Source organism: Pleurodeles waltl, chromosome 4_2 (assembly GCF_031143425.1).
Source record: "Pleurodeles waltl isolate 20211129_DDA chromosome 4_2, aPleWal1.hap1.20221129, whole genome shotgun sequence".
NCBI classification, from domain to species: domain Eukaryota; kingdom Metazoa; phylum Chordata; class Amphibia; order Caudata; family Salamandridae; genus Pleurodeles; species Pleurodeles waltl.
In genome coordinates, this window is record NC_090443.1 from 514,981,280 (window position 1) to 515,125,458 (window position 144,179).

Genomic DNA, 144,179 nt, shown 5'->3' on the forward strand with positions numbered 1-144,179 from the left:
ACACCACTTTAAGCAGAAAGGTAACTCTTGGTCCAGAAAGTGCACTTTTTGTTATTTGGTGTAAATCTGTTCAGTAGTTTGGGGGTTTTTTTAAATTCAAGAAAAAACAAACATGTATACATAGGCACCCGAAGGCTCTGCAAACCCTCTCCATCTTCTGCTGAGATATGATTGGATTACAACACTTCAACAAGAAAGTGTTGGCATCCATCTTGGGACTCGGCTTCAGTCAAGTCCTAGAAAAAAGATGAAAAAAACAAAAGAGGCCAGGGTAGGGACACCCTGATCTCTTAGCTCTGGTGCTGGAGTCCCAGAGGGATCCCCCCAGAAAAAAAAAACATTTGTTTTACATTTTCAGCAGGAGATGCAGTGGATCCTCTGAAAACTGAAAAAAAAGTGTTGGCTCCCACACTTGTTGAACTGCAGCCCCCGGGTGGGCCAGGTCCTGGGGGCATTCAAATTTTAAATGTGGGGGGTGGGGCACCTTTGGCCTTGCACGTCAGGGGTTGGCTGCAGACCCTGCGGACTTCCATATATAAGCAGCCAACCCCACCATTATGAAAGGACAAAGAGAGAATGAGAGAGAGAGAGAGAGAAACAGAAAGTGAAATATTGAGAGAGATTTAGAGAAAGAGATTGACAGAGATGAATTGATGGAGAGAGAGATAGTGATCGTTTTTTAAGGGTTTGATGAATTATATACATAGAAAGGAATATTATTAGACAAATTGATCTCATGTAGCAGGGACTCTTCTGATACACCACACCATTTGCATCGCACATCGTCTCCCCCCCCCGTTTACGACCAAACAATAGCACCTTAGGTGAAAGAGGACAAAGCGCATTCTCATAAGTGTGTACTTTGTATGATTTGGAAAGGGCAAAGCTCAAATAGTCAGGAAGGGTACCTGGGTGTAAAGGTTCATGGCCCAACTGCTGTGAATTAGCTTTTAGGTTCCTTTTGGACCGGGCCCTTTTTGCAGGGTTATCCCCAAACTTTTTGTCTTCTTCCTCCTGTTTTTTCTGTCTCTCTTTGTTGGTGCTAGGACTCTGGGCACTTAACCACTGCTGATCAGTGCTAAAGTGCATGTGCTCTTTCCTTTAAACTTGGTATGATTGTCTTATACCTGTTTGGCACACTTAATTCACCTATAAGTCCCTTGTAGAGTGGTATCCCATATACCCAGGGCCTGTAAATTAAATGCTACTAGTGGGCCTGCAGTGCAGCTTGCACCACCCACAGATGTAGCCTTTCAAACCGGTCTCAGGCCTGTCACTGCAGGGCCTGCATGCACAGTTTACTGCCACATTGACTTGGTATCTAAAGTTACTTGCCAAGCCTGGAACTCCCCTTTTACTACATTTAGGTCACCCCTAAGCTAGGCCCTAGGTAGCCGTATGGGCAGAGTGCTGTGTAGGTAAAAGGGAGGACATGTGTCTTCATTGTGTGGCATGACCTGGTAGTGACAAACAGCCTATCTAGTTTCTCACTCCGGTGAGTGCTGATCCTCTCATTGGTTTGCATTGGGAATTCCCCTATATATGTCTAAGTTGTAATTTCTGATCTGTGAATAGAAGCGTGGGCATGTTTAGTATGTTTGGACTCGTAGTGAGAAATCTTGCTTATTGTTGTGTAGGTGGATTTTTCATTACTCTTATGGATATGCCACTTTTAGAAGGTGGGCATTTCACTATGCTTATGACTCTTGTGCGTTGCAGCCTGACTCCAATCCACATCTTGGGTAGAGCAACAGCTGGGCTTTGTGTATACACTCCAGACAGCCATCATAGAGAGAGGGTAGAGGTGTAACAGGACTACAGCTGCATACTGAATGATCTTCCTGGGCTGGGAGAGAGGGAAGCGAGATGCACTTGGATTTGAATAGATTGTGCCCTGTCCTCACAGAAAGGGCTTGTTTACCCCCTACTAATGTCTGGAGCCAGGGCTCGGGTTGAAAAGGGATGTTGTACACTTCGGAGGCTCTTTTGAAGTTCCCCCTAGATCAACAGCATTTTGGGAATAAGTAGAGGGGCTGTGACCCGACGTTTTTAGACACTGCTTGGACTTGCTGATTGTTTTGCACACTGCCAGAAGGCGCTGTATACTGCTAGGATGAACCACCATTAGGACTGACCTGCTTGTTGTACTGACGTGTGGCCTGCTGGGTCACAAGAAGGTCTGCCACTTCACCCCAAGGACCCTGATGTGCTGGTCTGCTGCTGGTATCTTGTTTCTGTGTGCCCAAAGTGATCTCCCAGATGCCAGTATAAGATTTCCTAGGTACATATGCTGCCCCTAGCCCAGCAGTTACAGCGCCTGGTGAGCACTATCATATTTTCTTTACTGAAGCACGGGTTGAGCACTATTTTCCAGTGACCAGGAGGGAGACACTGTGGAAAGGAGCCAATTGAATCGACTAGCACGTCACCCGGCAGTCTGAAAACCTCTGTGGTAGACCTGGTTGTTTAAAGTGTGCTGAGCGTTCCTATTTTCCCTGTTGGCCCCGGTACCCAGAGTGCTGGACTGTTTGCCCCATGCTGGAAGGTCAGTGAGGAGGAGTAAATCATGGACCGCAGGCAGTGTCATTGTAGAGCGGACGAAGAGCGCACTCCCTAGTGCCCCCGGGACACAAGCAGGCACCCGCTCCTGACTCCAACAGAGGTACCATGAGACTCCTGTGGTTGGGCCGCCTTGTGGGGACGAAGGCAGCATCCAGGAAGCCCTAGAGGGCTCCAGACCTGCTACTGGTTCAAGGCAACTTGGGTGTAAGCCACAGAGGGCGGCAGCCACACCGTGCACACGGCTGTCTGCTGTTCTGCCACCTGTGTGTGTGTGTGTGGGGGGGGTGACCTATTGAGGTCTCCCCACTGATGAAGGTGTTTGGGCCCTCCCCCATGTTTCTGCACACCTTTGGGGGGCATCCACAGACCTGTTGGCAGGTCGGGATGGGATCCTCTACAGAGTTCCCAGTCTTGCCAGTTCTGATTTTGTTGCTATATTTACCCTAGTAGGTTCACAGTGGTGTCTGCTCCCTATGTTATGGATTTCTATTTTTACTGTACCATATGGAATAGGAGCGCAGGTCTCATGGTGAGGCTGTTGATGGCAATACGTCTATGGTGATGTTATGTTTATGTTCTTCATCCAACTTCTACATTTTATCCCCCCAGGGCTCACTGAAACGTGTTGTTCCATGCCTTGTCAGGATGAACATATAATATGTAGTGTGATGGTATACCCTGCTCAATGATTGTGCTTTCATGACATGTGCAACATAGAACTTTTTTTTTTAATTGCACTATTATGGTTTGACAATTACCTGATTGTGAAGTAATTATTGGTCTATGGTTTAAATGCAATACAGGTTATTTTCATATAACAATGTGTGGAGTCTCTTTTGTGGTGCATTTATTGTGTCACTAGAGTGTGTGTGTTGTGCCAAAACAACGGTTATCTTGGATGTGTAGCTCCCTTACCCTGACTAGAGTGGTAGGCTCTGCCTGGCTTAGGTACATAACTTAGCCAACCAGAAACCCCATTTCTAACAGTTCCTATGGTCCTGATGGCATGAGATTATCTTTGCAGGCCTCATTAGTAGTTTTGCAGTTGTTCTCTGTGGTAAGGTGTTATGTTTCCCACACTCAGCACCTAATATAAGTTGCGTAATCTAGCCCCATATGGAGACAGGTTCTTGAACTTTCTCCCAGAGCAGATGTTTCATTGTGCCAGCTATGACTATTTTCACTGCCTGAGAATATGAAACATATTTGGCCCGCAATACCAGATCTTACTTTGGTCGTCTGAATTCCAGCCCTATTTGGGATTGGTTAGTGCAATCTAGGAGTGCAAATAAACAGCTGTAGCAAATACATTGTTTTTTATCTAGCCACTCAGAGATGGTCCTTAAACACCATATGTAATTGTGAGCATCATCTTAGTTGCCACCGCCATAACTAGTGTTTTTTTTTTATGGCATGCGAGGCTTCTCTTGAGTTGAACCATCCTACAAGTTGGATGTTTTGCCATCAATGTCAATAAGCCTTGCTGGGCATTCCTGCACCCTCTTTCGTCGAGTGTGACACCAAAGTATTTAAAACTTGTTACTCTTTTGAGTCTTAATCCTCTAATGTACCTGGTGCCCCTTGCTATCAGATGTTTGCCAAAAATCATTGTTTTCATCTTTTTTTAGCTGATGGTGATGTCATTCACTGCGCTGTATTGTTCAAGAGAGTCAAGCGATCTCTGAAGGCCAATTTGAGTGTTATCGGGTACCACCATGTCATCAACATATTATGACATTTCTATTTTTCGCTTCATCAAACTGAGCAGGCAAATCCTTGGGACAACAATGTTGGTCTATCTTGCCACAAATGCTATGCGTTTAAAGACAGAGGTCAAATATCAAAGTCTACTGACAAATTTCTACTTATTCTTTTTAAATGGGTAGGGTGTTGTAATTTTCTTTTTCTGACTACAAAGTTAGAGAAATTTGTAAAGTGAACTATCTGACTAATCTTGCTGTCTGTAAATGGCAGTTCATTACCACACCATGTTTTAGTGATATATTTGCAACACAGCTCTAACACCATGCCACATCCTTACAACTCTCTTGCTGAATGGATGTGGCTTCAGTCCCGACTCGCTGCCCTCTGAAGGGGCGGGCGGGGTGCGGGGTAGGGGGAAGCATTTAATTTAAAAAGATGAATAAAAGATAAATGAAAACTACTTACCTCCTCTGTTGCTGCCACTTCTCTTTCCCTCGTCACTCTAGGCTGCCGGCTCAAGCTCCCAGCCTGCCCTGGGGCCAATCCTGACGCTGCTCACAGCAGTGTTAGAATTGGCAGGGAGCGCCCAGCCAGGGCACTCCCAGGCAGACTGGGAGCCTGTGCAGGTTCTCTCCAGCCCGGCAACTGTGTTGCTGGGCTGGAGATAGCCTACTGCGCATGTGTGTTTGGCCGGCCCCAGACAGCTGGCCAAACACACATGCGCTCTGAGGGGGAGTGCTATGCACTCCCCCTCACTGCTCGTAGCCCCACCCCTTTAACAAACAAAACTATATTAAACATGGTTTATTATTGTTTCGTTTGTTAAAGTTTTTCAGCTTCTGCTGCTGGGGGAGTTGAGTGGGGTGATGCTCCTCAGCCCTAACAGAGGAGCCGCCCCCGTGTGCCTTATTTGCTATGATGGATTAAGCCCAGATCTGTGACTGGGGGTGCATGGTTGAAAAGTTTCTGCACTCTGTCCATCCTCCTTTTGTGTTGCTAAAGTTGCCCTAAGTGGTAAGGGTATGCCCAGATGTGGGTCCCTTGCTCACTGTGCCACTGGATTCAAGTTAGCCTGGCTGATGAAGGGTGATATCCTGAAACCGGTCCCAGGAAGCTTGTTTCCGTTCCAGGGAGGACCTGGCCTGGCAGTTCGGGCTGGACTGTTCCCTTGGGGAACAGGGTCAAGACTGATTTGCATATGGATGGGTCCAAACTGGGATGGCATGGTGAGCAAAAGAACAATGGATTAAACCTAGATCTGTGACTGGAGGTGTGTGGTTGAAAGGTTTCAACACTCTGTCCATCATCCTTTTGTGTTGTTAAAGTTGTCCTAAGTGGGAAGGGTATGCCCAGACGTGGGCCCGTTGCTCACTGTGCTACTGGATTAAAGCTAGCCTAGCTGATGAAGGGTGATACTCTGAAACTGGTCCTAGGATGCTTGTTCCCGCTCCAGGGAGAGCCTGGCCTGGCAGATCGGGCTGGACTGTTCCCATGGGGAACAGGGTCAAGACTGGTTTGCATATGGCTGGGTCCAAACTGGGGTGACATGGTGAGCAAAAGAACAATGGATTAAACCTAGATCTGTGACTGGGGCTGAACAGTTGAAAAGTTTCAGCACTCCGTCCATCCCGTTCTTTGTATGACACTTGGAATTTTTACAGCCCTTGACTTCAGTGATATAAAGTTGATGGTGGCACCTCCACTCTGAAAATTGTTGCAGCACCACTGCTTAGGCCTGGACACCAAACTAGGTTTAGCTTTCTCCCTCTTTAAACGCCTGTCAATTCCATGTGCCTTAAAGGAGAAATTAAAATTCTATCAACACTACAAGGTAAAATAATTCAAGGTGTCTGCAGAGCAGAAAGGATCTATTTTCATATATGGCCAATGAAAACATGACCTCGAAAAGGAAGCTGGCCAAGCTCTATTGTACCCCTATTACTTTTTAGGTCAAGCCTAGCAGTGCACAAGTGCTGCTTTTTCAAGGTGGTAGTATCTATGTGGGCTTTTAACCATGCCCACCTCACGCCCATCACTTTTACTCGTTCCTGGGCTTGCCTTTCAAAAGTCCTCTGATGACATTGGTAAATGTTTTACATTTGTGGTTTTGTTACTGCCTTGAGGACTGACCCTGTTACATGGATAATTGCATGTTTGCCAATATGTTTGACTGAAAGCGAACTTCTTTTTCCTTTTGTGCCTCTCCTTTGCCCTCACGCTGTGGGGGGCCCTGGCGCTTTGAACTGACTTTCTTATGTCAACTGTTTCACTTTACATTTTCGATTTAAGTGGCAAGAAAAGTCCAATCAGGAATTTACAACGCTAATGGCTCTAACTAGAGCAAACGGGAGACTCATTGCATGGCAGATGCTTGTTTAAAGAGCTCGGGTTACTGATGCCGGTTTTCAAAATTCACGATTCTTAACGACTTACAGCAATTAAAAAACAAAACAGCCCCTGGCTCTTTGTGAAGCGTGGTTCTGCGCAACCGGTCAATGTACCGTTTTTCCTGGAATTCACACGTTGACTGGTGACAACTTTCTAGAAATAAAGCCTTCCCGCCATGTTAAAGTGAGGGCAACAGCCTCAGGCTGGTTGGGTTACTAATGCTTGTCAAAAACTGTCAGTTCGTACATCACGTGAAGGTACAGTCCCTTTTCCCGCCCATGACCCAGTTTCGGCAGCTATTCCGACACGCCCGAAAGCAGATGAGTGGGTCGACTCAGAAGTGACAGCGCAGACGCCATATTGAAGAAGGACAGTTTAACAGTTCACCCACTATGAGTATGTCTGGATTGAGGGTTATTGTAAAAAAAAAAAAAAATAGAACACATCAGTGTTTACTTAGAACAGCAAGATAACTTCGTCAATACAGTAAATGTTGTTTATTATAATCAAACTTTTATAAACAAACAAAGTCCTATATAAAGGAGCTACCGGTTGTCTACAGTGCATTAATAGATTTTGCAACACATGATTCCATTTGATGACTTTAGTGGTGTCCTCTCAGTACCTGCTGCGTACAAGAGTTAGGGTTTCAAGATGGCAGACCGGGTCGCTCTACCAGCGGGTTGGACTTTAACGCCGTTCTCTAGAAGTCTCTACGAAGAGACTGGCTTGGGAGCCTCTGATTGGCTTGAGCGGGAGTGGCCCTAAAGGGAGGGAGGCCCGTGACGTCAGACCTTTAAACCGGCCGGCTGGAGGTGCTGAGCTGTGATTGTGCGCGTGCTGCGGTGTAGAAGGTGTGTATTGAGAGGTTCCACGTCTCTTGCAAGAAGTGACTGTTAAGAGCGCTCGAGAGACTCGTGCCCTCCACCACCCGCAGCGCTTGTCGGACCCACTACAGAGCCTTCAGCAGTAGCGCCCCCACTGGGAGGAGGAGGAGGACAATATGAGTTTCATCGTGTGTGCTGAGAGAAACCAGGTACCTATTGTGTGGAGGTCTGGTGCCAGACATCAAAGACCAGTGTGACGTACCACCGTGCGTCCTGGATATCTAGGGTCCAATTCTGGTTCACGTGGTTTTCCTAGTATCTCTTGTGCTAATGTGAGCGTCTCCTTGTGTTTCCGATTCTCGATGAAAAGGCTTGTACACTGCCATATGCTTGCTGGTACTTTCCAAGATATGTTGTAATGTTTTCGCCCTTTTATATCATGGTTTTGTGATCATTTCTCATTTGGACGCTTCCATTTTTCCTTTCAGCTCATCGTTGTCTATGGATGCTTAGTGTTTCTTAAGTGTAAAGAGTTCCCCCTCCATGCTGTAATTATGTTTGCGTCATTTCAGTTGTCTAAAATTTAGAGACGCGTGGAGGCCGAGGATCGCCTCTCGTATCTAATACTTGAAGCAGACGTTGAGAGTCGTGTGGCAGGAGGTGTATGGTGGTTGCATGTTGTACAAGATAAGTCTGTTCAATTCAAGTATGCGGGTTCGAGCGCGGGAAAACCCAGGTACCTTTTTTTTTTTTGAGTGGGGTGTCCGCGAAGATCCCACGCCACTAACGGGAAAGCTGTACGGTTCCTCCAGTGGTGAGGTAGGCCAGCCTCTTTTAAAAAAAAAAAAAAAAAAATCCATATACAAAGGTCAATGGCGTCCCGAATTTCTGTCCGTTTTATCGTGCCTATCAATTTTTGAAGGTCCGTTTGCCCTTCAAAGGCCACTGGCGTTTGACTTCCCTTTCGTTGCAGTCAGTTTGGGACAGTGGCGTAATACAAAATCTCATTTAAGAGCCAGCCAAAGCCAATTATGGCTTAAAATTTCGAGCGTCTTTAGTCTGGATTCGATCTATTGGCAGCTGGCTTGCAAGAATTTTAAGAACTGCGGGCAAAATTGTACTTTGCCGTTTGTGCTCTCTTCGCCCTGACAACGAGGCCATCTTGTTGCTTGCGGGCGCACTCTTGTGGTACAGCGTTAGGGCACCTGTTTACGCGGTCTTTCATTTATTTTTGTGGCTGTAGCACAGTGGTTCCCAACCTGTGGGCCGGGGACCCCTGGGGGTCCGCGACTGCTTAGAAAATGTAATATTAGGTTCCAACTATCAGTAATGACTCAGTGGGGGTCCCTGGATTCCAATAATGAGTCAGTGGGGGTCCCCGGGCTCCAGTATTGATAAAATGTGCGTCCACAAAAGTCAAAAGGTTGGGAACGACTGCTGTAGCATACAGTCACGGCTTCGTTGGGTGTAATGTGTTCCCCGTTCCCCGTGTTGCCTCCGTAATGCCTCATTCACACTGATGGCGATCGAGTCTGCACAGGGCGCGCCGCTTGGAGGCCGCCGAGACTCCGCAGTAAAGCGTCTGCGACCCGCCCATTTCTGAGACGGCACTGTCAATTAACGGGATCATCTTGGACACAATACACTAGCGTGTATTAACGTGGACATGGTTACTGTCTGTGCCAAGAAGGCAGGATCGGGTCGCTGTGTGCGACGGCCGAGTATGTGCTCTAAGGGCTGGTCCCCAGGTGCCACGAGAGAATACCCCCACCGTTCAGATATTCATTTGCAAGGGGCTTTTGTTAGCTTTGTTACGAGTATCTATTGTCCGTGCCAAGTGATGGCTGCTAATGTTGCTTTATTGCCTTGCCCGCGTTGCGCAAATCTGAACGGTACATTTGAATATTCCCTTTCGCCCGACCATACCCCCGAAGTCTGAAGCGTAGCTGGTGGTTAGTGTGTAGTTCTAGTGGACCTGCACATTCTCTGGTTTTGGCGTCTAGCCCCGAAGCTTCCGTGTCACGAGCTTCAGCCCACAACCTGGTAGCCATAATCTGGTCTAAACCGGTCCTTGCTTCCCGCGGCACACAGGGTAACGACGTTAATAAAATGACCATGTGCCTTTCCCGCTAAACATCCAGTCGCAGCGTTCTGTCTGGGCTGTATCAAGTACATTCGAGAGGAAACGAACAAGATGGCAGCTGTCCGTGCACAGGGTTTGAGGATGCAAGGATTCTAACGCAAGTGGTGCGTTCCTCTAGTGACAGCCGTATTTACACAAGATGGCTGATGCATGTGCTCGACGTTCATGTCCTCTGAAGTGCCAATTGTCTGAGTACAAATGCTGGCCTACATGAGCCCTGTTGATAGCTGGTTTAATTTTGTATTTTTGGGCAGTTTTGGGACCATATACTGTTTAAAATACATCGAAAATCCACGATTGCATCAAGGCCCCCAAAACTAAGGTCACTGTAGAAGGCCACCCTTCAATTGCCATCATCAATAAGAATCGGTACCCCAAGTCCTCTTCTTAAATCAGAACTCTTCAGTTAACATTTTTATTGTGTTGGAAGGTCTCAGAAAATGTAAGTGGCGGCAAGGGGAATGTGGCTAGTCCTACCTGCTGGGAAAATGTACAAATTATCCAAATAAGCATCACGCTTGCATTTGACGCTACAAAGGCCTCCGCCACCTTTTGGGTACGGCTCGCGCTATAGAAATAGCGTATATTTAAGATAATTCGGAATATCAGTAAATTAGACGAGTGAATGAGATGGGGCAATACCAAAGGAGCTAGGCAAACGACTTCTGTAAGAGCAGCAGGAACCTATTCTGTCAAACTCTTAAAAAGGAAGTGTACACGTTGGTGTATAATGCCGATCTAACTCAGTTTCACCAGTCTGGTTTCTCTGTTGTAATTAAGGCACATTAATAACCCCAATCCTGACTGCCCAGGTGAAGAATGCTGCCTTCGCAGGTTTTTCGCCCAACCCCCCAACTGTTAATGTGTAACTGCATTTTCTACTAAACTCTGCAAATTGGATGTGTCCCATTAGTTGACATTTAGTATCACTTAACGAAACAAATGGACGGCAAACAAGGAAACGTAAATGTATGCAAGATCGGAAATGATGCCCGCAACCTGCGAGTAATACCTTTGAGTTTACCAACAGACCCTGGGACATCATGTACCAGCCGCCTTTACGCCTCCAACTGCATGTGTGCAGTTAGGGGATGAAAGGAAATTGCAGAACACTAGAAATCACCCTTGCTTGGAGGGAGAGAAAACGCGAAGAATGGGGGCGCTTTTCTCATTGGTTTAAATGATTTAAAACAGACACTCTCCCCCCCCCCCCCCCCCCTCCCCTTTTTTTTTTTTCCTTCGTCTCAGACCAGCAATAAGTAATGTGTTGCTTATAATGTTGTCACCCCTACCCCGCCTTTTTTTGTAGTTAAAATAATGTTGAAGCTCCTATCTAGTTTCTTCTCACTGTCTATATCCACGGGATTCAGTTCCTGATTTCCCAAGTGTGTGTTTCAAGTGAATGTAACGGTACTCGGTAGCGCTTGTTTCACAGTATATTACTTGCTCAGTGTTACTATTTATGTAATTAGTAAATGAACTGATTTAAGGTTTAGAAGAATTTGGCGTTTTTAAGTTACATGTTCCCAGTTTCCTTTGCAGTTTTGTTTCTTTTTGGAAACCCCAAGACTATTGTAATTGTACTTATATAGCGTTTACTATTCTGGCTTATATTTTAAGTCTATTCTTAAAGATTCCAGGATGCCCCTGGTAACAAACATGCTAATTACCAGCTTGTAACTGGGATTCGCCAAAAACTGTTTGACTGGTTTCAACAGAAGAGTAGACCGGAAAGAACAAGCTTGTGAAGATTTTCATTTTCAGTGTCACCAAATGAAAAGTCCTAGCACTAGAAAACCATGGACATCATCGATTTGCTTGGAAAGGTTTTTATTTTATTTTTTATGGTGCCTTTATGTTGTGAAGATTGCTCCAAGAAAGTATGTTGAAATACACTGGTGAATAAGGTGAAATTAACCCCTTAGGCCTCACCATCTTCCCAGCTTTCAGGAACAGACAGACTTGAGTCAGAAAACCCAAATTTAGGCATTTTAGTGGGCCATACCCCATTTGTAATGGGTATAAAACCAATGCTTGGTCCCGGACAGCTAAACATTTTTGAAAAGTAGACAAAATTCTGAATTCAGCAACGGGTAACTTGTGTAGATCCTTCAAGGTTTGTCTACAAAAGAACAGCTAAAATAAAAAATATATTAAAATTGAGCTGAATAAATAATAGCTGTTTTTCTCTGTTTTACTCGACCTTTTTTTCCCTGTGTTATCAAATCTTCAAAAGCAGTATACAGTTACGTCTGCTGGACTCTTCTGGTTGCGGGGATATATAGGGCACATGTTCAAGAACCCTAGGTACCCAGAGCCAATAAATGAGCTGCACCTTGATAGTGGGTTTCATTGTATACCAGGTATACAGCAATTCATTTGGTGAAATATAAAGACTGAAAAATACGTATCAAGGAAACCTTTATATTTCCAAAATGGGCACAAGATAAGGTGTTGAGAGGCAGTGGTTATTTGCACATCTCTGAATTCTGGGGTCCCCATACTAGTATGTGAATTACAGGGCATTTCTCAAATAGACTTCTTTTTTTTTTTTTTTTTTTTTTTTTTACACTATATTACATTTGGAAGGAATAAATGTAGAGCAAGACAATAGGCAATAACACTTGTGCTATTCTGTGTTTTCCCCCAAGTCTCCTGATAAAAATGGTACCTCACTTGTGTGGGTAGGCCTAGTGCCTGTGACAGGAAATACCCCAAAACACAATGCGGACACATCAATTTCCCAAAGAAAACTAACTTTTTTTTTTTTTTTTGCAAAGTGCCTAGCTGTAGTGTATGGGCCCCTAACTCAGCTGGCACCTAGGGGAAACCTAGCTAACCTATCCATTTTTGAAAACTAGACATCTAGGGTAATTCAGAATGGAGTGCCTTATGGGCCCTCACCAGCTTCTGTTACCCAGAATCATTTGCAAACCTCTATTTGGCAAAAAAAAAAAACACTTACCTCACATTTCGGTGATAAAGTTTTGGAATCTGAGAGGAGCCACAAATTTCCTTCCATACATTCCCCCAAGTCTCCAGATAAAAATGGTACCTCACTTGTGTAGGTAGGCCTAGTATCCGTGTCAGGAATAGATCACTTTACGGTCATTGTTGGTCCTTACATGAAGACAGCTGTTGACCCTCGGGTGACTGATTCCTGGCGCAGGCACTAAGTACAGGCGCTCAAGTGGGGTAGCGTTTTTATCAGGACAGGTGGGAAACACTGGGTGGTAGGTATTTTATGGATCCCAGCGTATGCAAGAAAAATAGTTTTTATTCAACATTTCAGCTTTGCAGGGTATTCTGGTTAAGAGAACTTTTGGGAATCCACATAAGTCACACCTCTGTGGACTCCCTTGGATGTCTAGTATCCAGAAAAGTGTGGGTTTGGTAGGTTTCCCTATATGGCTGCGGAACCCAGGACCAAAAACCGCAGGTGCCTGCCGTACAAAACCAGGTTGTTTTGTGATAGATAATTTTGATGTCTCCACGATATGATTTGGGCAGTGGAAATTGGGGCTGAACTAAATTGGGGCGCTCCCAAGCGAGCACTCTCTGTGCTTGCCACTGCATGCACCTGCTCTCTGGGTTGAGCTAACCTGCTATTGTCTCACTGCAAAGACTGTGCTTGCGAAGGGACAACAGAACTGTCCTTACCACCTCCCTCAATCACTGGAAGAGGAGTTATTGAATGGGACTCCTCTGACTGAAAAATCTCTCCCAAAGTCTGCCATTGCTCTATCAGTCTCTGATCATATGTCAGCTGTCTTCTAAAACCTGAGTTAGGGCTTGAGCAGCAGCCATCCAACGATATGCAACCTCTGCTTCTGGCTACTAATCCACTCAGCTGTTCACATATAATACAGTTTTGATCCTTTCAGTAGGCGCATAAAGTTTGAGTCCTACACCCGGGTGGCCATCGGCCCCTCCTCATTGGTGTGAACTTTCTTTACATATTAGTTCTGTCATTGAAGGATGGGGATTAAACTTTGCTGCCTTTGCTAGAATTTAAGAACTCCAGATGATTGTATAATTTAATACATTCCTAAGGGCAGGTGCATTTCCATATACTTATAGGTCAGAAGAAAGATTGTAATGTTTGAGAAGTGTAATACACATGTACTTTGGGTAGGGTGGTGTGCCCTTATCGGGGCATTGCAGACTCTGTTGTGGGACAGAACCATGGGGACTAATTTGACAAACATGAGTTTGTTACAGCTATAATTTGACAATTTTTAAGACCTGACATTGCTATACAGGGCCTTATATTTACCATAATACACCTAAGTGAGGTACTTCTACACATTGGCCAGTGGCTTTATGCAGGACATGTGATTGTGAGGGCACACTTGCACTCACTTAAACACAACTTTTATTGCAGTAGAACGCAACCTCTGGGTGTACTCGAAATAACATTTTATCATGGCTATTCGTCATCCAGTTCACACCTGGCTGGTTTCCCTGCCTCTCAACTCAAAGCAGAATCTCTTCCCTGTCTATGATTACGGCAAATCCACATGCACTGCGATCTCAAACTGCGCCATTCCACTTCAAGCATCAACGCAACACTGAGTACTTTTCACTCAGTGACACAGCCCACGCCAACTACTTAAGTCGCACACTTATAAAGTACCTGCGTCTATCGTTTGGCTATTCGCTCCCCGCACTGTAAACTTATGTCAGCGGTGTGTTTTTATTATTTATTTCGCTTGTGGTGGTGTGGCGTGTCGTCCGTCCCCCTCCCCCTCCACCCCCCCCCCACCCCCACCCCCCCCCACTCGGGGCCTGGTACCGGTCAGTTTAATTGACAGTGTGTATTTGTCACGGACACTGGGAGACAGTAGTTAACGGTAAAAGCCTCTCATTATAGGTACGTTCCCTTCTTTATAAAGGCATCCGTTTGAGAAGCAAAACTCAAGCTCATGTCGACCACAAAATAAATGTTCACAATAATAATAAGAAAAAATGCTTTCCCCCTTGAATGCCTTATCGATTTATTTCCGTGGCGATAATAGTATTAAGGCAGGTGGTTGATTCTTCTGGATTTAAATATAGGACATCAACCTGAAGTGCGGATCTACAGGTAGTTTAATGTGACTAAACATTTCCCTTGGATTCTCATTAAAGTTCGGTGTGAAACAGACCGTGCTTTATTAGAGGTACTTCACTGTGTATATACGCGATTATTACACTGAGATCTCTGTAAACCTAAACACAGCAATTTTTACCCAATTCTGTTTCAGATTATGATTCATGATTATCACAAAAGAAGTTCGTGTCTATAGCTTCTAAGGACGTGATTACATCACTTGCAAGCCTGATAGTTTGGGTTCACCGTTGCACTTGGAAACAGACGATTCTGCCTGCATTTCAGTCTCCTGGAAGAATTGAATTGGTTGTACTCATGTCTCTCAGCTGCGCTTCAAACACTTCATCCTCTGATTTTGAGTGAGTATGTTTAAATTTGAGTTTAAATCTTAAAATGGGCTGCTCCTCTGTCCCTTGTTTTGTGACTGATACTGCGGTCAGAGGACGCAGACGATTCACATTTTAAGTTTTAGAATGTCAAACCAGTATTTATTTCCTTCTGTGATAAAGGGATACCGTTTTTAACAATTGCTTTTAAACTTGATCTTTCATTCTGGGTGAGGATCAGTGTCAAACATAGAAGATGTTTGATTTGAACAGGGTGGTGCACGGGATGAAATATTTCTACTGTACACAATACATACACCTTTATACTTTTATCCTCAAATGTTGACTGCTAATTCTGTGAATGTGAGCCATGATTTCTCCCATACCATTTGAGCCTGTTATTCAGGAAGAGCTTCACGGTATGTAAACATCTGTTTTCTTTATTTCATTCATATCTACAGCAAAATGATTCCAAACGGGTATTTGATCTTTGAAGACGAGAACTTCATTGAATCTTCCGTTGCTAAATTGAACGCATTGCGAAAGAGTGGACAGTTCTGTGATGTTAAACTTCAGGTAACAATTCATTGTAGCACAGATTGCTGAATTTTAATTAGCTCAGTTTTCTACACCAGATTTGCACTTTGAAATGCTTTTCAGGATTATGTTTAGGCTCTGTTTGTTAATACCCTCATAGTTGAATCAATAAATCAGCTAATTTCCAGAAAGTGCTTACTGCCTGACTTTTAGAAAAGGTAGTACTTTAAATTGCTGTGCTTAATAGTGGACCCAGAAGAGGAAAGACCATAGGAAGCCCTCTGATAAGTATTTGACAACTTGGATTATGGGCGCTAGTCCTTTTTCAATCAAGAAGTGGCTAGATTTTGGATGGCCCCCTGTCATCAGCGCACATCTAACTAACCGGAATGTAAAAGATTAAAGACTTACTCTATGGTAGGCTTGAGTGATTTGACGGGGACTAAATAGGTGATTAAGTGGGATGGGCTTCATTTCATAGCATATCCTGCTTATACTTCCAGAGGAGAGCAGGTGTTAACGTGTCCTTTTATATTTTATTCACATCAGGACTCGTTTTAGGCCAATTAATCTTTTGACCCAGTTGAGACACCGTAGGACAAGATAGCTAATCAATCTATGCATTTCACTTTAGTCAGTCATTAATCAATTCAAAACTCTACCATGACCTTTCATCCATGAATAACCACACCTTGTTTAGTATACATTTTTTTTTATTCCCTATTAATTAGTCTAATAGCAAATGCGTTAATCTCAACAAGAAACATAATAGCATGGTCACAATATAGCAACTTTGATAAGCTTTCATTAAAGCTAGAATCACAAACATCAGAACATAACACAGCGTGAACATAGATAAAGTTTAGCAGAGTGTCAATAACGCGTCAGTTCAACAAAGCATAGCCTCAGTTGTTTGTCTATTTGCGTCAGTTTTGGTGAACACCTGTCCTAACCTCTGATTAGCATTCGCTTGTTGGGCTTCATGCAAAACAATTTAGAACACCAATTTGGAAAACATCTAGCTATGGTCTCTGTCTAAAGCAAGCAGTTGGTACCTAGAAAGGAAAAGACAACTGACAAATTACAAATGCATTGTCATAATTACTCTCCAAGGATTAGGTCAGCACACAGGTTCAGTCTTCGTCTTCAGGACATCAGTCAAAACGCCAACAGTCAGAACTCAACTCCGGGACAAAGGGCACTTTCCTCATAAGGAGGAAAAGTGTAAATGGACAAACTAAGGGCAAGGATGGTTTTAATAAAATCTCAAGTCACCAAACAGTGACAGAGTTTCTGGATAAAATCGATAGCATTCCCTAACCCACCTAAATGACCTCCCTATGACATGGGTTTTTATCCCTTTTTCATAGTACATTTCCCCCAAAATTCTATTGGACATTCGTTATACCCCACTATCTTTAACCTATCAAATAAACATTAGGTAATCCTAATCTTCACCCCATATTTTACAAGTCTTTGACTGGTCTTCGTAATTGACGTCTTCAGAGGTGGCACGTCCGGTGTGACTTCATCCCTTTGTAATTCTTTGCACATCTTTTAGTCAGCAGTTCCATTGTCTTCATCGGTTTGAATGACCCTGTACATTACATTAATCTACACTGTTTCAATTTTACTTTAACATTTATTCCATGGGCATAGAAAATATGCCTGAGAATGGATCTAACATGGTTACATTAATCTTCCAAGTTTGAAGAAAAAAAACAAGCAGTGTCATGGCCCCTTGTGAGTCAGCACACTGAAATAGAAAAATGCATTCAATATGAGAGCCAGGCAGCTAAGCTCCGGCTCATGCTAACTTAAGGCCTATGGGGTTTCCAGTACAGTTTTAATAGCGCAAATGTTAGTATAAACTTATTTAAACGTAATAAAACATTTTGATTATCATTATTAGTTTGCTTATGCATTGGTGGCCACTCTTCATGGTCACAATTCAAGCGCACGTTTAAGCAAAATTACTATTAGTTTCTATGCGACAGCATCACACATTAGCTTAGAAGCATTTCATGTTAATATGGATTATATAAACTACGCTCTCACAGGCATAATTCTTAATTTGTGATTACTATATTTATACTTGGAATGAGTTAGGTTTTTGACTTATCATGGCCACAACCTTCCATTGACATAAGGCTCCGTCAACAAAACTCTAGAGGATAAAGGTTGATATTTTCTCATTCAGTCCTTCTGTAGGGTTAATCTTCATGCTTACCACATGGAATTCATAAACAAGTGTGCAACAAACTATATTCTAAATGATAACAAATTGTCAGTTTTTTCTGTTTTAGTAACAGTTCAGCATCTTGATTGTCTGCTCAGAAATAGATGTAAAACATTACCTTACATTTGTTTCTAATTGAAATTGACTTTATTTTAGGTTATATTTAGTAGTTGTCTTACTTTTGGTACAATTTAACTTAAAACAAAAACTCAAATTCGATCCACTTGTATTTTAATTCATTCATTGCTCACATTGTTTTGCCACATTTGAGACTTGAACAGCTGCTACTTATGTTAGCATATTATCTTGTTGGCGTAATATTCATTTTTTAAATTTATTTTACAGCTTTAGGTCCTGCAGTAAATTTAGCAGTAGTTCATAACATTTTTGCTCGACAACTATATCTGTTGTTTCGTTTGCATGGGGTTTGTGTGAGTAGGAATCCGGACAGGTGGAGGTGTCTGAAAGGTTTGTGAAAGCAGATGAGATTTTTGAGAAATGCTGGGCCAGTGCTATGTAGTGCCCTGAAAGTGTGGGTGGGGATTTTGAATTGTGCTTGTTGGTGCATGAGGAGCCAGTGGAGCTCCTTCATGTGTGATGTGTGCATTGTGGGAGGTTGAGTGATTATGCCAAGTTCTTAATGGTCTGCAGCCTCCTGGTGAGCTTTTTTGAGATCAGCTGTTGCCCAGTTGCTTCGCACATATTACGTTTTGATTCCTGGTAAAATGGGGGCTTATTTATGATCTGCTATGCATAAACCCGGAAGTTATTATTATTTTTTTTTTTTTCCTCCTCCTTGGACCGCTTTATTCTACCACTTCCACAATAGTGTTTACTTTGGTTAATCCTTAGTTATTTTTTTATTTTTTATTCCTGGTCTTGTACTCTATGCTTGCTATAGGAGAAGAGAAATAACTTTTGGTTAGTGGTGGAAGTTGTCGGTGCTGTTGTCTTAACTGTACATTTAACTATCATTGAAGGTTATGCTTGGTGTTAAAGGGTATTTTCTTAATATTGTAATGCCACTTTAATAGATGCTAAGCTTTTCTTGATGACTGATTGTTCAGACAGCCCTCAGTGAGATATCTAACTGATTTGAGGTTCTTGGTGATTTAGGAAATGGGCAGTCAGCAGGTCCACATAGGAAGGCACTTCACATTCGCCCCAGGCTCGCGAGCAGTTTTTTTTTCTTTAATCGCAATAATACCACCACATCTGAGACTAAAGCGACTTGTATTAGATCCTGGCCTATAATATGTAGGAGTTGAGTATGTGTGTGGGTTTTTTTTTTTTTTTTTGTTTGTTTGTTTTTCCATGGGTTCCTGAAGTTTCAATTGGCTCTGTCATCCTTTATGTAATTGGTATTAAATCTTTGCGCATGACAGCTGTGTCCTTGTTGCGTGCACCAATTTGAATTAATTTGTTTTAAAGGTATGTGGTCATGAAATGCTGGCACACAGAGCAGTTCTTGCTTGCTGCAGTCCCTTTTTGTTTGAAATCTTCAATGGTGATAATGATTCCCATGGTGTTTCTCATGTTAAATTTGAAGACCTTAATCCGGAAGCCGTGGAGGTCCTACTAAATTATGCCTACACTGCACAGTAAGTAAATATTTATATTGTGAAACTTACCCCCACATTTAGTGAGCCTTCTATTTTTCTTAAGACTTATCTTCTATTCTCAACTGTAGACTAAAAGCAGACAAAGATCTTGTAAGAGACGTGTACTCTGCAGCTAAGAAGTTGAAAATGGACAGAGTAAAGCAGGTATTTAACTTTTTAAAAGCTTTCTGCTAAAATGATAAAAGGTTTAAGTAGCCTAATTACTACATGGTAGCTTAAAGGTAAGGTAGGGGATGGGTTACAGTTGTAGCAGTGTCCTGAAATGATGATCAATAAGGTTTCATTGGGTAGTAGCTTTTTTTTGTGTGTTTTGTTTGTTCCTCCCCCCTACAAGCAATTCTTGAGGGGTGAGGTGCTGGACCAGTTTTATTTAAAATATATTTTATATATATATATATCTTGTACCTAGACTATGTACAATTTGGGGACAATGAAGTGAAATTAACCCAAATTCCTTTATTCTTACAAGGTGTGTGGCGATTATTTACTATCTAAGATGGATTCTCAAAGTTGCATTTGTTATCGGAACTTTGTCAGTTGTATGGGAGATTGGCGCCTGTTAAATAAGATTGATAGTTACATCCAAGAACATCTTCTGCAGATTTCAGAGCAAGAGGACTTTCTCAAACTTCCGCGATTAAAGGTACTTTTTTGTTGGGAAATAAAAATAAAAAAATCAGGCTTGGAATAATTTTTTACTTAACACTCCATATTATCTTCGGCACTTCTGTCCTTATTGACTGGGGAGAAGCTGTTTGCAGTCAACCTTTTTTAGTTGTGCTCAATCAATGAGTGCAAGACTAACTATCTAGGCAAATACTTGATTATTGACTTGTATTTTGGTTATTCTTTCCACCGTCACATGGTCTACAGAGGAATATTCATTTTTTTTCATGGACATTTCCCTGGGGAAACCTACTTTTTGGTTTGGAATTGCATACTACTGCTTTAAATATAGAAATTGTCACCGAGTAATCACAAATGACCTTAGTCCCTGTATCATTTGCATAGTAGAGGGAACTCACTAAGCATATTTCCCCTCTCCGGTTGTCTTCCTCAGGAAAATTTGGTTTCGGATTTACTAAAAAGAGGAAAACCTAGGGTCTTATTCTATGTAGTTAACAGAATTGTCTAGAAGTATTAAGCTGAGCAAGTTCCTATACCTTGCGAGCCAGGCTACTCCCTCAGAAATCCAAGACAGGCAGTTATAGTTCCTCACAATTGATTTGAACCATAAATGCATAGCAAGAGGTAGAGTATTGGAGCAGCCAAAGAAGTTTACACCCACCCATATTTTGAGGCATCTTTTAGATCGGAACCACTGCCCTGAACCCTACTTCTTGAACACAACACAGAAGCATCATGACTGATACTGGGTCATAGATAACTTACTAATCCGTGTTTAGCATTTTGTATGAAGACACGGCTTTCAGGGATGTACTAACGTCTTAATTTGGTGTGTTTTTGTTTATCCACAGCTGGAGGTTATGCTTGAAGATAATGTCTGCCTTCCTAGTAATGGAAAATTGTACACAAAGGTAATCAACTGGGTGCAGCGCAGCATTTGGGAGAATGGAGACCGCTTGGAAGATCTAATGCAAGAGGTTTGTTTCAATGGAGTGGGAGTGGGCAGGCATGATGGCTTTTGAATGAACATGTCAAAATATGTATAAAGATGGTTATTGTAAAGGTTGCCCTTTTTGTGTGCTTTTTATTTTTTAATTTAAAAAAACAAACATTTTTTTTCTTTATTCATTACCCTAAAGAACTTACGTTTTACTATAGGTACCCCTAAGCTGAGCAACTGGGGGGTTTCCAGGTGAGCTGAATGCACCTCTCAGTCTGGCCGTTTACTTTCTTTTACAATTTCCCACGTAATGTGTAAACTTCAAATTATCTGTAAATAACGTTTTGAGACAGTCGTGCAAAAATGTGCATTTTTTTTTTTTTTTTTCTTTCTTTCAACAGGTATATACTTGATACTTAAAGTAGGTAATGGCTTCTAACGGTTGTTCCTCCCCATTGGTTTATCTCCCCATAGGTTTATTAACAAAACTAGGATATCCAAGACTGAAGAAGCAGCAAGAAATCTCAAGGGTATTGACACGTAAAGAAGCAGCAGTCCTGCCCCAGTTCTCCTAAGAAAATCCACTGTGGGCAGAGAAAGATGATTATTTTAATTGTGTACTCCTAAATGGGAAATCTTAGTTTGTTCTGGACTGTGCTTGGGTTTACGTATCTGTAAAACCACAAGCCTGAGGGAGAAGTCTCTGTAACAGGGTTGTTTTTTTTTTTTTTGTTTTTTGTTTTTTGTTTTTTGTTTTTGGAATTGGTAATATGTGCTTTAAGACTTTCAAGGTCCTTTTTGTTCTTTCATTGACAGTTAAATTTGCTACCTGTGAATCTAGATTGGTAAAATGGTTGTCCGAACTCGTTGGAAGTGGGCTAGTGTCTGTAGTGTGGCTTTTGTTACTCTAAAAAAAAATCCTACTCCAATATTTCCAAGACTCGAAGAGGGAATTTAAAAAAATGAATTTGCAGTTGAGGGTTTCTTCACAGCATGATAAAAACACTACTTCAGGCCAGATGCCGGTGTTAGTCTTAACTGAGCTTCCAAAATCTGAAATCCACCAAATGCAAAATGCTCAAACTTATGTAGGTTTAACTGCCGATGTACACTTCATCCTGAAGTATGAAAAATAAGAGATGGGTAAAATGTTTTAATCTCAGCCACGGGTAAATACTCGGTGCTGCATCCCAGTCCATCGTTATTTTGCACACCATGCCATCTCGGTCTTGAAACAAGCCCAGTGGAAATAGGTGTTGGCCCTGCTTCCAGTAAGAACAGTCCAATTTGCCAGGCTCTCCCTGAACCAGAACACAAACCACCAAAGACCGGTTTCACCCTCATTAGGGCTCTGCAGTCTGGTATTGCTTGGTTCTAGTGGTAGTGTGTGCAGGACCCGCATCTGAACATATCTGTCTCACTAAGGGCAGTCTGGCCTGACAGTTTTGTTTGGACTATTCCTGTTCAACCGAGTCAAGACTGAACATCACTTTTTGTTGTGTCCTTGATTGTACACTTCATATGCATTGGTCTGTTGAATAGCACATTTATAAGCACTTATTAGCAAGTATTCATCTAGAGGTTTAGGTACATAAACGTTTCGGTGAGAACGTGGCCACATTAAGCAATAGTATTGCACTTAAACAATGTCCCTTAGTGTGCTTAAACATTCGGTGTCTCTAAGCTGTTACTACACCACTTAGTGTGTGAAGCTGTACGTTTTTAGCAAGGCAGCCTCCTACCAACACCTAGAAATGGTGTTTTGTATTAGTTAAGGATTTACTTCTTGGCTGGTGCCGGCATGATAAATGTAAAAGCTTCTATTACATTTTTTAGATTTAGAGGCACACTGCAGCAGTATAAAGAAGACTGAAGTTGCTACCGCTTCGAGATAGAAGTTGTGCCTTTTTCAGGAAAATGGTTTGAATTGCAGCACCAACCAAATGGGGCTTTGTCTTCAGTAGCCATTTTATGATGGGCTATGTTCAAATTAGTTCTTTGGCGCTGTCTCGGAAGTGCTGAAAATCACGGGTGTAGGTTTGGTTTCCTAAATGTTTTAGTCATTCAACTTCTGTAGTTATGTGATAGCAGCGTGCCTGTTAGTAAGATTCTGGTGAGCAAAGCTGAAGGATTCAGGTGTATGTCCATCAGTAGGGCCTTTTATGTATCTTATTTGCTAGTGTCTTCTATTTGCACTTGCAGCTCATTTCAAGCTGCTCTTCATACCTATTTTAATGTCATGACTGAAAGCTAGAATTATAGTAGTTTTTGTCTCTGAATTTCTCCTCCCCTTGATTCGGCAAGCTGGACCCGTCGTATTGGGTTCTAGTGTTTCTGTTCCTGCCATCTTGGATGTGGTTAAGTATTACATTGGTAAACCCGACTAGGTAGATCAGTTGTTTTGCGCCTTTTAGGAACAATGGTAAACTATTTCCCAATCATATTTCATAGAGCAGCATTGGAAGCGGTGACTGTCAAAGTACCCCAAAAAAAAAATTCGGAACTTGAATATCTCAATTGCACATATAACCAACGCCCTGTGCAGACACGTTCCTTCGGATTAATGTAAAGATAATATGTAAAATGAGTTTGTATCCTGAAATCTCCTCCCACCTTGTTATATTTTTGATTTCCAGCAGTATTCATGGCTCCCATCAATCACTGAGGTCTTATGTTTTTAAACTGCCTCCCCTCCCTCCTAACTCAACAATTGGTACTGACTCCCTTACAAGTCAGATGCTCTAGATTTTTTTTCCATGATCTACTGTAGTGCACCAACTGAAACACCACTGAATGTTGGATATCAAAATCCCACCATTGGGAGCGAGATCACTGGTTAATGCAGACCTGTTAAGAATGAAGGGTGCAATGCTGTACTTGGTGACAACCGCAGTTAACTTGTGAGCATGTATATTTAAACACTTTAATTTTTTCAATTTTCTCTTGTACTGAAAATCCTTAAACATTCGTAGAATATTTACAGCTAGTCAAACCGAGGAGCCGCATCCAAGTATCTGAAGATGTTAAACCATGCCATCTGCTTCCCTTTTTAATCCTGTGATTCAACTAGATTTCTGCCGGAGCGACGAAAGCGGCACTGAGATTACCTCTTGGGGTTTGCGTAATCTCGTTTGGTAGCCATGGTTACAGCAGCCACATGGGTGTTCTGTTGCTGTTTTGCAGGTTCAAACGTTGTACTACTCAGCTGATCACAAGCTGCTTGATGGGAATCTGCTAGATGAACAAACCGAAGTGTTTGGCTGTGATGACCACATTCAGTTTGTGCAGGTACAGAGTGCACACCCTTGAGGTAACAATGGGTAACGGGTTTCTAGAACATTTTATAGCACACCTAAAGTTTATGAATTTAAAGAGCAAAGTTTGCTTCGGCAATCGCCCTTTTCCAATTTGTTTTCTGCTTAATATTTGGCCTATAGTTTTCCAAAACAAATCCATTAATTCAGCAAACTTTCTCATTTCCAGTGGTCACCACGGGCTGCAGTACTGTAACTTCTGTAGTGAATGTTTGTCCTCAATTCACCTGGCAAATTGGCCAGTTTTGCTGGCGGTGGTCACTTAGATCGCCTAAAATGTACTCATTTCTTTGGCTCCTTACTGTGACTACCAGTGAAGCTAACTGGTTTAGTGTTCAAAAACTTAACTAATAAAGCTAATACTGTAAAATACATTCCTTTGCCGTGGAAGTAATAAATTGAAACTGTAACGTCTCCAAAGCTAGAGAAGGCTTCAGTGGTGAAGTTCTAACTCCTCCTAAACAGTAATGAATTATGGTCTCTAGTCCAAAAGCTCTAAAATTCCTGACTCGACGTCAGCCTAGGGGTAACTTTCTGGCTAACTAGAATCAACAATTGATAAGTGACCCCACAAAGATGTAATGTCTGGCACTTAGATGACGTGGGTTATAGTCGAGGTTTCCAAATAACACGTCACAACATGCTTTGGCAGTTTGAATTTTGATAGTACAGTCTTGAAGACGAAACAAGTTTTTTTTGTTTTTTTTTGTTGTTGTTGTTGTCTGGTCTTGCCGTATAGGCAGAACAGATGATCAGCATTGAACACTGTGCCTGGAATTAAGACCGTGTCTACTATTTCTTTTAAAGCTTTATGGTTGTAGGTTATAGCTGCTTCGAGCAGGAATGCAAATGAAGGTACCTGAAGAAATCTAATTCACTATCTTAGTGGCCACATCGCTTCTTTACATTCTGTTCAAGTTGGTGCCGTGCGTGTCACCACCTAAACCCGGTCATCTGGGAGGTTTACGTTTAGCTATACTTGGGGATGGCTATTGTGCTCTTTGAAATATTCCAGTATCCTCACTTTAGTTGGCGTAGGACTGGGAGTAACAATGTAACACAACTGCAAACCAAGCAAAATTACATTGTGTGCTTTAAGTTATGTACAAGAAAAGTAAACCAAATAAGCTGATTCCAACGTCCGGTACAAGCCACTTAAGTGACAGTGCATTAAAGTTGTATGAACTTGTTCTGGACCGTATTTTGCAGCACAGCCCCTCGTCTACCCTATAAATAACACTTATTTTCTCCTCACACCAAGAACTTTCTTAATGGAAGTAATTTTATTTCTGATTAAAAAAAATATTGACCAATTTTTGTTAAATTATTTTTTTTGCTCACCCCACACTCCATGCATGTGTTTTTTTTTTTTTTTTTTTTTTTTTTAATCCTCACACAAACATTGCTTGGCAGGTTAAAGTACTCCAGACAGAACCCGATTCTGAATATTTCTTTATTAATGTAAATTTTAAGTTTCTGGAGCCAGGAACTGGAAGATAGTTTCGATATTAAGTACCATGTCTGATCTCTGCTGCTTCTAAAAGTCCTGGGTGAGAATTAGTTTCTTGTTGGACTTTTGCTAGATGACCGTATGCGTTCTAAGATAGGAACTGGAGTATTGCCTAACAATCGAGCTTCCTCCATGTTACATCTGATTAGATGAAGGGGACTTGCAGATGTTGCACGATTGTCATATGGCTAGTTTATGGTATATTTGTGCAGTTCATTGGGACTTTTTTCTATTTACTATTTCCTCACTTTTGAATGTGTAGCAGTAATCTTAATTACTGAAGTCCTGATCTTAAGTCTCCTGTTTTTACCACTTTCTGGTTTGAGCTATTTCATGTGTATACTAAAGTCCTGATAAAGTAGTTGAACGGGCATATTGCAGCCAAACAGGCATTGCTATAAAAGTTTCCTGAAAACATTCATCCACTGCAAGGATTCTGAGTAAGACTTGGCACAACAAATGTTTCTGTACAAATCTGCACATTTAGTGACTTTGCTTTACCAGCACTATGGGTTAGCAAATGCCTGTACTCGAGGTAGTTTATTCTTTAGGCTAATTACTTTTTAAGTATGGGCCAAATTGAACATCTTTTAGACTGCCTTGTTATATAATGAGGCTTTTGAGGTCGGTTAGTTTCACTGTAGTGTATTTAGGTGTGCTATAAATTTGGTACTGGAAATTTGTTTTAAATTGAGGTTAAGAATACATTTTAGTGGTGATATGGGTTCACTCAGTGGAGTAAAGGTAATTCAAGGTGTGGTCTATGGATAGGTTTCTGTAGCTGCCTTTTGATTTTACAGAAAAAGCCACTGCGTGAAAACGACAAGCATATAAGTAGCAGTTCCTCGGGAAGCCATTCTCCAAATGCTGTGATGCACAGCCCCAAACGCGAATGGAAAATCATTGCCTCGGAAAAGACCTCAAGTAAGTTTTTTTTTTTTTTTTTTTTTTTTTTTTTTTTTTTTTTTTTTTTTTTTTTTGTGTGTGTGTTCCAGCTTTAATACTTTCCAATATTTGGATTTGAAACGCTGACTTCTTAGCGCAGTCTGATAGTTAATGCATGTAGTCTTTCATATCCTCCTCATGATAGATTGTGCTGGGATTTCCTGGTGCAAAACTAGTCATTTTTAAAGAAGACTAAATGTTTGAAACAGTTACTTTGACTATTTATTTGTAAGGTCCTTTTCCTGCTGGTGATGTAAGGTTTTTTCCAGCTCGTGAAATGAGCTCTTGGTGAAATTCGTCATTTTCATCGTGATAAATGTTTATTTTAAATACACTATCGACTTTAAGAGTTTAATAGTCACAACCAGATCTATGGACTCGAGCTTTATTCCTTTGGTTAGAGGCCCGCAGAGGCGTTTAAGAATAGTCATAGACTATTTGCTAGCGGCTCTCAGAGGAGGATGAGGCAGTGCATCAAAGATCTCGGTTGAAATCACCGCAGGCTAGAAATAAATTCCACAAGTAACTTCAACTAATTATAAATACTTACTCTAGAGTGAAACTTGTTACCGTAGGAAAATGGACCCAAGGTCCAAGACGGAGCCTTTTCTAAGTCTTCTGGGAGACCATCAAAGTCAATCTGTATACTCTTTGGTGTAATATGTGGGTGCGAGGATAGCTCCCCTTTTCACGGCTAATACCAGCAACGATCTTATCTGCATTGGGTAGTCACAGTCGCTCCTTTACATGTTTAAATAATCCCGTGCTTGCTCACATAAGCAGAGTGAAGGAATGGTTCTGCTTTTGATATTTACATCCCTTGCAAACGTTACTAAAATGCCCCCCCCCCCCCCTCCCCCCACTCCCTAGTAAGTAGTGGTTTTCAGTAGTCATTTATGAAGATTCCTTGACTGTATTGCCATTTTGGAAACGACCAAGCGTTCGTGCTCCTCTTTTGGAGACTTTCTGAAGAGGCGATACATTCTGGTTACCAGCTCCACCCTGGAACGTGCTTGCGTCCTTCATGTTCTGACATAGCCATGACAGTCTCATGGAAGATAGTATTTTGAATTGATTAATCTGTAAGCCAAAGTCTGAAGTGCATTTTTTCTTAGGCTTTGTGTGTGTGTGTGTGTGTATATATATGTATGTGTATGTATGTATGTATATATATATATATATATATATATATATATATATATATATATATATATATATATATATATATATATAGTGAGATGAGCATTCATTTGCATGCAACCATCCTCCCTGATGAACAGAGGCCCGAGTCCAAGATAATCTCTTTACTAGGAAGTAACATGGCCTCAAATTATCTACTGTTTGACAAAGTGAAATATGTGGGTGGGCTAGAATTTTTTTTCGCATAGTTTTTAAAGCCGATGCACTGGTTATGTAGTCCTTTCAGGTCTAAATTGGTGATACTTGTTGATCTGAAATCCTTTTACTGGTGTTTGATGACCTGCTTTCTTCTGGTTGTATTTGAGTAGGGGTAAGCAACAGACCTGTTCAGATACACCGTGAACTGGATTTGTGTCCAAAAACTTGTAAACCAGAATCCCACTCTCCCAGAGTAGTTGTGCTATGAAAATTCGGAATAATCAAAGGTGGCATGTTCTTGATTAGAACCCTGTTAATAATTTCATGCTCCATTCCTCCTTAACATGAATGTATATGAATGACACTCAGCTAATGTGTCCGCACTCCTCACTCTATGAACCATACATCATTCTTTGGAAACCTAACGAATTTGTTTTGTTTTCAGGCAACACCTACCTGTGTCTTGCTGTCTTGAAAGGCGTTCTGTGTGTGATTTTCCTCCATGGACGCAACAGTCCTCAAAGCTCCCCTTCCAGTACTCCACGTTTGCTCAAAAGCTTAAGTTTTGAGATGCAGCCAGACCCTGTTGAGAAGGCCATGTCCCCCATGCAGTACGCTCGAGCTGGACTAGGAACTGCGGAACTGAATGGCAAGCTAGTAGCTGCAGGTGTGTATTGAAAAGGGGCCTGCGCATCTATACAGTTAGTGAAATTAACATACTGTGTGTTTGATATCTGTTAATCCGATGGCCCATTGTCCCAACCCCTCTTTTTCCTGACGTGTGGGTTGTGCAACACAGTATTTTACTCCCTACTAAATAGCCTAACATTTTGAAGCTTACACATGTCCCTTCAAACACCTGGCCCTCTATTCAGTCACTTGATTCTTCCCCTAGATTAATTTTTTTTTTTTTTTTGACACCTACAATAGCAAGAGAAGGTGAAGCAAGCTTGTCTCAGTCACATAATCGGAGCCCTTGTGCTAAAACTTTTCTTTCTTGGGCATGTACTGTTTTGAAGTGTGCAATGTCATCGGATTGATACATGAACATAACCTTTATTTTTGTAATTCAGGCGGTTACAACCGGGAAGAGTGTCTCCGTACAGTTGAATGCTATGATCCACAGGAGGATTGCTGGACTTTCATTGCACCAATGAGAACACCACGAGCACGATTTCAAATGGCTGTGTTAATGGTATGTGCCCATTTCATACATGAAACAGTTTTGTGATTCTTTCAGACTAGGTTGTTGGGGGACCCCACAGTTAATTTGTCGGGGTTGTGGGTGTGAAAGAATATGTGTTTCATTATGGATGTTGTGCTTTTAAAAACCCTTCCAAAATTCAACCCCGCTTTAGGTCTACTATGCGACCAGTCTGGGTGGAAATGGGTACATTTTTAGTTATAAAAGGAAGCCAGGTGTCCTGACTGGTTAACCACCTTGGAAGGTGCTCTTGTAATACGTTGTTGGAAAAGAAGAGGGCCCTATAACCCCTTGGTCACTGAATGTTAGAGACTGATGTAGGTGACCACTCCATTTCTGTTTCAAGGGGATGGACAGAGCGGTCTTGACAGTTGCTGTGAACATAATTTTCATTCCTTAACACATGAGTGTTCGGCCTTCTGATTGTGAAGCTATACCATTGCAACAAGAGACCGAGCGTGTCTTCCCTGCTGGGCTTTGACACCAACTCATTGCACTGGAAGTAGAGTACTTGCGTGGGGTTGCACGTTGAAGTTGAGGGTGCTCCTGTAAAGTCTGCCTTCAAGGTCTGTCCTACTCCAGTATCCTCTTTATCACAGGTCAGATCTACTCCTGTTCCATTTAAGCAAGAGTTTGAGAAAGCTGCTTATGCTGTGTTTTAGGTCATGCATTCTACAAATTAGCAGTTCTTGTGTGTTTTTTTTTTTTTTGGGCTGGGGCACGGGCACCCACTTTCCAGGTAGCCTTTACCCACAGCTTGTAACGAAATCCATGCACTCCTAGATGTAAAATAGAATTAAGATTTTATGGTATAGCGTTTGGCACATCTTCCTCGCTTTCTACAACCCCCCCCACCCCCCCTTAAACCTTGTTCCCCATGCAACGTAGCAGGACAACTTGCAGCACTGCATCAAAGGGCAGAAGTATACCAGATCTATCATAGTATGGCACAAATGCCCTCTGCTTGCATTGGCCACAATCTGCTGCCAATGGCAAGCACCCTTGTGCTGTGGTGCAAGGGTGCCTGCGTTAAGGCGGAGGACTGCTTTTGTTCAGAACGGTATTTCTTTCTGCATGAAAACAATTCTTAGAAGCATTTCTCTTTCCAAGTGTGTTCCAGAGTGCAGTAGGCTTGAAAAGGAAACAAGCAGAGTTATTCAAGGGATATGTGGCTGTAGATACACATGCTCTACATACTCCTATCTAGTGTTGGGCCCCGATGTGTGCAAGTTGTTTTTCTTGGAGGAGCTCTTTTGCGTCATGATGTAGTGACTCCTCTTGGTGATAATGTGCATGGGCATCAACTCTATTGTTGTATTTTTCTTTCTGCTGTCTGGTTGGGACGTATGTGCCTGTGCTGTTTTGACTCCGTCACAGTTCGCCTTTCAGTTTGTGCAACACCATTCCATTAGTTATTGTTTCAGTTTCATTTTCCTTCTGCGTATCTAGTTACATCCCCATCATTTATCAGGTCGGTTCACTTCGACTGTGGCCCCTGCAAGGCCTTACCCTTTGGGGCACTCCTTCAGTCTCCATCACATTCATATGAGAATGTTTGGCTGGGAAAGGAATAGTCACCCTTCTGTTACTGCCTGCTTTGCCACACAAAGTATCGCTGGACTGACCAACACTTGGTCTGTAACCTATGTTTGTCACCAGAACACAGTGAAGCGGATGGTGATGCCTGTAAATCCTTCCACTCGACTAAAACCCTTTGACGGTTAAGTGTCGCCTCAAAATGTTGAGGAGGAACATGTAGGATGTCTCAGACATCTTTGCTCATGAACACGCTGAAGAAGAGGCATTAAGAAGGTGTTTTCCATCAAGGGCAGTTTGGGCTCCAATCGCAAGGCCGATCAGGAAACGGAGGCTGTTGCACTGGCTCAGCAACTTAAGTATGATACCCCTTGCCCTGCTACATCATGTCAACCCTTCCAGCGCCGCGTCGGTGCCCAATACAAAACTCTCGAAGCAGAGTTCCAAGCCTGATTCCGACAGAACTGTGAAGCCTATTCTCCTTAGACTCTTTGCTGCGCGTCCAGTTAGACTTATTCTCGTCAAGCCTCACACCGGACATATCCTTGCCAAAACTTTGGCTCCAGCTCCTTCACCACCTAAAAGGAGGCTAACTTAACAAAGGGCTCTGGCAAACTGGTTCCACCAAAACCAGGGAAAAGAGTGGACACAGCCACCAGCCCTTTGCCTCTTCCACCATCCTCGCAACCTCCATCTCCACCAACAGTCTATAGAAGACCCATTAGACACTTCACCCCAAAGGTCTCCATATTCTGATACTGCTGGGTATGATGGAGACCACACTTTTGGAATACCATCACAGGATGACCCCTGGGAGCTAGAGCTGCTGCATGGAACTGCACAAAGAGCCATTAGAAGAAGAGTTGCTCTTTGATACCCCCTCCAGCACTCATAGGGCCACACACACACTATCCCCTTATGTTAAAGGGTATGCTTCGACACACAGCAGCTATGTATAAACCTCCTGTTAGAGTTAGGGTCATAACATCCAGAGTAGACAAAATATACCCTCCCCATCTGATCCCATTTACATCGGAGGCTAGTTACTACCACTGCTCGCAAATGTGCCAGCTCGCAAGCAAGTGGAGAATACTCCGCATCCAGGATCTCAAGTGCATTGATGATGTGGGGGAAAGTCGCAGCACAAGCTACAGATCTCTGGTTTTAAACCAGTAGAACAATGTACTTAATATGCCCTTTGACAAAACCTCTCCTTGATTTCCCCCAAGTGGATGTCACACTGGGGAAAAAACAAAATATATGAAGACGGCAAAGGCAATGGGTGGCATTCAAACACTACTACCCAGTGCTCATTTTGCCGGCCCAGCTAGCATGGAGGCACAAAGCTTTCCCCCTTCCAATGTCATCAAGGCCTGCATACCTCAAGGGGCTACCACTGTGGCTCCTACAGAGACAATCGTGCCAGAGGTATCAGTAAGGGGCCTCCTTATGTGGAGCAGCATCCACCACTAAACAATGATTTTCCTCTGCCGCACCCAATAGAACACCTGTCTGAGGTCTGTTACAGGGATTTCCCCCTCCCTCATCCCCCCACATGGCAGACAATTACATCAGACCAGTGAGTGTTAAGCCATTATCAACGTGACTTGTCTGGAGATCACTTTCATATCTCCCAACATTCCACCTCACGCACAGGCTATCGCTGGAACATGAAGTCCAAGCTCTTCTCAAAGAAGCTATAAAACCCATCCATCTACAAAACCAAGGCTCCCGGATATACTCTCTATACCCAAAAAGAGTGCATTGTTGCGGTCATTCCTAGATCTCCGGCCCCTAAATAAAGTACACCTTGTCAGAACTTCTACATGGTCACCTTGCAAGATGTGATCAACTTCTCCAGAAGGACAGCTTTATTGTTACACTAGACCTAAAGGATGCCTATTTCCACATACCAATATCCGCAGTACATCGCAAATATCTCCGGTTTGTGGTGGGTCGCTAACTTTCAGCTCATAGTCCTCCCTTTTGGTGTAAATACTGCACCCTAGGTATTTACTACGTGCCTAGTGGTGGTAGCAGCCCACCTATGCAGACAAAGTCCACGTATTTCCAAATCTGGACGATTGGCTTGTCAAAGCCAGCACTCATCAACAGTGTAAACAATACATTCAGGTTACAGTAGATCTGCTTGACCACTTGGAGTTCACCAGTAACGTTATAAAGTCTCACCTGCACCCTCTATAGGTTCAGCCATATCAAGGGGCTATTCTAAACACAATAGGATTAGCCTATCCCAACACTTCACAGATCCTAATTTTTCAAACGCCTCATTTTCAGAGAAATCAACAACCCAGTGAGGAAAGTCATGCATCTTAGGGCTGTTGGCCTTCTGCATTGCCATAGTACCCTATGCCCAACTACACATGCATCTGTTACAGGAATGTTTAACTCAAGTGTAGTCACAGGGTCAGTTAGAGGATCTAGTGTACAATTATCTTGCCTATCTCAAACCATTTGGAGATGGGCTTTAAATTCACCTGTTAGTGGAATACCTCCCGGGAACAGACGTTTATGCAGACCGCCTCAGCAGGTTGCAGCAATAAGTCCGCAAGTGGGAATTTCACCCCAAAGTCGTCCTCCCATACTTCTTTCCTTCTATAGGGGGGTGGGGGCTTCCCTCAGACATGTTCACAACCGCACGTGCCCAAACTTTGCCTCCAGTTTCCCGCACTGACTATCCAAGGCAAGGGCAACGCACAATGGGGAGTTGTTCAGGGATACTTGCCTTTGAGTTTCACCCTTCTCCTTCCATTTCTGGCTTGAGGACTCAGGCAAACATTTCACACTAACACTAGTGGCTCCCAGTTTGGCCTCTCATCCCTGATTCACGTTTCTGGACCTCTGTAGCTTCTCCACGAGAAGCTCCCCGACAGGCTGGACCTTCACACACAGAATCATGAAGAAATCAGGCACACATTTCACAAAACTCATACCTTAGCAATCTGGCCCCTGAGGCCATAGTTCTGTTACCTCAACTTAACACCTGAATGTGTGACCATTCTTAGAGGACTGTAGACCTACCACACAAGTACGCTACGCAGGAAAAATGAAAAGGTTTGTCATTCAAAACATATTGATGATTTCAAAGTCATCTGTCAAGACATTGTCTGCTAACTACTTCATTTACAAAATCTGGGTCTGGCATTCACTATACGATTGCAATGGCTGCCTCTCTACAGAATAGACAAAACATCTTTATTCAATATACTTGCCATTAAAGCCTTCATAAAGTTGCTGAAGTGTTATTCCACAACAGTTCTGCCTGCACCCTTTTGAACCTTAACATTATTCTTAGACTACTTATGGGCCCTCCATTTGAGCCCCTCCATACACACCCCCTTCAGTACCTCTCTTGGAAAGTGGCATATTAATTGTTATTGTCTAACTTAGACGTCTTATAGAGCTCCAGGCTTTAATCTTGAAATAACCTTTCTTATAGCTCCACAGACAGGATGGTTCTCTAAAAATTCCTTCCTAAAGTTTTTATTTTCACTTCAATCGATGCCTTCTCTCTCAAATCCCTGCCCCACCCCCTTTAACCTTACTAAGTTGCAGTGTGTCCTCTTCAAACGTTAGATGTTAAAAGGTCTCTTTAGTTATACATTAATATAACTAAAATTTCCAGAAAAACTAAACTATTGTTGCTTTTTCCTCCCTCATAAAGGGAAGCTTATATCCAAATCGGGTATAGGCAGATAAGTGTATTCAAACATGTTACAGTAAAGCTAAAAACTCTACCTACACCTCCTAGAGCACGGACGGGGGTGGGGGAAGAGAGAAGGGGGGATGGTATCCATGGCTTTCCTAGAAAACATTTCAGTAGCTGACATGCCGAGCAGCTTCTTGGTCTACACTACACTTCCACTAAACGTTTGTATATGGATGTTCTGACAAGCCAGCGCAGGTCAGGCGGTGCTGCGTACACTTTTTTTCAAACAACTGCAACACTCACAGGTACGCCATAGGTTATGAAGTAGACTGCTTTACAGTCTATGCAAAGCACATTTACCTGCAGCCACACATGCCTCGAACCGAATGTTATTTACCCTGTAAGCATCTGTTTGTGGCATGTAGTGCTGTAGCTTCAAATGCTCCCACCCTCCTCTCTGGACACTTTAGCCGTTTTTTACTTTTTCACATGGGCATCTCATTAATTACACTTGCTCTTCATTCCACTCGCCCACCTGCGCAAAAGTTGAACAATGGAATTGATGCCCATGCGCCTTATCACCAAGAGGAGTCTCCGCTCTACCTTGTGACTCAAACGAATTCTTCGAAGAAAAACAACTTGTGTGCATCCAGACCAAACACTAGATGGCAGGAGTGTGCAAAGAATGTGAATCTAGAGCACTGTATGCCACAAACATGCTTACAGGGTAAGCAACATTCCTTCTCAATGCTCTGTTGGGAAGGCATACCACTGATGCATTCCCAGGTCAACCAGTGTTGGTAAATCTGGAAAAGCTTCAGAATAAAAGGTTTAATGTGTGGGAACAGTCATGCTACATCAATATACCTCCTTCCCAGCGCAGTGTAACTCAAGGCAGCAACTTGCACTCCCTTAAGTTACGCCAGATTTACAAAGCCAGGCAGGGCACTACTGGGCCCCAATCTTTAGTTACCAATTGTATGGCTAGATTCTACATATTTAGTTGACATTCCCATTAATACTACTAAGAGCCAAATTACTGGTTCAAAATAAGGTTTTTTTTTTTTTTTTTCTTTTTCTTTTTTTTTTGTTTTCGTTTTGTTTGGAGTTATCTGCTGTTGGTGCAGCAAAACTCTGGTCCCATTAGCCTGGGTCAGAGTTGATACCAACTGTGATGGAGGACGGTTTGATTAGAGACCCTTCTTACTTGGTCATTCTTCTGGTGGAATTTCGTCTGTGGGAGATTCTGCTGGCTGGATCCAACAGGGCTTTTTGACAGCCGGGTGCATTTATGTGTTGGTCACAGTGAAATTCTCCATGTTGGGGCTTAAACTTTTGTGGAAGTTGAGCTGGTTTCTGGAGGGGCAAACCAGCAAGTTAAATCTTACTAGCAATGTGACAATGGTAATTTCTGATAGGTAGCCCGTAGTGACCTCTGATTCTCTTATGAAACATCAGAACTGGTTTCCACTTTTGCAGTCTTTAGGAAGAGTATACTTTCACCCCAGCCAAGTTTGAACTATATCTCCCAGAAGGCATAAGATGAGTCTAGGGCAAATCAATTTTGAACGGGTCAGGAGGACTCCTTCATTGTAGGCTTCTTGTGGCTTTGTGTTACTGTAAGTGTAAGTATATAAAGTGTGATTGTAGAAGTTGGGTCTGTCTCTTCCCCCCCCCCCCCCCCCCCCCCTTCCTGTCTCTCCCCCTCTCTCTCTCTCCCCCCCTCTCTCTCCCCCTCTCTCTCTCCCCCCTCTCTCTCCCCCCTCTCTCTCTCCCCTCTCTCTCCCCCCTCTCTCTCTCCCCCCTCTCTCTCCCCCCTCTCTCTCCCCCCTCTCTCTCCCCCCTCTCTCTCCCCCCTCTCTCTCCCCCCTCTCTCTCCCCCCTCTCTCTCCCCCCTCTCTCCCCCCTCTCTCTCCCCCCTCTCTCTCCCCCCTCTCTCTCCCCCCTCTCTCTCTCCCCCTCTCTCTCTCCCCCCTCTCTCTCTCTCCCCTCTCTCTCTCTTCCCCTCTCTCTTCCCCTCTCTCTTCCCCTCTCTCTCTCTTCCCCTCTCTCTCTCTTCCCCTCTCTCTCTCTTCCCCTCTCTCTCTCTTCCCCTCTCTCTCTCTTCCCCTCTCTCTCTCTTCCCCTCTCTCTCTCTTCCCCTCTCTCTCTCTTCCCCTCTCTCTCTCTTCCCCTCTCTCTCTCTTCCCCTCTCTCTCTCTTCCCCTCTCTCTCTCTTCCCCTCTCTCTCTCTTCCCCTCTCTCTCCTTCCCTCTCTCTCCTTCCCTCTCTCTCCTTCCCTCTCTCTCCTTCCCTCTCTCTCCTTCCCTCTCTCTCTTCCCCTCTCTCTCTCTTTCCCTCTCTCTCTCTTCCCCTCTCTCTCTCTTCCCCTCTCTCTCTCTTCCCCTCTCTCTCTCTTCCCCTCTCTCTCTCTTCCCCTCTCTCTCTCCCCCGTCTCTCTCTCTCCCCGTCTCTCTCCCTGCGCCTCTGTCTCTCTCTCCGCCTCTGTCTCTCTCTCTCTCTCTCCGCCTCTGTCTCTCTCTCTCTCTCTCTCCGCCTCTGTCTCTCTCTCTCTCTCCGCCTCTGCCTCTCTCTCTCTCTCCGCCTCTCTCTCTCTCTCTCTCTCTCTCTCTCTCTCTCTCTCTCTGCCTCTGTCTCTCTCTCTCTCTCTCTCTCCGCCTCTGTCTCTCTCTCTCTCTCTCTCTCCGCCTCTGTCTCTCTCTCTCTCTCTCCGCCTCTGTCTCTCTCTCTCTCTCTCTGCGCCTTTCTCTTTCTCCTCATCAATAGTCATAAACATTGAATATTCCCGCCCTTGTGCGGGGACTCCGGAGCATATATAAAATGCACAAAAAATATATGTTCGGTGGCATGTGTAGCTGCAGATACACATGCTGTGCATAGTCCGCCGTCTGGTGTTGGGTCGGAGTGTTAAAAGTTGTTTTTTCTTCGAAGAAGTCTTTTCGAGTCACGAGACCGAGGGACTCCTCCCACTTTGGTTCCATTGCGCATGGGCGTCGACTCCATCTTAGATTTTTTTTTTTTCCCGGCATCGGGTTCGAACGTGTTCCTTTTCGCTCCGTGTTTCGGGTCGGAAAGTTAGTCAGAATCAACGGAAAATTCGTCGGTATTGTTTTGTTCTGTATCTGGATAGTTAGGGCAAATCGACACCGAGCCTTAAAGAGCTCCGGTAACCCTTTGGGGTATTTTCGATCCCCCGTTGGGGCCTTGTCGGCCCGACCGCGTGCAACATCGAGACTGATGGAACGGACCCCGTTCCGATTCTGTCCTAAATGCCACAGTAAATATCCTTATACAGACCAACATTTGGTCTGTAACTTGTGCCTGTCCCCCGAGCACAAGGAAGAGTCGTGTGAGGCCTGTCGCACGTTTCGGTCGAGAAAAACGCTCAGGGACCGAAGAGCCAGGAGGTTACAGATGGCTTCCACGCCGACAGGACAACAAGGGTTCGAGGAGGAAGAAGAAGAAACTTTCTCCATCCGCGATTCGGAATCAGAAGAATTCGTCGACGAGCAACCAACCGTGAGTAAGACGTCGAAAGAAAGAACACACAAAAAAACAGACAAAGCCCAGGGGACGCCACTGCCAACAGGCCATGGCTCAACCCATAAAGTAGGTGACCGTCCATCGGCACCGAAAAAGGGCGAGCTGGTGCCGAGATCGTCAGACTCAGGTCGAGACACAGGCACGCAGCAATCTCGGGACCGAGAAAGTGCCGCACAAAAGGGTCGGCACAGAGACCGCGGCACCGAGGCTGCTCGGCACAGAGACAGTGGCACCGAAGCTGCTCAGCACCGAGATAGCGGCACCGAAGATGGTCGACACCGAGAGGGTACGACACCGAAAAAGAGAAAGATCTCGTCGGAGCCGAAAACAACAAAAGACACGGTTTCGGTGCAAAAACGCCCAGCAACCGTACCGAAAGCCAGTTCCTACTCAGAGGAACAATCACTGTCCTCCCAACTACAAAGACACAGATTTGAGGAGGAATTACAAACAACAGATGTAGATCACACGCAAAAGCGGATCTTTATACAAAGTGGTACAGGGAAGATCAGCACTCTTCCCCCAATCAGAAGAAAAAGGAAACTAGGTTTCCAACAACAAGAAAAAACACCACAAGCAAAAGTGGTAAAGAAGGTAACTCCACCACCCTCTCCACCACCGGCAACTCATATATCGCAAGCACAGACTCCGCCACCAGCACATACCACCATGAGCCAAGATGATCAGGACGCATGGGATCTCTATGACGCTCCAGTATCGGACAATAGCCCTGAGTCGTACCCCACTAAGCCCTCACCACCTGAGGACAGTACAGCATATGCACAGGTGGTAGCTAGGGCAGCAGAGTTTCATAATGTATTGCTACATTCAGAGCCTATCGAGGATGACTTCCTCTTTAACACCCTATACTCCACCCATAGCAATTATCAAAGCCTTCCTATGCTCCCGGGAATGCTAAGGCACGCTAAACAAATTTTTAAGGAGCCAGTTAAAAGCAGAGCAATAACTCCAAGGGTGGAGAAGAAATACAAGGCACCGCCCACAGACCCTGCTTTTATTACATCACAACTGACACCAGATTCAGTTGTCGTAGGAGCAGCAGCTCGTAAAAGAGCCAACTCGCACACATCAGGCGACGCATCACCTCCTGACAAGGAGAGCCGCAAGTTTGATGCAGCGGGGAAAAGGGTTGCAGCACAAGCTGCAAATCCATGGCGCATCGCTAACTCGCAAGCACTCCTAGCGCGATATGACCGAGCCCATCGGGACGAGATGCAGCATCTCATCGAGCACCTCCCCAAAGAATTCCAGAAACGGGCAAAACAAGTGGTTGAAGAGGGACAGAATATATCCAACAACCAAATCCGTTCTTCTATGGATGCAGCAGATACAGCTGCAAGAACAATAAATACTGCTGTAACAATAAGGAGGCACGCATGGTTGCGCACATCCGGCTTCAAACCTGAGATACAACAGGAGGTGCTCAATATGCCGTTCAATGAACAGCAATTGTTTGGCCCAGAAGAGGACACTGCAATTGAAAAATTAAAAAAGGACACTGACACAGCTAAAGCCATGGGCACACTATTCCCCGCAGGGCAGAGGCACATTTGGCACATTTTGCAAAACTACTTTCAGAGGAGGGTTTCGAGGTCCAGCCACAGAAGCCAGCACCTCACAACCAAGACCACCTCCCTACCAGGGACAATATCAAAGGGGTGGCTTTCGGGGCCAATACAAAGGGGGCCAATTCCCAAGAAACCGGGGAAAGTTTCAAGGTCCAAAAAACCCTCCAAATAAACAGTGACTCACAGGTCACACAACCCCTTCACACAACACCAGTGGGGGGAAGACTAAGCCAGTTCCACAAATCATGGGAAGAAATAACAACAGACACTTGGGTCTTAGCAATTATCCAACATGGTTATTGCATAGAATTTCTCCAACTCCCTCCAAATGTCCCACCAAAAACACACTATGTCAAAACAACATATAGACCTTCTAGGACTAGAAGTTCAAGCATTACTGCAAAAAGACGCAATAGAATTAGTACCAAAAACACAAAAGAACACAGGAGTTTACTCGCTGTACTTTCTGATACCAAAAAAGGACGAAACTCTGAGACCAATATTAGATCTCAGAACACTAAACACCTAAATCAAATCAGACCACTTTCACATGGTCACGTTACAAGACGTAATACCACTACTGAAACAGCAAGACTACATGACAACGTTAGATCTAAAAGACGCGTATTTCCATATACCGATACATCCCTCGCACAGGAAATACCTAAGGTTCGTATTCAAAGGAATACATTACCAATTCAAAGTGTTGCCATTCGGAATAACAACAGCACCAAGAGTCTTTACAAAATGTCTAGCAGTAGTAGCTGCACATATCAGGAGGCAGCAAATACACGTGTTTCCGTACCTAGACGATTGGTTAATCAAAACCAACTCGCTAACAAAGTGTTCACACCACACAGATTATGTTATACAAACCCTTTACAAACTAGGTTTCTCCATCTATGCAAAGTCACACCTTTTGCCTCGTCGAACACAGCAATACTTAGGAGCGACAATCAACACAACAAAAGGGATGGCCACTCCAAGTCCACAAAGGGTTCAAAATGTTCACAAGGTGATACAAGCTATGTATCCAACACAAAAGATACACGCAAAGATGGTATTAAAACTCCTAGGCATGATGTCCTCATGCATAGCCATTGTCCCAAACGCAAGATTGCACATGCGGCCCTTACAACAGTGCCTAGCATCACAATGGTCACATGCACAGGGTCAACTTCTAGATCTGGTGTTGATAGACCGCCAAACATACATCTCGCTTCTATGGTGGAACAGTACCAATTTAAACAAAGGGTGGCCTTTCCAAGACCCAGTGCCACAACACGTAATAACAGATGCTTCCATGACAGGGTGGGGAGCACACCTCAATCAACACAGCATACAAGGACAATGGGACGTACATCAAAGAAAGTTTCATGTAAATCACCTAGAATTGTTAGCAGTATTTCTAGCGTTGAAAGCATTCCAACCAATGTTAACCCACAAATACATTCTTGTCAAAACAGACAACATGACGACAATGTATTATTTAAACAAACAGGGGGGAACACACTCGACACAGTTGTGTCTCCTAACACAAAAAATATGGCATTGGGCAATTCACAACCACATTCGCCTAATAGTTTATTCCAGGGATCCAGAACCAGCTAGCAGACAATCTCTCTCGGGATCACCAACAGGTCCACGAATGGGAAATTCACCCCCAAATCCTGAACACTTACTTCCAAATTTGGGGAACACTTCAAATAGATCTATTTGCAACAAAAGAAAACGCAAAATGCCGAAACTTCGCATCCAGGTACCCACACCGCGAATCTCAAGGCAATACTCTATGGATGAATTGGTCAGGGATATTTGCATACGCTTTTCCCCCTCTCCTTCCATATCTAGTAAGCAGATTGAGTCAAAACAAACTCATACTAATAGCACCAACATGGGCAAGACAACCTTGGTATACCACACTACTAGACCTGTCAGTAGTACCTCATGTCAAACTACCCAACAGGCCAGATCTGTTAACACAACACAAACAGATCAGGCATCCAAACCCAGCATCACTGAATCTAGCAATTTGGCTCCTGAAATCCTAGAATTTGGACACTTAAACCTTACACAAGAGTGTATGGGGGTCATAAAACAAGCTAGAAGACCATCCACTAGACACTGCTATGCAAGTAAATGGAAAAGATTTGTTTGTTACTGCCATAATAATCAAGTCCAACCATTGCATGCATCTCCAAAAGATGTAGTAGGATATTTACTACATTTACAAAAATCAAATCTAGCTTTCTCTTCCATAAAAATACATCTCGCAGCAATATCTGCTTACCTGCAGATTACTCATTCAACTTCCCTATTTAGAATACCTGTCATTAAAGCGTTTATGGAGGGCCTAAAGAGAATTATACCACCAAGGACACCACCTGTTCCTTCATGGAACCTCAACATTGTCTTGACAAGACTCATGGGTCCACCTTTCGAACCCATGCATTCTTGTGAAATGCAATACTTAACGTGGAAAGTTGCATTTCTCATTGCCATCACATCTCTAAGAAGAGTAAGTGAAATACAGGCGTTTACCATACAAGAACGATTTATTCAAATACACAAACATAAGGTCGTTCTAAGAACAAATCCAAAATTCTTACCAAAGGTTATCTCACCATTCCACTTAAACCAAACAGTGGAATTACCAGTGTTCTTCCCACAGCCAGATTCAATAGCTGAAAGAGCACTACATACATTAGACATCAAAAGAGCGCTAATGTACTACATTGACAGGACAAAGGAAATTAGGAAGACAAAACAACTGTTTATGGCCTTTCAAAAACCTCATACAGGAAATCCAATTTCAAAACAAGGTATCGCCAGATGGATAGTAAAGTGCATCCAAACCTGCTATCTTAAAGCAAAAAGAGAACTGCCTATTACACCAAAGGCACACTCAACCAGAAAGAAAGGTGCTACTATGGCCTTTCTCGGAAATATTCCAATGACCGAAATATGTAAGGCAGCAACATGGTCTACGCCTCATACATTTACTAAACACTACTGTGTAGATGTGTTATCTGCACAACAGGCCACAGTAGGTCAAGCCGTACTAAGAACTTTATTTCAAACTACTTCCACTCCTACAGGCTGAACCACCGCTTTTGGGGAGATAACTGCTTACTAGTCTATGCACAGCATGTGTATCTGCAGCTACACATGCCACCGAACGGAAAATGTCACTTACCCAGTGTACATCTGTTCGTGGCATTAGTCGCTGCAGATTCACATGCGCCCACCCTCCTCCCCGGGAGCCTGTAGCCGTTTAGAAGTAGATCTTGAACATTTGTACATTTGTAAATATATTACATTAAACCTTCATTTTGTACATACGTATTTATTCCATTGCATGGGCACTATTATTAGCATACACAACTCCTACCTCACCCTCTGCGGGAAAACAATCTAAGATGGAGTTGACGCCCATGCGCAATGGAACCAAAGTGGGAGGAGTCCCTCGGTCTTGTGACTCGAAGACTTCTTCGAAGAAAAACAACTTGTAACACTCCGACCCAACACCAGACGGCGGACTATGCACAGCATGTGAATCTGCAGCGACTAATGCCACGAACAGATGTACACTGGGTAAGTGACATTTTCCATATAGCATTTTTAGTAGACATATCTTTCATTCTAAACTCATATATACATGTGTAAAACAGCAATGCAGGCTATAATCATAAACAGGCTAAAATGCTTTATTTCTATGAAGTTTTTTTTTTATTATTATTATAAAATTACAATAGAGAATAAATATCTACCCAAGCCCTTAAAACTGGGCTTAGGGAAATAAGCAGTAGTAATCACTAGAGAAAAAAACTACATTGAAAAACAATGGAGCATTCTTAGCCAATAGGCTGCATGCAGGTTAACACAGGAGAACCATAAAAACTTTGGCACCGTGCCTTTAAGACCCTGAGCACCTCCAGTATCCCCCCATGCCTCGGGTGAAGGAGAGGTGACAGTTGGTTCAGTTAGACTATCTTTCGAATCGGTTACACAGATTGTCACCGTAAAAAAAAGAACTGACCTGTCCTGCACTTCTAGGAGACGTGCGTCCGGGGAGGAGGGTGGGTTGTTTATGACTTTGATGAGGATACCCGTGGAAGAGAACTAGGATTTACAGGTAAGTAACTTATCCTTCTCTTCCAGGGGATCCTCATCAATAGTCATAAACATTGAATAGATTAGCAAACCCATCCCTAAACTCTGCGGACTGTCTAATAGAAGTGCAGGAATAGATATGTATCATGCAAACAAATTTCTCAGAGGCCTGCCCCACTTGGGCATCTGCTCTTGCAACTGAGTCCAAACAGTAATGTCTAGTAAATGTATGTACAGACTTCCATGTAGCAGCCTTACAAATCTCAGATATTGGAACATTGTTAAGGAGGGCAGCAGTAGCCTCTTTTCCCCTTGTGGAATGCGCTTTAGGTCTAGCTAGTAGTTTGTTAGCCAACTTGTAAGCATTAACAATACAAGAAACTATCCATCTTGATATTGTTCGTTTAGATGCTGCCTCTCCTGTCCTCAAATGACCATAATTTACAAACCAGTGGTCAAGCAGTAGGCTTATCAGAGGGTAGTGTTAAGCATTTGTTGTACACACACAGGCAATACATGAGAACACTCACTCAGACTTAACTCCAGGCCAATAGGTTTTTATATAGAAAAATATTCTTTTATTTTAGAACCACGAGATTTTAATTTTAGGTAAGTACATACATTGTAAGGTACTTCACACAGGTAAGTATATAACTTTGATTTAAAACCGTAGTATACACAGTTTTTTGGTAAAAATGGCTATTTTAAAAGTAGACGCAGTGCATACATCAACAGTTCCTTGGGAGGTAAGTAATAGCTTCTCAGGTAAGTAAAGCACTTACAAGTTCAGTCTCCTGGGCATAGGCAGCCCACTGTTGGGGGTTCAAGGCAACCCCAAAGCCACTGCACCATCGACACAGGGCCGGTCAGGTGCAGAGGTCAAAAGGAGGGCCCAAATAACCTAGGCACCTATAGAGAACAGGGGTGCTCCAGTCTGCTAGCAGGTAAGTACCTCCGTCCTCAGGAGCAGACCAGGTTTTGTAGAGCGGGGGGGGGGGGAGCACACAACACTCAGCAGCACAGGGGTGGCTGGGTGCAGTGTGCAAAGTAGGTGTGGTTTGTCGTTAAACAATGGAGGGGCCCTGGGGTCACGGGCGATGCAGGCAAGGCACGTGGGGGGGTTCTTGGGCCAGCCACCAACTGGGCTAGGATGAGGGCCATCTGCTGGTCACTCTTGCACTGGTAGATGGTTCCCCTCTGTCCTGGGGGCTGCGAGTGCAGTGCTTGATCCAGGCGTCTGGTTTCTTTGTTACCAGGTGGTCAGGGGGGAGCCTCTGGATCCTCTCTGCAGGCATCGCTGTGTGGGTGCAGGGAGGTCTACTCAGGGTGTCCACGTTGGAGTTGCCTGGGGGTCCGCTCTGGATTGTTGGTTGTCCTGAACTCAAGCCGGGGGCGTCTGGTGCAGCGTGCGAAGACTCGCACTTCTGGTGGTAAGTTAGTCTCTTTAAAGTTGGTTTCTTGTTGATGATTTTGAACAGAGCCGCTGTTCTCTGGTGGTTCTTGGTCCTTTAGATGGAGGGCAGTCCTCAGAGGTGGCTGGTCCCGCTGGATGAGTCACTGTGCAGTTTCTTTCTGTCTGGAGACAGGCCGGTAGGGCTTGGGACCAAGTCATTTGTTATCTCAGTCATCGCCACAGGGCTTTCAGGTCAGCAATCCTTTCTTCAGTTTGCAGGATTTCCTGGGTTTGGAGTTGCCCCTAAATACTCAATTTAGGGGTGTTTAGGTCTGGGGGGCAGTAGCCAATAGCCACCGTTCTGGAGGGTGGCAACACCCTGTGTGCTTCCTCCCTGAGGGGAGGAGGGGGGGGGGCACATCCCTATTTCCATTGGGGGAGTCCTCCAAAACCAAGATGGAGGATTTATTAAGGCAGGTGTCACCACAGGACGTCTTAGGGGCTGTCCTGACTGGTAGGTGGTGACTCCTTGTTTTTCTCATTATCCCCTCCAGCCTTGCTGCAAAAAGTGGGGGTAGTGGCTGGAGGGGCGGGCATCTCCACTAGCTGGGATTCCCTCGGGTGCTGTAACAGGCATGAGCCTTTGAGGCTCTTTGCCAGGTGTTACAGTTCCTGCAGGGGAAGGTGAGAAGCACCTCCACCCAGTGCAGGCTTTGTTCCTGGCCACAGAGTAACAAAGGCACTCTCCCCATGTGGCCAGAAACTCGTCTGGTTGTGGCAGGCTGGCAGGAACTGGTCATCTTAACACTTGTGTTTGAACTGGTATACAGGGGGCATCTATAAGGGTGTAACACCCTCTCCCTTTGGAAATAGGTGTGATGGCTGGGGAGGAGTATCCTCCCCAGCCTCTGGAAATGCTTTGATGGGCACAGATGGTGCCCATCTCTGCATAAGCCAGTCTACACTGGTTCAGGGATCCCCCAGCCCTGCTCTGCGTGAAACTGGACAAAGGAAAGGGGAGTGACCACTCCCCTGACCTGCGCCTCCCAGGGGAGGTGCCCAGAGCTTCTCCAGTGTGTCCCAGACCTCTGCCATCTTGGAAACAGAGGTGTCTGTGGCACACTGGACTTCTCGGAGTGGCCAGTGCCAGCAGGTGACGTCAGAGGCTCCTTCTGATAGGCTCTTACCTCTCTTGGTAGCCAATCCTCCTTCCTAGGTAGCCAAACCTCCTTTTCTGGCTATTTAAGGTCTCTGCTTTAGGGATCTCACCAGATAACGAATGCAAGAGCTCATCAGAGTTCCTCTGCATCTCCCTCTTCACCTTCTGCCAAAGGATCGACCGCTGACTGCTCAGGATGCCTGCAAAACCACAACAAAGTAGCAAGACGACTACTAGCTGCCTTGTATCGCTTCATCCTGCCAGCTTTCTCGACTGTTTCCAGGTGGTGCATGCTCTGGGGGGTAGCCTGCCTCCTCTGCACCAGGAGCTCTGAAGAAATCTCCTGTGGGTTGACTGAATCTTCCCCCTGCAACCACAGGCACCAAAAGACTGCATCACTGGGCCTCTGGGTCCCCTGTCAGCACGACGAGCGTGGTCCCTGGAATTCAGCAACTCTATCCAAGTGACTCCCACAGTCCAGTGACTCTTCAGTCCAAGTTTGGGGGAGGTAAGTCTTTGCCTCCCTACGCTAGACTGCATTGCTGGGTACTGCGTGATTTGCAGCTACTCTGGCTCCTGTGCACTCTTCCAGGATTTCCTTCGTGCACAGCCAAGCCTGGGTCCCCGACACTAACCTGCAGTGCACAACCTTCTGAGTTGTCCTCAAGCGCCGTGGGACTCCCTTTTGTGACTTCGCGTGGACTCTGGTTCACTCTTCTTCCAAGTGCCTGTTCAGGTACTTCTGCGGGTGCTGCCTGCTTCTGTGAGGGCTCCCTGACTTGCTGGGCTCCCCCTCTGTCTCCTCCTCCAAGTGGCGACATCATGGTACCTCCTGGGCCACAGCAGCCCCCAAAAACCACTACCGTGACCCTTGCAGCTAGCAAGGCTTGTTTGCGGTCTTTCAGCGTGGGAACACCTCTGCAAGCTTCATCGCGACGTGGGACATCCATCTTCCAAAGGGGAAGTTCCTAGTCCTCTTCTTTCTTGCAGAACTCCAAACTTCTTCCAACAGGTGGCAGCTTCCTTGCACCCTCAGCTGGCATTTCCTGGGCTCCTGCCCACTCTCGACACTGTCGTGACTATTGGACTTGGTCCCCTTGTCTTACAGGTACTCAGGTCCGGAAATCCACTGTTGCATTGCTGGTGTGTGTTCTTCCTGCAGAATCCCCCTATCACGACTTCTGTGCTCTCTGGGGGGTAGAGGTGCACTTTACACCTACATTTCAGGGTCTTTGGGTGGGCTATTTTTCTAACCCTCCCTGTTTTCTTTCAGTCCCAGTGACCATCTACAAGCTCACATAGGTTTGGGGGTCCATTCGTGATTCGCATTCCACTTTTGGAGTATATGGTTTGTGTTGCCCCTATATCTATGCAATAGGAGCACAATCTAATGTAACTTTACACTTCTTGCATTATTTGTCTTGCTATTACCTGCATAAGTTTGGTTTGTGTACATATATCTTGTGTATATATCTTATCCTCATACTGAGGGTACTCACTGAGATACTTTTGGCATATTGTCATAAAAATAAAGTACCTTTATTTTGAGTACTTCTGTGTATTGTGTTTTCTTATGATATTGTGCATATGACACCAGTGGTATAGTAGGAGTTTTACATGTCTCCTAGTTCAGCCTAAGCTGCTTTGCCATAGCTACCTTCTATCAGCCTAAGCTGCTAGAAACACCTCTTCTACACTAAGGGATAACTGGACCTGGCACAAAGTGTAAGTAAGGGGGGGGAGGAGATCTCCTTGAGGGGAGGGTTCTGTTCCAAATCTGCCCCTTAGCAGGCCACCAAGTAATGCTGGTAGTAATCGAGGTTCCCATCATAGTAGGGGTGTCTTTAGTTGTGGAGGCCAGGTTATTAGGGTTCAGTCAGTTAGGGACCGATCTCCCTGTTTCCAATTTATCTTCTGTATCAAAGCTTGCCCATAAAAAGGAAGGTTTTGGCCTGCTAAAAGGTATCTTGTCAGATCGAATTTGCTGTGCAAACACTGCACAGCTAGGGTGCAGTGACAGACCTAGAGTCCTGGTTTCTCACTTGTTTCTTTTCTTTAGTGGTGGCACGGTAGATGCTGCAGTCAATAAGTGGCATTTAACTTGCAGGACCTTGGTACCATATAATAGGAACAAATAGGGTCATTGGAATTATATGGCAGGAGATGACCAATTTATGCACCATGAAAATGCAATTTGTAGCATACAGTGGCACTGTCTGATACTTATTTCTTTTGTCATTTTTACACTTACCCTTTTGGCATAGGTTGCACCTCAGTGTAGTACCAGTTTAAAACAAAACATTGCAATAAGATAGAGGAAGGTGACCAGTCGCTCTTTGCAAAGGGCCTTCTACTGCACGGCAACTAATGTCACTGCAGTTTGTCGCTTTTGAATCGTTTGAGCTAGAAACTTTTCTTGGGTAAAATTTTCAGATTAGTGGTGGCAAATGCCGGAGGTCCATAAATATGCAGCATACGCCACGGCTGCTCAATCACATAATTCCATCAACCTTGCATTTAGGCAGTTAAATATGCCAATCAGCTAATTCTACATGTTTTTAGGGTTGGCACACTGGACTTCAGCTCCCCAGTGTTCCCAATGAAATAAACATTAAATCTTGCAAAAATAAAAGTTGGGTCGATCCTGCAAAAAGGGCGATTATTCCCAATAATGCTACTTCATAGTCTCTTCGCCTCATTCTTCACCTTCCCTCCAGCATTGTGGTGATTGGGATGGGTTGAATGTTTTGAAATTGCTCAGGGTATCGCAGTGAAAGGAATTTTCTTGCCCAATTAAATACATAATTACCTGTGCAGCTGCAGTCTGGGTTTCATATTCCTAACTGTAAAGCCTCGTGAATTAACCCACCTCACATTCGTCATGCTCAAGTGCACATTCTGTGCATCAATACTCCCTGTTCATCAGTACTTCCATTCTGCAGCATCTCTGGTATAGCACATACATGTGCCCAGAGACTACACTGCTGTATCTAGATGGGCACTAGATTTGTATTTGTCCAAAGAAAGTGACCCGACTACTGGAAGCACGCTAAAAGGAAAACCTCCACAGAGTTCCTAGCAAACATTCCTCACCCAAATCTGCTGCATATCAACGTGGGCATCTGTTTTCTGCAGTCATTGGACTGCAGTAATGCTAAAATAGTCAAGCGGGTCCACAAAAACATGGAGGGAAGACTCTTGGTTCTCCTACCTTACTGCCTGTAACTCGGTGTCCACACATGTAAAGCTACCTATATTGTCACATGCAGAAGTAAACAACATTGAAGATATTAGAAGAATAAACTTAACCATGCCACATATAATTCCTGTGAGCAGAGGGGCACTTCGGATTCCATCAGGTTGACTAAGGTAGAACTCTGAAGTCTTCCTCTTCTGTATTTCCACTTGATAAATAAATATACTGATTTTAAAACTCAACAGCACAGGAATGAGCAAATGTAAGGACTGAGTACCTTTTGTGCCTGGAGCCTTACTAATCGTTTCTTGTTTTTAATTTAAAAAAAACAAAATGCATTCCTACATAAGGCAGTAGTAATGTGTTTTTTTTTTTTTTTTTTTAACAGGTGGTGTTAGAGCGAAAATTCCATCTTTACAACATAAACCAGTTTAATATGTAAACAGCCCATCTACAGCTGCTCACATTATCGGATTCTCCTAGTTTCAGATTCCTTACCTTAGAATTTCCCCAAGGTGTCAGTCTGGATCTGGTGATTTGATTCGCAGTACCCCTGTGTGCCATTGGGTGGCGTTGGTTGGCTTAGTGTCCAGCATCGTATGCGCTTGATATGGTATCATAGGATCTATATAGGCGCCACCCTGGCGCGCTCATGTCAGTTCTCTTCTTTCCACGCCAGCCAGTGCAGATCCGAAAGCGCTACCCCTTAGGCACTTCTGGATTTTTGTTTTTTTTTTAATGCACCAAGTGGTCACGTCCTTTCTTGTAGGCCAATCCATCACCTTGCTGTTTTGTGTTTTTTTTTACACACGCTCACATGCTTCTAAGAAAGAGGAGAGCCGCTTACCAAAGTTATGGGTGGATGATCAACTCTGTGTTTGGTATGTGGGTGCAAAGAAAGGTCAGGCAGTGCAGAAGAGAACTATCTCTAGATGGGTCGTTCTCTGCAATAAAATGTGCTACACATTGACTAAAAAGCAACCCCATGAAGGTTTGTGCATTCTACCAGAGCACCAGAGCAACAGCTGCAACCACTGCATTAACACGCGGATTACCAGTCCTGGATATGTTGGGAGACAACCTGGGCATTCTTGTACACGTGCACCAAACACTACTCCCTGGACAGTCCGGTCCTAAGGACTTGCTAGTATGATCTTGGTTCACAGACCCTCCGGGGATGGTATTGCTTGGGTATCTAGTCTAAGACTTCTAGTTGCGGATTCCTTATTTATCAGATAAAGTTGGTTACCTTTGGTAATGCCTCATCTTGTAGAGACTTATTCTAGTTGCAGATTCCTTACTGACTCACCCTCACTGCTCTGCCAACTGATTTTGAATGATAGGGACTTCCGTTTCAGGGCTCTAGTTTTTGACACAACAGTGGTCAGTGTTCTTCATGGCTCAGCACTTCTGGAATGGAAAGTTGTGAAAAAAGAATCAGCACAGCGCCTATGTAGGTCCCGCAGTGTTGTATCTGGCACACCGAGAGTGGACGCAGAGCTGACAGACACCACCTGACTGCGCGCAGGGATACTGCTCAAAATAATATCTGGCTCCAGACTGATGGGGGGGGGGGGGTGGATTCTAAGAGAAGCAATCTACAACTCAAATAACTCTGTACCAGATTAGGCATTACCAGAAGTAAATAACTTGTTTATCAACCACACTAACCATATTGTTAGATTATGGGACTCCCTGCTTTTACTTACATATTTACGATCTTGTGTTTGTGGCTAAGTGGCATTATTTCTCTAACCATTGGAATGAATAGCCTAACTTCAATAAATGTAGCACCTTTGTGTTCTGGAGTGCTTTGACAATCTTTACCAAAAAAAATTAGAATGTTTGGAATGGATCAGTATTTAAGTGATTCTTGCCCCTTTTATTTCTTTTTCATTTTCTAATTGTGTGTTTTTTTTTTTTTACTTATTTTTTTTTTTAAATTAATTTTTAAAGGGACAGTTGTATGTGGCAGGTGGATCAAATGGCCAGTCCGATGACTTGAGTTGTGGAGAAATGTATGATCCAAATGCAGATGACTGGACTCCAGTTCCAGAGCTGAGAACTAATCGCTGCAACGCAGGTGAGCGTTTACCATTTTGTCCTGAAAAGGGACAGGCGCTTGACGTTTTATTGGGCAGTACTGAACTTGCTCCCGGTCTTTCCCTTTGTTGCTTTACTCACTGCCCTAATTTTGCACTTACTGTTACTGGAAAATCTCCTAACTAAAGTCAGTTTAAACCACCAAACTAAAACAAATGAATGTTTAATTTATTGACTTTTTTTGATTTTATTTTATGTGTGTGTGTGTGTGTGTGTGTTCGATGGCATGTGTAGCTGCAGATACACATGCTGTGCAGTATCCTGTCATCTAGTGTTGTGCTCGGAGTGTTACAAGTTGTTTTTCTTCAAAGAAGTCTTTGAGTCACGAGATCGAGGGACTCCTCCCTTTCGGCTCCATTGCGCATGGGTGTCGACTCCATCTTAGATTGTTTTCTTTCCACCATCGGGTTCAGACGTGTTCCTCTTCGCTCGGTATTTCGAATTGGGAAAGTTAGCTATTCATCAGAAAACTCAACTGTATTGTTCGCGCTCGGTTCTAGTGTTAGTATATCAACACCGAAAGAAGAAGCGCTCTGGCGGCCCTTCGGGGCTTCCACTCTTCAGTGGGGCCTGGTCGACCTGACCACGTCCATCGTCGAAACTCATGGACCGGACCCCCTTCTGCTTCTGCCCGAATTGCCACGCAAAGTATCCTTATACAGACCAACACTTGGTCTGTAATCTGTGTCTATCACCAGAACACAGGGAGGATACTTGCGAGGCCTGCTGGGCATTTCGATTGAAGAAGACCCTATGCGATCCAAGAGCCAGAAGACTTCAGATGGCATAGACACCGGCCGAACAGAACGACGTCGAGGAAGAGGAGATATTCTCCATTCACGAATCGGACGACTCCGAAACGGAGCAGCCAAAAACTGTGTAAATCTGCCCCGGCCAAGACTCACTCCAAAATTATAAAGGCCAAGGGGATGCCACCCCCAACAGGCCATGGCTTAACCCAGAAACACTGTGACCAAACATCGGCACCGAAAAAGGCCTCCCAAGAGCCGAAGACATCCAACTCCGGTCGAGATACTGGCTCCGAAACAACTCTGTCGAGAGTTTGACACCCTCAAAGTTAAAAAGGTTTCCTCTGAGCTGAAAGAGCGTACCGAAACATGCAGCCTCAGAGCCGAAAATAGGCTCCTACACAAGAGCACAGCCTTTCCAGCCAAATGCAAGGGCACAGATTTTAGCAGGAATTAGGCATGGGAGAGCCAGACCATGCTCAAAGGAGGCTGCACATCCAGAAAGAGACTGGCAAAATTCAAACTTTCTTCAATAAAAATAAAAAGAAAGCTAGCATTCCAGGAGGCGGAAATGCAGCCAAAAGCAAAAGTGGCAAGAGACAAACCACCAAGGTTTTCGCCACAGCACTCACCACATCTGTCCCCAGTAGCAACACCCCAAATGCAGTCGCCAACACACACGGGGATGACACAAGATGACCCGGATGCATAGGACTTATATGATGCACCGGTCTCAGACAACAGTCCCGATTGCTACCCGGCAAGGCCGTCACCACCAGAGGACAGCACTGCATATATGCAGGTGTTATCAAGGGCAGCTACTTTCCATAATGTAGCAATGCATGCGGAGCCGATAGACGACTTCTTATTTAATACCTTGGCATCCACTCACAGCTCTTACGGAAGTTTGCCAATGCTCCCAGGCATGCTAAAGCATGCCAAACAGGTGTTCCAGGACCCAGTGAAAGGCAGAGCCATCACGCCTAGCATGGAGAAGAAATATAAAGCTTCTCCGTCCGCCCCCCCCCCCCCAACCACCAACAGACCCTGTGTTTATAACACAGCAACTGACACCAGATTCGGTGGTCGTGGGAGCAGCCAGAAAAAGAGCAAACTCTCAATCTTCAGACGCACCACCGCCTGACAAGGAAAGTCGGACGTTCGATGCTGCAGGCAAGCGGGTGGCAGCACAGGCAGCCAGTCAATGGCAGATTGCCAATTCGCAGGCTCTACTGGCTTGCTACAACAGGGCACACTGGGACGAGATGCAACATATAATACAGCATTTGCCCAAGGAACACCAAAAGCGTGCCCAACAGGTTGTTGAGGAGGGACAAGCGATTTCCAACAACCAAATAAGGTCTACAATGGACTCAGCAGACACAGCAGCAAGGACAGTGAACACTGCGGTAACCATTCGCAGGCACGCATGGTTAAGGAGCTCAGGTTTTAAACCGGAAATCCAGCAAGCTGTGCTAAATATGCCGTTTAACCAAGAACAATTGTTTGGGCCGGAGGTGGATACGGCAATCGGAGCTCAAAAAGGACACTGACACGGCCAAAGCCATGGGTGCGCTCTACTCCCCTCAAAAGAGGCACTTTTAGAAGGCCACAATTTAGAGGGGGGTTTCGTTCCCAAACCAGAGCCTTCCACCTCACAAGCCAGACCCACATATCGGGGCCAGTACCAAAGAGGTGGTTATCGAGGATCATACAGGGGTGGAAAATTCCCAAAAGCAAGGGGGAAATTCCAAAGTCCTAAAACCCCTCAAGCCAAACAGTGACTTCAATGTCACAAACCCCCACCACTCAACACCAGTGGGGGGGGACACCAGTGGGGGCGGGGAAGAGAGAGAGACTTACTGCATACTACCACAACTGGGCAAACATAACTACGGACGCATGGGTCCTAGCCATTATCCAACATGGTTATTGCATAGAATTCATACATTTTCCACCAGATGTGCCCCCAAGAGCACACAATATGTCCAAACAACACTTAGACCTGTTACAGCTAGAAGTTCAAGCATTGTTACAAAAACAAGCAATAGTACTAGTGCCCAAACATCAAACGGGTACAGGTGTCTACTCCATGTACTTCCTAATTCCAAAGAAAGACAAAACGTTGAGACCCATATTAGACCTCAGAACTCTGAAGCTCTACATCAAATCAGATCACTTCCACATGGTAACACTTCAAGACGTGATTCCCTTACTAAAAAAACAGGACTACATGTCAACGTTAGATCTAAAGGATGCATATTTCCATATACCCATACATCCTTCTCACAGGAAATACTTATTGTTTGTAATACAAGGAGTGCATTACCAATTCAAGGTGTTACCATTCGGAATAACAGCCCCAAGGGTATTCACAAAATGCCTTGCAGTAGTAGCCGCTCATATAAGGAGACCGCACATGCACATATTCCCCTACTTAGACGACTGGTTAATAAAAACCAGCACTCAACAACAGTGTCTGCTTCACACACTGTTATAGAAACTCTACACAAACTAGGGTTCTCTATAAATTACCAAAAATCACATCTACAACCATCCCAAATACAACAATACATGGGAGCAACACTTGACACAAGGCGATTACCACTCCAAGTCCACAAAGAGTACAAGCCTTCCAAAATATAATATTAAACATGCAACCAACACCACCAAGTGAGGTTTGTAATGAAACTTCTAGGCATGATGTCTTCGCAAGACTACACATGCGGCCCTTACAACAGTGCCTAGCAACACAATGGACACAAGCATAGGCAACTCCAAGATCTAGTGTTGATAGACCGCCAGAGACACTTCTCGCTTCAGTGGTGGAACCCTGTAAATTTAGACCAAGGGTGACCATTCCAAGACCCAGTGCCTCAATACGTGATCACAACAGATACTTCCATGGTGGGGTGGGGAGCACACCTCAACCAGCACAGTATACAGGGACAATGGGACGTTAAAAAAAAACTGCATATAAATCATTTAGAACTGTTGGCAGGGTTTCTAGCATTGAAAGTATTTCAACCAGATAGCCCACAAACACATTCTTGTCAAAACAGACAACATGACGACAATGTATTACCTAAACAAGCAAGGAGGGACACACTTGTCACAACTGTCTCTTAGCACAAAAGATTTGGCATTGGGCAATTCACAATCACATTTGCCTAATAGCACAATACATCCCAGGGATTCAAAACCAGTTGGCCGACAATCTCAGTCGATCATCAACAGACACATGAATGGGAGATTCATCCCCAGATCCTACAAGATTACTTTCTACGTTGGAACACCAAAAATCGACCTATTCGCAACAAAAGAACGCAAAATGCCAAAACTCTGCGTCCAGGTACCAACACCCTCTGTCCAAGGGCAATGCGTTAGGGATGAGTTGGTCAGGGATATTTGCTTACGCTTTCCCCCTCTCCCACATCTGGTAAACAAACTAAGTCAAAACAGACTCAAACTAATACTCATAGCACCAACTTGGGCTCGCCAACCGTGGTACACAACACTGCTGGACCTACCAGTAGTACCTCACGTCAAATTACCAAACAGGTCAGATCTGTTAACTCAACACAAACAGATCAGACACCCGAATCCAGCATCGCGCAATCTGGCTCCTGAAGTCTTAGAATTTGGGCACTTGGACCTTACACAAGAATGTATGGAGCTCATTAAACAAGCTAGGAAACCTACTACAAGACATTGTTATGAAAACAAATGGAAAAGATTTGTTTACTACTGCCACAATAATAAAATTCAACCACTAAATGCTTCTGCAAAAAACATTGTAAGTTACTTACTACACTTAAAAAAAAATCTAACCTAGCATTCTCTTCTATTAAAATGCATCTCACAGCAATATCTGCCTATCTGCAGATTAAACATTCAACATCGCTCTTTCGAATCCCAGTCAAAGCATTTATGGAGGGATTAAAAAGAATAATACCCCCGAGAACACCACCAGTCCCTTCGTGGAACCTCTATATTGTATTAACACGACTCATGGGACCACCATTTGAACCCATGCACTCTTGTGACATGCAATACTTAGCTATCAGGAAGGCTACCTTCCAAGTTATCACTTCTCTTAGAGTAAGCGAAATACAAGCATTTACTATACAAGAACCCTTTATACAAATACATAAATATAGTGGTTCTCCGTACAAATCCAAACTTCTTACCAAAAGTTATATCACCATTCCACCTAAACCAAACAGTGGAACTCCCAGTCTTTTTTTCCACAACCAGACTCAGTAGCAGAAAGAGCCTTACATACGTTAGACATCAGAAGAGCACTAATGTATTACATTGACAGAACAAAACAGTTACGCAAAACAATTTGTAGCCTTCCAAAAACCTCATGCAGGGAATCCTATATCCAAGCAAGGTATTGCTAGATGGATAGTGAAATGTATTCAAACCTGCTATATTAAAGCAAAAAGGATCTACCTATTACACCAAAGGCGCATTCCACTAGGAAAAGAGGTGCCTCAATGGCTTTTTTAGGGAATATACCTATGACAAATTTGTAAGGCAGCCACATGGGCTACGCTCATACATTCACAAAACATTACTGTGTAGATGTTAACAGCACAAAAAGCCACAGTAGGACAGGCTGTATTACGAACATTATTTCAAACAACTTCAACTCCTACAGGCTAAGCCACCGCTTTTGGGGAGATTACTGCTTACTAGTCTATGCACAGCATGTGTATCTGCAGCTACACATGCCATCGAACGGAAAATGTCACTTACCCAGTGTACATCTGTTCATGGCATGAGACACTGCAGATTCACATGCGCCCTCCCGCCTCCCCGGGAGCCTGTAGCCGTTCTAAGTTGAATGAAATTTGTAAATATATACTATTCTTATACACATTATGTACATACATACTTACTCCATTGCATGGGCACCTTCACTATATACACAACTCCTACCTCACCCTCTGCGGGGAAAACAATCTAAGATGGAGTCGACGCCCATGCGCAATGGAGCCGAAAGGGAGGAGTCCCTCTGTCTCGTGACTCCGTCTTCTTCGAAGAAAAACAACTTGTAACACTCCGAGCCCAACACTAGATGGCAGGATAATGCACAGCATGTGAATCTGCAGCGTCTCATGCCACGAACAGATGTACACTGGGTAAGTGACATTTTCCATATAAATATATATTGTATAGCAAGAGACCACTTCGTGACTTGCAGATGAACAAAACTACACGTACCCATTCTAGGTGTTATTGGTTTTATTAGTGGCTCCATAAATCCTACAGTGAACTGAATCTGAAGATGCTTTGAATGGGGCTTTCCATTATCTACCCAGGCATCTATAGGGATGTCGGGGCACATTTGTCCGTGGTCCCAACTTCTGTTAGGTTGTCATAACACGAGATGCGTACGTGATGTACCAAACACTGACTTCGCTCAGCACTCCCTGGATTTGGATGTGACAGATCTTTTTAGAAATACTGTCCTGCTTGTTTGAAGGAGGGGCTTTTACTAGGATTACCCTTGTGTCTCCGTTGTTGGAATATCTCACTATCTGGGATGTAGTGATCATTAGAGCAGGTTCCTTGCTTGATTGAAATCGCCATCTTGTGCATTTCTAAAATGATTGTTTATCTAGTTTCCTTGGTTCGTGCAGTAGGTTTGGGCAATACACTGATGTAGATTTCCTGTAAATGTTATATAGAAAGCTAGTCTATTTCTGTAATGTCACTGCGCTCTTCAGAACTGCTCTCCTTTGAACAAATGCCGATTAATGAACTCGTTTCAGGTGAGTTCTCTGCTGGTAATGTGACCATTCTTTGTTGTAGGAGTGTGTGCTTTAAAAGGAAAGTTATACATCGTTGGTGGCTCTGATCCATATGGCCAGAAAGGACTTAAGAACTGCGATGTGTTCGAACCAGTATCAAGATCATGGAGCAGTTGTGCTTCACTTAACATTCGTAAGTTAATCCGTTTTTACTTTTAACTCCATGACTAGTGTTTCTTTAGCCTAAGTTAAAACTTGATTTACCATCTGAGTTAGGGTACACCATTTTCAAATTTTAGTGTCCCCTCAAAGGAAACATTTTTTTTTTTCTCCCCCATTCATTCAAAGAGCTCCTACAATAAAGACTTCTTTTAATTTATTGAACAGTAAAATGAAATGTTTGTTACAGAAAATCAAGCTGACCAACTGTTCAAATTTACTTAAAGTGCTACATTTTGTTCCATTGGAATTGGTTGCAGTATGCATAATGCAGTAAAACACCCCTCTTGTTCCTCAGGGCGACATCAGTCCGCGGTATGTGAACTTGGTGGGTATTTGTACATCATTGGAGGTGCGGAGTCCTGGAACTGCCTCAACTCTGTGGAACGCTACAATCCAGAGAACAATACTTGGACACTCGTTGCACCGATGAACGTAGCCAGACGTGGAGCCGGGGTAGCAGTTTTTGATGGTAAGTAGCTAATGCACTGTTGAAATAGGGTTAGTGGAGTATGACGCTTAGGACCCTACTTGTTCATAAGTTGTACGGTCTAAAAAAAAAAAAAAAAAATGGTTCAAGAGCTGTTCAATCAGGGCAAAATGAAATATTGCCACGTCTAGTTTGCCGTATGTATTCCATTGACTAGGCCAATATGAGAGGTAAACTTACTGATGCATGCTAGAAAGCATGAAAGATGGATATGTCGATGTTCTGTAGACTGAATAAACCTGTTACTATATTAACCATAGTGACCACTTTGTGCAAGAATCGACCTATAAACACTAGTTAATTCCTGGAGAATGGCAGAACTCTACATAAGCGGGTTCCTCTATCAAGCATGTTTTGAAATATTGCTGCATGGATCATTCGAGCAAAAAGTTGAGGTCAGGAGAGCTAGAGCATTTAGTAGACTTAAGCATTCGGCGATTCTCCGAGGTCGAAGTGGAGAAGGTTACGCATCCAGCATTCATCCCTGCAAGGATGAAGACTCCCTGTACACAGGATAAATATACGTTCCACTTTGACTGGTGGCCCTCTCCTCACTTGGATGGCCGATTCGAGAGTACTTTTTTTTTTTTTTTTTAAACACTTATAAATGAATCTGGAGGCCTTACATCTGCATAGACTACCCTGACATCTGGGCGTACTCAGTATGGTGTTGGACTTTCTTGCAAACCCGTTCTACAAAGGCATTTTAACTTTAAATCTTGAAGCGCATTCATGGCCTATGCGACCAAAAACATGCTCAATATTGTGATGGTTAAATGAGGAAGAACAAATAATAAAATGCCTTTACACAAATCATTACTCTGCAACCTACAGAGCCCTCTTTATAAGACTTTCGAACACATTCTACACCAATTAATGTAATAAAACAAACCTTTCAGGAGTAGGAACAACGTGGGAAGGAGTGGCAAAACACGTGGGTTACTCCCTTTTTGTTACTGAGCAGTTTAGAAATTACAATCTTAATCTAATGAACTATAAACTGCCATCAAAGAGCTGCATGCAAACTACATGGCACAAATTAAATGTCTTCCTCTCAAACACCTTTAGCCCTACTCCCTGGCTTTCATTATCCTTATGTTGCTAAAAACTTTGCTTGCGTAGAAATACATTCGTATTAGCCATCGCTAACCACTGTTGAATCCTGAGTTTGTGCTTCTCCAGAACAAGCACTCCTAGAAAATGCCTACCAGCATAGACAACATGTGAATACTACATCTGGTAGTCCCTGTAAAGGGCTCCGATACTCTACAATGGTATGAGAGGTGCTATTAAAACAAAAACAATGAAAAATGACCGGAATTATGGATAGGAGCGAGGCCCTTATGGTTTTACTTCCTTTCCCCACCACATTTATTTGAAGTTTTCTCAGATCTTATGTACCTAAAAAGTAAACATCGTTTGGGGAAATGTGAATCTGACCTGATTCAACTTTCCTAAATAAAACCGAACATTGAAAATGAAGTCGCTGAGTTGCAGCGCTAACCTTCCCATTAACATCTGTAGGAAGTTGGCTCTGTATGTGCTATTTCAAAGTAAGGAATAGCATGCACAGAGTCCAAGGGTTCCCCTTAGAGGTAAAATAGTGGTAAAAATAGATAATACTAATGCTCTATTTTGTGGTAGTGTGGTCGAGCAGTAGGCTTATCCAAGGAGTAGTGTTAAGCACTTGTTGTACATACACATAGACAATAAATGAGGTACACACACTCAGACAAATCCAGCCAATAGGTTTTGTATAGAAAAATATATTTTCTTAGTTTATTTTAAGAACCACCGGTTCAAATTTAACATGTAATATCTTGTTTGAAATGTATTGCAGGTAAGTACATTAGGAACTTTGAATCATTTCAATTGCATGTATACTTTTCAAGTTATTCACAAATAGCTATTTTAAAAGTGGACACAGTGCAATTTTCATAGTTCCTGGGGGAGGTAAGTTTTTGTTAGGTTTACCAGGTAAGTACGACACTTACAGGGTTCAGTTCTTGGTCCAAGGTAGCCCACCGTTGGGGGTTCAGAGCAACCCCAAAGTTACCACACCAGCAGCTCCGGGCCGGTCAGGTGCAGAGTTCAAAGTGGTGCCCAAAACGCATAGGCTTCAATGGAGAGAAGGGGGTGCCCCGGTTCCAGTCTGCCAGCAGGTAAGTACCCGCGTCTTCGGAGGGCAGACCAGGGGGGTTTTGTAGGGCACCGGGGGGGGACACAAGCCCACACAGAAATTTCACCCTCAGCGGCGCGGGGGCGGCCGGGTGCAGTGTTAGAACAAGCGTCGGGTTCGCAATGGAAGTCAATGAGAGATCAAGGGATCTCTTCAGCGCTGCAGGCAGGCAAGGGGGGGCTTCCTCGGAGAAACCTCCACTTGGGCAAGGGAGAGGGACTCCTGGGGGTCACTTCTGCAGTGAAAGTCCGGTCCTTCAGGTCCTGGGGGCTGCGGGTGCAGGGTCTTTTCCAGGCGTCAGGACTTAGGTTTCAGAGAGTCGCGGTCAGGGGAAGCCTCGGGATTCCCTCTGCAGGCGGCGCTGTGGGGGCTCAGGGGGGACAGGTTTTGGTACTCAGTCGTAGAGTAGTCCGGGGGTCCTCCCTGAGGTGTTGGTTCTCCACCAGCCGAGTCGGGGTCGCCGGGTGCAGTGTTGCAAGTCTCACGCTTCTTGCAGGGGAGATTGCAGGGTTCTTTAAAGCTGCTCCTTTGGATAAAGTTGCAGTCTTTTTGGAGCAGGTCCGCTGTCCTCAGGAGTTTCTTGTCGTCGAAGCAGGGCAGTCCTCCGAGGATTCAGAGGTCGCTGGTCCCTTTGGAAGGCGTCGCTGGAGCAGAGTTCTTTGGAAGGCAGGAGACAGGCCGGTGAGTTTCTGGAGCCAAGGCAGTTGTTGTCTTCTGGTCTTCCTCTGCAGGGGTTTTCAGCTAGGCAGTCCTTGTTGTTGCAGGAATCTAGTTTCTAGGTTCAGGGAGAGCCCTTAAATAGTAAATTTAAGGGCGTGTTTAGGTCTGGGGGGTTAGTAGCCAATGGCTACTAGCCCTGAGGGTGGGTACACCCTCTTTGTGCCTCCTCCCAAGGGGAGGGGGTCACATCCCTAATCCTATTGGGGGAATCCTCCATCTGCAAGATGGAGGATTTCTAAAAGTTAGTCACCTCAGCTCAGGACACCTTAGGGGCTGTCCTGACTGGCCAGTGACTCCTCCTTGTTGCTTTCTTTGTTCCCTCCAGCCTTGCCGCCAAAAGTGGGGGCCGTGGCCGGAGGGGGAGGGCAACTCCACTAAGCTGGAGTGCCCTGCTGGGCTGTGACAAAGGGGTGAGCCTTTGAGGCTCACCGCCAGGTGTTACAGCTCCTGCCTGGGGGAGGTGTTAGCATCTCCACCCAGTGCAGGCTTTGTTACTGGCCTCAGAGTGACAAAGGCACTCTCCCCATGGGGCCAGCAACATGTCTCTAGTGTGGCAGGCTGCTGGAACCAGTCAGCCTACACAGATAGTCGGTTAAGTTTCAGGGGGCACCTCTAAGGTGCCCTCTGTGGTGTATTTTACAATAAAATGTACACTGGCATCAGTGTGCATTTATTGTGCTGAGAAGTTTGGTATCAAACTTCCCAGTTTTCAGTGTAGCCATTATGGTGCTGTGGAGTTCGTGTAAAACAGACTCCCAGACCATATACTCTTATGGCTACCCTGCACTTACAATGTCTAAGGTTTTGCTTAGACACTGTAGGGGCACAGTGCTCATGCACTGGTACCCTCACCTATGGTATAGTGCACCCTGCCTTAGGGCTGTAAGGCCTGCTAGAGGGGTGTCTTACCTATACTGCATAGGCAGTGAGAGGCTGGCATGGCACCCTGAGGGGAGTGCCATGTCGACTTACTCATTTTGTTCTCACTAGCACACACAAGCTGGTAAGCAGTGGGTCTGTGCTGAGTGAGGGGTCTCTAGGGTGGCATAATACATGCTGCAGCCCTTAGACCTTCCCTGGCATCAGGGCCCTTGGTACCAGAGGTACCAGTTACCAGGGACTTATCTGGATGCCAGGGTGTGCCAATTGTGGAATCAATGGTACATTTTTAGGTGAAAGAACACTGGTGCTGGGGCCTGGTTAGCAGGGTCCCAGCACACTTCTCGGTCAAGTCAGCATCAGTATCAGGCAAAAAGTGGGGGGTAACTGCAACAGGGAGCCATTTCTTTACAACATCTCTATCTCCCCCGCCCCCATACCCACAATATAAAATAACATCTTTACTCATTAGAGTATCTGTTTGGTGTGCCCCCCCCCCCCTCACCTCCCCCCCAGAGGCCCGATGGTGATCCAGACTTGCAAAGAATCTGCATTTTGCATTCTGCGGGCTGGCGTAGAGATCCAGGTTTGGTTTTCCCCATAGGAAGAAAACTTGATTCAACACTCCTTGATCCAGCTCCAATTCGTGGTTGGACAATCTAGACCTGATCAGTCTGCTATGATGTTCTGTACTCCTGGGACGTGTTCTGCTTGAAGGTTTATCTGCTGTCTGATAGACCATTCCCAAATGTGCTGAGATTCTCTCGTACGAGCAGAGACCTGGTTCCTCCCTGTTTGATATAATGCATTGTTGTAGTGTTGTCCGTCCGAATGAGTACTGATGAGCCTTTAATTTTTGGAAGAAAAGCGCAAAGCGCTAATTGATCCGCTTTCAATTCGAGGTAATTGATGTGAAAAAACATCTGATATGGTTTCAATTTGCCCCTGACTCATAGGTGCTGGAGGAAGACGCTCCAACCTTCGAGAGAAGCATCTGTAGTGATTACTCACGGAGCTGGTTGCAGGAGAAAAAGTCCCCTTGATAATTGACTCTTGAGTCTACCAAGTCAGAAGTGATATCATGGGCTTCGTTATTCTGATTATCATTGAAAGACCCCTTGACTATGTCTTCTGAAGGTCCATCTGTTCCTGGAGGGATCTCATTTTGAGATGACAGAATGGTACCAGTGGAATACAGAAGGACATCATTCCCAACAGGGACTTGAAGAGGTGAACTGAAACCTACTTTTTTTTTGTAGGTGCCTTGCAAGGAATTATATATATCTCGCGTCTCCTCTGTAGGAGTTGCCTTGCTGGAGGAAGTGTCCAATATTGCCCCTAGAAATGTTCTCCTTCGTAAGGGCTGGAAGGCTGACTTGTCGCGGTTGACTGTTAGTCCTAGGTTTGTGAACAGCTCTACGCAGGCGCATGTGGACTTCAGTGCTTGAGATCTGGTCCTGGCCTTGACCAGCCAATCGTCTGGGAAGACTTGATAGTTCTGCCTTCTGAGGCAAGCTGCTACTGGAGCCAAGCATTTGGTAAAAATTCTGGGGGGCGATTTCAGACCGAAAGGTAGCACTTTGAACAGGAAATATTTTCTGGCTACTACAGATCTGAGATTTCCTGTGGGAAGGGTGGATAGGGAAATGGAAATATGCATCCTGCAAATCAAGGGTGGACATGTAATCTCCTGGGTTGAGAAGGGACAGGATGTCTGTTAGGGTGATCATACAGAATGATTGTTTCTTGAGATAAGTATTGAGATCCCAGAGGTCTAGGATTGGGCGCCAACTCTTCCACTTCGCTCGAACCAGGAAGAACCAAGAGTAGAATCCCATTCTTTTGTCTTGATGTGGAACTCTCGCTATAGCGCCCTTGAGCATCAATTCGACTTCCTGCTTGGGCAAATGCAAGTGCTTTACCCTTCGAGGGAGGGGAGGTTTTGTAGAAGGGCACTGTAAGAATTCCAAAGTATGGCCAAATTGAATGAGATTTAGGAACCATTGGTCTGATGTTATCCTTTGCCTATTGCGAAAGTAGTTTTGTATCCCGGGGAAGGTTCGTAGCCGGAGACACCAGAAAGTAATTGTCTGCATCCTGTGTCCTTCGCTTGCCTTGCTGCTTTCCCTCTTTGCGAAGGTCTTGAATATGCCGCTTGCGGAGGCAGTCTCTGTTGGAACTGGGAAGTAAAGGACAGAGAAGCCACAGAGACAGAGGGGTATCTATATTGTTGGAAGCCTCCTCTATAAGATGAATACCCCGACCTCTAGCTTCCTGAAAGGGCTGTCTTTTAAACTGCAGCATGCCAAGGGACCTGGCTGTATTGGTAACCGTTTTTATTGACTGAAGTGCATCATCAATGTGATTCCCAAATAGGGCTTCACCATCAAAAGGAAGGTCCAGAATTGTGTTTTTTTTTTTTTTTTTTTTTTTTTTTTTTTTTTTGAACCTCCGGCCTAAACAAAGTTGCCCGGAGCCAACCCTGCCTTCTTACAACAGCTGCTCCTGCCATCTGCCAGAAAGCTGTGGTAGCGGTAGCCATCGCACAGTCTAACTTCTGCAGAAGACCTCTCACCCTCCTGCAAGACTTTCTTTGCTTCCAACTTAGTTCTCTGGCAGCTGATCTAGGTAGGGAGCAATGTCCGCCCATAGCTGTCTGTCATATCTGCCTATGATAGCCAAATAATTAGAAGCTTTTATCATAAAGAGAAGCCATCAAAGAGAAACCCTGCCCAATAATTGAGCCTTCTACCATCCTTCTCCGGTGAAGGAGATATTGGCGCTGAAGGGTTTCTGGATCTACGTTGTGCAGCCTGGGCAATGACTGAGTCCGGTTTGGGGTGCCCCATGAGGCAGGCCGCAGAGTCTTCCGGAGCTTTATACTTCTTGGCAAGGCAAAACGGGGGTGACAGTCGCCGGGTTCTTCATTACCTTGATGCCCTCATCCCATAAATAGTCCACTATTGGCATCGACTTTACACTTTTTTTGGAACAGCTCTTTGAAATCATACTGGAAACAGTCCATGTGCTTTGTGGGCATGGGCAGCTCAAATCTCTTTGCAGATCTTTCCAACAAATTGGGAAAACACCCGATGTCACCCAGAGGGGAATCTCCTGAAGCAAGGGAGGGTGAGGACAGGGTAGGAATCTCATAATCATCCCATTCCATTATAGCATCTGGCAGTTCTCCCTTCTGTCATCGTCAGGCGAAGACAGATCTTGTGTTGGAATTGAAACTGGCGTCTGTGGTGGTACATGTAACAGCGGGACCTCTGGATGAACCGGAGTAGAAGGAAGAGGTACAGAGGGTAGAATAGATGGTTGCTGCACTTCCAAGCCGGCTGGCAGAAACCGCCTTCTGTAGTCATCCAACATCAGCTGTAAGTCCGCTATGAGTGATCCCGGCAAAGAGACATCTGCTCCTGATCAGGATACTGCTGTGGTTGGGAATAAAATGAGTGCAGATCATGCTAAATATCCTCCTCTAGATGCTGGCACTTTACATGCAGTTCTGATGGGCTATGCACAATCCCAAATGGTCCCTCGTCCTCAGAATCCTCCTGTTCCAAAAGTGTAGGTACCAATGCTGATACCCTACTTGGAGATGTAATCAGTGGCAAGAGTAAATCAGACTTGCGTCTTTTAACCATAGTCTATGGCAGCAGCACTGATGAGGGATAGTCTTGTCGACAAGGAGGCAGACGACCATCGTCTACTGTCTCACCTGCAGTTTTCATTGACGGAGAAGCAATGGGTACACTGATCGTCGACAAAGTGACTGCAAATGCAGTCGACGAGGACGTCATCGATGAGCATCATTGAAGAGGAAGCAGCCGTAGAGACAGTGGATGTTTTTGTATTCAACGACAAAGCTGTAAACACTCCTTTTGACAATGCTGTCTCATATTTTCCAGATGGCCTTTTAAAGACCTGTTTTACCACAGGGGGTGGCGTTGGAGGCGCGGAAAAGGCTCTTTTGCTATGTTCTGAGGACACAACCTTCCTTAGTGTCTTTTGGATGAAACAGAACTCCTGTATGGAGAACTGGAAGGACTGCCAGCTTTAGGAGACACCTGTTTTGTCATTTTTATGAGCTTTTCTAGGTGGATCCTCAGAATGGTGAGCCTGAGGAGAACTGCCTCTTTTTGGTACTTTGAGGAATCCTCACTGTCAGAACCAGACACTGGGTTTGATCTGGAGTGCAATTTCTGGAGCCAAATCAATAGCCTACCGTCCCTGTCCTTCAGGGTTTTGTTAGAAAAGGTTCTGCATACCTTGCAGTCTTTGCTACATGGTCAGGATGGAGGCAATAAATGCAGTCCTTGTATCTTCAAAGTGAAGTCTCCCATCTCGACAACTGGGAAGGATTTAAGCATGTGAATCTATGAAAGGTTCCAATACTGGAGAACTACAGGTAAGTAACTAACTTTCTTACCTTTTTTTGTATGCTCTGCCTCTTTCCTCTAAGGAAGTGGAGAGACCCCACTATCTGCCCCCAAACATAGCATTGTCATTCTACCTTGACCTCACAAAACTGTTCTAGGTGGACAATCAACTTCATGTGGTATGTCTGGGCCAAGAAAGAGAAGGCCATGCAGAATCAGTCCATCTTGCTATGGACTGTGCTCTGCATTAAGATCTGCTACACCTTGGCCAAGAAGCAACACCCAAAGGGGTTGTGTTCTCATTCCACCAGATCAAACGCTGTGACCACTGCATTAGAATGTGGCGTCCCGGTCCTGGACATGCCAGGATGCAACGTCTTCACTTGTTTACCAAGCACTACTGCCTGGACAGTCTGCTCTTAAGAGACTGGCACTTTGCCCGTGCTGTCATAAAGTTTTGTTGTGAACTTGTTCCTCAGACCAAGCTTGTAGGTTATATTACATGGGTATCTATTCTAAGGTACAGAATTGGCAGCTAGAAGTCTATCAGATGACCAAGTTAGTTACATTCCGTAATGCCTTATGTTGTAGAGAGACTATCTAACCACAGATACCTACCTACCCACCCACCCACCCTGCCTGCTCTAAACAGATTAATAGACATGGCTGGTCTCCTTTCAGGGCCCAAGTTTTATACACCAGTGGTCAGTGTTCCTCATGGCTCCATGCTCCTGGCAAGAAAAGTCTCAAAGAAAATGACTCCCGCGCACTAGAGCAGCACCAATATAGGTACTGCGCAAATCACTTGGTGCCAATGATGCCACATTGAGCCGAATGACACCACCTACCTGCATGCAGGGGTACTGCTCATGAAAATATTCCGAATCATTTGCAGGTAATGAATTTGCAGCTAGATAGTCTCCAACATATAAGGTGTCACCGAATATAAGTAACTTGCTCTTACTGAGCTAAGAAGAAAGATGATCATTACATGCCCCTGCAACAATTACATAGTAGTTTGGAGGACAGTAGTGAAAATTGAATTCAGAGGTCAAGCAGGGGGTTTCACCTACGTTGCTAAAACTTGGAAACTGACAGATTGGTCCTGTTGGGGGTCTGTATTGCCGCTGCAAACAGATGGGGATTAGGCTCATGAGACTTGACCAAATCTCCATTTGTCAGAAGAAATACCTCAAAACAAAATTCTGTTTCAGGGGAACTCAACAGTTCACCACAGCTGCTGGGATTGGATTTTAGCTTAGGCAAGAGCCCCACATCCTTTTCTCACACAATGCTGAATAAGTACAACCTTTCGTTCCACATGAAAGAGCAAGCCTGAAGGTCTCTGCATGCATTATCATTTTTTTTTATTTTTTGTGTAACAAATTTAGTGAGCTATTAAAGTAGTTGCAGTATTGCAGTGGCCAGAATACCAGATACTATCAGATCAGTGGCCAGATACAATTGAAAGTCTATGAAAGGATAGCCATATTAGTGAACCAGTTGCGGTGAAGTAGCCTATTCTACCCATATTATTGTTGGTTGGTGTCCACCTTTACTTGAGATCAAACATTTGTACTTCTATTCCGTTGGGACTAACGAAAGCGGGATATGGGAGCGGTGCAAGTCTGGCAGGCAGGCATGTTCCTCTCAAAACAAAATCTTGTTCAAGAAGTTTCTAGGGATCTCATCTGGGTTTGTACATTGTTTGGTAAGCCTGGCTGCCAGTATGAAACTCATTTGCGGGTAATCAGCTACTTACATTTTCTCCCATGTTTCAACTATAGATGATCCTAAGTGTCTATTTACAATTTTCAAGGTTTTTTTTTTTTTTTTTTGTCCTCTATAGGAAAAATGTTTGTGGTTGGAGGCTTTGACGGTACACATGCTCTTTGTTGTGTGGAGGCGTACGATCCTACCAAGAATGAGTGGAAGATGATGGCAAGCATGACTTCTCCAAGAAGCAATGCAGGAGTCATAGCCTTGGGGAATTCTGTGTATGCAGTTGGAGGATTTGATGGCAACGAGTTTCTGAATTCCATTGAAGTGTATAACCCAGCATCCAATGAATGGAGCCCCTTCACCAAAATATTCAAATTATAATTGTTCCTTTCAAACTAACAGGCTTAGTGATGTAATTGTGTTTTTTCGTAGAGCTGAACATGTGAATAGAGCTGGGGGGGGGGGGGGAGGGATATACAAGTTGCCAATAGCAACGCTAAGCTTTTTTGCATATTGCATACTATTGTGTTGTACATATTTTTATTTTGGGATGTGAACAATTGTTTCTGAATACTAATTTTAGCGTTTTCTTTGTGGAATATAAAACGTAATGCAAAATATGAAATGGTAACACTGTCTGAGGAGCTTCCCAAATGATTGTTTTTGCTAATTTGCACATGGAGCTCTCCCTCTGTGGGCCTTTGGCTTATGGAGGGGAGGGAAAGTAAGAGGTTGGGAAGCAAAGCATTTTTTTTTCTTGCCTTTTCAGAGAAGAACAATAAAAATTGAAGCCTTATACTAAAAAATATTATTTTTCATGAAATCGTGACACCTGAAAAGAAATATTGCCTTTTGAAACCGTTTTTGTACTTCATAAAAATATTTTACATTTTAATGGGTAGACAGCAGATGCATATGGTTGGAGTAGGGGCTTAGTTTCAGATTTTGGTAGAAACATTTTTTTGTTCTATGCCAAGAGCTTCTATGCTATATGCTTGTTATCCTGTTTTGGTATTTAACATTGACACTGCATTTCAATTTAGTTTCTGAAAGACAAGTTACATACATCCGTCTGTACTTATTTTACCATTCAGACAAACTTTAGGGTACATTTAGCTGTGGGCTTTAAAGTGTCCTCTTTTAAGCCTTGTAAAGTACAATTGTAACAGTGGTTAATTTAAACATTTTCTCAAATAAAACTTTTATATAGTAAACTGCTTGAAAAGCAATTCACGTATTTTATCACTTGTTTTGATTCAGTCATTGTACCAGCAACGTTTCCCACCAAGATATCATCCTTAAGTCGTTATAAGTTTCAGAATAACTTCCAGTCACCAGCCCAAATCACAGAACTCTTAAGCACTTGTGCTCCACCTATTCTGTCTGGGTGATCAGCAGTGGCGCTTACCTTCAGTTAGTCTTGAAGCACGAGTCTCTTCTAGATTACCATGTTGTGAATTATTCTGACATTTTTGTTTGGGTCTAGCAATTTATCCAGTATTGGATCTTCACAGATTCACATGCTTGAAGCATTCACAGTCGTCGTTTCAGTCCCACAGTACCTTCGGAAAGCAGTATGTAGGGTTAAACATAGGCTAGAAGGTTAGTAGCCCTCAATCATAGCCTAGCCATGTCCTTTTGAAAAAAGAACCAAACTTGACCATTGACCCATCTGGTGCCAGCACCGTCTAAAATACTCCCAAGAGAAACTCCTTCCCTCAACTTTTCTTCCCCTCTATGAAGGGAGTCTCCCCTGAGCTCTGCTTGGGTTTTTTCCTCTCAAAGCCAACTTCCTACTTCAGAAAATGTCTGATCTTTCCAAGAAAGGCCCTTTTCACCTTTATAAAACATGGCAAGGAAAGGCTCCATGTGGATGAGCCACACAAGGATTTCTTGTCTGCCTGTACCACAAACATCAAGTGAAGGACTGCAAAATCTGTTGACCCTTCCCCGCTAAGACTGAGGGACAGAGAAGGAAGACTTTTGCTATGGTTACAAGAAGTCCTGTACTTCAGGTGACGATAGCTACACTGCTCCAAAGCCTCAAACAGTCAAGATCATTGTAGGCAGCGGGCCTGGTATGTGGTGAGCACCAATGGGGTTATCACCTTATACCAGATCGAGGTATCGCCTATTAAGTGTAGGCAGTGTCTACGAAGCCGAGGCTCTCTAGGGATAGCTGTTGATGAGCAGCCAAGACTTATCTATGAGCCATGCACAGCTTATGCAATACCACTAGTCACACCGCACTATCACACATGAAAGAACCAGTGTTGCCATAATAAAGTACCTTTATTTTTGTAACAAATACTAGAATACTAATAGGCAGTCTCTTCCCCCCCCCACCCCAACCCCCATTTAGAGTTGAGTGAACATACTAAGTATATGCACATAAGCAATCGGTAGGGAGCATAAAAACAAGCATTGGCAAAAGTGTTAAAGAATAGTGAGTTCCCTGGGGGAGGGGGTCAAACATACTAAAAGTGGAATGCAAGATGCAGTCCCCCACCCAAGTAAGTAGAATCAGTAGAAGGGATCTGGAGGAAGAGGTGACCAGGAGAGCAGAGGTAAGTATCTAGTTTTCTCAGAACCAACAGGAGGACTTTGGAAGAGGATTGTGCGAGACCCAGACTGGAAGAACCCAAAGGTGGATCCTGACAGAAGAGGACCGGCAAAGGAAGGGGGGGGAAAGTCCAGTTTGTGATGGAGTGTCTGGTTGTGGCAGGAGCCACTACCCACCCTTCTGTGGATGCAGGACCAGGTTGATGTGGTTGAAGGTGGTCAGCAGAGCAGTGCAGAAGAGTTCCAGAAATGATGCAAGTGATGTCGGCGGTCGTGATGCAGTTGGTCAGTGGTGCAGGAAAATCACCAACAAGCCTTGGCAAATGCAAGAGCCTGAGAAGGTTTTGCAACACTGAAGGGGACCAGTAAGGTCCAGGGGGACTAGACTCAAGGGGAGTCTGAGGCGCTACAAGATACTTTGGAGAAGGAACAAACCAACCTTGGTAGCTGCAAGAGTTGCAGTGCACAGGGGTACTCTCCTGCAAGGTGAGACAAGGGCTTGCTGTCTCCCAAGTTGGATAGCTGGTATAGAGGGCAAAGGGGACCGCCCCAGACTACTAACTGTGATGCAGGATCCACGCAGCTGGTCTTCATTGCAGTTGGTGCCTGGATGCAAAGGAGTGACGTGACTTTCACTCCAAGGGAAATTCCGTCTTACTACTTGTGCAGGCTGAGGACTCCACCCTCAGGATGCACAGCTGGGGAAATGTTGCAGTTGCTGGAAGGAGCTGGATAAACCATTTTGCAGGGCAAAGTCGCTGCTGAAGTTGCCGATTGTCTGTTCCTGCAGGGTCCATGTGCCGTTCCAGTGGCCAGAAAATGAAGTGATGCAGAGAAGTCCTCCTGGAATCTTGGACGACTAATCTGAGGACCCACCCAAGAGGGAGACCCTAAATAGCCCAGGAAGGGGGATTGGTCACGTAGCAGGGTGATCAGCCTATCAGAAGGAGGCTTGTGGCATCCCCTACCTGGCCACTCAGATGCTCCCAGGGGCCTCTGTCTCCCTTGGATTCAAGATGGCAGAATCAAGTGGCCACCTGGAGGAGCTCTAGGCACCCGCCACATGTGAGGTGGTGATGGACAGGGTAGTGGTCACTCTTCCTTCCACTGTCTGGTTTTCACCACAGCAGGGACTGGGGGTCCTGGTACCGGTGCAAACCGGTTTATGCAAGGAGGGCAGCAAATGTGCCATGAGAAGCATACCAGTGGCTTGAGGAGGCTACCCCTCCCAAGCCATGTAGCACCGATTTCCAAGGACTTGTCACGTAGGTTCTCAGTGTAATGATACTACTGGATTTGGGGTGGTTGGGTAGTCTAGGTAGTAGGTACTGAGTACAGTTCTACACCGGTCGGCCTAATCTGGGGTTTACGGCTAAGTAGCAGCGCCCAATCTCTGACCGAGATGATTGTGGCAACCGAGCTCATGGTAAAATAGACTCCCCAGGGAATCTTGGTACATCAGGTCTCATCCCGTTCTGTTACCAAGATCTCACCCAGGCAAAGACAACCGAGGCAGAGTATATTTAACTAAGCATTTATTAAAATATCTGTATCTTAAATAAAAGCAGGTGCATAGCAATAACTAGGATATTGAAAGACACAAGAGGAGGCATGTGACTAAAAATGTAAAACACGAAAACATTCCTACCATGTTGTCTAAACAGGAGTGGATCTATAGCCCCTCACTAAAGGCTAAGTATCCTGTTTTGGTGCACAGCATACTAAGCCTAATCTTTCCTTCGGGTTTCTCCCTGGGAGAACATCATCCCTCATACCTGAAGAAAAGGCCGGAGATCTAAGACACCATCCCCATCTAGTTCAGGGCTGGGTCGTCTGCTGCACACTTCGCTACAGCTGCTTGCTTAATCAGCATACAGTTGTGGTCATCTGGCTGGAATCTCCCTCTAACATGTTGGATTAAGGTGTTTTTTAAAATTTTTATATAAATAATAAATGTTCCCCACGTATGAGTGTTTCTGTGAATGCAGGAGACTCAGCATACCGCGTTTGTTGGCAGCCCTATCTGACTGAATCCTTGGCGAAAGCGCGAAGTGAACTACACGCCCTACTAAGAACACAATGCTTTCCTAGGTGGAAGGACTAAAAGAGAAATAAAACAGCATTGCGTATGAAGCTATTGCTAGAAAAGTAAAGCAATGCTGAATAAAATGTTAACAGGTTAGTGTACAGCTGCATACCTAGTTAGCTAAAACAACTTGCTCAGAACATGGCTAAAACAGCTACACAACAGAAGGTCGTACCTCTCCCACAGGAAGTCCTTTGTTCTGCCTTCCTCTGCCTAAGCTGGTCGAGCAGCAGGAGGGCAGAAACCTGTCTGAGGGGTGGCAGCAGTGCAGGCTGACTGGAAAACCCCTGAAGACTAGTATGAGCAAGGCTGGGGGCCCTCTAAGGAGCCCCCATAGTGCATTGCATCATACTGATGATACTGGCAACCGTATTGGGGTATGATTCCAACATGTTTGATGCCAAACATCTCCAGGTTTGGAGTTACCATTATGTACCTGGATACAAGTGACCTGTGTCCAGTACATGGATAAAATGGCTTCCCTGCACTTATGAAGTCCAGTGTAATGGCGCTGGAGTTTATAGGGGCACCTCTGCTCATGCAGGGGTACCATCACACACTGATACCTGCACCTTGCCCTCTGGGCTAGGAGGGCCTACCATAGGGGTATTTTACAGTGACCTGGTGCAGTGACCCGTAGTGAGTACATGCACCTTTTCACACAGGCTGCAGAGGTAGGCCTACAGATGCATTTTGCATGTGTTTGGGTGGCACAATACATGCTGCAGCCTATGGAGAAACCCTGGAGTCCCAATACCCTGGGTACCGAAGTACCATATACTAGGGACCTGTATAGGGGCACCAGTATGCCAATTGTAGGGGTGTGCAAAGTACTAAGCAACCAAATTTAAAGGGAGAGTGCACTGTCACTGGGGTCTTGGTTAGGAGGATCTCGGTGAGTAGTCAACACACTGACAGCAGGTAAAAAGTAGCGGTAACCATGACAAAAAAGGGTACTTTCCTACATAGCCAATTCACTACTTGTCCATACAGACCACAACAATATACTGTTCTAACTCCAGCAGTGCCAAGCTTGAGGACCCTGCAAATCTCAGCCTGAAATCCGATACTGCCTTAAAGCGCAAATGTGTTGAAGCAGTTTATATAGTACAGAAACTGCTGAGGCAGGCACATTCAGTAACATCTCAAGAAAACTGTAGGAAATAAAGCACCCTTTTTGACTTGGTTAGCCCCCACTTTCTGCCTGGTTTCTGATGTGGCTTTGACTGTTGGTGCACTTTGTCCCTGCTAACCAGGGCCCCAGAGCCAGATCGGTTTCTCCAAAACTGCACAGTTTTGCACTATTGGCAAACTCTTTAGTTAACACTGTCAGTCCATAGTAAATGGTACTTCTGGTACCTAGGGGCTGTGGTACTAAGGAAGGTCACTTTGGCCTGCAGCACCAATTGTGCTACCCTCGGACCCATCCCCAAACCCACACAGTGCAGTCATTCCAAACTGCGTGAGTTGGTGCAGGCTAAGTTGAAAACACGATCTGTCAGGCACCCTGGTGTGCCAGGTCCCCTATTGCTGCATGTGGCAGGTGTAAGTCAACCCTAAGGCACGATCCATCCTGCCACACATGAAGGCACTTTAAATGCATGTGCTGGACACCGGTCATTACAATTTCACCAGCTACATGATGGGGTGTTTGGTATCGAACATCTCAGAATAATAAACCCTCACTGACTCCAGTGATGAATTTATTAATAATTGCTCAGAAGGGTACCTTAGAGGTGCCCCCTGAAAATGTACCAACTACTAGTGTGCTGACTGGTATGACCACAGATGCTTTTGTGGGCCCCCAACGTGACAGCCAGTGCTCTTGAGTACCTGAGACAAAAGCCTGCACTTAGTGGAGGTGTTACCACCTCACCTAGGCAAGATGGACATTCCAGGGTGGGAAGCTTCAAAAGCCTTGCCTCCTTTGAAATGTGACCCATGTCTCTCCAAATGGTGATGACCATATCCCCCCCCCCCCCCCCCCCCCCCCCCTGTCCTGACCCCACTTTTGGCAGCAGCACAGGCAGGAAAATTAGTTACATTAGAAGGCATACCCACTTCATGCCTGTCCCACCCCTAAATTGGACGAGCTAAAGTGGACACTTCTTTTTAAATTCCTCAATCTTCCTTGGAAGGGATTAGACCAGTAGGGTTAGGAAGTTGTCATACGAAGGGTGGAGTCACCCTAAAGGTGATCAGTCCATTGGTTACCGCCTGGCAGTCCCTGTAACACCCCTAAATAGAATGTTTAGGTGGCAACCCCAATCCCTTGAATTCCGATTTCAACAACCTAAGACCTGTACAAAAAAGAATTGCACCCGCAGAAGAGGAAAAGAAGAAACCGCATACTATGCCATACTACCTGCTGACCTCAATGGACTCTGCACAAAGTCTCCTGTGGGCAGTGGACTTGCCCTACAACAAATGCTTGGCACTACCCACTAAGCCTAGCTGCTAGCCCACACTAACATAAGAGCATTAGTCCTGTCTACTTTTGCCTCTGCAAAGCTAATTGGTGATCCACAGGACTCTGCACAGTGCACTTCTTTTTAGTGCAATATATAGAGAGCCAGCTTCCTACATTGGTGGAACAGAGGTGGGTTCTGCGACACTGAATCTGCTGATACCACTTGGTCAATAAGTGACTACACGAGTAAACCCAAAAATTGTCTTTAGTTAAGTAGCATTTTTTAATTAAGCATTTTTCCAAATTCTTAAAAGTACAGTTAGGGCCCTGATTAGGTCTTGGTAGCTTACCAGTAAACATCTTTACAATATGTACTTTAGTTAGAACTGCAAAAACCTGTTAGGGGGCCTTTCTTTTTAGCTAGAGGAAAACCCCTATTTAGTAAAAGAAAGAGTACCTCAGAGGACAGGTTAAGCGCAACCTCACCCCTTTTCTCACAAACAGTTAAGGACCCTCTGTAAAGGATACAGAATAAACAGGCTCAAACCCTACCAGTGCAGAGCTCGAGGAGCTCCTGGCAGAGTATGCGCAGGCCCATCCTATGGATGAAACTAATGACCTTGTATATCAGGGCAGTGCAAGTGAGGAGGAACTGAACCTTCCAACAGAGTGGAACCTCTACCACAAGTGTCTAGGACCCCTCTCCCTAGTGAGCAATAGAAAAAGAGAAATGGGTCTAGCACCCAAGGATGTTGGCTGCAATTTTATAACTAGGGACAGAGTAGAGCACTTTGACCCTAAAATCCCCAAAGGGAATGTCCAAAATATGAGGAAGGTGATGAAAGCTAACTCATCCAGCCTTCAATAAAGATTCTGGTCTCCCGTGGGCAGCGGACTTGCCCTACAACAAATGCTTGAAATAAGAGCATTAGTCCGATGTACTTTTCCATAGGTCATTTGGAAGAGATAAGTAACCCATCCATCAGTCTAAAACCATCCAGTACAAACATTGTTCTCATTTGTTCCTTCATTAGCTGCTCTTAGAGTTCATTTGAGCTCCCATCCTCGGCTTGCTGATCTTGGATCCAGCTTTTTAACTGCAACAGCTTGTAGACTGATTTTTGCCCTGAACTACCTTTTGTAGCTCTTCTCCCGGGATTAACTCCCCATCCTGCAGGAGCTGTACCCAATACTGCAGCTCTGTACTACTGATGGAGAGTGGCAGTTTCTTTCAAACATTCAGGCGTACAGGGGGACTCCCAAACTGGTGAACATCTGCTATGATATGCCAGCTTTGTCGCCCTCTGTATGTGTGCCGAAAGGTAAGCCATTACTTTCAACACTTTCAGCTTTACTTTTTTAATAAAATTTTACATCCGCAAACTTGTATAGGAAGAGGAATTTGCTCCACCCCCCTCCCCCCCCCCCCAGCATAGCTTTAAATGGGCTCCCTCATGGCACAACTTCTCTAAAGACACCTACTGTTCTTCAACTGAAAGGCCTAAGCATACACCAGAAAGTCTTGCAGCACAATCCCTTCCTTTCCCATCTTCTGCGGAGCTTCTTCCATGGGAATTGCAGGGTTTTCGATGCCCAAATAAATGAGCTTATGATACCCTGCATCTTCTCAACCATTTTTTTATTTTAAAGAACAAAGGAATATAATTGAATAGAAAAGTTAAACTTTGGTGAAAAGGACGTTTTTATCAAAATTGGCCCAGCCAAAGTTCATCAACGGTAAGTTGGGGTGGGCGGTGAGCAGGGGGTCCGAATGTGGTGGCCAGGTCAATTGCACATACCAATTTGTGTCAGTTCATGAAACTATCTACTGTTTATGAAGCCATTCCGCTCTCTGCACCAGGGCCCCTACTACCTGGCTCAACCTCTTAGCAAAAGTACTAGTGAAGATCTTAGAATCAGAGTTCAAAAGCGATATAGGTCTATTTGCCTCGCATAACTTGAAACTGCCCTGGCTTCAAAATTGGAGAAACTACAGCCTTTCTGCATGATTGTGGAAGTGGTGTCCCATTTTCAAAGATTTTGTATAACCTCCTGGTTATAAAGGGATTATGTCGCCTAGAGCCCTATAAAACTCATTAGGCAAGTGGTCCAGACCAGCTGCTTTTCTTGGTCGAGTTAACCCCCTGTCTAACCTCTTGCTGCCCTATGTCTTGGTCTAGTCGCTCTTTTGTCAGTTTAGTATGTGTATCTCCCTGCAGGCAGTCCCCCACCTCCTCCTCTGTAACTTGCAAGGTTTCTGCATATAAATCTGTAAAGAAATTAAGAAAGGCCTTTTCAATATCTTGGAAATTAGAAGAGGGTAGCCCTGTTGCTTTAGCCTTTATGTTCGATGGCATGTGTAGTTGCAGATTCACATGCTATGCACAGGTCCTGCCATCTAGTGTTGGGCTTGGAGTGTTACAAGTTATTTTTCTCAGAAGAAGTCTTTTTGAGTCACGGGACAGTGACTCCTTTTCGGCTCCATTGTGCATGGGCATCGACTCCATCTTAGATTGTTTTCTTTCCTCCAACGGGTTTAGACGTGTCTCTTCACTCGGGTTGTTTGAGTCGGAAAGATCTTACAAACCCTCTAAATTCGTCGGTATTGTTTTCGATCGTGTATCAACACCTCAGTACCAGTGGATACAGATCTCTTCTCGCCCTTAGGGGCACCCGCGCCCAACTTGAGCCTGGTCGCCCCGACCAAAACTATTGTCAAAGCCTCATGGACCGGACCCCGTTTAGATTCTGTCCTCGGTGCCACGCAAGTATCCCTACTCGGATCAACATCTGGTTTGTAACCTGTGTTGATCTCTGGATCGAGAGGATACCTGTGAGGCCTGTAGATCCTTCCGCTCGAAAAATAATCTGAGACCGAGGAGCGCGAAGATGAGATGGCGTCCAGAAGCACTGAACGCCTCGACGCAGAAGAGATTATCCACACCGCCGTCTCCTATCGGGGGTCTGATTCCGAACAAGAGTCAGACATCGACCAACCAATAACAGTGGGCCAGCACGTGAGTACACTTGCCCCAACCCAATCCAAGCCCAAATACAAGGCCTTGGGGACGCCACTGCCAGAAGGCCATGGCTCCACCTGTAAGAAAGCTACCAGTGACCAAGCAACATCTTTGGCACCGAAAAAGGCTACGCCAACAACAAAGCCTTCGGACTCGAGCCGAGGCACAGGCTCCGAAATTATAAAGCACCGACCCATCGAGTCCAAACCCCGAAAATCACTTTCGGAGCCGAGGCCTACAAATACTCCAGGCCCTTCGGTGCCGAAAAAGCCGGCTTCGGAGCCAAAAAAGCATACATACACTAAGGAGCATGGACTTTCAAAGCAATTAAAAGAAAGCCATAGATTTGCTGAGAAATTGACACAAATGGAGGATTTCGATGAGAAACCAGCCAGAATACAAATCCACAAAGACACTGGAAAAATCCTCAAGGCACCTCCTCTAAGAACAAAGAGGAAACTGGCCTTCCATGGACGTTTGGACACTGACCAGCCAACGGCTAAAGTGCCAAAAACGAGAAAAATCTCCGCCTCCTCAGTTTTCACCTCACCAGTCTCCTCAACTATCTCCCCGCCTGCTACACCCACTGAACAGTCTCCATCACACACTATACAATCACAACATGACACAGATCCAGGGGATCTATGATGATCCAGTCTCAGATAATAGTCCAGAGTGCTATCCATCAAAGCCATCACCCCCTGAGGATAGCATCTTATATACAAGTTCTAGCCAGGGCAGCGGCATTTCACAATGTGGCCAAGCACACAGAACCTCTTGAGGACGACTTCTTATTTAACACATTGTCCTCAACTCACGCCACATACCAGAGTCTACCCAAGCTTCCTGGCATGCTAAAACACGCACAGCAAATCTTCCAGAAACCAGTTAAGGGAAGAGCTACAACTAAGGGTAGAGAAGAAATATAAGCCTCCACCCTCGGACCCCATTTTTATTACACAACAGCTACCCCCAGATTCCATAGTGGTCAGCACAGCAAGAAAAAGGGCCAATTCCAGGTCCTCTGGAGATGCACCCCTTCCAGATAAAGTAAGAAATTCGATGCTGCAGGAAAAAGGGTGGCGTCACAGGCAGCCATTTAATGGTGTATAGCCAATTCGCAGGCCCTAATGGCCAGATATGACAGGGCTCACTGGGATGAGATGAGACATTATTCAGCATCTCCCCAAGGACCAACAGAAGAGAGCCCAGCAGGTAGTAGAAGAGTGACAAGCAATCACAAACAACCAAATCAGGTCAGCGTTAGACTCTGCAGATACAGCAGCAAGAACTATTAATACGGCTGTCACCATTAGGCGACATGCATGGCTTAGGTCATCAGGATTTAAACCTGAAATCCAGCAGGCTGTCCTCAACATGCCTTTTAACCAACCAAATTAACTAACCAAATTATTCGGCACACAAGTTCATACAGCCATTGACAAAAAGAAAAAAGACACTGATGCTGCCAAAGCTATGGGTGCGCTTTATTCATCCCAATATAGCGGCTCATTTAGAAAGCCTCAATATAGTGGGGGTTTTAGACCCCAACCATCCGAGCCATCTACCTCACAAGCCGAACCCTCAAACGTAATACCAGAGAGGGGGGTTTCGGGGATCCTACAGAGGACAATTCCCCAGATCTAGAGGAAAATACCAATCCTCAAAACAACCCACTAATACCAAACGGTGACTTTACCACCACCTTCCCTCACCACACATCCCCTGTGGGAGGAAGACTGCAAAAGTTCCACACCAGCGGAACATGCCACGAACAGATGTACACTTGGTAAGTGACATTTTCCTTATGCACCACATTTCTAGCCTGATCTGTTCTAGTTTTCCAGGTCAACCGTTTCCCTGCGCTTTCCCGGTACTCAAAGTGAGCCAGCTTACTTGCCTCACATCTTGCCTTTACTTGTGCCTCAAAAATAGACGCTAGTTGCTCTTTCCTCGCTAGCACTTTTCTCTAGTGCCCTTCTGTCTGTGAGTGTATGCTGATGGTCTAGGACTGAATCTCAAGTTGACATAATTTCTTTAGTGCTGCAACCTCCTTCCTATACTCCCTGTTCTTTTAGAGCTGCATTGCTGATTAGCTTCCCTCTCATAAATACCTTAAGGGCATCACAGGCCCTTAAGCGGGGGGAGGGAATTAAATCAAGATTCACACTCACTCATCTGTTGCTACTCTTTAAACATTCAATAAAATCTTGATCTAGTAACGGGGACCTATCTAGGGTCCACTTCTCTGGTTCCTGCCTAGTAGCTTCATTTCTAGAGCAACTATTGCATGTTCAGAGAGATGAGCTGTTATGTGTTTACCATCTATGATATGGTAACATATGCAATGGTCTAATAATAAAAAGTCTGTCCTGGAGGAGTGACCATATTTCTTACCATGAAAGGTGTAAGCTCAGTCCTTCTCAGATCTTACCATCCATCCATATATCACACAGATCTAAATGACTCATCACACATTTTTGGTATACATGCATTTTGTGATACATTTTGGCTCTTATTACACCTATCCAGGATACAATCCACGATAGTGTAAGGGAATCAAAATCTTCCACATTAGGCCCATAGTATCCCACCAAAGTATATTATTTAACAGTACAATTATAGGCTAGCAATGACTTATCTGCCTCATTCTCTACTATGGTTGCATTCAGGTCCTATTTTACCAGAATTGCCACCTCTTTCACATTACAGTTCTGGTCAGTGCACTTGTATCCACTTTTGCTTGCCAAATGGCTCAAGACGTTCTCCGCTAGTAAGGTGAGCCACTGAGTCCTTAAGATATTGTGACAACCTGCCTCTTTGCCTACCCATCCTGAGCTCACTGACATTCCATGAAAGGATTTGAATGTTCGCTATCATCCTCTCAGTATTGAAGTTTGCGCATGAACGCCCTCTAATAAATCAGGCTGCACCTTGACAACATTTTGGGAAATGGTTTCTTAGGGCTTTTTTTTTATATAGTTTTTTCTTTTTTCCCCTAAGCTCTCCACACTGTGCTCCCCCTACCTCTACTCCATACTCCAGACAGAGAACCCTTCCTTGCTTTCTCATGGCTTATACAAGCCATTTGAGTGCTAGGTATGGACAATATACTGAAAAGAAAAGGAGAAATATCAAGAAGGCTAACTACTAGCAATTTATTCCAGCTCCCTTTGTCTTCCTGAGGCGTGTTTCCCCTCCCTTATTGCTTCTATCAAAATATCTGCTTCGTTGTGGTTCCTTAAATTGTGCATTTTATTATTAGACATCATTTTCAAGTTCGCAGGAAATTTCAGTTGGGCCGTAGTGCCTAGCTTTTTGAACACCTCTGTTCATTTCCCTAATTCGCATTGCTTGTTCAGGGTGGTGCGTGAAATGTCTGATCTAAGCCCAAAGCTAAACCCACTGCCTTTCAAGGATTTCTGTTTCAGTGTCTTAGCCAGACCTGCTCTTTTATAGAACACAATAAATAATTTACCAAGATCTTCCTTGGTTTGCTCCAGCTGGGATTTCTTCTAAAAGGGTCCCTATGTACCTGTTGAATATAATTTGCAAGGATGTCCTCTGAAATTTCTGACAGACCCGTTGTTTTCAGTCGAGCTACAATGAACCTCTTAGTGTCTTCGCTTTCTGCTCCTTCTAGCACATTCAGGACCCTTATATTATTTCTCCTCGCACTACTTTCAAGTGATTCTGGTTCATCTTGGAGTTCTCCCTCTAGGTTTTTTTGTGCTTATGTCCTCTCTAGCATTTGTAACTTCTGTTTTCAATTCTGCCACAGTGTCCTCCAAAACCTGTGTTCTCAAGGCCAGTGAATCAAGTTTATCCACCAAACTTTCACACATACCCTGAATCTCTCTGGTTAGCTGCAGAGATGGAAAATCCATTTCTATGCAACACTCTTTTCACTGAGTCCACCCCCTGAGGGTGTTGGTCTTCATTTGCAGCTTCCTGGGGGATAGGCTACTCAGGCTCATCTGTTGCCAGAGTGCACTCCCCTCTACTCTCTACTGTGACCATTTCTGCTGACTCCCGAGGCTTACCTCCTCACTAGGTGCCAACTCAGCCAGCACTTGAAATCTATTCTCTTGCGACATGTCATCCACTATTAAAACGTTAGAAGTGCTGTTCAGAAAATAACAGCCCTCTAGTTGCTGTGAGAGTGGGGGTGTTTTCAATACTGGTAGGTTCACTCCTTCCAATTCTGCCATCACTCCCCTTCCTCTCAACACCACCCCCAATTGTAGGTCAAGGCACCTCTTTAAAATTGGGTGCATATTTACAAGCCCCTAGCACCACCTTGTGCCACTCTAGCTTCATTTGTTTTACACTAAGGCAGCGTTAAGGAGGCCTTTCTCTGGCGCTGTATTTACAAAGTGGCGCAGTGCTTGTATTGTGGCACTTTGTAAACCCTTGCGCCACATTGTCTGTGCCAGGCATAATGTATGCAAGGGGGGTGTTCCAATGCAGGGAGGCACGAGAAAATGGCGAGAGACAATAAAAGCAGTGAATTTATTTTCAACATTCCAAAACTAGATGATAAGGTGTAAGTCATTTTTCTTTAATTCCAAAATTGAAAATACTTTTCAGTGCTGCCACTGCTATGTGAAAGGCCTTCTGCATGAAGCAACCAACTGTCTCTTCAGATCAGCCCCCATTTCATGTTATTTATGGGTATGGAGAGCTTGCTAATATATTTCTCACTTTGTTCTGGTTAAGGCATCCACATAAAAAAAAAAAAGTTCTGATCCTGCTTAAACCAATGTGTGGTCTAATTAAAAGGCAAATAAAGCCTGAGAGAGACTATTGTAATCTTCACAAGCTGTGGACTAAAGCTCACCGGCATCTATGAAATCTTCAGCAATGGAAGCCACATTTCCAGCTTTAAATTAAATACAAATTACAATGAGTTTATACTGAAAACCCAACTAGGAAAGAAAGGAATGCAATTTAATAATCACCTCCTGGTGTGTCCTGTTACCTTTTGAAAGAGGTTGCACTTGACATATTTCTTATAGCCCTGTGATTTTTGGCTGGCAATTTATTTTTGCTTTTTTGGCTGGCAATTTATTTTTGCTTTTTTGGCTGGCAATCTATTTTTGCTTTTTTGGCTGGCAACATGGAATTTTATTTGTGTATATGCAAGTAAAATGTCCCAAAACAAAAGAGATCTATATATATTGTTTTAAGTATAATTTTCTTTCCTCTTATTTGCCTGTTGTTGCAGCAGGTTTAAAGAATTACATATGCCCTTTTCGTTTTCTGCTATCGTTTTAGTCATCCTTTGTATGAGGGACTATACTCCTTTTTGCTTATTGGCAAACACCTTTATTTGTGTGGAAGGCGCAGGCTCCGTGAGAGCAGTTAATACCAACCAGTTTCTAGGCATTACTTTCAGATTACATTAGTTTCAGCTGAGATCTTTTGTTATTAGCAGCCAGTGGTTCCTCAAATGCTAAGATTTTTATCAACATTTTGTCAGTCGTTTTTTGCATAGACCAATTGAGAAAGTTGTTCTTCTCAACCTTCTGTAATTACTTTGAACTCCGAAGTATCTTCTCATAATGTCAAGCACACTGCAAATGCTCCTTCCTCGTTACCAAACTTGGCTCGAGCAGTACGCATTTTCAGCTCCATTTTACCTAAAGTTTCACTAAACCCCAGCAGCTCTACACATAAGCGGCCTAAAAATTCTCCTCCTTCATCAGTCAAAACCGCTTCCTCCATATCAATGGAATTACTGTCAAAAGAAATCCGAGCTTTGTGGCCATGTATTGAAGAAGCTAATAAGAGATTACAAACACTGGATGACAAATCGACTTACTTGGAAAAAGTAACTGATGTTGATCAATGGGTGAGCAACCTAGAGGACTCCATTGCAAAGATCATCCAAATGCTGACAGAAATATCTCTTCTTTTAAAACAAGCAGACGATTTGGAAAATGGCATCGGGAGAAAAAAAAAATCTTAGAATTTATGGCTGGCCAGAAGGGAGTTATCCAATTCAGTTTTTTCAAACCATTACAGCTATGGTACTAGAAGTGCCATCATCAATTTTATTAAAATTGTTCAAAGAGCACATAGATTGAGGCATAAACTGAATTTTGCTTTTCCCTTTAACAAACTCAGAGGTGTTATTGTCCTTTGCTCAAATGTACTGACTTGCTCAATTTACTGACTTACTCAAAGTAATTATTGCTGCAAAGGCAAACAAACAAGTTTCTTCTAATCTAATTCTACTTTGCTTTCTTTATCAACATCATGAATTCACAATGGATATGTTTTTATGTTTATTCTTTATCAATTCTTTGAAGTCTAGCCTTCTAGGTTTTAACGTATTGTTTAAGTATGGTACTTAGATTCGTTTTATGGAATGTCAAGGGATTAGGCTCTCCAGTTAAGACATAGACCCCTATTTAAGAAAACTTAGGGCTATATTTATACTTTTTGACGCAAAACTGCGTGCAGTTTTGTGTAAAAAATATCACTGCTGGCTAACACCGTTACTTTGCGGCTCAAACCACAGGTGTGAGTCATTTTTTTTTTACTCAAACCAATGCGTCACGTCGTAAAGGAAAACAACGTTAGCGCGGCGAAAATTACTGAGCAAAACGGATACGCAATTGAGTCAAAAAGCGGCGCAAACACAGCAAAATGTACATAGGAGAGCCAAAATGGATCCCAGATGCATGCACAGACCCCAGGAAGATGACAACAGACCATGAACCAGCCAGGAGGACCCACACAAGGCCCAGGACAGGGAGAAGAAGAAAAGAAAGTGTCGCTTCAGTGCAGAGGAGCAGGAAATTCTGGTGAAAGAGGTGACGGAACACCAGCACCAACTGTTTGTCACCTCAAAGTTGCCAATCAGTAGGAGAGATACAATATGGCAACAAATTGTTGACAAGATTAACAGTGTGGCAGAAGTACGGAGAACAGTCATCGAGTGCAAGAAACGCTGGCATGACTGCAAGCGCAGGACCAAGAAAAAGATGGCCAGGAACAGGAAGGCAGCACTGCAGACTGGAAGTGGGAGTCCAGCACCGCAGGAGGCCCTGGACCACATGGAGTAGATGGTCGCAGCCATCATCCCTGAGGAGATCGTCACAGGGATTCAAGGACAGGACAGCGCAGACTACCAGGAGACAACGCACATGCAGGGTAAGTCGCATGGGGAATTAAAATGCACTAACGTTAACTGCAACCAGGGGGGGGAAATACCTACTACACAATGCATGTAAGTCATCATATACATGGAGTGGCATGGGTAAAGGGGCACGGCACGGGGGCATGGCCCGTTCAGAGAAAACCTGGGGCACACCATTACGCAACACCAACAACCTTTCCATGGGGGTATGCTGCCATGCCAACAATGTAGCAAAGGTAAAGCCACGCCAGGAGGGAAGGGCACAACGTCAAACTAACATCCCATCACAGTGTGCTGGTCAAGTAGCCAGTGGCAGTAACGTCACCATGGATCATACACACCCAAATTAGAGGGTTTAGGATGACAACGTTAACAATCCCCTGAAACAAGACAAATGTTCCAGTCCTGTCAAATGTGAATGCCCATAGTTGCCGCAAACATCAGCCAATGTCGTCAACATTAGGAGGTACACAGCACTAAGGTCACACCCATGCTGCATATGTCAGGGTCTATCCTGTGCTTGGGTCACAATGCAACATCCCAAATGTCATACTGCTCAGAAAACAGCATTGAGGGGGAGGACACATGTAACTGGTCACTGAAATACACCTGCACAATCAGAGGAGGAAATAGGACACTGCTACGACTATCAGGGCAATCCAATGTAACACACATCCCCTGTACACATTTCCAATGTTGACATCCATATCGTGCCATAACAATGCTATGCATAGTATACGCTACATTTCAACTACATATAGGTGGATGTGAAAGATCAGAGACTGGGGCAGGTCCAGATTGTTAAGTGTGCTGCTAGTGCCATCAGAGCACCCACAGCCAGTGAAAGGTCTCACCATGAGAAAGGAAGTAGGGGGAGGGTTGAGTAGGACAAGAAGGTAGCAATTCACAATTTGGCCAAAACCAACACCTAAAGGAGATGATGCGGACAAGTCCACTAACTGACCACAATACATGTGACATGCAGGTGGGGCATAGGCCTGGGAGAATGCCCATCTGAAAGACTGGATCAATGAACAGGAACCAAGATCACAATGTGAAAATCATCACAAGACAGGCATGTCACATCACAAATGTCACAAAACAGACACACTAATTGTACCCTATTTCATAGCAGAGGCCGATGGATCTCCTGCAGATATGCCTGTCCAGGACTACGCTGATGACATGGATGAAAAGCTGACAAACATCAGCCAGCAGACCCTCCAAGAGGTCCTTGGAACCCTCCAGATCCCACCTTCAGTCACAAGGAGGAGCACAGAACAAGCAGCCATCGCAGAGGATCCACCCACCACCCCAATTGTATATCCTGCCAGCTCCAATACAGCTGAGGACTCTGAGGACACTGGCACCAGCTTTGAGAGAACTGTAGTCGGAATACAGCTGGAGCTGGCCAAGGAGGTGTGGGTGGGGATGCAAACTATGACAGCCAGCCTAGAGGGGGTGCGTTCATGCATGATGTCTCACTGAAGAACAGGCAGCAGCCATGCAAAGGCGAACAACTATCTTGCAGGAAGTAGAAAAAAGGCTGAAGGAAATCAGCACAGCTGTAATACAGTTGACCCAACACCTACAACAGCAATCCTGTCAACGCGTGCATGAATGCAACATTGAACCCCTCAGGGCCGACCTGGCCGCCTACCATCGTGATGTGGCTGCTATTCTTAAGAACCTCCTTGCTGCAGTACTGCCCTTAAGACCCCACAGGTAGCAGCTACCGGGATGTCTGACTCCACGTCTACACACACAGAGGTGTGTGTTGCCCCTTCACAACCACCACCACCAAGGGTAGAGGAGGCAACACACACATCAGAAGATGAAGACCAGGAACAGATCACCTTCACACGTAAAAGTGCCCGGAAGCACTAGTCCCTGCCACATGGCCACCTATTACCAAGGTCCTGCGCTTTGTAACATGCCAGTCTTGCAACAACTGTACTCAAGCACTGTTCTGCAACCCACTGTCAATCTTGTCAGCCTGCCCAGTGATTGTCTCTCACTAACTCATTGGCAAGTCCTGTCCCTCTGCACGGTCTGACACATCACCCCAGCATGTCCTTTTGCACTTGTGTAGTTCACAATGGAAGATGTCACTATAATGGACTTACAATCATGGACAATGTACATATAGCACTACAGCACTTTTCAATAAATAGCACTTACACAACCACTTTGTCTCTGTGTAATGTGACACATCAATCGTGCAGTAGATCACTGAATTTTGCCTCCTGTCAAATATCATAGCTTGTCAATACAACTGTCCTGAAATAATGTGGGCTGATAACTATGCACAGTAGACTGGATTCTACCATACTCTGCCCTTCCTGAGGGTAATATCTGAGGAAAAGAGAAACTATACACCATAATGCTGCGTTGGACAGATCAACACTTCCTCAAGGGATATCTAAACCATAAAATAGTGCCTTCAAAATGTTACTTCAATGCCCTCAAATATAAGCAAACACTCACCAAACTGCATGAATGGAGGTGTATGAGTTTGCATCCAAATAAGTAATCATGCTGAACAGTGTAACAAATGATCTATGTGAGTTATGTACACTATACTACAAGAGAGTTACTACCACTCACCTTATAAAGGTTTCCTTGGACATGAGACTGCAGTCAGACATAACACAGTGTCCCCAATCCTAAATCTGGAAGCACTGTATGTGACATTGAAAACAAACATTATGAAAAAAACACACTTTGGGATCCATAGTAACTGTGATTGGTGGTTGCAATGAATGGCCGAATCTTTTCAAGGTAGCTTTGGGGTAGCTGCCAATGTTACAGCTTAGTTTTGATTTGTTAGCAGCATAGGACACAAAATGTAATACAAAAGAAACACTGTACACTTATGCCAAGGTCCTGATCTACAAGCATGTGACACATACTGTAAAGGGTTACCTACATATTTATTAAACAGTAAAAACAGAAGTGAAAACTCAGGGAAAAGCCTCACCTACCCTAATCTACTTTAACTACTCATTACCCACAACTGTCCCTAACTAACCTAAGCTAAACTTACTTATCACATTTAACTAAACGTTCTAAACATCAACCCCCCACCCCTCTTATGAGACAGGACACATGAAGGACAACAGATACTAACCTAAACACATACTATCCTACACTAAACAAATGTATATATATCTATATATATATATATATATATATATACATACATATATATATATATATATGTTCGATGGCATGTGTAGCTGCAGATACACATGCTGTGCACATCCCGCAATCTAGTGTTGGGCTCGGAGTGTTACAAGTTGTTTTTCTTCGAAGAAGTCTTTTTTGAGTCACAAGATCGAGGGACTCCTCCCCTTTCGGCTCCTTTGTGCATGGGCGTCGACTCCATCTTAGAGTGTTTTCTTTCTGCCACAAAGAGGATACCTGTGAGGCCTGTCGAGCGTTTCAGTCGAGGAAGACGTTAAGAGACCGAAGAGCAAGAAGACTACAAATGGCGTCGGCGCCGACAGGACAAAAACACATGGAGGGAGAGGAAGAAACCTTTTCCATCGCGGATTCGGACGAGATCGATCATGAACAGACGCCAAAAACCGTGAGTAAGACGTCACACAAAACTCACTGAAAAACGGCTAAAGCCCAGGGTACGCCATCGCCAGCAGGCCATGGCTTAACCCGAAAAATAGGTGACCGACCATCGGCACCGAAAAAGGGCATGCATGTGTCGAAGTCATCCGACTCCGGTCGAGATACCGGCACAGAGCAGACTCGACCCCGAGACACCGGGTCAGAGCAATCTCGACACCGAGAGGGCCGCACCGAAATGAGTCGGCATCGAGAGATCAGTACGCCGAAAATTTAAAAAGTGTCTTCGAAGCCGAAAAAGACTGCCGAAAAAGTTTCCATACCGAAACATCCGGCTTCGGAACCGAAATAGAGTTCCTACACCGAGGAACAGGGCCTGTCCCCACAGATGCAAGGACACAGATTCGGACAGGAACTAGAGGCAGGGTTGCCAGATTACACTCAAAGAAGGCTCCACATTAAAAAAGACACAGGGAAGATCAGTACTCTCCCTCCAATCCGAATGAAAAGAAAACTTGCCTTCCAAGAGAAAGACAAGCAGCCACAGGCAAAGGTGGCAAGACAAGTGACTCCGCCACCATCTCCACAACGCTCACCACAACCATCACCGGTAGCCACTCCACCAATGATGCAGTCCCCAACTCATACAGGGATGAGTCAGGATGATCCCGACGCATGGGATCTGTATGATGCGCCTGTATCAGATAACAGTCCCGACTGTTATCCAGCGAGACCGTCACCACCTGAGGACAGCACTGCGTACACACAGGTGGTGTCCAGAGCAGCTGCGTTTCATAATCTCAACCTGCACGCAGAACCTATAGAGGATGACTTTCTCTTTAATACACTGTCGTCCACACATAGCCAATACCAAAGTCTCCCTATGTTACCAGGAATGCTCAAACACTCCAAACAAGTGTTTCAGGAGCCTGTGAAGGGCAGGGCCATTACTCCAAGGGTGGAGAAAAAGTACAAACCGCCACCAACAGACCCTGTGTACATCATGCAGCAATTAACACCAGACTCAGTGGTAGTAGGGGCAGCTCGCAAAAGGGTGAACTCACACACCTCAGGAGATGCCCCACCTCCAGACAAAGAAAGTTGCAAGTTTGACGCAGCAGGGAAAAGGGTTGCGGCACAGGCAGCCAACCAATGGCGCATTGCCAACTCACAGGCATTGCTGGCAAGATATGATAGGGCTCATTGGGACGAAATGCAACATTTCATAGAGCACCTGCCCAAAGAGTTCCAAAAAGGAGCACAACAAGTGGTGAAGGAAGGCCAGAGTAACTCGAACAATCAGATACGTTCAGCAATGGATGCGGCCGACACAGCTGCTAGGACTGTAAATACAGCAGTGACCATACAGAGGCACGCATGGCTAAGAACCTCAGGATTCAAGCCGGAAATACAACAAGCAGTCCTGAATATGCCCTTTAACGGACAGCAGTAGTTTGGGCCGGAGGTGGACACTGCTATAGAAAAACTTAAAAAGGACACAGATACGGCCAAAGCCATGGGCACAATCTACTCCCCACAGAGCAGAGACACATTTCGGAAATCACATTTTCGAGGGGGGTTTCGGGGACAGAGCACAGAACCCTCACCCTCACAAACAAGACCCACTTATCAAAGTCAATATCAGCGGGGCAGTTTTCGGGGACAATACAGAGGAGGACAGTTCCCAAAGAGTAGAGGGAAGTTCCAGAGTCCCAAAACTCCACAAAATAAACAGTGACTTCAACGTCACAAATCCCCAACACATAACACCAGTGGGGGGGAGACTAACCAATTTCTGCAACAACTGGGAAGAAATAACAACAGACACGTGGGTCCTAGCCATTATCCAGTATGGTTATTGCATAGAATTTCTACAATTCCCTCCAAATGTCCCACCGAAAACACACAACATGTCCAAACAACACATGGATCTCTTACAACTGGAGGTCCAAGCGTTGTTGCAAAAAGATGCAATAGGGCTAGTACCAATTCATCAGAAAGGAACAGGAGTTTACTCCCTGTACTTTCTCATACCCAAAAAAGACAAAACTCTAAGACCTATACTAGATCTCAGAACATTAAACGTATACATCAAATCAGATCACTTTCACATGATGACACTGCAAGACGTGATCCCATTGCTCAAACAACAAGACTACATGACAACACGGTGGAGAAGTGTGGCTCAATGGTTAGAGCGGCAGACCCTGATGCAGAAATCTGGCCCGGGACCAGGGTTCAATTCCCGCCTCGGTGGGTCTTGGGCTCAATTTCCTTGGACCTGATAATTCTTGCATCGGTGCCTAATCTAATTCATGGGTCCCACTCTGTAACTCTGAGCAATAGCTTGCTTAATCTCCACAACGGCCCCAACAGCGCTGGGATGCCTGGCTTCACCTTGGAGGTTGCCCAGGAGTGGGCACCTCACAGGGAAAAGCCAGGAGGGGTTCCACAGCGGTATGCGTACAGCTCCTTGAGACCCTAACGGGTGAGTAGTGGGCTATACAAGTATGAAGTTTACAGTTTACAGTTTAACACTAGACCTCAAGGATGCGTATTTCCATATACCTATACATCCTTCCCACAGAAAGTACTTAAGGTTTGTAATCCAAGGAGTACATTACCAGTTCAAACTGTTGCCATTCGGGATAACAACAGCGCCAAGATTTTTTACAAAATGCCTGGAAGTAGTGGCAGCTCATATCAGAAGGCAGCAAATACATGTGTTCCCGTACCTAGACGATAGGTTAATCAAAACCAATACGCAAGAACGGTGTTCACAACACACAAAGTATGTCATAGAAACCCTTCACAAGCTAGGTTTCTCACTCAACTACAACAAATCACACCTACAGCCGTGTCAAATACAACAATACTTAGGAGCAACAATCAACACAACAAAAGGGATTGCCACTACAAGCCCACAAAGAGTACAGGCATTTCAAAACGTAATACAAGCCATGCACCCAAAACAAAAGTTACAGGTAAAATTAGTGATGAAACTACTAGGCATGATGTCCTCATGCATAGCCATTGTCCCAAACGCAAGATTGCACATGCGGCCCTTACAACAGTGCCTAGCATCGCAATGGTCACAAGCACAGGGTCAACTTCAAGATCTAGTGTTGATAGACCGCCAAACATACACCTCGCTTCAATGGTGGAACACTATAAATTTAAACAAATGGCGGCCTTTTCAAGACCCAGTGCCTCAATACGTAATCACAACGGATACCTCCATGATAGGGTGGGGAGCACACCTCAACCAACACAGCATCCAAGGACAATGGGACACTCAGCAGAGACAGCTTCACATAAATCACTTAGAACTACTAGCAGTATTTCTAGCGCTGAAAGCATTTCAACCCATAATAACCCACAAACACATTCTTGTCAAAACAGACAACATGACAACAATGTATTATCTGAACAAACAGGGAGGAACACACTCGACACAGTTGTGTCTATTGGCACAGAAAATATGGCATTGGGCGATTCACAACCACATTCGCCTAATAGCGCAGTTCATACATGGAATTCAAAACCAGTTAGCAGACAATCTCTCTCGGGATCACCAACAGATCCACGAGTGGGAAATTCATCCCCAAATACTTTTACTTCCAAAGGTGGGGAACACCGCAAATAGACCTATTTGCAACAAAAGAAAACGCAAAATGCCAAAACTTCGCATCCAGGTACCCACAGGCTCACTCTCAGGGCAATGCGTTATGGATGAGTTGGTCAGGGATATTTGCATATGCTTTTCCCCCTCTCCCACTCCTTCCATATCTAGTAAACAAATTGAGTCAAAACAAACTCAAACTCATACTAATAGCACCAACTTGGGCACGACAACCTTGGTACACAACACTACTAGACCTCTCAGTAGTGCCCCATATCAAACTACCAAACAGACCAGATCTGTTAACTCAACACAAACAACAGATCAGACACCCAAATCCAGCATCGCTGAATCTAGCAATTTGGCTCCTGAAGTCTTAGAATTCGGACATCTAGACCTTACACAGGAATGTATGGAGGTCATAAAACAAGCTAGAAAACCAACCACAAGACATTGTTATGCAAATAAGTGGAAAAGATTTGTTTATTACTGCCACAATAATCAAATTCAACCATTACACACATCTGCTAAACACATCGTAAGCTACCTACTACAATTACAAAAGTCAAAGTTAGCTTTTTCATCCATTAAAATACATCTCACCGCAATTTCAGCTTATCTGCAAATTACGCATTCAACTTCATTATTCAGGATCCCAGTCATAAAAGCATTTATGGAGGGTCTGAAAAGAATTATCCCACCAAGAACACCACCAGTTCCTTTGTGGAACCTCAACATTGTCTTAACACGACTTATGGGTCCACCTTTTGAAACCATTCACTCATGTGAGCTACAGTACTTAACATGGAAAGTAGCATTTCTGATAGCTATCACATCTCTCAGAATAGTAAGTGAAATACAAGAATTTACTATACAAGAACCCTTTATTCAGATACACAAACATAAAGTAGTTCTACGAACAAATCCTAAATTCTTACCTAAGGTCATATCACTGTTCCACTTAAATCAAACAGTGGAACTCCCAGTATTCTTTCCAGAACCAGATTCTGTAGCTGAGAGAGCATTACATACATTAGACATTAAAAGGGCACTAATGTAGTACATAGATAGAACAAAACAAATTCGCAAAACAAAACAATTGTTTGTTGCATTCCAAAAACCTCATACAGGGAATCCAATATCCAAACAAGGCATTGCCAGATGGATAGTAAAATGTATTCAAACCTGTTATATAAAAGCAAAAAGAGAACTGCCTATTACACCAAAGGCACACTCAACTAGAAAGAAAGGTGCTACCATGGCCTTTCTAGGAAACATACCAATGACTGAAATCTGTAAGGCAGCCACATGGTCTACGCCTCATACATTTACCAAGCATTACTGTGTGGATGTGTTAACAACACAGCAAGCCACAGTAGGACAAGCAGTATTACGGACTTTATTTCAAACAACTTCAACTCCTACAGGCTGAACCACCGCTTTTGGGGAGATAACTGCTTACTAGTCTATGCACAGCATGTGTATCTGCAGCTACACATGCCATCGAACGGAAAATGTCACTTACCCAGTGTACATCTGTTCGTGGCATGGGACGCTGCAGATTCACATGCGCCCTCCCACCTCCCCGGGATCCTGTAGCCGTCTTAAGTTGAGAAAAAATTAGACTTGTACATTTGTAAATCTGTAAATATATCACTTTTAAACACATTATGTACATACATATTTACTCCATTGCATTGGCACTATTACTATATACACAACTCCTACCTCACCCTCTGCGGGGAAAACAATCTAAGATGGAGTCGACGTCCATGTGCAATGGAGCCGAAAGGGGAGGAGTCCCTCGATCTCGTGACTCAAAAAAGACTTCTTCGAAGAAAAACAACTTGTAACACTCTGAGCCCAACACTAGCTGGCGGGATGTGCACAGCATGTGAATCTGCAGCGTCCCATGCCAGGAACAGATGTACCCTGGGTAAGTGACATTTTCCATATAAATATATATATATATATATATATATTTTTGTAAACACACAAGAACCACAACATTGCCCCCCACCCACCCACCCACACACTTAAACAGTAGAAATATTCAGGACCCCCCACCCACTAACACTAACTAAACTAACATCCTCTACTAGCCTAACACTAAGCCCCCTAAACCCACAAAGTATAAGAAAGAGGAGGGAGGGGAGGGAATCATGCCCGTCTATTCATTTACAGGTTGGCCCTCCAGAGGGTCCTCTTGATCGTACGCACCCACTGGTTGACCTGTCGCATCTCCTGCCGCAGTCGACTCATCTTCCGAAGGATACAGTCCAATTTTCGCTGCATTTGTCCAAAACCAGCAGGGTCAATGGCTGCAGCTGGGGTGGGTTTGGTGCCAGCCGAGGATGTATGGGGCCGTGTAGTGTCCATGGCTGTGGACTGCCCTGCAGGTGGTGCTGTGCTTGGGCCTGGAGCAGTTGCTGTGGATGTTCCTGCAACGGTCCCAGCTGCTGGTGGTGCCACCTGGGTGGTAGTGCTGGTGGTGGTTGTGGTGAGCAAAGAAGGTCCGCCTTGTGGAAATGCCCTCCAGGCTCCGAAGGCTCGTTCTTGCTGATATCTGCGGGCCATTCTTCGGTACCCAGACTCGACTTGAAGTATGTGTTGGTACCTCATTGCCTGCTGTTGAAACTCCCTGACCTGGATGGGTGTCATATTTGCAGCTGTTAAGATAAATAGAAAATCTAACATTAGGTACTGCATTGTGTGAAATGGCACAAGAAGAAAATCAGACAATGCATCTATTGTACTTGTAACAGCTCATATCATCATACAAATCATTGATTGTCCCTGAGGAAGTACATGGCAAGCCAGCCTTCAAAGGTCCTATCACACCTAGCACATCCAAACCCTACAAGATGGGTAACAACAGCCATGATTTTGGCATCTATGTTCTGCCAGTTGTCAGCTAACAATCATGCTGCACATCCTCCACCACTGCCAGGGCTACAAATGTCATTGTACGGGATGGAAATCTGGGGCCACATGATCTGCAAGTTGTAAATGGACTTGCCAGTATAGTACTCATGTGCGAAACATGAGTGTGTATACTAGGTTCAGACAAAAGATTCACTGATTTACATGTCTGTGTACCAAACTTGTATCATCAGTCCTAGGTACACTATTCACAAACCTATGCCTGTGTTTGAGGGCGGGAGGTGGACTAACAACTAATATTTTCATACAACAAGGACACCCAGGAAGCTTAGGAAAGCTGGACATGTGTTTGGCTCAGCACACACACCACAGGTAAGGAGGATCTCCAAATAGGAGACAGCAAACCCTTGACCAATCCCAGCGCCACTCATGTTTGGAAATGCAGACCTTTGTCCACATCATTTACTACCAGTAAGCCATGTCTTACAACAAACACACAGATGCAAGAACACCCCTGCCCATGAGTTGCATGCACACCTCGGCCATTGCACTCAAGTGCCACATACTCGTAGCACTACATGTGGAGCTACATGCTGCTAGGAAGTTTAACCTACAGTTTAATAAGTACATTAGTGAATTGGGAAGCAGAAGTCTGTGGGTAAGCATTTGGCAGCCCCATTCTGGGAGAATTTGGCTCTGACTGGCTGACTAAATCACTAATTTGGTCCAGTGCAACTCTTTCTGATTCAAGTTTTATCCCCATGACTCATCCCTATTCACATTGCAGAGCCTACAGGACTGACCTAGAATACCTAAATAAGACAATAGGATAAGAATTGGCCAACTCAAAGATGGTGGTAAAATGATATTCCACTCATGGAACAAAACAAATAATTGGCCAGCGCATCACACCTTGCTATGTGTCCAACACACAGGAGTCCATTACACATCACCAGCAAACACAACACATAACACACACATTAACACTTACTGGGGTTGTCTGGGTCCTCGAATCGAGCCACCTCGCCAACAGTGTAGGGTGCCGGTCCACCTGTAAGGCATGGAAGGGAGAAATGTGCTCAATGTCTGTGCACTGTACAACAATTCCAAAGACAAATACTATGTGTAAGATTACATCAGAAAGTAAAGCCTGTCAGACATGATGATACTGCATCCTATATAGCACGGCTAACATGTACATACCATGGGTCTCCAGTGAGTGATACACACATATCTGCACACATGCAGTGGCCCTAACTATCATGTGGTGGCAAACATTCTCCTTCATTAGTGAGCAGACATAATAATGGAGTGTATTAGTCTCATCGTGTATCCAAGAGAGACATCCAAAGCCACTTTCCGTGAGGACTGTATTACCAGTCAACCACTCATTGTGACCATGACAAATTTTTGACACACAGGTACAATGTACAGAGGGGCAGGGACAGTTGTTAGCCCTCAATTGGTATCAGTTTCTTCATTTGATGTGGCACAGCTATGATGTGTTGCACCAACCATAGAGATATGAACCCATGTGCATACCTTTGGCCAGCCATCCCTAATTGAAATGTGGCACAACTAACTCCACATACCAGTCTAAGATGTTTGCTGAGCGCAGCTAGAACTTGTTCCCTATGTGTTCAAATCCAGATCAGACATGTATCCGAAATGAAGGAGGGACACAATAATCCCTAAGATTTTTGGAATTTCCATGATCAGTTTCCTTACACACTCACCAGACACAAGAGGCATATGTTCGGGCGACATTGCTATCATCAATTGACGTGAAGCCTGCACTCATTTTCAGCCTCATGTAGTGTTTCAAAAGTCAGTCTAGCTGTTGCATCAATAAATGATGGTAATTATTTGGAAATTTCTATACCTCACAGGCAACTGTGGCCTATATCTATTCATAATTGCCTCCTGATTTGTGTTGCTGTTTGACACAAAGGCGGCACTAACTTACATAATGCAAATGTATTCAGTAAGTTTGCGGAGCTCTTGCTTCCTAACAGCTAGCAATTGTGGTCCTTAACAAAGTTGATATATGACCCTGTATGTTTCAGTAGCATTCCACACACTAAACAACATTGCTGGCAGATATTGTAAAAATCAGCTGATGTCACTACAGAGCATTTAAACGTGCACATTTACATGATTTGTACTCACCAACAGGGCCACTAATAGGTGGTCCAGCAGATCTTGCTCCCTGGAGATAAGGTCAGCCCAGCAGTGCTTCAGGTGGTGGTCGTTTCTTGGTGTCCTATAAATCCGTTGCAGATGATGCAACACCTTTGCCCACCTGAGCCTCCGTGCCACAGTGTGATACCCCTGTATCACACGCCCACCTGCCTCAATCATTAGGGGTAGGAAATGGCACACCAGCCAAATAAATCCACCCAGCTCCTCCTCTCCCATCTTGCCAAGATGAGGCCTACCCAACATCTTTGCAGCAACAGAGAAATAGGGGATAAAGGTGAACAAAGGAGAATAGGGGGAAAGTAGAACAGGAAAAACTTCAAATAAACAACTAACACAGCCCAACTATACCCAAACTAACACTACCCACAACAGACTCCCAACAAAACAAAGACAATACTTTACAACACAAATGGGCACAAAAAACACTCAGACGGGATACTACAACAAGTTTTTATTCACAAAAAGACAATAAAAAGACCACACAGGAGACAAAAGCACAATTTGAACAGACAAAACTATGAATACAGCCACACAGTCAGGAAGTACCCCAGACTGCAAAGTGAAAGTACACCCACTGTACAGAATCTGTAAACAGGACATCCTATTACATCACTTCCTGCCTAAAACGGCGGGTGTTTTTATCATCATGCGTCAAAATATTTTGACGCATACAGTCTGCGCGTCATTTTTTTCGACGGACAGGAGTAGATTTGAGCCGCATCCATATGTTTGGAAATAGTTTTACACTTAACCAATTTTCTGAGGTACAGTGTGGAAGACACAGCTCAGGGGCAATGGTTATTTCAGGGCATTGTGCGTCGTTTTTCGTCCATAAGTGTCATTTTTTGACACTTGTGCGACATTTTTTGACACGTATGCCGCAAAATTTCAGGCATTAACTGGGTTTGGGTCATTTTACCATTTTAATGTTATATTACAGTTGTGACAATACTGAGATAGGCTGATTGCACCCACTTTGGTCATGACGGTGTATGGGCACATGTGACACATCATACTACAGCGGACCATGATCCGCTACTTCATGTACAGGATTTTCACTCTTGACTGATGCACTAGATGGCCAAACGTGTGGCCTACATATCTGTATAGCACAAATTGGGCATGTTTGGCGTCAGGAGAGGATAGCAAGGTGATGCACATAAGTACAATACCTCAATGCCTATGGCTCAATGTGTGTGCATTGGCTACTAATATTGTTGTTTACCCACTGTATGAGCATCACAAGATGCATCATTGCAAATATGCTTGTATGCATGTGGAGTCAATGTGTTCAACCCTCAGATGCAAGTCAGTGTGGAAATGAGAGAGGACATGTGTTAGTCATACATGTAGCAACATCTGCTGTGTGCACTTTCTAGTTTTTGGGTAACGTAAACACCACAAATGACAAAGCATGCACCGGATAGATAGCAGACGCTTGTTCATGTCAATGGTCCAAAACTTGCCCATCACATGTCCTGGAAATTTGGATACTACTTCCTAGGCACTTGTTGGTGAACCCACGATGAGACAGGCACATGTACAGACTAAGTGGGTACTGTGTTATTGACATGGAAAGCCAAAGCTGAACCACAATTGTAAAATCACGCCACAGTTGTGGTCATATGACTGAGCCACAACTCTCCTGTGGCAGTGGTGGACCAGCAGACCAAGCAGCACGTGGCCACATATTTCCAGTGATCAATTGCACAGAGGTGTCTGGTTCATGTGTGTGGTCCAATGTTGATCCTGTATATTTTTAGGGGCCAATGTTGTCACAGTTACGTCCAGGTCTAGTCATGAGTCAGTGGCGGCTACTCCTGTATCTACTGAGTATCCTTCTGAGATCAATGGAAGTAAAGCCAATGAGGATATAAGAACCTACATGGGGATGGTCCCACCCTGTCACTGCAGATGTGTTATGAGACTGTCAACAGGGCAACCTTGGTGTGCTGAGTGAGATCATATCTCAGGAGTCTTGTACCGGCAGGTGTCATTACAACATTTGTACACAGGTTGGCCTGTAAAGTTCCCACTGCATCTGGGAAAATCATAGCCTCTGTGTTGATTAATCTTGCAGCTATTCACCACGCACAGCCCATCAATATGTTGTGAGCAATGTGATTCAGCGTGTGAACTGTCAGGGTCCTAACGTGTGGACTTTTCATGCACATTATCTGACGTTGATGGTTCTGCTGGAGGCACCGTACCCAATCCCTGCATACGGCCATGGTACACTGTCACACTTTGTCGCTCATGCATCCATGAGACCCAGACAAGGGATAGGCCATGATTTGGGTATTTGGAGACAAGTTCCCAATTATGGTACGATAAATAAGCAGTTTATGCTAAGTAACTTATTTGAGTATGCATTGAAGAACCACTTGACAAAATACCCCAGGAGGAATGTGAGGGTTGGGAAAGCAAGTATGATACATATGTAGCCACAAGGAACCTTTAGGGTAACGCACAGACAGGTGCCAGTCAGGCTGACAGAATGCAGGGTCAATCAGGATCCAGCAATTTCACAAGGTATTTACTCAGTGGTCTGACTAAGACTGGTCGGAGGAAGAACAAAACAGATGACATGGAAAACTGTGTTTGTCCTGTGTTTTGGAAGGTGACACATAAACCCAAGGGCTGTGTTACACAGCTTATTTTTCTAGCAATGCATAACAGTGTAATCGACAAAATGGCAGCTTCTATGCTGTTCCAACTATCTGCAAGGGCAGTGCATGTTCAAATGGCTGGTCTGCATGGAGGTGCTCACAGGTGTGTGCTGCATCAGTTTCTCACAAGTCCTGTAGGTGAGATTTGAGTTCAAATGGCCAACAGTACCTTTCACATGGGAAGCAAACTACAGGTGATAACAGGGCTTAGAGACTACAAGCCAGTGCATTATTTAACCTGACGTCCATGCAGACAGATGTACAATGACTATGGCATACCATACTCAAGGGTGAAGCACACTGGTTTAATATTGTTAGTCTGTGTGTGTGTGGAGGAGGGAATATCTGGGTACACATATTACCATTCCAGGGACCTCTTAAGACAGGTGGGGTGAGACCAGGAACATGGGTGTGTCAGGACTTAGGACATGGGCTGACATGTACATGGACTGTCATGTGCGCAATGCTTGTCATAGGTGTGGCACTTGTGCTCTCTATGTTCTGCTTATATTGAATTCTAGTCACAGATAGTCCTTGCAAAGATAGGTGCTGTACAACTTACTGCTGTCAAGGGTCTGGTCATACATTCCTGTTGCCAATGCAATAGCACATCCACTGCCTCATGTATGAGGCATTTTTTTCCCTTATTGACTGATTGTGTCTTAGTTGTGTGCCATATACTACGATAAACCATGTTGCCAACATGTATGTGTGAAATCAGTGTGGTCCTCTGCTATTGCCCTTCAAAGGTGAAATGTACAGGATATATGTCATTTACAGTGTGTGTGAATGTGGCTGTACATTCATACGCATCTAAATAGATTTGGATTTTTCTTCGTCCTAATCTGTATTTCTGCAATGCTCCATGAGGCTACACTCTGATTCTGATAGTTAGATATAATGTTTTGCAAAAATGATTATCCAGACCATGATATAGTGATTATAATAGGTGTTTATTGACATATGGTAAGACAGTTGTGATGGATGAGTAGAGTTAAAAGAAATTTTGGACAATATGTTGTCTCCGATGCAATCCTGCAGCTGTGTTTGGATGGTCCCCCTCATGCTGATGGACAGCATCCTCCTCTTCCTCCTCTTCAGGCATTTGTGGGTCGGGTTCATGTAGGGGAATGTTCCTTCTTACACATATGTTGTGCAGGATGGCACAGGTCAAAATTATTTTGCACACCATTTCTGGTGAGTATAGGAGGCTGCCTCTGGTGATGTCGAGGCACCTGAATCTTGACTTCAGGATGCCAAAGGTCCTCTCGACTATGGTGCGTGTCCTCCTTTGTGCCTCATTATAGGCACGCTCTGCTGCAGTGCTTGGGTTTGCAACTGGGGTCATGATCCATGGCTGGATCCCATACCCCTGATCAGCTGAAAGAGAAAATGAGTGAGAACATGTTAATGTACCTTGCACCATAAGTATCACTTTGCATGGCAGTTGTTCTCTTGTGTTGTCTGTGACTCATCAGTGTTTGTGTTATTGTGTGGAATCCTAGGCTTCTAGGATGTACCATCAGCATTGGGTTGTTTCCTTATCTGAACGGGTGTTTGGCTGTTGACCGGATGTCAGCAGTATTTTTGTTGAGTTGCAGTACAGTGTGTACTCCCTTGCATTGTAACATGTGAAATAGGTGTCCCTGTGTCTTAACTGGGGGTGACATGATACTTCCATACACAGAATTGAGCCTGTACCTCTGAATGATGTCTTGTTGGCGGAGTCCCAGAAGGGTTGTCCTGGTGCGGAATAACCTCTCCTGCATTCTGCGTTGCCTTTGGGGTCCCTGCTGGTGTTGTGGAAGCTGCTGTTGTTGGTCCTGTGCTCTGCGTCTGCGTGCATGCTGGATAAAAAGCACCTCCATGTCTTCCTTTTGGAGCTCTGCTGTTGCTTCGATGTGTTTTCATTAAGTACAGGTGTTTTTGCCCCATTTTAACGCCTGCCCTGACCCAGGCATTATTTTTTTACGCAAATTGGGCTGTGCGCCATTTTCCGCCTCCGCCTCCAGGCCGCGCAGGATTTTGGAGCGGTAGCATAAATTAGGCGCACGGGTGTTTAAGTCATTTTTTGGATGGGAACGCCTACCTTGCATGTCATTAACGCAAGGCGGTTTCCCGCATCCAGAAAATGGCGCACACAGCAGAATTTTGGCGTTCGCGGGCGTCAAAGTTTAAATATGGTGCACGGTTTGTGCCGATTGTGCGGCAACATTTTTGACGCACATTCTGCGCAGAGTTTAAAAATGCCCCTTAGTGCTGCCTTTGTGCCATTCTTTCTGCTGCAACAGCTGCGCTAACCTAGCGCCATATTAATATTTTGTTGCTGGACCCGTCTAGTAACCACGCACATTTAGGAAGCGGTTCCAAAAATATGATGCAAAGTACCATTGGCGTCAAATTTTAAGGCCTAGTCAGACCAGGTGTTAAAATGAGGCCCACACACTACTACATAAGGAAAATACACATAAGGAGCATTGGCAATACCCTGGACAACATGGAACTGTTAATGCTCCAGCTTGGCACACGCTGTAGACCGTGACCACAACAGGTCCTACCAGCACCACCACAGCAACCCCAAACACCACAACAGCAGCCACAAAGGCAGCGCAGAATGCGGGAGAGGATATTTTGATGCCACACAACCATCTTTGCGCTCAGGAAACAAGATGTCACCAGAACCTACTGTCTGAAGCGTGAGTCCATTGTACACCTGCTGCACCACATTGCACCAGACATCACTGCAACAGTGGAAACTCCAACAAGTATTTCACCCATGACCAAACTCCTGTCTGTCCTCCATATGCTGGTGTCAATATCGTTCCAGTCAACTGGCGCACAAGAGGGTGGTATCTCCCAGCCATCCTTCTTGGCCTTCCTTCCAAAGGTTCTGGGCGCAATCATCTGCCTCATCCCACCACATGTGCTTCCTCAACACCCAGCAACTGCAACAGGAGATCAAGCAAGGTTTCTACCAAATTGCTGGGTTCCCACATGTGATGGGTGCAAAGGACTGCACCCATGTCCCACTTGTGCCACTTGCTGCTACAGAACATCTCTACAGAAACCGCAAACACACCCATTTGATAAATGTGCAGACCATTGTGGACCACCGTGGGCTCTTCACAAACATCTTAACCAAATATCCCGGCAGCGTCCATGATGCCTACATATTCCAGCACTCCACTATCACTGAGTGGTTCCAGGATGGGTAATATGGGAGTGGGCTACTCATAGGTATACCACCATACTAATCATTACACAGACAACACAACAACCTTGTAGGACAAACAATACATACACCACACTAAACACACATGGACAGGGGAACAGCTGTACAGACAACACATATGCCACACTACACCGCATTTATTGCCCATCACACACACATACACCCATATCGACAAAAAACAGGCACAACCTGACTTGCACACCATGTGGGCCCAAACCACTACAAGTGTCCACTGGTTGACAACTAAATACAGATCCCACACATGTAACACCTAACAAGGAATAGCTCAGCTATGTGAATGGCATTGGCCATTTCAATGTAAAGAAAGTCACATACAGGCACAGCCCCATGTTTGTCATGGTGTAGAAGCCTCCAAAGGCACCAATATACCAGACGTACCCATTGTGCCATCTTCACCTGTCTGGTTCATTGTACCACACACATAGGAATACAACACCACCAGCCATAAAAGACCATGTGTGAGGATGGGCACCTCGCAGCACACCTACAATCATACCCAGTAATTTCACAACTCCTTAACATGATACCAGGGTACCAACAGGGCACTGTAGCAGCTGGACTACTGACAATGTACTGGGAGAGGCCAGAGATGCATGTGAATGAGGAGACATCAGACTTAGCAGGACTGGTTGTGCGCTGCAGGGCATTACAAAAAAAAACATCACTCCCTCCTATCAGACAGGTGTCTGAAAACGCAGGCATACATCACTAAACATACCATACAACGGTGCCACATTGTGTTCATGATCCACAAGCAGATACGTATGCCAGCCAGCAATTGCCAACAACACTTTGTGCAAGGGAGCTTTTCCAATGGAAAAGAGGTTGTAATCACATGGTACACACAGGGCACAACACCTGTGTCATGGCACACAACACACAAAATTGGTTCAAAGTCCCAGATCATCACTCATCTGCAGGTCTAAAGTGAAAGGACTGAGGACCACACATCAGGAAAGTGTACAGCATTGACAGCAGCACCACTGTAATTGTGCCCCTTTGCCACCATGTGGGCCCAGTATACAATAAAGAGCGCACCACGGTGCAAAGTAGGATCAATATTGTCAAGATAATGGATGCCATAGTTGGACTCTGTAGGAGTACTGAGAACATACCTGACCATTTCATGCACAATACATAGGGACTGTTAGAAATGGGGTCTCTAGTTGGCAGTCGGTTTGCACCCTGCCCAAGTAGGGACCCTCACTCTAGTCAGGATAAAATAGGTACTCACTCAGATAAGCCCAGCTCACCCCCTTGGTAGCTTGGCACGAGCAGTCAGGCTTATCTCAGAAGCAATGTGTAAAGCATTTGCACATAGCACACAGTAACATAGTGAAAACACAACAAAGGGACACCACACCAGTTTTAGAAAAATAGTCAATATTTATCTATTTAAAACAAGACCAAATATGATAACAACCCAACATACAGTAATAAAAATATAAATTCTGCAAGATTTACAAAAAAATACAGGGGCATATTTATACTCCGTCTGCGCCGAATGTGCGTCAAAAATTTGACGCACATTCAGCGCAAACCTTGCCCCATATTTAAACTTCGACGCCCGAGCCCGCGGACGTCCAAATCCCGCCGTGTGCTTCATTTTCTGGATGCGGGAAACTGCCTTGCGTTAATGATATGCAAGGTAGGCGTTCCCGTCCAAAAAATGACACAAACGCCCTGTGTCGTATTTATGCTACATCGCAAAAATCCCGCACGGCTGGGAGGCGGAGTTGAAAAATGACGCATAGCACGATTAGCGTAAAAAAGTAACGCCTGGGTCAGGGCAGGCGTTAAAATGGGGCAAACAAACCTGTATTTAATCAAAACACACAGAAGCAACAGCAGAGCAGCAAAAGGAAGACATGGAGGTGCTTCTCATCCAGCGTGCACGCAGACGCAGAGCACAGCAACAACAACAGCAGCTTCCACAACACCAGCAGGGACCCCAAAGGCAATGCAGAAGGCAGGAGAGGATATTCCGCACCAGGACAACCCTTCATGGCCTCAGGGAACATGACATCATCCAGAGGTACAGGTTGAACTGGCAAGCAATTCAGCAGCTGCTGCGCAACATTGAGCCACAGTTGGCACCCAGCTTGCAGACACCCCGCACCATCCCACCAGAAACCAAGCTGCTAGCTGTGCTACACATGTTGGCAACTGGCTCCTTTCAAACCACTGGCGCCCTGGTTGCTGGGATCTCCCAGCCATCATTCTCCGCCTTCCTGCCCAAGGTACTGAATGCCATCATCACACTCACACCCCAACACACAGCAGAAGCAGCAGGAGACAAAACAGGGGTTTTACCTCATTAATGGATTTCCACACATCCTTGGTGCCATTGACTGCACACATGTACGCCTTGTGCCACCTGCTGCAGCTGAACATCTATACCGCAATAGGAAGCACACACACTCTATCAATGTGCAGGCCATTGTGGATCACCAGGGATTGATCACCAAAATCGTGGCAAAGTATCCTGGGAGTGTACATGATTCATTGATCTTCCGACACTGTATCATCAATCAACACTTCCAGGATGGACGATATGGAAATGGACTACTTGTTGGTAAGTACAGAAACCTACTCATATACACACTGCACAGCAACCCTCTAGGACAAACAACACATACACCACGACAGCGACATGTGAACAGGAGCACACTGAGGTTGTGACACCGCTAGGCATGTTTGATAGGTCTGCAGTGAACCTGTCACACATGTGAAATTAGTGTACAGTCAAATGTTAAGACGTCAATGATCACAACCTGTGGAGAGGATTGGCTAATTGTCACCTTGCAAAATGTAAGCGTCTCACTGATGTTTAAATTAATCCATTGTATATGTCTAAAGGTATGGGATGTCCAGGGTACATAGATGCTAAGGTGTTACCACCACTGTCAAATTGAATCTGTGTATGGAACTATCATCTCACCCCCAGTCAGTGCTTAATTTGTGCTTGTTGTTTCCGGTGCTGAGCACCGGCACTTGTTTGTGAGGGCCGGGGGTTATTCTTATGCCTCAAGCATTTGCTGCAATCAAAAGACACATATGGGAAAGACGGAAGAATGAAAAACGAAAAAGCGTCATAAAGGGAGAAAGTCGAAAGTTGCAGGATGAACTGAAGGGGCAGGGGTGGCCATGAATGGATTTAAGAGGCGTCAAGATTCAGGTGCCTCGACATCACTGGTGGCAGTCTCCTATACTCACTAGAAATGGTCTGTAAGATCATTTTAACATGTGCAATCCTGCACAACATTTGTGTACAAAGGAACATTCCCCTATTTGAACCAGAGCCACAAATGCCTGAAGAGGAGGAAGAGGAGGATGCTGGCCTGCAACATGAGGGGGACCAACCAAACACAGCTGCTGGATTGCGTAGGCGCCAACATATTGTCAACAATTTCTTTTTAAACAACTCAACATCACCACTGTATCAACATATGTAAATAAACAACTATAATAATCACCATATCATGGTCTGGGTAATCATTTTTGCTCACCTTTATCTCTAACTATCAGAATAAGAGTGTAGCCTCATGGAGCATTGCTGATATACCGATCAGGAAACAGAAATTTCCAAAGCAATTGTGATGCGTATAATTCAACAGTCACATTCACACACACTGTAAATGATATATATCCTGTACATTTCACCTTTGAAGGGCAATAGCAGAGGACCACACCTATTTCACACATACATGTTGGCAACATGGTTTATCGCAGCATATGGCACACAACTAAGACACCATCAGTCAATACGGGAAAAAAATGGCTCATACATGAGGCAGTGGATGTGCTATTGCATTGGTAACCGGAATGTATGACCAGACCCTTGACAGCAGTAAGTCGTACAGCACCTATCTTTGCAAGGACTATCTGTGACTAGAATTCCATATAAGCAGACCATAGAGAGCACAAGTGCCACACCTATGACAAGCATTGCGCACATGACATTCCATGTACAGGTCAGCCCATGTCCTACGTCCTGACACAGCCATGTTCCTGGTCTCACCCCACCTGATTTAAGAGGTCCCTGGAATGGTAATATGTGTACCCAGATATTCCCTCCTCTACACACACACAGACTAACAATATTGATCCAGTGTGTTTCACCATTTAGTATGGTATGCCATAGTCATTGTACATCTGTCTGCATGGACGTCAGGTTAAATAATGCACTGGCTTGTAGTCTCTAAGCCCTGTTATCACCTGTAGTTTGCTTCCCATGTGAAAAGTACTGTTGGCCATTTGAACTCAAATCTCACCTACAGGACTTTTGAGAAACTGATGCAGCACACACTTGTGAGCACCTTCATGCAGACCAGCCATTTGAACATGCACTGCCCTTGCAGATGGTTGGAACAGCATAGAAGCTGCCATTTTGTCGATTACACTGTTATGCATTGCTAGAAAAATAAGCTGTGTAACACAGCCCTTGAGTTTATGTGTCACCTTCCAAAACACAGGACAAACACAGGTTTCCATGTCAACTGTTTTGTTCTTCCTCCGACCAGTCTTAGTCAGACCACTGAGTAAATACCTTGTGAAATTGCTGGATCCTGATTGACCCTGCATCCTGTCAGCCTGACTGACACCTGTCTGTGCGTTACCCTAAAGGTTCCTTGTGGCTACATATGTATCATACTTGCTTTCCCAACCCTCACATTCCTCCTGGGGTATTTTGTCAAGTGGTTCTTCAATGCATACTCAAATAAGTTACTTAGCATAAACTGCTTATTTATCGTACCATAATTGGGAACTTGTCTCCAAATACCCAAATCATGGCCTATCCCTTGTCTGGGTCTCATGTATGCATGAGCGACAAAGTGTGACAGTGTACCATGGCCGTATGCAGGGATTGGGTATGGTGCCTCCAGCAGAACCATCAACGTCAGATAATGTGCATGAAAAGTCCACACGTTAGGACCCTGACAGTTCACACGCTGAATCACATTGCTCACAACATATTGATGGGCTGTGCATGGTGAATAGCTGCAAGATTAATCAACACAGAGGTTATGATTTTCCCAGATGCAGTGGGAACTTTACAGGCCAACCTGTGTTAAAATGTTGTCATGACACCTGCAGGTACAAGACTCCTGAGATATGATCTCACTCAGCACACCAAGGTTGCCCTGTTGACAGTCTCATAACACATCTGCAGTGACAGGGTGGGACCATCCCCATGTAGGTTCTTATATCCTCATTGGCTTTACTTCCATTGATCTCAGAAGGATACTCAGTAGATACAGGAATAGCCGCCACTGACTCATGACTAGACCTGGACGTAACTGTGACAACATAGACCCCTAAAAATATACAGGATCAACATTGGACCACACACATGAACCAGACACCTCTGTGCAATTGATCAATGGAAATATGTGGCCATGTGTTGCTTGGTCTGGTATTCCACCACTGCCACAGGAGAGTTGTGGCCCAGTCATGTGACCACAACTGTGGCGTGATATTACAATTGTGGTTCACCTTGGCTTTCCGTGTCAATAACACGGTACCCACTTAGGTGGTCATTACAACCCTGGCGGTCGGTGTTAAAGCGGCGGTAACATTGCCAACAGGCTGGCAGTAAAAAAATTGCAATTACGACCGTGGCGGAAACCGCCAACAAAGACAGCCACTTTAACACTCCGACCACCACGGCGGTACAAACAAACAGCTTGGCGGTCACCGCCAACAGACAGGCGGGAGACAATGTACCGCCCACACTATTATGACAGGCCAATCCGCCACCTTTTCCGGGGCGGATTCACCGTGGATACAAACACGGCGGAAACAGGAATCCCGAAGGGAAAACGCTCACCTCTACACACCCCACGAGGAAAGAGGACACCATGGATCCGGAACTCCAAATTCTTCCTGCAATAGTCTTCCTGCTCCTCTACCAGGAGCACGAACGCCAGAGGCGAAGACCACTGTGAGTACTGCACCTACGACACAGGGGAGGGGGGAGGCAAAAAACAGGGACACACACATGCAACACCCCCACCCTCACCCACTACAACACACACACTAATGCAAATCAATACATCACAGTTACACCCCCCAAACCCTCCGGAAGAATGCAAAGACAATAGAAAATGAGTGCAACCAATGTAATATATTAAAAGCAAGTAGGCAGAAATATATATATACACCATGTACAAAATATATACCAAGCATAGTAGTCCAGGTAGTGCTCTAAGAAAGTCAGTGGAACACTGGGACCCCACCGTATGAGCGAGGCCCACACAAGATCCCCGACCATGACGGAGAGAACACTGCAGGGGCATCAGAGAGTAACTAAACAGGCACCTCAGGGGGAGGGAAAGGGGGGGCGCCTCAGCCACTTGAGTGCACAACGCCAAATCCATGAGGGGGCCACATGCCCACTGTTCCATCCTGGGGAGTACAAAGCCACAGTCTCTCAAGTCTCTACAGTGGCTGGGTTGCCCACTGTTCAATCCTGGGGAGTGCAAAGCCACAGTCTCTCAAGTCTCTACAGTGGGTGGGTTGCCCACTGCCATAACATGGGGAGTGCAAAGCCACAGTCTCACAAGTCTCTACAGTGGGTGGTTTGCCCACTGTTCAATCCTGGGGAGTGCAAAGCCACAGACTCACAAGTCTCTACAGTGGGTGGTTTGCCAACTGTTCAATCCTGGGGAGTGCAAAGCCACAGTCTCTCAAGTCTCACAAGTGGGTGGTTTGCCCACTGACATATCCTGGGGAGTGCAAAGCCACAGTCTCTCAAGTGGGTAACAGTCTCCACTGGTTCTGGAGGGGGCCTTGTGCCCGGAGTGCTTCATCCTGCTAAGGACAGAGGTAGTGGATGGATCTCTCCACTGGTTCTGGAGGGGGCATGGTGCCCAGAGTGCTTCATCCTGCTAAGGACACAGGTAGTGGATGAGATTCTCCACTGGTTCTGGAGGGGGCATGGTGCCCAGAGTACTTCATCCTGCTAAGGACAGAGGTAGTGGATGCTTTTCTCCACTAATTCTGGAGGGGGCATGGTGCCCAGAGTGCTTCATCCTGCCAAGGATTGGGGTAGTGGATGCTTTTCTCCACTGGTTCTGGAGGGGGCATGGTGCCCAGAGTGCTTCATCCTGCTAAGGACAGAGGTAGTGGATGCTTTTCTCCACTGGTTCTGGAGGGGGCATGGTGCCCAGAGTTCTTCATCCTGCTAAGGACAGAGGTAGTGGATGCTTTTCTCCACTGGCTCTGGAGGAGGCATGGTTCCCAGAGTGCTTCATCCTGCCAAGGACAGAGGTAGTGGATGACAGTCTCCACTGGTTCTGGACGGGGCATGGTGCCCAGAGTGCATCATTCACCCTGTGACGGACTCAGTTGCGTCAGTGCCCTTGCCGCTCATGGGCCTGTGTTGCTTGAGACGGCGGTGCCCTGATCAGCGGTGCTTGAGACGGCGGTGCCCTGTTCAGCGGTGCTTGAGATGGCGGTGCCGTGTTCAGCAGTGCTTGAGACGGCGGTCTCCATTGCAGGGTCTCAGATGCTGGCAGTCCTTCATGTCCCAGCGGGGCTTTTGCTGGCGGTCCTTCATGTCCCAGCGGGGCTAGTGCTGGCGGTGGCCTCCTGGGCAGGTGGGCTGGTGCTGGTGGTGGCCTCCTGGGCAGGTGGGCTGCTGATGGCGGTGGCCTCCTGGGCAGCTGGGCTGATTCTGGTCAGGCGGCCCTTCAGCGAGCTTTTCAGACTCTGGCCTCTGCACTGATGGCAGCTATTGTCCCCGTCTCTAGACTCCCCCCTCCAACTTCCTCCACCCAGACCCAATCCCCTCTACCTCAGCCTATCCCAAACACACCTACAGACTAGCATGCACACACGTCAACACACAAGGGAAGCTCTGGCAAACATAAGCACTACACATCCACAGGAACTCACGCAAGCATCACACACATGCAGACGCACCAACATCCACTGCCTCCACTGCCCAACAGTGAGGGACCTGAGGAGGTCAATGGCCTCCTCACTGAGGGCAGCAGGGGTGACTGGGGCAGGGCCTGAGGTTCCTGGGGCAAAGGTGATGCCCACCCTCCTGGGTGAGCGGGCACGGGGCAAAGTCTGAGGGGCTGCTGGGACGGCGGTGCTGGTAGGGGGGGTGGCAGCTGTACCTGTAGATGCGGGGGGCACAGATTTTGCCGCCACCACAAGGGAGCTCCCATCAGAGGACGAGTCCGTGTCGCTGGTCTCAGCTCCTGTCCCCGCCGTGGAGCTCCCCTCGCCCTCCGTCCCACTGGTGAACTCTGAGTCCGTAGTCTCGCCCTCCAGGGCCATGTGGGATGCAGCTGCCTCGTGCTCCGGTGCCACTGCTCCTCTGCCTGATGATGCTAATGCACTCAAGAACAGGGAGACCACAAAAAGGGGGGACGACGACAGAAGAAAGACATGTTGAGTGAATGCATTATCGCTACCGTTGGCGGACACGACAGACACAGAAGCCCCCTGCACTACGCCGCGCTCTTGGGCTCCACTGTTCAATTCCTGGGAAATGGCCTACAAAGCTATGGACGACATCTGCACACATAGATGACACAGGGGCATGACTAGGTGTACTTGGCACTCTACAGAGGTGGGGTGGGGTGCCACATGGCCTGCCTTACGGAGGGACCTTGCCTACGGAACTCGCGCTGGCCTAGGGAAACCCACAGCCCACCTCCCCCACCCAGAACCCCTCCACTGCGCGCAAAGTCAGCAGAATGAGAGTGTACTCACCCCCTTGTGGCTGCTGTGCTGCCCTCAAGCGCCCATCCAACTCCGGGTAGGCCACCGCCAGGATCCTGAACATCAGGGGGGTCATGGTGCGACGGGCACCCTCCCATGTTGGGAGGCCATCCCCAGCTGGGCCTCCGCCGTCTTCTTGCTCCAGCGGCGAATGTCCTCCCATCTTTTCCGGCAGTGGGTGCTCCGTCTGTGGTAGACCCCAGGGTCCAGACGTCCTTGGCGATGGCACGCCAAATATCTTTTTTCTGGTGGGCGCTGGCCTACATGAAATGTACAGGGGAAAAAGAAAAGTTATTACCAACTGCACCGTCAAAGTGATTGGCCCCCTTCCCTACCCTTGCCATGTGGCACATGCATTCACCATCTTTCATGCATGCAGCACTCTCCCCTTCCTTCTTACATCCAGCCCTCTCCACACAGGCATAGCACATACAACATGCTTCCTGTATACTTACCTGTTTGTCTGGAGTACCGTAGAGTAGCGTGTACGGGGGGAGGACCCCATCCACGAGCTTCTCCAACTCCTCCGATGTGAAGGCAGGGGCCCTTTCCCCACACACTCGAGCCATTGTCTCTTCCAGACCGAGGTCACAGCAGCACTTGCAGTTTAGGTCCTCTCCTGTCGAAGATCAGGTATAGAGTGATTGAACAGATAGAAAATGGCGGTCACGTCCGTGGCGGTGCGTACCGTCACCGCCGGCGTACATCATCATTGGCACCTGGGACCCATAGGGTCTAATGTTAACCAATGCAGCATTGCGCCGCGGTCTTCGACCGCCTACCGTAACAGTGTACAACGCCAGCGCAGTTACCTCACATCCCATTGTCCCACTTTACAGGTCAGACAGCCGCCATTTCAGGGGCCCCATTTCAGGGGCCCACATGGCTTCATTTTCAACTGCGTCACACATACCTAGGCCTACACTCTACACACATACAGGCCATCTTTTGTGTATGAATGGTGTTCTGTGTAAACTGTGGGTACGTACCTCTGAGTTGTTTGACTCTGTGCTCGCTGTTTTTCTTTCATAGGCACCGTCTGCTGGGACATGTGAGGAGATGGCGGCATCCTCCAGTGTACCGACCGTTGTTGGATCTGTCGACAATGGAGGAGCGACATGTGATTATCACATACAGGCTTGACCGTGCCACAATCCAGGAACTGTGTACCCAGTTGGAGCCAGACCTGATGTCTGCAATCCGCCATCCCACAGGAATCCCCCGTCAAATGCAGGTGCTGTCAGTGCTCCATTTCCTTGCAAGTGGGTCATTTCAAACAACAGTGGCCATAGCATCAGGGATGTCCCAGCCTATGTTTTCCAACGTATTGTCCAGAGTGTTGTCTGCCCTTCTGAAACACATGCGAAGCTACATCGTTTTTCCTCAGGGGGAGGATTTGCCTACAATGAAAGTTGATTTCTATGCCCTGGGACACATCCCCAACATAATAGGTTCCATTGATGGGACCCATCTGGCTTTGGTCCCCCCCACAGGAGTGAACAGGTGTACAGAAACCGGAAGAGTTATCATTCGATGAATGTACAGATGGTATGTTTGGCAGACCAGTACATCTCCCATGTGAATGCCATGTTCCCTGGCTCAGTGCATAACGTCTACATCCTGCGGAATAGCAGCATCCCTTATGTGATGGGTCAACTCCAGAGGCACTGTGTGTGGCTATTAGGTGAGCACCTGGAAGCAAGTCAGTGGGAATGGTTGTCTGGGTCTATCCCTCCAGGTTAGTGCGTGTCTAACAGTTGTCCCTCGCCATTTGCAGGTGACTCTGGTTACCCCAACCTGTCATGGGTACTGACCCCAGTGAGGAATCCCAGGACAAGGGCAGAGGAACGCTACAATGAGGCCCATGCGCGAACTAGGAGGGTGATCGAGCGGACCTTCGGCCTCCGGAAGGCCAGGTTCCGGTGCCTCCATATGACAGGTGGATCCTTTTTCTACTTACCAAAGAAGGTGTGCCAGATCATCGTGGCCTGTTGTATGCTTCACAACTTGGCTTTGCGACAACAGGTGCCTTTTCTGCAGGAGGATGGTGCAGATGGCGGTGTTGTGGCAGCTGTGGAGCCTGTGGACAGTGAAGATGAGGAAGCAGAGGAAGAATACATGAACAACAGGGACTCAGTGATCCAGCAATATTTCCAGTGAGACACAGGTAAGAGTACAGACCTGCCTACTACATGTACTTTAACACTACTACCTCTCTACTGTCTGTCGTTTTCACCCAGTGTATGGTCACTGAGTTGTCACTTTCCCTTACAGTTTCACAGATGTGGGTCCCACTGTGTGACATCTGCTTAGATTCCTCATGGACTAGAGCTGTGTGACATAGGTATGTTGACATTACAATTGAAAGAGCATTTTGTCACTGTAATTGCTAATACACTATTGGAGGGGGTAGTGAAATGGTGAGGGGTGATGGCGGAGTAATGTCCATGGCAGAGTCCAGTCTATTAGTCTCACAGGTGCATTGCCCATATGGGCATAGGAAGTGGAGCTGGGGCAGTTTAAGTATGGACAGGGTGACAAAGTGGGACAGTAGGATGACAATCAGGGTGGTCTCATTTCTTGGCGGGGGTCTTGGCATCGTGCTCTGTCTTGTTCCTGGATCTCAGGGACCGTTTGCGTGGTGGTTCTCCCTCTGCAGGGGGTGGGGTGCTGGTGTGGTGGTCCTGTGGCGGGCATCCTGTCCACTAGCGCCGGCGGAGGTGGTGGGCAGTTCATCGTCCATGCTAGTGTCAGGGGCCCTTGTTGTGCCAGAGTATCCCTCCTGGTGTTGAGTACTTCCTTCAGCACCCCTACGATGGTGCCCAGGGTGATGGTTCTGACTTCCTCCCTGAAGCCCATATACTGTTCCTCCTGCAGGCGCTGGGTCTCCTGAAACTTGGCTAGTACCGTTACCATCGTCTCCTGGGAGTGGTGGTAGGCTCCCATGATGGAGGAGAGGGCCTCGTAGAGAGTGAGTTCCCTTGGCCTGTCCGCCCCCTGTCGCACAGCAGCCCTCCCAGTTCCCCTGTGTTCCTGGGCCTCTGTCCCCTGGACCGTGTGTCCACTGCCACTTCCCCCAGGTCCCTGTTGTTGTTGGGGTGGTGGGTTAGCCTGGGTTCCCTGTAGTGGTGGACACACAGCTGATGGACGTGTGCTGGGGACGGTGGTATGGGCCCGCTGGGTGGGTGCTGTGCTGGTGTTTCCAGAGGGGGGAAGGTCTGTGGTGGCCTGTGACTGGGTGAGGGGAACCGACTGTCCCGAGGTCCCCGATGGGCCGGGCTGGTCATTTAGATCCAGTTGGACAGAGGTGCTGTCATGACTGTGGGCCTCTTCTGTTGGTGGTGTGGATATGTCTGGACCCTCCTGTCCGGTGATGTTGGGTAGGGGTCCTGCAGGGGTATAAAAGGATGGTTATTACATCTGTGTGTGGCATGGTGTGCAATGGGTGGGTGACCATGTACCCCAGTGCTTGCATTCCTGTGTGGGACCTTGTGTGATGATGGTTTAGGGGGTTGTATGGGTATGTGCAGTGGGCATGCTTTAGTGATGGGTGTCCTGCTTTGTTGTTGCATGCAGGGCTTGGTGTTGGGATGGGTGGTTTGTGATGTTGGGACATATGTGAGGAGTTGGGGTGCAGGGGTGAGGGTGAGGGTGGGCGTATGTGCTGGCATGCAGGTAGGGTGGGGGATGTAATAGTTAAGATTTGTCTTACCAGTGTCCATTCCTCCACCTACTCCTGCGAGGCCCTCAGGATGCAGAATCGCCAAGACCTGCTCCTCCCATGTTGTTAGTTGTAGGGGAGGTGGTGGGGGTTCGCCGCCAGTCCGCTGAACCGCCAGGTGGTGTCTTGAGACCACGGAACGCACCTTCCCCCGTAGGTCGTTCCACCTCTTCCTGATGTCCTCCCGATTTCTTGGGTGCTGTCCCACTGCGTTGACCCTGTCCACTATTCTTCGCCATAGCTCCATCTTCCTTGCAATTGAGGTGTGCTGCACCTGTGATCCGAATAGCTGTGGCTCTACCCGGACGATTTCCTCCACCATGACCCTAAGCTCCTCCTCCGAGAACCTGGGGTGTCTTTGCAGTGCCATGGGGTGGTGTAGGTCATGTGTGGGGTGGAGTGTGTGGTGATAAGTGTGCTGATATGTAGTGGTGTGTTGTGTGAGGTGTGTGGAAGTTCTGTGGGTGATTGTGTTGTGTGCCTGTGGATGCTGTTGTACTTGCCGGTGGTGTCTCTCTCTGGCCTTCTTTCAGATTTTTTTGTCGTAGGAGTTTGTGGGTCATGTGGGAGTGTGTTTTATATTGTAATGGGTGTGTGGGAGTGGTGTGTGTATGTGTATCAGGTGTGTGTATTTCGAATTGTCCAATGTGGCTGTGTTTTGAATATGTGTGTGTATTTTGAGTGCGGCGGTGTGTACCGCCAATGGAATACCGCGGTTGAAAGACCGCCGCGTGGATTCGTGTGTCGTGATAGTGTGGGCGTTTTTCTGTTGGTGTGACGGTGGAGGTTTTGTTTTCGCCAGTTTATCACTGACCTTTGGTGTGGCGGACTTTTGTGGGTGTCTGAATTTTGGCAGATTCCGAAATGGTTGTCATAATAGCTGTGGGAGAATTCCGCGTCCGCGGCGGTGTGTTGGCGGTCTTCTGCACGGCGGTAAGCGGCTTTTACCGCCAGGGTTGTAATGACCACCTTAGTCTGTACATGTGCCTGACTCATGGTGGGTTCACCAACAAGTGCCTAGGAAGCAGTATCTAAATTTCCAGGACATGTGATGGGCAAGTTTTGGACCATTGACATGAACAAGTGTCTGCTGTCTATCCAGTGCCTGCTTTGTCATATGTGGTGTTTACGTTACCCAAAAACTAGAAAGTGCACACAGCAGATGTTGCTACATGTATGACTAACACATGTCCTCTCTCATTTCCACACTGACTTGCATCTGAGGGTTGGACACATTGACTCCACATTCATACAAGCATATTTGCAATAATGCATCTTGTGATGCTCACACAGTGGGTCAACAACAATATTAGTAGCCAATGCACACACATTGAGCCATAGGCGTTGAGGTATTGTGCTTATGTGCGTCACCTTGCTATCCTCTCCTGACGCCAAACTTACCCAATTTGTGCCATACAGATATGTAGGCCACACGTTTGGCCATCTAGTGCGTCAGTCAAGAGTGAAAATCATGTACATGAAGAATCAGATCATGGTCCGCAATAGTATGATGTGTCACATGCGCCTATACACCGTCATGACCAAAGTGGGTGCAATCAGCCTATCTCAGTATTGTCACAACTGTAATATAACATTAAAATGGTAAAATGACCCAAACCCAGTTAATGCCTGAAAGTTTGCCGCATATGCGTCAAAAAACGACGCACAAGCATCCAAAAATGACGTTTATGGTCGAAAAACGACGCATAATGCCCTGAAATAACCATTGCCCCTGAGCTGTATCTTCCACACTGTACCTCAGAAAATTGGTTAAGTGTAAAACTATTTCCAAACATATGGATGCGGGCCCAAATCTACTCCTGTGCGTCGAAAAAAATGACGCGCAGACTGTATGCGTCAAAATATTTTGACGCATGATGATAAAAACGCCCATCATTTTAGGCAGGAAGCGATGTAATAGGATATCCTGTTTACAGATTATGTACAGTGGGTGTACTTTCACTTTCTCTTTGTAGTCTGTGATATTTCCTGACTGTGTGTCTGTGTTCAGAGTTTTTTTCTGTTCAATTTGTGCTTTTGTCTCCTGTGTTGTCTTCTTATTGTCTTTTTGTGAATAAAAACCCGTTGTAGTATCCTGTCTGAGTGTTTTTTGTGCTAATTTGTGTTGTCAAATATTGTCCTTGTTTTGTTGGGAGTCTGTTGTGGGTAGTGTTAGTTTGGGTGTAGTTGGGCTGTGTTAGTTGTTTATTTGAAGTTTTTCCAGTTCTACTTTCACCCTATTCTCCTTTGTTCCCCTTAATCCCCTATTTCTCTGTTGCTGCTAAGATGTTGGTTAGGCCTCGTCTTGGCAAGATGGGAGAGGAGGAGCTGGGTGGATTTATATGGCTGGTGTGCCATTTCCTACCCCTAATGATTGAGGCAGGTGGGAGGGTGATACAGGGGTATCACACTGAGGCACGGAGGCTCAGGTGGGCAAAGGTGTTGCATCATCTGCAAAGGTTTTCTAGGACACCAAGAAATGACCACCAGCTGAAGCACCGCTGGGCTGACCTTACCTCCAGGGAGCAAGATCTGCTGGACCACCTGGGGATTGTGATTGGTGGCCCTGTTGGTGAGTACAAATCATGTAAATGTGCATGTTTAAATGCTCTGTAGTGACATCAGCTGATTTTTACAATATCTGCCGGCAATGTTGTTGAGTGTGTGGAATGCTGCTGAAACATACAGGGCAATATATCTACTTTGTTAAGGACCACAATTGCTAGCTGTTAGGAAGCAAGAGCTCCGCAAACTTACGGAATACATTTGCATTATGTAAGTTAGTGCCGCCTTTGTGTCAAACAGCAACACAAATTAGGAGCGAATTATGTATTGATATAGGCCACAGTTGCCTGTGAGGTATAGAAATTTCCAAATATTTACCATCATTTGTTGACGCAACAGCTAGACTGACTTTTGAAACACTACATGAGGCTGAAAATGAGTGCAGGCTTCACGTCAATTGATGATAGCAATGTCGCCAGAACATATGCCTCTTGTGTCTGGTGAGTGTGTAAGGAAACTGATCATGGAAATTCCAAAAATCTTAGGGATTATTGTGTCCCTCCTTCATTTTGGATGCATGTCTGATCTGGATTTGAACACATAGGGAACAAGTTCTAGCTGCGCTCAGCTAACATCTTAGACTGGTATTTGGAGTTAGTTGTGCCACATTTCGATTAGGGATGGCTGGCCAAAGGTATGCACATGGGTTCATATCTCTATGGTTGGTACAACTCATCATAGCTGTGCCACATCAAATGAAGAAACTGTAACAATATGAGGGCTAACAACTGTCCCTGCCCCTCTGTACATTGTACCTGTGTGTCATGAATTTGTCATGGTCACAATGGCTGGTTGATGGTAATGCAGTCCTCACGGAAAGTGGCTTTGGATGTCTCTCTTGGATGCACATGATGAGATGAATACACTCCATCATATGTCTGCTCACTAATGAAGGAGCATGTTTGCCACCACATGATAGTTAGGGCCACTGCATGTGTGCAGATATGTGTGTAACACTCACTGGAGACCCATGGTATGTACGTTAGCTGTGCTATATATAGGATGCAGTATCATCATGTCTGAGAGGGTTTACTTGCTGATGTAATCTTAAACATAGTATTTGTCTTTGGAATTGTTGTACAGTGCACAGACATTGAGCACATTTCTCCCTTCCATGCCTTACAGGTGGACCGGCACCCTACACTGTTGGCGAGGTGGCTCGATTCAAGGACCCAGACAACTCCAGTAAGTGTTGATGTGTGTGTTATGTGTTGTGTTTGCTGGTGATGTGTGATGGACTCCTGTGTGTTGAACACATAGGAAGGTGTGATGCGCTGGCCAATCATTTGTTTTGTTCCATGAGTGGAATATCATTTTATCACCATCTTTGAGTTGGCCAATCCTTATCCTATTGTCTTATTTAGGTATTCTAGTTCAGTCCTGTAGGCACGCAATGTGAATAGGGATGAGTCATGTGGATAAAACTTGAATCAGAAAGAGTCGCACTGGACCAAATTAGTGAATTAGTCAGCCAGTCAGACCCAAATTCTCCCAGAATGGGGCTGCCAAATGCTTACCCACAGACTTCTGCTTCCCAATTCACTAATGTACTTATTAAACTGTAGGTTAAACTTCCTAGCAGCATGTAGCTCCACATGTAGTGCTACGAGTATGTGGCACTTGAGTGCAATGGCCTAGGTGTGCATGCAACTCATGGGCAGGGGTGTTCTTGCATCTCTGTGTTTGTTGTAAGTCATGGCTTACTGGTAGTAAATGATGTGGACAAAGGTCTGCATTTCCAAACATGAGTGGCGATGGGATTGGCAAGGGTTTGCTGTCTCTTATTTGGAGATCCTCCTTACCTGTGGTGTGTGTGCTGAGCCAAACACATGTCCAGCTTTCCTAAGCTTCTTGGGTGTCCTTGTTGTTAGAAATTATTAGTTGTTAGTCCACCCCCCACCCTCAAACACAGGCATAGGTTTGTGAATAGTGTACCTAGGACTGATGATAGAAGTTTGGTACACAGACATGTAAATCTGTGAATCACTTGTCTGAACCTAGTATACACACTCATGTTTTGCACATGAGTACTATACTGGCAAGTCCATTTACAACTTGCAGATCATGTGGCCCTAGATTTCCATCCCGTACAATGACATTTGTAGCCCGGGCGGTGGTGGGTGATGTGCAGCATGATTGTTAGCTGACAACTGGCAGAACATAGGCCCTCATTCGGACCTTGGCGGGCGGCCACCCGCCAAAGTCCCGCCGTCAGGTTACCGTTCCGTGGTCGAAAGACCGCGGCGGTAATTCTGACTTTCCCGCTGGGCTGGCGGGCGGCCGCCTTCAGGCCGCCCGCCAGCCCAGCGGGAAAGAGGCTTCCACGATGAAGCCGGCTCGGAATCGAGCCGGCGGAGTGAAAGCTGTGCGACGGGTGCAGTTGCACCCGTCACGTATTTCACTGTCTGCGCAGCAGACAGTGAAATACATTTAGGGGCCCTCTTACGGGGGCCCCTGCAGTGCCCATGCCAGTGGCATGGGCACTGCAGGGGCCCCCAGGGGCCCCGCGACCCCCCCTACCGCCATCCGGTTCCCGGCGGGAGAACCGCCGGGAACTGGATGGCGGTAGGGGGGGTCGGAATCCCCTCGGCCTTGGAGGATTCCAATGGGCGGCGGTACACTGGCGGGAGCCCGCCAGTGTTGCCGGTCCGACCGCGACTTTACCGCCGCGGTCGGAATGCCCATTGGAGCACCGCCGGCCTGTCGGCGGTGCTCCCGCGGTCCTCCAACCCGGCGGTCATGGACCGCCAGGGTTGGAATGACCACCATAGTGTCGTAGTTTGGACTTTTGCTCTGAGCAAGACTGCTGGTCTCAGGATGACAGTACTTTCATTTGTAGGTGACTAAGGGCCATATTTATACTTTTCGACGCACAACTGCGCCAACGCAGTTGTGCGTCGAAAAAGTTAACGCCGGCTAACGCCATTCTGAAGCACCATGCGGGCGCCGTATTCATTCAATGACGTTAGCCGGCGTTAGCCGGTGGAGCTGCCTGGTGTGCGTGAAAAAAAATGACGTACACCAGGCAGCGCCGGCGTAGGGGAATATGGAGCTTGGGCGCCAAAAAATGGGGCAAGTCAGGCTGAGGCAAAATTTTCGCCTCAACCCGATTTGCGCCATTTTTTTTAACTCCCAACCCCCATTGAAATGACTCCTGTCTTAGCAAAGACAGGAGTCATGCCCCCTTGCCCAATGGCCATGCCCAGGGGACTTCTGTCCCCTGGGCATGGTCATTGGGCATAGTGGCATGTAGGGGGGCACAAATCAGGCCCCCCTATGCCACAATAAAAAAAAAAAAAGAATTACTTACCTGAACTTACCTTATGTTCCCCGGGATGGGTCCCTCCATCCTTAGGCGTCCTCCTGGGGTGGGCAAGGGTGACAGGTGGGGTCCCTGGGGGCATGGGAGGGCACCTCTGGGCTCCTTCCGAGCCCACAGGTCCCTTAACGCCTGCCCTGACCAGGCGCTAAAAAACGACGCAAAATCGGCTGGACGTCATTTTTTTTGACCCGCCCACTCCCGGGCGTGATTTTTGCCCGGGAGTGTAAATACGGCGCACATGCCTCGGAGTCAATTTTTTAGACGGGAACGCCTACCTTGCATATCATTAACGCAAAGTAGGTGTCCACGCTAAAAAGTGACGCAAACTCCATGGACTTTGGCGCTAGACGCGTCTAACGCCAGAGTATAAATATGGAGTTAGTTTTGCGTCGAATTTGCACTAAAAAAACGACGCAAATCCGGCGCAAACGGAGTATAAATATGCCCCTAAGTCTCTTCCTACAACTATTTGTAACTGTTGTCCAAACCTTACCGGCTTACTAGCAGTACCTCACCAGTAACACAATAGTAAAAGGTGATTTGTAGCAGTCGCTTACGCATGGACTCAAAGTACAATATCTCAGGGTTGTCGTGGTTAAACGAAAATTACCCTTTTCTCACAGATTTATTATGTCTCATACAAACAAATGCAATAACACAGATGCAGTAAAGTTATAAAAGTTTTTATTCAACATAACTGCAATTTGTGATAAGTTGCATGAACTGCAATGATTAGGATAATGAATATACCAAGCAACAGTATTGTAAAGAGGAGAGTCATTGTTATAAAGACCCCCACCATTATGCAATATATGAAAGAAATATATGTATATGTAAAAGATGGAATAAGCCCTAATACCCTAAGGAGAGTAGGTCTAACCTCCTACCTAGAAAAGGAAGAGCTGGGTTCGTTAAACCTAATCTGCCAAAGCTGTGTCCATGAGAGGAGCCCCCAACCCTCATTACCTTGGAATGAGGTCTCTATCTCAGACTCCGCAGGGACACGAAGACTGGGACAGTGTCAAGATGACTGCAGCATCGGTATCAGCGATGGTGGCGATGCCCTCTGGTCAGAATCCCTCTGATTATCTGTCTAAAAGTGTGTTGTATTTATACAGATCAACAAGGTCCCCTGACATAAGTGTTATTCATAACAATAGATAACAGGCATGCTTGGGACGGCAATTAATATCAACAATCCCTCAAAAGTATAGAGAGGCAAAATCCCTAAGTGTGAATGCCTACTGTATGTTTGTCTTTCGTGCTTGATCTTGACGCCTTGGCGCAGTGACACTGATAATAGAACCCATAACAAGTGGCCTAACTATAAACAAGGCCACCATTTTAAAGGAAATAAATAATTAAATGGACTAAGCCAGAGCAAGATAAGTAGGTTAAAAGTCATTGGGTGACGGGGGCACGAGTATACAAGCCTACGGCTAAGCTAACTCCTGTTAACCCGTTAAAACAAACGAGGATTCACTACAATAGATGCCAAAATCATGGCTGTTGTTACCCATCTTGTAGGGTTTGGATGTGCTATGTGTGATAGGACCTTTGTAGGCTGGCTTGCCATGTACTTACTTCGGGACAATCAGTAATCTGTATGATGATATGAGCTGTTACAAGTACAATAGATGTAGTGTCTGATTTTCTTCTTGTGCCATTTCACACAATTCAGTACCTAATGTTAGATTTTCTATTAGTCTTAACAGCTGCAAATAGGACACCCATCCAGGTCAGGGAGTTTCAACGGCGGGCAATGAGGTACCAACGCATACTTCAAGTCGAGTCTGGGTACCGAAAAATGGCCTGCAGATATCGGCATGAACGAGCCTCCGGAGCCTAGAGGGCATTTCCACAAGGCGGACCTTCTTTGCTCACCACAACCACAACAACCACAACAACCACCAGCACCACCACCACTACCACCCAGGTGGCACCACCAGCAGCTGGGACCATTGCAGGAACATCCTCAGCAAGTGCTCCAGGCCCAAGCACAGCACCACCTGCAGGGCAGCCCACAGCTATGGACACTACACGGCCCCATACTTCCTCGGCTGGCACCCAGACCACCCCAGCTTAAGCCATTGACCCTGCTGCTTTTGGACAAATGCAGCAAAAAATGGACTGTGTCCTTCGGAAGATGAGTCGACTGCGGCAGGAGGTGTGACAGGTCAACCGGTGGGTGCGTTCAATCAAGAGGACCCTCCGGAGGGCCAACCTGTAACTGAATAGACGGACATGATTCCCTCCCCTCCCTCCTCTTTCCTGGTTCTTATACTTTGTGGGTTTAGGGGGCTTAGTGTTAGGTTAGTATAGGATGTTAGTTTAGTTAGTGTTAGTGGGTGGGGGTCCTGAATATTTCTACTGTTTATTTTTAAGTCTGTTTGGGCAATGTTAGGGTTCTTGTGTGTTTACAAACAAAAAAGAAATTACAACCAAAAAAAAAATATATATATATTTGTTTAAAATAGGATAGTATGTGGTTAGGTTAGTATCTGTTGTCCTCCATGTGTCCCGTCTCATAAGGGGGGGTAGGGGGTTGATGTTTAAAACGTTTCGTTAAATGTGATAAGTAAGTTTAGCTTAGGTTAGTTAGGGACAGTTGTGGGTAATGAGTAGTTAGAGTAGATTAGGGTAGGTAAGGCTTTTCCCCGAGTTTTCACTTCTGTTTTTACTGTTTAATAAATATGTAGGTAACCCTTTACAGTATGTGTGACATGCTTGTAGATCAGGGCCTTGGCATTAGTGTACAGTGTTTCTTTTGTATTACATTTGTGTCCTATGCTGCTAACAAATCACAGCTGAGCTGTAACATTGGCAGCTACTCCAAAGCCACCTTGCAAAGATTCGGCCATTCATTGCAACCACCAATCACAGTTACTATGGATCCCAAAGAGTGTTTTTTTCGTAATGTATGTTTTCAATGTCACATACAGTGCTTCCAGATTTAGGATTGGGGACATTGTGTTATGTCTGACTGCAGTCTCATGTCCAAGGAAACCCTTATAAGGTGAGTGGTAGTAAGCTCTCTTGTAGTATAGTGTACATAACTCACATAGATCATTTGTTACACTGTTCAGCATGATTACTTATTTGGATGTAAACTCATACACCTCCATTCATGCAGTTTGGTGAGTGTTAGCTTATATTTGTGGGCAATGTTACATATGTTAGTTTTGCATTGAAGCAACATTTTGAAGGCACTATTTTATTGTTTAGATATCCCTTGAGGAAGCATTGATCTGTCCAACACAGCATTATGGTGTATAGTTTCTCTTTTCCTCAGATATTACCCTCAGGAAGGGCAGAGTATGGTAGAATCCAGGCCACTGTCCATAGTTGTCAGCCTACATTATTTCAGGACAGTTGTATTGACAATCTATGATATTTGACAGGAGGCAAAATTCAGTGATCTACTGCACGGTTGATGTGTCACATTACACAGAGACAAAGTGGTTGTGTAAGTGCTATTTATTGAAAAGTGCTGTAGTGCTATATGTACATTGTCCATGATTGTAAGTCCATTATAGTGACATCTTCCATTGTGATCCTACACAAGTGCAAAAGGACATGTCATTGGACATGCTGGGGTGAAGTGTCAGACAGTGCAGAGGGACAGGACTTGTCAATGAGTTAGTGAGAGACAATCACTGGGCAGGGTGACAAGATAGACAGTGGGTTGCAGAACAGTGCCTGAGTACAGTTGTTGCAAGACTGGCATAGGTGGCCATGTGGCAGGGACTAGTGATTCTGGGTAGTTCTATGTGTGAAGGTGATCTGTTCCTGGTCTTCATCTTCTGATGTGTGTGTTGCCTCCTCTGCCCTTGGTGGTGGTGGTTGTGAAGGGGCAACACACACCTCAGTGTGTGTAGACGTGGAGTCAGACATCCCGGTAGCTGCTACCTGTGGGGGTCTTAAGGGCATACTGCTGCAAGGAGGATCTGCTGGTTCTTAAGAATACCAGCCACATCACGATGGTAGGCAGCCAGGTCGGCCCTGAGGGGTTCAATGTTGCATTCGTGCAGGCGTTGACAGGATTGCTGTTGTAGGTGTTGGGTCAACTGTATTATCGCTGTGCTGATTTCCTTCAGCCTTTTTTCTACTTCCTGCAAGACAGTTGTTCGCCCTTGCATAGCTGCTGCTGTCACTTAGGGTCTCATTATCCTAATGAGACTACTGGATTTTGGGTGCCAAGATCGTTTGCAGTGTGGGAGACAAAGGCCCATATTTATACTTTTTTAGCGCCGCATTTGCGTCGTTTGTGATGCAAAATCGGCGCGAACGTACAAAATACAATTATATTTTGTAATCTTTTGCCGATTTTGCATCACAAAAACGACGCACATGCGGCGCTAAAAAAGTATAGATACGAGCCTAAGTCTGACCCACGGTGAAGGACCCTTGTCACCCCAAATCCGGGTTTTTGCTCCAGCTAACTAGCAGTGCCTCATCTCTCCCAAAGGGAAGAGACAATTGGGTAGCCAAGCGCATGACATCTTAGTACTTCCCAGTGAAGTCGTGGTCTCTCATACACAGTATGGTCTCACATAGAAATGACAAAGGCAGTTTAAGTTTTAAAGATTGGTTTAATAAAACAACTGCATTTTAGATAGCAAAGCGTGAGCTGTAATAACCAACACTACACAACACAGTAGGATTGAAATAGTAAGGATGAGAGTGAAGCACAAGAATAAGGCTTTCATAGTGCAACTAGATTGGGTTCTCTCTAAGTTATATTCTGAGCACAGCATGTGAAGCTCTAAGCCTGCCTTTCAGGTTCCCCCGGGAGGACATCAACCCTCATACCTGAGCAAAGGCCTGTAATCTGCATCAGCATCTGCAACAGGGCAGTCAGCATCTAGTTGTAAGTTCCTGGTCGGAATCTCCCTCTGACCTGTACTAGGACTAGAAAGTGGTTTCATAACTAACACGCAGATGTTCTAAGAAAATGTCCCTACGTAAGGATGCGTGTTTTCTACGAACACTAGAGACTAAGGCCCATATTGATACATTTTGACACAAAACTGCGCCGGCGCAGATTTGCGTCAAAAATATTACCGCTGGCTAACGCCATTTTGGTGCGCAGTGCGGGCGACATATTTATACTTTGATGCACGGCGGCGCGAACAACAGGTGGGAATCATTATTTTTGACGCACACCGCGGCGTCAAGTCGTAAAGGAAAATGACGTTAACCCGGCGGAAATGACTGTGGGTCGCTTTACGACACGGTAAACCGAATATGCGCCGGTTTTTTTTACGCAATAGCGTCAAAAACCACCGGGAACACAGCCATATCACCAGAGGAGAGCCAAAATGGATCCCAGATGCTACTACTGACCCCAGGAAGATGACAGCAGGCCAGGAACCAGCCAGGAGGACCCACACAAGAACCAGGACACCTTTAAGAAGAAAAGAAAGTGTTGCTTTAGTGCAGAGGAGCAGGAAATTCTGGTTAAAGAGGTGACGGAACACCAGCACCAACTGTTTGTCACATCAAAGTTGCCAATCAGTAGGAGAGAGGCTATACGGCAACAAACTGTCGACAAGATTAACAGTGTGGCTGAAGTACACAGAACAGTCATCAAGTGCAAGAAACGCTGGCATGAGTGCAAACGCAGGACCAAGGAAAATATGGCAAGGAACAGGAAGGCAGCACTGCAGACTGGAGGGAAGAGTCCAGCACACCAGGAGGCCCTGGACCTCATGGAGGAGATGGTCGCAGCCGTCATCCCTGAGGAGATCGTCACAGGGATTCAAGGGCAGGACAGCGCAGACTACCAGGAGACAACGCACATGCAGGGTAAGTCGCTTGGGGAATTCAAATTCACAAATGTTAACTGCAAGCGGGGGGGATACCGACCACAAAATGCATGGAAGTCAACATATACATGGAGTGGCATGGGTAAAGGGGCATGGCATTGGGGCATGACCTGCACAGACAGAAGCTGGGGCACACCATTACACTACACCAACAACAGTGCCATGGGGGCATGCTGTCATGCCAACGATGGAGCAAAGGGAAAGCCACGACAGGAAGGAAGGCCAGTACGTCAAACTTACATCCTGGCACTCGTCAGCCAACATACCTCCTACATTGACTAGGGCCCTATTAGCAATCCTCTAGCCAAACCGACAACTGCAATGTAACTGCGACAACAGTTGCCACTACCACCTCTGATCTGTGTGCAGCTCAAGTAGCCAATGGCAGTAACCTCCCCATGGATCATACACACCTAAATTAGGGGGTGAGGATGACAACTGCAACAATCCCCAGAAACAAGACAAAGGCCCCAGTACTCTCAAATGTCAATGCCCATAGTTGTCGCAAACATCGGCCAAAGTAAACAACAATAGGAGCTACACAGCACTAAGGACACACCCATGCTGCATATGTCAGGGTCCATCCTGGGTAACAAGGCAACATCCCAAATGTCATACTGCTCAGACAACAGCATTGAGGAGGGGGACACATGTAACTGGTCACTGAAATACACCTGCACAGTCAGAGGACGAAATAGGACACTGATACGACTATCAGGGGAATCCAATGTAACACACATTCCCCAACATCAGCAGGACACATTAACAATGTCAACATCCATATCGGATCATAACATTGCCATGCATAGGATATGCCACATGTCAATTACATTTAAGTCGATGTGAACGATCAGGGATTGGGGCAGGTCCAGATTGTTAAGTGTGCTGCCAGGGCTATCAGAACACCCACAGCCAGTGAACGGTCTCACCGTGAGAATGGATGTACACGGAGGGTCGAGTAGGAAAAGAAGGTGGCAATTCTCTATTTGGCTAAAACCAACACCAAGAGGCGATGAGGCTGACAAGTCTAATAACTCAATAACATACATGTGACACACAGGTGGGCCATAGGCCTGAAACAATGCCCATCTGAAGGTCTGCAGATATTAACACAAAACAAGATCACAAAGTGAATTCATCAAAAGGCAGGCACGTCACATCAAAATTACCACAACACAGACACACTAATTGTACCCTGTTTCATTGCAGAGGAAGATGGATCTCCTATCGATATGCCTGTCCCAGATTTTCCTGATGACATGGATGACAAGCCGATAAACATTCCCCAGGAGACTATCCAAAAGGTCCTTGAAACCCTCCAGACCCCACCTTCAGTCACAGGGAGAAGCACAGAACAAGCAGCCATCGCAGAGGAACCACCCACCACCCCAATTGTAAGACCTGCCAGCTCCAATACAGCTGAGGACTCAGACGACACTGGCACCAGCTTTGAGAGAACTGTAGTTGGAGTACAGTGGAAGCTGGCCAAGGAGGTGCGTGTGGGGATGCAAAATATGGCAGCCAGCTTTGAGGGGGTGCGTTTGTGCATGATGTCATTTGCAGATCAGGCAGCAGCTATAGCCCTAACATCTATCTTGCAGGAACTGCAGAAAACCCAGAAGGAAATCAGCACAGCTGCAATACAGTTGACCCAACACCTACAACAGCAATCCTGTCAACGCGTGCACGAATGCAACATTGAACCCCTCAGGGCCGACCTGGCTGCTTACCATCGTGATGTGGCTGCTATTCTCAAGAACCAGCAGGCCCTCCTTGCAGCAGTACTGCCCTTAAGACCTTCACAGGGAGCAGCGACCGGGATGTCTGACTCCACGTCTTCTAACACTGAGGTGTGTGTTGCCCCTTCACAACCAACAACAACAAGAGAAAAGCAGGCAACACACACATCAGAAGAAGAAGACATGGAACAGATCACATTCACGAGGAAAAGTACCCGGAAGCACTAGTCCCTACCACATGGCCAACTATTACCAAAGTCCTGCATTTTGAAACATGACAGTCTTACAACAACTGTACTCAATCACTGTTCTGCTAACCACTGTATATCTTGTCACCCAGCCCAGTGATTGTCTCTCTCCTACTCATTGGCTAAGTCTGTCCCTCTGCACTGTCTGAAACAGCAACCCCAGCATGACAAAAGCATTTAGGTAAACCCTTGTGTTGGATCACAATGGAAGATATCACTATAATGGACTCACAATCATGGACAATGTACAAATAGCACTACAGAACTTTTCAATAAATAGCACTTACACAACAAATCTGTCTCTGGGTAATGTGATATATCAACTGTGCAGTAGATAACTGAAATGTGCCTACTGTCAAATTACGTAGCTTGTCAACACAACTGTCCAGATATTATGTAGTTAGAGAAATCTGCACAGTGACCATGATTGCATCATACTCTGCCCATCCTGAGGGAATAATCTGATGAAGTGAGAAACCATACACCACCATGCTGTGTAGGACAGAGGAATGCTTCCTCAGGGGATAACTAAGTCATCAAATAGTGCCCGCTAAATGTTGTCAACATGCAAAAATAACACACTAAACATGCCACACTAATCCAAGTAAAACTGCACAAATGAAGGTGTCTGAGTTAACATACAAATAGGTAATCATGCCAAACTGTGTCACAAATGATGTATGAGGGTCATGAAGACAAGAATACAAGATTGCCAATGAGAACTCATCTTATAGGGGTGTGCATGATCATCACACTGCAGTCAGACCTAAAACTGTTTCCCCAATATCAAGTCTGGAAGCACTGTTAGTGACTCTGAAAACACACTTATCAACAGAAACACATTGGGAACCATATTAACTGTGTTTGGTGGTTGCAACAAAGGGTAGACACTTTGCAAGGTAGCTCTGGGCTAGCTGCCAATCGTACAGCTCAGTTGGGATTTGTTTGTAGCATAGGACACAGATGTTATAGTACAAAATTGATGTACACTGAATCCAAACCCACGATCAAGTACTATTCAACACATACTATTAAGGGGTAACCAAATTTTTATTAAAAGCTAACCATAGATGAGGAAACTGAAGGAAAAATCTTACCTACCCTAATCTACCCTGACTACTCATTACCCACAACTGTCCCTAACTAACCTAAGCTACACTTACTAATCACATGTAATGAAACGTTCTAAACATCTACCCCCCATCCCCCTTATGAGACGGGACACATTGAAGACAACACATACTAACCTAAACACATACTATGCTATCCTAAACAAATATATATATATATATATATATTTTTTTTTAAAGTTTTTTTTATTTTATTTTTTTAACACACAAGAACCCCAACATAGCCCCCCACCCACACATGTAATGAGTCAAAAAGAAACAAGCAGGACCCGCCACCCCACACCCACTAAAAATAACTAAACTAACAGCCTATACTAACCTAACACTAAGCCCCCTAAGCCCACTAACTATAAGAACAAGGAAAGAGGAGGGAGGGGAGGGTATCATGTCCATCAAATCAACTGTCTAGAGGTTGGCCCTCCAGAGGGTCCTCTTTATATCCTTGACCCGCCGTTTAATGTGCCACACGTCCCGGCTCAGGTGGCTCACCTTGCGCAGCACTTTGTCCATCTTGTTTTCAAGTCTATTGAAGGCTGCAGGGTCAACAGCTGGAGCAATGGCAGTCTGGGTACCGGTGGAGGAGGTCTGTGTGGGCTGTCCTGCACCAGTGGCAATGCTGGGGCCAGGAAGTCCTGCAGATGTTGGATCAACAGTGGCAGCTGTGGGTGGGGCCACCTGACTCTGATTGGTGGTTGTTTCTGTGGTGGCTGTGGTGGGCAAAGTAGGCCCACCCTGTGGGAAGGCTCGCCATGCCCCAGAGGCACATTCATGGCGATATCGCCGGGCCATCCTCCGGAACCCCAACTCCACCAGCAGGATGTGCTGGTATCGCATGGCCCGACGCTGAAATTCACAGACCTGGTCTGGAGTCATGTTAGCTGCTGTGAAGACAAATGCAGATATGCTACATTAGTAACTGCATTGTGTGAAACGGCACAGCAAGTTAATCAGACATTACATCTACTGTACTTGTAACAGCTCATATCACGATACAGAGCACTGAATGTCCCTGAGGAAGTATATGGCAGGCCAGACAACAAAGGTGACATCACACAAAGAACATCCATAACCCACAAGATGGGTAACAACTGGCTTTGACTTGCAATCTGAGTTCTGACAATTAATATCTAAGAATCATGCTGCATATCCTCCACCAAGAGCTGGGCTACAAATGTCAGTGTACAGAAAGCAAAACTAAAGCCACATGGTCTGCAAGTTGTAACTGGACTTTCCAGTATGGTACCAAGTGCCAAACCTGAGTGTGTGTATACTAGCATGCAACCAAACCGTCACTTATTCACAGGTATGTGTAACATACTGGTAGTATCAATACTAGGTACCCCATTCACAAACCCATGGCCGTGTTTGAGGGGGGGCGGTGGATACACAACTATAATTTGCCAACAACATGTACACCGAGGAGTGTATAGGAAACTCCACACATGTTTGTCTCTACAGACACACCACAGGTAAGGGCTATCTACAATTTGGAGTCAGCAAACCCTAGAGCACTCATAGGGTCAGACATGTCAGGAAATTCAGAACTTAGTACACAACATATACTTCCAGTGAGGCCTGACTTACATCAGACACAGAGTTGCTAGAACACCCATGATCATGATTTGCATGCACACCTAGGCCATTACACTCAGGTTCCACAGACTTTATGCACTACATGTGGAAGTACATGCTGCTAGGAGGTTTTACCTACTGTTTCAAACTTACATAGGTAAATAGAGAAGCAGATGTCTATTGGAAAGCTATTAGCTCCACCAATCTTAGAGAACGTGGGTCTGACAGGCTGACTAAATAAGGGCTGACTTCCATTGCGACTCTTGGTGATACAAGTGTCAGACACATGACTATCCCCTGTATTCACAGTGGGGCGTACAGGGATGTCATACAATCCCTACATGATACCATTGGATACGCATTGGCAAACTCAAAACATGTGAGAACTGCATTCCCACTCATGGAACAAGTGAAAAACTTGCCCAACGCATCACACCTTGCTATGCGTCCAACTCAAACGAGTCAATAACCAGCAAACACAACACATAACAGACATATCAACACTTATTGGAGTGGTCGGGGTCCTCAAATGTCGCCACCTCTCCCACAGTGTAGGGTGCCGGTCCACCTGTAAGGTATGGAAGGAAGAAATATGCTCAAAATCTGTGCACAGCGCAACAATTTCATAAACATATACAATGTGTAGGCTGAATAAGGACATGGCAGCCATTCAGACATGATGGTAATGCATCTAATATTTCACGGTCAACTTGTACATAGCATGGGTCTCCTGTGACAGTTACACACATATCTGCACACATACATTGGCCCTAACTATCATGTGGTTGCAAACTTGCCCCATAATTGGTGAGCACTAAAAAATATGGAGTGTAATCGTCTCATCATGTGCATCCAAGAGAAACATCCAACGCCTGGTTACTTGAGGACTACATTACCAGTCAAACATGCCTTGTGGCCATGACACATTTATTGCACATAGACCCAATGGACAGAGGGAGGGGGAGGGACTCCTGTAAGCCATCCTGTTGTTACAGTATAGTCAATTGATGTGGCACAGCTATGGTGATTTGTACCAACCATGGAGATGTGAAGCCAGGTGCATACACTTGGACTGCCATCCATATTTGGATTGTGGCTCAACTAATTCCAACAAACATCTTAAGATGTTAGCTGAGGGCACCTTACACCTTTTCACGATGTTTTCAAATCATGAACTGACATGTATCCAAAAAGATCAAGAAACCAAATAATCCCACACATTCATAGTACTTCTGTGAACGCTTTCCTTCCACACTCACCAGACTAACATGAGACCAATGTTTGAGCCACTTTGCTATTATCAATTGACGTGAAGGCAGCACTCATTTTCAGCATCATGTAGTGATTCTAAAGTCAGTCTAGCAATTGCGTCAACATAGTTGGCCTAAATGTTGGTACATCTGTACTTCTCTTTCAATAATACCCTATATAGACATGATTTGGCTCCAATTTTGTTAGCTGTGCTGACAAAAAGGCAGCACCAATTTCCTTCATGGTATAGTTACCTGTAAGTTTGCTGAGCACGTGCTACCTGACAGCTAGCAATTGTGATCCTTGCCATAGTGCATCAATGATCCCCTTATATTTCCCCAGCATTACACACAGTCATCAAGTTAGCTGGCAGACATTGCACTAATCCCCTGATGTCACTACAGAGCATTTAATCATGCACATTAACATAAGTCGTACTCACCAACAGTGCCACCAATCATGATTCCCAGGTGGTCCAAGAGATCCTGCTCCCTGGTGATGAGGTCAGCCCACCGGTGCTTCAGCTGGTGGTCACTCCTCTGGCTGGCATACACACGCTGCAGGTGATGCAGCACCTTTCCCCACCGGATTCTGCGCTCCTCTGTCGGGTACCCCTGTATGACCCTGCCCCCTGCCTGGATCATGAGCGGCAAGAAATGTGTCACCAGCCAGATGAAGCCCCCCAACTCCTCTTCCCCCATCCTGCCAAGACGTGGCCTACCAGACATACTTATAGTTGAAGATAAGAAATAGGGGTAAAAGAAATTGAAAGGGGAAATGGGTGAAAGTAGGGGTAAAAAGAGAGAAAAAAACACTAAAAGAGCCCAACTATCCCCAAACTAACACTACCCACAACAGACTCCCACAAACAAGAGATACACAAGATAAATGGACAAATGTAGATAAAACACAGTACTACAGTATACACAAACAATATTTATTTCACAAAAGGACTTTACAGATAGCACACAGGACAAATACAGCACAAAATCTCTGGACAACACTCTCTACACAGCCACACAGTCTAGAAGGATCATAGACTGCAAAGTGAAAGTGAAAGTACACCCACTGTACATGATCTGTAAACAGGATATCCTATTACATCACTTCCTGTATCAAAAAAAGTCCCGCCTTTTTCGCGTTATGCGTAATTGTTTGTTGCACAAAACTGTATTTGCGTCATTTTTTTTGACGCACAGACGTGAATATTAACCCGCATCCACATAATGATACATGGACTGTACAAATATCTGGATGCGGGCCAAATTTCACTCCTGTGTGTCAAAAAAAAAAGACACAAATACAGTTTTGGTAAACAAAAAATGACGCACACCGCTAGTGACGTAAAAATTACAATGCATTAACTGGTTTGGGGCATTTTTACTTGTTTTTTGGTTATTTTACATGTCGAACACATCAGAGATTGGCTAATTGAAGAAGTATGGTGTTGATGGTGTATGTTCGCATGTGTGACATCATACTGCAGCGGAACATCATCCACTACACCCTTTACAGTATTTTTACAGTTGGCTGACGTCATAGATGGTCATAAGTTTGACCTACATATATGTGTGGCACAAATTGTGCATGTTTGTCATAAGGAGAGGATAGCAATGTGACGCACATATGTACAATACCTAAATGCCTTTGGCTCAAAGTGTGTACTTTGACAACTACTGTGTTGGTTGACCAAGTGTGTGTGTATACCACATGAAGCATTATTGTACATATGGTTGTATGAATGTGATGTCCATGTGTCCAATCCTAAGATGCAAGTCAAATTTGGAATGAGCAAGGGCATGTGTTAGTCATACATATAACAACACCCGTAAATTTACTTCCAAGTTTTAGGGTCACATAGACACCACATGTGACATAGCATGCACCAGATGGATGGTAGACGCTTGTCCATGTCAATGGTCCACATTTTCTACATCCTAGAGTATTGGTAAGAGCTTCCTAGGCACTAGTTGATGAATCCCACAGAGTTACATACACATGCATTGAGGAAGTGGGTACCATGTTGTTTGCACAGACAGACAAGGGTCAATCTCATATGTATGATGACACCACAGTTGAGGCCATAGACGTAAGCCCCAACTATCAAGTGGCTGTGGTGGACCAGCATACAAGACAGCACGTGTCCACATATTTCCAGTGATCAATTGCACATAGGTGTCTTATTCATATGTGTGGTCCAATGATGATCCTGTAGATTGTTTGGGGTGTAATTTGTCACAGTTCGGACCAGGACTCATCATGAGTCAGTGACAGCTATTCCTGAAACTACTGAGTATCCTTTGTTGATCAATGTGAGTAAAGTAGATGTGGACATTTGAACCAACATGTGGATGGTCCCATCCTGTCACTAAAGACGTGTAATGAGACAGTCAACAGGGCAACCTTGGTGTGCTGAGTGAGATAATGTCTCAATTGTCATGTTCCGGCAGGTGTCATTACAACATTTGTACACAGGTTGGCCTCTGCACTTCCCACTGCATCTGGGAACATCATAGCCTCTGTGCTGTTTATTCTCGCAGCTATTCACCACACACGGCCCATCAATATGTTGTGCGCACTGTGATGCTGCGTGTGAACTGTCATGGTTCTGACATTTGTGTATTATTCATATACATTATCAGAGGTTGCTGGTTGTGCTGCAAGCCCCATACCCAATCCCTGCCTATGACCCTGGGACACTGTCACACTTTGTCATTCATGCATATATGCCACCCAGACAAGGGATGGGCCATGAATTTTGGTTTACACAGAGAATTTAACTCATATGGTACACTTAAAAGGCAGATGATGCTATACAATGTATTTGGGTATGCATGGAAGAAGCCCATGCCCAATGCCCCCTGATGAATGGGAGGTTTGCTTATGCACGTGTGGTACATATGTAGACACAGGGATACTTTAGTGTGACGCACAGACAGTTGCCAGTCAGGCTGACAGAATGCAAGGTGATTCAGGAGCCAGCTAGTGGACAAGTTACATAATCAGTGGTCTGACTGAGACTGTTTGGAGGACAAACTAGACAGTTGACATGTCAAACTGTGTACGTCCTGTGTTTTTGAAGGTGACAAATGAACCCAGTGGCTGTGTTACACGGCTTAATTAGTATCAATGGTTGACGTGTATTTGACATAATGGCAACTCTTATGCTGTTCCAGGCATCATCAGGGGCAGTGCTTTTTGAAATGGCTGGTGTGCATGGAGGTGATCACAGGTGTGGGCTGCATCTGTTTCTCACCAGTCCTGTAGGTGAGACTTGCATTCAAAGGGCCAACAGACATTTTCACAAGGGGAAGCAATCTACATGTGCTAACAGGGCTTTGAAACTAGAAGGCAGTGGATAAATTGACCTGTCGTCCATGCAGTCAGATGTTATATGACAATGGCATACCTTAGGAAAGGGTGTAGCACACTGGTTTGCTAATGTTGGTCTGTGTCTGTAGAGTAGGTATTATCAGGGTACACATCTTAGTATTCCAGGGACCTCTTCCGACAGGTGGGTTGTGACCAGGTGCACGGGTGTGTCAGGAGTTAGGAAATGGGCTGACATGTACATGGAATGTCATGTGCGCAATGCTTGTCATATGTGTGGCACTTGTGCTGTCTATGTTCTGCTTCTAGGGAACTCTAGTCACAGATAGTCCTTGCAAAGATTGGATGCAGTTGGACTTACTGCTGTCAAGGGTCTGGTCAGGCATTCCTGTTACTGATGCCAAAGCACATTGACTGCCTCATGTTTGAGGCTTGTTTCCCCCTATTGAGTGAGGGTGTCTTAGTTGCGTCCCATATGCTGCGTTGGACCTTGCTTTCAACATGTATGTGTGAAATAGTTGTGGTCCTCTGCTATTGGCCTTCAACGGATATATGTACATGATATATGTCATTAAGAGTGTGTGTGTATGTGACCATTGTATGTTAGGCATCACATTGGGTCTGGGATGTTCTGTGTCCAACTCAGTATCTCAGCAATGCTCCATGAGGCAACACTCTTATTCTGAGATGAAGGTGTGCAAAAAGGAATTGCCAGACCATGATATGGTGATTAGAATAGGTGTTTATTTAAATTAGTTAACTAAAGTGGTGAAGGTGATCATATTCAGAAGAAATTATTTACAATCTGTTGCTGCCTGCGTATACCAGCAGCTGTGTTCTGTAGTTCCCCCTCCTGTTGCAGGCCATCATCCTCCTCTTCCTCCTCTTCAGGCATGTGTGGCTCTGGTTCCAGGAGGGGAATGTTTCTTCTGATACAAATGCTGTGCAATATTGCACATGTGAGGAAGATCCTACAGACCATCTCAGGGGAATATAGGAGGCTACCACCAGTGATGTCGATGCAGCGGAACCTTGACTTGAGGATGCCGAAGGTCCGCTCGACAATGCTGCGTGTCCTCCTATGGGCCTCGTTGTATGCACGCTCTGCAGCAGTACTTGGGTTGCCAAATGGTGTCATAATCCATGGCTGGATGCCATACCCCTGATCAACTGAAAGAGAAAATGAATGGGATCATGTAGATGTAGCTGGCACTATTGAAAATACCTTTAATGGCAGTAGTTGTCTTGTGTTGTCTGTGACTCTTTTGTGTAGTAATGTGACATCCTATGCTTGTAGGCTGTACCATCTGCATTGTGTTGTTTCCTTGGCTGAACAAGTGTTTGTCTGCTAACCATTTGTCAGCAGTATATTTTGGGATTTGCAGTACAGTGTGCCCTCCCTAGCATTGTGACTTGCGATACAGGTGTCCGTGTGTCTTCACTGGGGGTGAGATGATAGTTCCATGCACAGTTAAAATTGAAAGTGTTGTTAACATGTTCATATCAAAGTACCCTGGACACTTATGCAATGTATTAATGTAAAGGTCATTGGGACACTTAGGGGCATATTTATACTCTGTTTGCGCCGAATGTGCGTCAAAATCTTTGACGCACAATCGGCGCAAACCCTGCCCCATATTTATACTTTGACGTCCGATCCCGCGGGCATCAAAATTCCACCATGTGCGTCATTTTTTGGAAGGGGGAACCAGCCTTGCGTTAATTATATGCAAGGTAGGCGTTCCCTTCCAAAAAATGACTTTAAGGCCTGTGCCCCTTATTTATACTCTGACGTCATTTTGACGCACAGGAGGGGGTGGGCCTTAAAAAACGGCGCACAGCCTGATGTGCACTGTTTTTTAACGCCTGGGTCAGGGCAGGCGCTAGGGGACCTGTGGACTCAGAAGGAGCCCAGAGGTGCCCTCCCCTGCCCCCAGGGACACCCCCTGCCACCCTTGCCCACCCCAGGAGGACACCCAAGGATGGAGGGACCCACCCCAGGAATGTAAAGGTAAGTTTGGGTAAGTATTTTCTTCCGATTTATTTTGTGGCATAGGGGGGCCTGATTTGGGCCCCCCTAAATGCCACAATGCCCAATGACCATGCCCAGGGGACATAAGTCCCCTGGACATGGCCATTGGGCAAGGGGGCATGACTCCTGTCTTTGCTATGTCAATGGAGGTTGGGTGTAAAAAAAAATGGCGCAAATCTGGTTTGAGGCCTGAATTTTGCCTCAGACCTGACTTTCACCATTTTTTGATGCACAACCCCCATTTTCCCATACGCCGTCTAACTTCATTCCATTATTAAGGCGCCCGCATGGTGCGTTGGAATGGCGTTAGCCGGCAGTAAAATTTTTGAAGCACAACTGCATTGGCACAGTTGTGCGTCAAAAAGTATAAATATCGGCCTTACAATTTGCAAGGTGACATTTAGGCAACCACACTCATTGACGTCTTCACATTAGGCTGTACGGTAATTTCCAATGTGTGACAGGTTCAATGGTGACTTAAGAAACATGGCTAGCGATGTCACGACCTCAGTGTGTTCCTGTCTAGATGTTGCTGTTGTGGTGTATGTGTTGTGTGTCCTAGAGGGTTGCTGTGCAGTGTGTATATAAGTAGGTTTTTATACTTACCAACAAGTAGACCATTGCCATACCGTCCATCCTGGAAGTGTTCATTGATGGTACAGTGACGGAAGATGTATGAGTCATGTACACTCCCAGGATATTTAGCCACGATGTTGGTGATCAATCCCTGGTGATCGACTACGGCCTGCACGTTGATGGAATGTGTGTCCTTCCTGTTGCGGTAGAGGTGTTCAGTTGCAGCAGGTGGCACAAGGCGTACATTTGTGCAGTCGATTGCACCAAGGACGTGTGGGAAGCCACTGATTGCGTAGAACCCCTGTTTTGTTTCCTTCCGCTTCTGCAGTGTGTTAGGGAAGCAGATGTGGCGGGGTGTCAGTTGAATGATGGCATCCAGTACTTTGGGCAAAAAGGCGGAGAATGATGGTTGTGATATTCCACCAACCAGGGCACCAGTTGTTTGGAAAGAGCCACTTGCCAGCATGTGAAGTATGGCAAGCAGCTTTGTTTCTGTTGGGATGGTGCGGGGTGTCAGCAAAGTGGGGGCCAACTGCAGTTCAATGTTTCGCACCAGCTGCTGAATGGCCTGCTAGTTCAACCGGTACCTCTGTATGATGTCGTGTTCCCTGAGGTCCTGAAGGGTGGTTCTTGGGCGGAATATCCTCTCCTGCCTTCTGCGCTGCCTTTGGGGTCCCTGCTGTTGTTGTTGTAGCTGCTGTTGTTGCTGCTGGGCTCTGCGTGCTCTGCGTCTGCGTGCACGCTGGATTAGAATCACCTCCACCTCCATGGCTCATTGTTGCTGCTCTGCTGTTTGTTCTGTGTGTTCTGATTAAATACAGGTGTGTTTGCCCCATTTTAACGCCTGCCCTGACCCAGGCGTTAATTTTTGATGCAAATCGGGCTGTGCGTCATTTTCTGGCTCCGCCTCCCGGCCGTGCGTCATTTTTGCCCGAAAGCATAAATACGAAGCACGGTCGCTTAAGCCATTTTGTGGACGGGAACTCCTACCTTGCATATAATTAACGCAAGGCGGGTTGCCGCATCCAAAAAATGACACACACACCGTAATTTTGTCATCCGTGGGCTCGGGCGTCAAAGTTTAAATACGGGGCAACGTTCGGCGCAGACGGAGTATAAATATGCCCCTAAACTTCTACCACGTTTATCGGCAATGTCCCAGACTGTAGCCTTGACTGAAGTACAGGGTGAGCAAGAATGCATTGTTTGAGAACAGTGCTGAACTAAGCTAAAGAGTGTGATAGAAATAAATAAAACAAGACCGTAAAACTGGTTATTGTAAAATAACAGTGTGAGGCTAAATAAAATGTATCTAGGGCAAAGTGCACAGAGGCCTAATATGTTAACCTAACGTGCATGAAGCTACATTAAAAATGACTACACTACACCCTCCTCTTGTCAGTAGAAAGTGGTTTAAGCCGAAGCTAAAATGCCCTAAGCTAAAATATAAGTAAAACCCTATTCAATTTCAACAAGTTAAGAGGACACACAAGCATAATAATTTTCAATTTAAAAAATGAGCATGCGGCCAAATGCCAAATTCAAAGGATAGTGTCAATTTAGAATAAGTCCAAATCAAGCATCGGTCATGGAAAGCAGGAGATTCTCCACTTTGTCAAATGACAAAACCAGAAAATCCACACCAAAGACTATCAAGGAGCAGGTGTGTTCCAGGGCCCCAGTGTCAACCAAGGCGGCATCCCGTGCAGAGCCTACGAATAAGTTAATATCAACTTCCTCCAGGAAGGGTATCTTGTAATCAGATTCTCGAAGCAAACGCAGCCGCATTGCGCATGTCTGGTCATGAGCCCTCATCGAGATCATCAACAGATCAGCATCAACCACTGGGGGGGGGTTGCTGTGAGAGACAAACGTCCAGTGCATGTTCAAAAGAGCATCAACGGCACCGAAATACTGGCTGCACACAATCCAAAACCGGTCTGAATGACAAAGACCAGTTACACTCCAGATGTTCCAGGAGTGTTGCTCCAAAGTGCTGCATCATGCGTTCATGACACAGCTGCACTGATGGGAGCCCCCACATTTGTCCTAGTCGAGGCGGGACAGCCGTTGCGGAAAAACAACAGCAACAGCAAAATGCCGGCTAATAAAGCCAAAGTTATCGGAAATCCCCCAAAAATGCTTCTGAAAATTGAATGAATAGCTGAAGGTATTAAACCGAATATGGAAGAGAAGGTGTGAACGAAACCAACACCAACGGCTTTGAAAAAATGTGCTAACCCAGCTGTGCTGGAAGCATTAAATATACGTCCCACGAGTTCACCAAAGTGGCTCGGAAAGTTGGTATTTAACAGGGACTGTATTTCCGCCGATGACCTTGCCACCTGAAGTGCGTAGGTCTCACGTGCAGATGTAAGGGCCACATGCTTCTGAAACAATAAATCCTTCAGTCTGCTTAACTTGTCGAAATTCACCTTGGAAGTAGCAATGTGAAGCCAAATATCTGCTACCTCCCTAATTTTAATGGGGGGAAACAAAACGTTCCCGCAGCAAGTAACGACCTTAGTGGCCGAAACAACGTAAACTATTCCGGCCTGCATACCACAACAGTCTTCACTATTGAGAAGGACGTAGCTGCCGTTTGAAAGCACCTGGTACGTGCGTTTAATCAAGGGGACCGGACCTCCCTTCAGATAGCAAGCCAAGTTTGCAACCGAGGCATTACACGCCCCATGCAAGGACAGCTGCTTACAAATCATCAAATGGCTGACTGAAGTCTCGCATTCACTACTGCTAAGAAAGACCTCTTTCATGCCATTGAGGCATTTGTACAAGAAGGGAAGCTCCCACACCTCATGGATGTAACTATCTCCCAACTTTTCATATCTGCCAGCCGGAACATGTTTCAAACAAGAAGTGAATTGTAATGTAGAAATAGGCAGATTAATAACCCCGTGTATCAACCACTCTGCAGAGGGAATCTCGGCCACAGTAAAACGCAATCTTTCTAACTTTTCAATGTTGAGCATGACATAAGTCGCCTCCTTCTTAGCCATTAGTTGTTGTTGTTGCGTCAAATTAAAGGAAAAAAATATTTCCCCGGCACTGATGTGCTGCCACGGAACGCAACCCGCCTTCAATGTCTGAAGCGTCCAACCCAACTGCATAATGTACCTGGTCTGACTCTGTCCATGATATGAAGAAGACATGTCAGATTGTATAATGTCTACAGCAGAAGAAACAATGTTGTTAATTGTATATATCCGGTCGGACAAGGTGTGAATTCCATTATCCACAACAGCTAATGCTTTTTTCAGATTTTCCTGATCTATCTGCCATAACCGGGCTGCAGCCTCTTGTTGGGAAAGTTTCCATATTTCATTGTATACTTGATACAAGAAACGCTTCCTACGTGGTGTCTTCGGGCCTGACAAAAAATCTTGTAAGTCAGTGTTATTAGACAGGAGCGTGAGATGTGTCTTGACTGCATCTAGCGAGGATGATTTTAGCCATTGCTGGCACAATTTTCGCCACACTATATGTTGTAATTATTTCAGCATGTTCTGGTGATATATAGCGAGGGTCTGACCTACTCGTTCGGAAACCCCCCGAGGAGGTGACAAAACGTTGATGACACCTGTTGGTATCTACTGGCCACAATAACCACCCACCTGGACGTGTCAGTGAAGCCTTAAATGTACCATTCTGGACCCATTCAGTAAGCTCACTAAAAGTTGCATTTGTGTACTTTTGCCAGTGATCAAATTTTGCAGGGACAGGGATGCTAGGCATGTTTAATTCTCTGATTGTAGCTAAGCCTGAGCAGCTGGTCTGTTGTACTGTTTCATTAAATTTTTTTATTTGAACGGGAATGAGACATGCTCTAAACAATGTTTCTCTAACCCTAGTTTGCCAATTTTTTGTTCCCCAAACACTTTTCAAATCAACATTTTTTGACCAATATTCATAACCTTCAATTGATAACCGGGAAACAAAGAAGTCCG

The 144,179-nt window shown here is 45.3% G+C and overlaps 1 protein-coding gene across 1 annotated transcript; it reads left to right on the plus strand.

Annotated features, from left to right (window-relative positions):
- The first annotated feature begins 7,359 nt into the window (after positions 1-7,359).
- IVNS1ABP (influenza virus NS1A binding protein) lies at positions 7,360-69,939 on the plus strand. The gene is made up of 15 exons (XM_069232007.1): positions 7,360-7,690; positions 14,871-15,075; positions 15,504-15,618; positions 19,250-19,419; positions 19,509-19,584; positions 19,910-20,083; positions 20,919-21,044; positions 24,191-24,295; positions 26,632-26,755; positions 28,560-28,781; positions 29,188-29,309; positions 51,474-51,600; positions 58,193-58,324; positions 58,649-58,822; positions 68,853-69,939. The coding sequence occupies exons 2-15, from the start codon at positions 15,032-15,034 to the stop codon at positions 69,104-69,106; spliced, it is 1,965 nt and encodes a 654-aa protein (XP_069088108.1). The 5' UTR covers positions 7,360-7,690; positions 14,871-15,031; the 3' UTR covers positions 69,107-69,939.
- The last annotated feature ends 74,240 nt before the right edge of the window (positions 69,940-144,179 follow it).

Excerpts from the sequence above, each read along its gene's own strand:
- IVNS1ABP (XM_069232007.1), top strand. The coding sequence starts at position 15,032 with ATGTCTCTCAGCTGCGCTTCAAACACTTCATCCTCTGATTTTGA. Across the intron at positions 51,601-58,192 it reads AACTAATCGCTGCAACGCAG|GAGTGTGTGCTTTAAAAGGA; the intron begins GTGAGCGTTTAC and ends TCTTTGTTGTAG. Across the intron at positions 58,325-58,648 it reads TTGTGCTTCACTTAACATTC|GGCGACATCAGTCCGCGGTA; the intron begins GTAAGTTAATCC and ends CTTGTTCCTCAG.